Genomic DNA, 112,889 nt, shown 5'->3' with positions numbered 1-112,889 from the left:
TCTATTGTTAATAATCTAAGCCAAATAATTTAAGGGTGTGTTAAATATGAACGCAGCAGCAGATGAAAATTTAAATATGCAACTTTTGGGAGAATATGTTTTAGGCAAATAAATAACTGATATAAAGGTGGACACAGGCAGCATGCCAGCCTACGGGTATGTTAGCAGGATTTATGGGGCCCCATTTTAATTTTATATTCTGTATGAGCTTTATGCACTAAGTGTTACAGCCTTTAAAGCCACTAGAGACAGGATGCATAGATAACTAGATACAGGGTTGCATGATTTTGGCTGCAGATCACAGTTTAAAAAAAGACCTTTAGTCTCTGAACTTAGTCATTTTTTTTCATTTACATTCAGTAGTCAGCAGTTGTATAAATCACAGAGTTTCCTCCACCATGGTCTAAATGCTGTCTCAAAATTTAGTGGTGAACCCACTCATTCATTCTTTTTTGGTTGGCCTAAAATTAGCCCCATTTAAATATAGTGAGGTTTTTATTCTTATTGCTATTATAATGACTGCATTCCCATCTAAAATCCCACCATGTTTAATTTTCCATTGTGCAGTGTAAACTGCACTTACGGTTGCTTAATAAACCTCTAAATTCCCACATAAAAAATTGCCGAGGACATGACCTCGGTGTCCTCATCGGTATCTGCAGCCTGTGTAGGCTGTGTCCTTTTATTTTCTTCCCTGCTGTAAAATAGGTATGACACGTAACAAGAAAAGAAAATATGTTACTAGAAGGTTAAGGTAAAGTTACCTCAACTAATTATTTCATGGGTTTTGATGACAAAGTGTTGATACATGAGGTTTTAGGATTAAATTATGGTTTAACTAATAACTGTAGTTCCTTGAAGTCCACTTAAAGGGCTCAAGCTTCCAAGGGCTTAAGCTTGTAGGCCTGTGACACAGGCAATCAGAAAAATGTCAGTTGTCATTAATGTCAATGTCATTAACATCTTGTGGAAAATGTAACAACCAAAAAAAGCTTCATTTAAAAACCCACACAGCTCTTTGGTGTTATCACACTTTACAGGTGAATTCTAAACTAAATATTCCATTTATATTTTCCAACAGACCTGTTATCTAACTTATATATTTATTTAAAATATTCTACAATCTGAAATGCTTTCTTAACCATTTTTAGATCCTATGCATCTCGTCCCAATTGCAAACAGCCTGCCTGAGAGCCTGCTGAACTGATACTGCTGGTATGCTATTGCCAAAACCGGATGGTGTCTCAGTAAAACAGTGTCCATTTCGTTTCTACACACATGAACATGCATATGCACATAATGTGCGGAAACTAATCCGGTTAGTCAACACAATTAATCATGTGGGCTACCAAAGAAAGCAGCCCGATGAAGTGCGATCAGCGGGGCAACAGCGCCTCTTGTGGGCCGATCGCAGAGACTGCTGGTAACCCTGAAAATGTGCGGTGCAATGAAAAAGCTTATTCAGTCAAAACATTTACAGCAATAAAGACTGACTTTGTCCATCTATTCAAAGTGTGAAACCAGAATTAGAGTTTCAATACAGACTTCACTACCGTTGTTTATCATAGACTATAAACTATATAATCTAATGAAAAGCAAGGAAAACCTATTTAACACATAGTTTTCATCAAGACGCTGTGCAGGTATACTTTCTGAGAAAGTAGAGCTTTGTGAAGCCTGTAAGTATATATGCAGGTCTGTGTAAAAAACTGTATATATTGTTTTAGGTTTCAGCTATACTCTAATCCATCCTACTCCGATTTAAATATTTATATGTGTTATATTTGTGTGACTGCATATAAAATGACAATAAATGAACCTTTTTCAAACCAGACCATAGTTTCTCTCCAGAAATTTAAATTCAGCTATGCAAAATCGTTCTTTTCAGTCTCTGCAGGGGGACGATGTTGTATTTGTTGGTTCATGGCTATCAAGTCATCTCAAAATAATAATAATAATAAGTATATTAAACTGAAAATAAATAAATAAATGGGCAAGGGGTAAGATGTCAATTTGTAGTAAAGGTGTAGCAACTATAGTGCAGATTCATTTTAATTTCTAAGTCAGCTTACTTTTATGATCAATTAGGCTCTCAATATTTATTTATTTATTTATTTATGCACATAGGTTTTAATGCATATATGTTAGAATGAAACATAATTTTGTTTAATTACTTCTCACTTTGTCGGAAATAGAAAACACTCGTTCAGAAGAAACACTGAGTAGGTTACTGGTATTTCAGAGTTACCCAGGCCCGTAGCTTACTGTATTTCACTTCTGTGTACGGGTTTCACTGGATTGGAAAGACTAATAAAATCCCCCTTCAAAAAGTAGGCTAAATGTTAGCTTAACAACTTTATAAAACTCACCAGAAATTAGATGTAAAATGAAGCATCCATCATTCAACCAGGATTTCCTGAAAAAGTGAACTTTGAATTTGCGTTATTTAAGAGACAGAGAGATATACAGGGAGAGAGAAAGAAAGAGAGACCAAGTAATACTAAAAATGAATTTGTTTCTCGGTCACGACACTTGCTGAGTCAGCGGGGCAGTCCAAAAGATTCCCTTTTAGAGAATTTTCCCCTTTGCCCTCAAGGAGTTTATGTTAATTAAGCGTGACACCACGTTTGAAAGTGAAAAAGTGAATGACGCACGACTGAGAAACGGTGGTAGTACCTCATACGTCCACTGGGGGCGGTGACGGTTTTCTTTGTGCATTACTAAAGACCAAAGAATTCAGTTCATTGCTTTCAGGAAGTGCAGAAGTTGTTGTGAAGCTGCCCCTGACTGAACGCAACCTCGGAATCTAAAGTAGGGCATTTTGCAGTATTGTCCTTAAATATAAGGATAAAAATAAACATTGTTTTTGTTTCATTCAGGATGTTATCGCTGTGGTAAATTATTGTCAAATAGCAGGTGTTTTCGTGGTGTGAGTTTTTTCACACAAGAGTACTGATTGACTCACCTGTTTTTCTCGTATGTCATATTACAACATTTGCGGGTGAATTCAAAACATGGCCTCCTTATTTTGTTATTGACGCTATTGTCTGAAGCGACCGGGTTTCCTGTAGTGAAGCAGCAAAGACAGTTTTCTCACGCAAAACGTTAAGGTTCACCTGTTAAGTTCACAAAGGGTTACGCTTACTGTGAATCTTTTATAAAGGTAGGCTGTACTAATAGGAAACTACTTAGTCCAGTTACACAGTGATGTGAATGTCCGTGTTCTTAACTTTTAGCGCTGTTTTGATCCAGCTTGTTGATGCGTAACTGTGTTATGTTGTACTCTTTTCCAATATTAAGTCTATCCTAAGTTAGATGGAAAAACGTTACCGCCTTTCAGCATAACGCAGCACAGCTCCACATAGTTACATGTGTTATACGGGCTTTTAAAAAATAATTTAGACCAAAATATGTAGTGAACTCGATATTTAAAATTATACAATTACTTTGTCAGTACTCTCCAGTGGACAAACTGAAATGGCGTCAACCTCTTAACGTCTGCTCTCTATGCTGCAATTGCTTACTTAGTGGCCAATATATATGCATTATGTTAATATGAGCCAGGTTGGCTTTAGTAAAGTACTACTCTAGTGATTTGCTATTGCTCTTCTGTGCAGTTGAGGGACACATGAGAGACAGAATTAAAGAGTCAAGCTCAAAAATCAGTAATCCTACACTTTTCATAATTAATGCATAATGGTCTTCCTATGCGTCCAGTTTATTTCTTACACATCTTGTTAAAAAATGTGTGGTCTCCACATCCAAGCTGAGCATATTGTTCATAAACCATCCTAAAAGGTATATTTTGCATTTAGGATTAAATTTCAGGGCGGCACGAGAGTGCAGTGGTTAGCAGAGGGTTCTGGGTTTGAATCCGGGCCCTTTTGTGGGGAGTTTACATGTGTGTACACGGACACACACTTGTGCACACTTGTGCCTGTGTGGGTTTCACATTAGTTTAATTGGCCACTCTTCCTTGCCCGTCGTGAGTGTGTGAGCGTGAACACACACACACACAACCCTGCATGGATAGTTGGATTCAATTTCATGTTTTAGTTGGCTGAATGTGTGTATGATTGCTTCTGCATATTCCTGATTACTTCTTCAAGTTTTCTCAAACTTTTGGCAGCCTTTTCCAGACCAACAAAAGATATGACTGATTTAACTGGCAGGCTAAACTGGTGTTATCAGACTCATCTGTCACCTTGTTACTCCCAGAATCAGTCAACTCGTTGGAGTGGATGGATTGTATGCATATCAACATCGGGCAAAAAGTGATGTTGATATATAAAATTTGTGATGTTTAAGCACAGGTCTGACGTTCTGACCTTATCGCAAATCTGTGATGCCGATTCCTCTTTCATCAGGTGATGGCTGAACCCAGGATATCTTCCATTGATGGGAAGTTAGCTGAAGAATTTGCTGTTCCCTCTCATGTTGAGGAGGTCAAAGAGAAGATGGCTGCTTTTGCCGGGTATCATGCGACAGCAGGTCGCAGGGTAGTTCTCATCACATCGGGAGGCACCAAAGTCCCCCTGGAGTCCCGCACGGTTCGCTTCCTCGATAACTTCAGCAGCGGCAGACGAGGAGCCTCCTCAGCAGAATATTTCATAGAATCAGGCTACGCCGTCATCTTCCTACACAGGCATCGCTCTCTCTACCCCTACACGCGTATGTTCTCAACCATGAACATGCTGGATGCCCTAAAGTTCAGAAGTGGAGATGGAGCATCCAGTAACTCTGTTGAAGTGGTGGTTAACCAGCAGGTGCTCCCGAACATTGCCAAAGTACTGAAGAAATACCACGAAGTGAAAGAAAGCAGACTTCTTCTGCCCATTGAGTTCAGCACCCTGTCAGAGTATCTGCATCTGCTCAAAGCAGCAGCTCAGGCACTCAGCACAATAGGTACAAATGAACTGTTTATAGGTTACATTTGTAGCTCTTATCTAGCATGTTGTTCATAATTTGTCCTCAAATGTTTTTTTATTCTGCACATAGGATCCAAGGCCATGTTTTACCTGGCTGCAGCTGTGTCAGATTTCTATATCCCAGCATCTGAGATGCCTGAACACAAAATCCAGTCTTCAAATGGACCTCTTCAAGTGAGTGAAAAATATAAAATACCACCCACATTACTGCAAATGCTCAGTTTTGTGTGTTTTTAGAGATGCAAATGTTGGCCTGTTGGTTGGACCACCACTTTGGTTCAGCCACTTGATAGATGGCCATGAAATTTGGTACAGACCCACTGGATGAATACCAGTTGCTTTGATGACCCTTTTGGCTCTTCACAACGTTGCCAATTTTAGTTTTTAGTTTTTTATGTTGCAACATGATCAGTTTCAAATTTTGTTTCTTTTATGACCTGCAAAACGACAGACATTCCCATCAGCATTAGCTGGCCTTGTTAATAATATAATAATATAATATATAATCCTTCCTTCCCTTTCCCCTTCAGCTCAGCATGAACATGGTCCCCAAGATACTGTCCCCCCTGGTGAAGGACTGGGCACCTCAGGCATTTGTCATATCTTTTAAGCTGGAGACAGATGCAACCATCCTGCTGGATAAGGCTCGACGGGCTCTGGACACCTACAGGCACCAGGCAGTTGTGGCCAATGTACTGGACTCTAGACGGGGTTATGTGGTGGTGGTGACCCCTGACAGTCAGGATGAGCTGATCCTCACAGAGGAGGATGAGAGGAATGAGGTGGAGATAGAGGACAGGATAGTGAGCAACCTGACATCAGCCCACAATAAGTTCATAACTCAACAAGGGGGTTGACAGTCATCACCTACACTGCATGTCTGAGTCAGTGCTGAAGCTTTAAGTTGTGTCTGTGCTTTCCTGATCTTGGCTTAAATTCATACTTGCCCGTCCTGCTGACAGGTTACTGTATGTTCAGCAAGTTGTATGATGGGATAATGTTACAAATAATTAACTATAACAACAATATGCCTTCCCTTTTTCTTATAACATGCTCACAAAATGGTCCTCTAGGCTTACAAATGTTGTCTCCATACAGGGACAAAATACAAGTTCTTGAAAGTTTATAAAATGTTTATTTACATTGTCAATGACATAGCACACACACTGACATCTTTTCTACAACAAGGACAGACAATGGAACAATTCAGTTACAATACATGTTGTCCTACAAGAGTAACCTGTAATAAACTAGAATAGAATAGTCCAATGGTGTTTTTTCAAACCTGTGGTTACACTTGGCAACCTACATTGGATTCTCTCTTGGTCACTTAAGTTTGATGCTCTTCTTGACACCAGCACGAATACCAGAATTCTCTCCGCTGTATCTTTTATCCTGCCGTTGAACGTCACGGACCTGGTTGATATGAACAGTCTCAGTATTAATCTTGGGAATGTTTTTGACATATCAATATATTCTCTTTGATTCAAACAAGGTGAGCCTACACAGTCCTCAGAAGGTTTATGATGCCCTTAGACTTTGTCATAAAATTGTTCATGTCAATGTGTGGAATACAAACCTGGCCCTTTCTACGGATTTTAGCCCGTCTGAACTTCTCTCTGTTCTTGACTCTGGGATTGCGATCAATTTTCTTCCTCTTTGGTGTGAGCCCCTTGTTCTTGGCCATCTGTGGAATTGGTAGAGAGACACACATGCTCAGAAGTGACAAAGATTGCATGAAGTGCATACAGTATGAGGGGGAACCATCAATGGAGATGGAATAAGATGATATGTTTTTGAAAGATGTATCTTGAAAGTTTACTTAACCCCAGCCAGTAATAAATATTCAAAAGCAAATGTGAGTGAGAGTTCACAGTTCACACTTTGCCGATAAAATCAACATGCACTCACACAGCCGGAGCCATCATGTGCCCCCCAAAAAAACTATAGAATACACATTTTAATAATCACTTATAGATTTTTCTTCACAAACAAAAGAGTCCACATTCATAGGAGAGCTGTGCTGCTGGATGACTACATTTAAAAATGGTTATATAATGTACATCTATCGGGATAATCAAATCAGGGATTTTATTCCAGCAAAACATTTCATCATCTTGCACTTAGGGTTAATAATCTCTAATAATTATTCAGCTGCTGCTGCATTTGTCTTATCTTCACCTGATCTGATGGAGTCACTCATGAGAGCAGCCTTACAGTTTGCTCAGGGTGACTGTAAATACTAATATTTCAGAGTGTGGGTGGTTGTAAGTCAGCACCTGGTAAGTGATTCCTCTCTTGGCATCTGGGTCAGGCTCTTCCTCCTCATCTTCAGTCTCCTCCAAGCTGCAAAAAAAAAAAAAAAAAAAAAAAGACAATTTATCACATCCCCCCAAGTGATTCTGTCCCACCTGCCATTTAAAAACTCAAGGCATACTTACTCTTCTGCCTCTGGGTCTTTGGCCTTTCTCTTCAGTTTCACCTGCTTCTCTACGTCTCTGTAGAAACGCAAAGCAGCTTCCTCGTTCAGGTCAGAGTCCAAATCCTCTTCAATCTCAGCCATATTTTCTGCAGAATCCTGAGAACAATTGTACGCTCATTAGCACTCAAGTTCCTTATTAAATATCAGCAACAGATTCAAACTGAGGATGCCCTTCAGATCTGTCAATCCTGAAGAAAAAAAAATTCTCACCTTTCCCTTCTTACTGGAGACCCCGGTCTTCCTGAACTCTGCTGGTCTGCTGGTGGTCGAATCTTTTTCCTCACCAGACAGTAGCTTGCGAAACTGTGGTGCAAGTCGAGCATCTACCGTGCCCAGTTCATTGATGAGCTGCAGGCGGGCATTGAAGACTTGGCATGAAGAAAGGCATAACATAAACTCTGCAACTAATTTTGGTGTGTGTGTGTGTGTGTGTGTGTGTGTAAAGGGAATATTTCATAATCCTGCGTGCTCTGAGTTAGTGCCGTCGTAGTCAAACAGCAGGAGTAGTGAAATAGCGAGACAGTAAAAGGATGCTGTCACAAAAAAAAGAAAGAGTGCAGCATATGTGCTGGCGTTAGTGTCACCGTGTGGACTTACACTTCTGTAGGTGAGCAGCCTCTCGATCACAGGATGGTTGTGAGCAGGGATTCGTTTTGCTTTCAGCACCATGTAGAAACTGATGTTTGTGCAGTAACTGCGGCAGGAAAGGAACCATTACTCATTCAATACAGGACAGTGAAAGGACATTATTTTGGCAACATGTAATCACAGTTTAATTAAACTTACTTGAGATAAAGTTGCTGTTTTGTCTTAAGGTAGTCAGCACCCTTTGGAAAACAGGATGAGAAACATTCAGATTGAGATTCTTGATTTCTAGCTACATGACATCCATACTGTACATGTCATACAGGTCATGGCAGATTTCAATATGAAGGCCTACAATCAAGAGTGATGGCTCATTCCTCATCAGCTTAAGCAGATGAACGAGCCATCCATCACCTTTTAAAGTTGATATGGCAAAAAACTGTTTGCAAACAGTTGCATAGTATCTGTGTTTAGTCTCTAATCTTTAGTCACTAAATGCCCTGACTGTGTCTGCCTGGAGTTTAGCGGCGATCAGCCAGCGTACAGCAGGTTTTTATAGCTTTTTACACTGAAAACAACACCATGGCCAAAATCAAAAGGATGGGAGCAGCAAGAGTGAACCAGAACAGTTACGTTGTGGGCTGGACAGCTAAACTCAATTTAAAAAGCTCCATAAAGCTGAGGGGAGCTTCAGATGCAGGTGATATTTCTCTGTAGGGTCATCACAGTGAGAGACCTCTGTCACTTGGTCACGTTGTTTACACATTTTCAATTTAATACACTGTTATTATAAAAATATAGACAACAGCTAATTTAAAATTCTGGTGGCAGATTGACAGCTAGAAATGAAACTAAATGCATTCACCTTTCCTGGTGGGATCTTCCCATCCTTCACCATCTGTACGAGGGGCTGTAGCTCATCCTTCAGTTCGGTGAGCTGCACACATCATGCAATAACATTACATGCTGGTCTGTGGTAACTAAGCAAATACCTTTAGGCTTTTCAAATCTGATGTTGTTTTACCTTTGTCTTAAAGTCCTGAATAAGTTCAAGTAGCTCTGGTGACTCCTTCTTCAAAAGTTTCATTTTTTCTTTCTGGGACATGTGCTCCAGGTCTTTCACAATCCTCTCCTCCTTTTCTATGGTCTTATTTTCATCTTTCTCTTCCCCAGCAAATTCCTTCATTCAGAGAGCCACATAAAACAACCAACAAGTCAACAAAAACACATTTGATTGTGGAATTAACTGCAGGAAAGCTTTAGAATAGAATAAAAAAATACCTGAAAAAAGTTCAAATCATAGTCCTCCTCGCTCAGATTTGCAGCTAGACGGTTTTGGATTCTTTTAGCCTCTTCTTCTTCCTCTCGCTCCTCAGCCTCCAACTCTTCTTGCAATCTCCCTTCTGTAGTAGCACAGTTAAAATGCTGCATTAGCCACACAGACAAAAAAATGATCATGAACCGCCTCGACATGACTGCTGGAGATAACTGATGCTTACTGGTGCTCACGTAGTCAGTGTCATAGAACATCTTCTTCTTGGTGCCCCACGCCATTTCATTAGGAAGCTCTGGGGAATACAACACATTTGCAGTTACAGGTGCTATGACAGTAAACTAAATCCTGGACATAAACTGTTGAATTAAAGTTTACCTTCTTCCTTTTTCTCCTCTAGATCACTCTCCATGTCTGTCCCCTCTTCTTCCTCTTCTTCCTCCTCCTCCTCCTCTGATTCAGAATCGTCCAGGGCCATCACTTCCTCCTGTGAAAATCAGATGAGCTTGACTTTGCTTTTGAACTACACTCATTTTCTGACTGTCAATACAAACACATAAGCTGTCACCTCATCATCGAGTTCCTCCAGGTCGCTCTCCATCTGGACGCCACTGGCGAGAAGTTTCTGTGGCAAACAGACCACAGTTAAGAGATGAATAAAACAGAAGCACGCACTTAAAACAGAACTAATGATGAGGCAAACTTACTGCAATCTTTTCGTCGTGAAACTTGTCAATTTTGTCCTTTGTGTATTGTGACGATTTCTGAAGGACAGAGAAGAGACATGTTTAAATTTGACTGTCAGCGCTGTTGAAAATAACGACCACAAAACCAAGCAGAGTTGATGTGGTGAATGTGGTAGATAAAATGTTCTGTCAGCATCCCATTTTGTGACACAGTATGACCAGACTGTGGTTAAGATAAGAAAGTAACAGTACTACAGACAAGTGGTACAAATCCCTGAAGTTTTCGTCATCTTTGAGTGATTTTTTTCCCGTGAAAAACATACCAACCACAGGTAGTTAATATTAACAGTCACACTATAGTTGCATAATTGATATTTCACTATTGATGAATAAAAACAAGAACAAAGACATTTAAGGTGCACCTGATGTACACGTAGCCGTGGGGAAAATTCCAGCATAAGGCCAGTGTTACATACCGATCATGTGGCCACGGCAATAAAGCATTTATAAATGTTTTGGATTTAAAAAAGCAGCTGGCCATATTAAGTTTAATATGTTTTTTTTTCGGGGGGGGGGTATTACTAAAATCGACATCTATTAGTCTACTGGATGTTAGCACTGTTAAAGAAACTTCATTTTCTTACACTATGCTGAGCCTCCATTACCAGCTGTTCTCCCTGGGCTTTCCTCTTGTGTGTAATACTGATGTGATTCAGTGACGTTCTCGTAAGGCCACTGTGTCTGGCTCTAAGCATACAAGCTTACCATACAGGCGGCTGTGGTCACCCTATCAGTGTGATAAACTGCAGTTCAGGAAGAAAACTGTACTGTAGCTGGCAACGACGGATCGTCATCCGGGTCGTCTTACCTTATCAGGGACAGGCATGTTCTTGTAGGCTTCAGGGTCATCTTCATCATATCGCTCTGTCTTTTTTGGCTTTTTTACCGGCTTGCCCCTGAGCAGTAAAACAAAGACAGAGACAGAGCTGACACTACATATTTGCTCTGCAGCATTCAGAGGATGCGGGAATGTTTCTGTAACTCGGGACTATGAGCTGCCGTTAAATAGCTAGAAGTTAGCATTAAGTGTGAATGACCACAAGGCAACACAGAAGGCAGCGTAAGGGGTTTCAGCGTGTGTTTTAGCGTTAGAGTAAAGGGAGCCGAGGTTTAATGTTAGCACAACCGTAACATTTAAAAAAAAAATGGAAACAAGCAGAATCTGCTAACTTCAGTCAAACTCACCTTTTTGCTCGAACCATGATGGAAATGGATTAAACTTGCTCGTTAAACGTTAGCAAACAATGAGAGACGTTACAGCGAGAGGCAAACAACGTGAGTGCTTGTAGTTGGAGATTAAAACAAAGGCAAACTGTAAACATGCAGTGGAGATGAACACATTTCCACACTGGTTAACATGTGCTTCCGTGAATTCTTCTTCTTTGCTATTGGTGGCGGTCTACAGAGCAACGTGCGTCCTACCGCCATCTAGGGTCGTGGGCATAGTAAAACAATTTTCTGCGGTTTTTGGTGTAAATAATTTGCTTTAGGTTCAAATCAAACAAATTACACACAAATCAACAAAATAAACAAATCCAAATGCTGTACTGAGAGAGAAAAAACATACATGAATAATAAAAAACAAAAGTTCTGAGCTTTTGGTTATTACACGTCTTTCCTTAAGATGTGTAGTGTGCACAGTTTCTCAAGAGTAGCTGTCTCTCAGAAAAGTCAAATGTTCCTTCTGTGTCTGCAGACACATACACAGCTACACACTGATAGTGGGTCATACGTGATGATTGACAGGCATTATTTTTGTATTTAGTCTTTAATTTCTGTTTCAGATCCTGTGGATAAGTTTAAAGGTACACCTCTTGGATTGGATAACAATTTTTGCTTTAAGATGTTTTATTGCAGAAACTGTATGAAACCAATGACCAAAACAGTCATATATCCTGTTAAATTATTATAATATTATTATATTATATTATTATTATTATTCTTTTTCACTAGTAACAACCTGAACCCCTTCAAGGACCCCTGGGGCATTCCCAGACTCCTTTTATGAAACCACTGGTTTGAAAATCATTTTTCCCATAGTGTGCCTATAGTGTGATTATAAAGGCTGGGTATTTAAAAAATTTGTAAATTAAATCATAAAATGTAAACTGCACGTCAGCTTCCCCAAATTCCTGAGAAAATACTGAGGACATAACCTCTGTGTATTCTGTACCAGTCACATGCTTCTGTCTTGTTCCTCCATTATTTATCAATGACATCAATCACATTTTTGCGAGTTCATCATCATTTTCCTTTTATTCTCTCATGTAGCAGGATCCAACACCACTGTACATCTATTGCTACTTGATGAAGAGCTAATAAAATCGTAGCTATTATCACTTCAATCAAAAGGTCCTTCAATGACTTTGTCGTCTTGTTAAGTACCTACTTGAATTCATATGTGACTGTGTGACAGCCAGTCCAGTGGTTAAAATAGTCTACATTATTCATGGTGATCAACATCAGCAGGACAGTTTTATTTATTTAAAAATATTCTTAAGTAAGCATTGCATCAACCACCACAATACAATGAAACATCTTTGTCATCAGATTCAGTGGGACATCAAACAGATTGACAGTTAAGTTATCCATTATTGATTTTGGTAGGGAAATTTGTTCTCTGCATCTAATCCATCCTAAGTGGATGAACAGCAGTGGGCAGCCACAGCTGGTATATTTACATCCAATGCAACAGTGGTTTTATTTTCAGAGGCAGTATTGGGCCTAGTTTGGCTAATTAACACTGCAGAGGTCATAACGATCCAAGTCTGGCAGCTCAGTGACAGAACATGACAGAATCAGCAAACATATTGCTCATTCATTTTCTTATTTCCTTGCTCCTGCTTCCTCATCTCCTTCCATCTCTGCCAGTGACCTTCTCCAGTCCACACCGAGGGCATAGCTGGAGCTGCGAGGCCTCTCTCTGGGCATAAGGTTTTTTGGTGTTCTGTACAGTAGAGGTTTAAAGTCATCGTTCTTCTTCTTCATCAGGGCAAACCCAGGTGTCATGTGACCCGGTTCAAAGTACTGCCAAGGAAACAGATATTGAACAATGTACATGAAAATCAAACTGTGCCTTAGTTCAATGTTGAGGTAATTGTTCCTCCTCCTTATTGTTATTACTCCTCATAGGACAGTAGAATAATAATTCATTCAGAACAGTGTTCTAGAAGCGCCCAAAGATAAAATTTAGTCTCAAGATGATTAATATGTCTGTCTTGCAAATTTATGTTTTTATTTGTCTTACTTTTCTAAAAAGCTTGCTTTTTCCTCTGAAAACTTGGATGCTTTCTCTGTTCATAGCTCATGTGACTCACTTCCCTCTTCACATGCATGCACACAAAAGGAAATATGACAAATTTACACACTTACACCAGACTTAAACCTTGGCACCGGGACATCATTTGTGTCTGTGTTGTGTACACTCAGGTCCATCATGGATTTGCTCATGTCTGACGCAGCGGCCTCTGATCCTCTCTTGAGCAGCCTAGAAGTGCACTGCTGAGGCTGAAGGCGCTTCATAATGTCGCTCAGAGAGCTGAAGCTCTCAGACTGCGGCACCCTCAGGATTAAAGGTTTCTGTGAGGAGAGAAATGCATCTCAGTTTTTGGTTCAAGGTTAACTCAGGTGTTTTGACAGTAAAGGGCAGTTACTTACTCTTGAAGATGGTGTGTTCTCCACATTGGTGCTAGTTTCATTTAGGCTGTGCTTGTCTCCCAAAACGAGCTCCCTCCTTGAGCGCTCTCTTCTCGGCGTAGAGGAAAGTTCGCCCATGTTGTGTGCTGGCTCTTTTGCTTTATCATCAGGTCTAGTTGTTGTTCTGTTACCTGAATTGATGGTTTTCTCTATGGAGAGTTGCCTGGAAAGGGCTTTCTCAATTATGCGTTCCACACTGAGGGAGAAAAAAAACAAACATTTTCCTTTGGATATGACATTTTTATAATAATTTATCCTGTCTGTTCCCTTCACAATTTGGTTCTTAACCTTTTCATTCTTTCTGGAGTTGTTGAGTCCTTTGGCTGCATGTTACTACAAAAATAACAAAGATACCAAGAAAAGATTCAAATAAAACATTAGCAGATTAAATAAAAGCACACAACGAGAGCCAAATGTCAACACTGACTGTAACAAGACTCACTTGAAAGCTGATGATTTATTTGGTACATTGTTTGTCACTGGAGTTGTGTTCTCACTTAGCCTGTCACACACACAAAAAGATCAAGTCAAGTCTGGCAAACAAACCTAAGAACAAAATATTAAAACTATGCTGTTCTCTATTGTGGAAATTACTCAAACAAAGATGGGAAACATTTTGATGGAAGTATCAATAAAATCTAAGTTATGGTACATACATGCATACTGCAAAGTTACATTTGTGTGTATCTGTGTGGTTGGTCCTCACAGACTCACTAATGGTGTTAAACTTGATGTTAGAAGTCAAAATTGTCCACATACCTTTTCTTATCCACAAACTGGTTTCCATTGAAAGTAAAACTGTCCATAATGGAGGTGTTTTTATCAAACAGCATGTTGTTCTGCCATGTCATTTCCTTGGCTACGATTTCCTTATGTTGATCAAAAGGACTGAAGCAGATGTCTCTGGGGACAACACCCATGGCTTCCCAGTCCAAGAGGGAATCAGGTGGGGACGGAGGGTTGGTAATCTCAGGCTCCAAAGAGAGATGCTTTTGAAACCTAAGCTTTGAGTGGTCTTTCAGTTGATGAGTGACATCTACTCGAGGACCTGCAGTTCTCCATATGTCTGGGACAGGGAACGAAGCAGCAAAAAGAGTCCTGAACTCCCTGTCAAATGAGTCAACCACTGAGCCGCTTAGGACAGTGATTAACTGCCGGTGCAGGTGGGCGTCTGTCCATGTGAGACTGCAGAGTGCAAAGACAGCTTCTAACGTCACTCTGAAGTATGTGAAATACTTATAAAAGGAATCAGATGATATAACTGCTCACCTGTAGCTGCCATGAATCACTGTCTGTAAATCTACCAGAAGAAACTTGTCTTTCATTTCCCCGACCACCATTCTTCCCGTCCTCGAACAGAAGGTTTTCCCTCCAAGAACACGGACCTGCATGTTCTGCAAGATCACAAGCTTAAGTTGGAACTCAAGCCTGATTTGCACCGAAAATGGGTTCACATGTGACGGGATGTGAATGATCAAATACACGGTGAACCGGTATGGAATACACATGGTCTAATGTCAACATGCTAACATGCTCACACTTGCAATGTTAACACACTGATGATTAGAAGGTATCAGGTGACATTTGCAGATTAGCGTTCAACACAAAAGTACAGCTGAAGCTGTCAGACAAGTCATGAGTTTTGCAGGTATTTAGTCAAAAAACAAAGCACTGGACAACTGAAAATCAAGTTGACACATTGGATAAACTTTAGTGGTGGAAAAGGTCAAGTGATAAACTTTAACCTGCTGGAAGCATTTGTTAAAAAGTCAAATCAAATCAAATAAAATCTCATGACAGTCTGTCCAACAAGCGTGGCCATCACTAGAGCTACACTGATACCACGGCTAAAGCCTGTGCCTCACCTGAGTACAGCCATGGAAAACCAGTATAACTGAGAAAACACCAATCTTTTGATCATACTGATGAATCTGTTCCCCGCATAGACAGAGAATTTTAAGTTTTATTCAGTCATGCGTCTGTGTTCATCACCTACATGTGCTACATTCAGAGGACTTTCTTAAAGCAGGTTTTTCACCATTCAAAAGACAACCTTGAATGCTGTGCAACCAGTTTAGCTATGTGTTACTTAAAGTACAGGTCACATTCCTAAGCATGTCAAAGTAAAAAGACACACTTGCAGTTCATGAGACACTGATTTGAAAAAGGAAGTTGCACTTCAACAGTGGGAGTGTAGTGCAAAACCCACGATGTGAGCTGAATAAACAAGAGATGTGAACATGTTGTTGTCCTTGACTCCTCTCTGCTACTCTTTCAGATTTTGCAGTTTATGAGATGCCTCTCCAGAGTATGTCTGCAGTTTATCAGGGTTTTAATGACAATGATGCGTGGGTTACTTTCAGATGTGACCCATTACAAAATGTGGTGGTGGTAAACTGATTTTGGCAAAATAAAATCTGTGGTGTTCAATGTGAGGATGGCTGTTAGGTGTGTGCCGATTTGTGGGAGGTGACTCACCGGATGCCTGAGCCTGCTGAGCGTGAAATTGTCTTGAATGGACCTTTGGTTCAGGATGATGTAAATGGGGACGCCCCGGGAGGCAGCATTATGCAAATCACCAATTATAGCACCATCTGTCAATCTGTCTGTCACAATGGCAATTACCTGTGCGGCACACAAAATGTCTTTAATTGAAAGGATTACTGAAGAAGTGTCTCACGCAAAAATGAATCCCATTTACCTCTTATTTTCTAGATGTGAAATGAAAGTGACTGTATCAATTACCTTGAGTTTAAGGTGATGAGGTTCAAAGGTACAGGTACAAAACTCAAGAATACTTTCTATGTGCGTAAAAAATGCACAAATAAATTAAACAAATACAATTTCAACTTTGTCGCTAGCAGAGGCTGCCTCACGTCAGAATTGTTTATATACTGTTGAAGTTGTAGTTTTGAGTTTATTATATAATTTTAAATGAAAATCTTCAAAGAAGCAAAGAAGCAATTAACTAAAGCCATCAAACAAACATAGTGGACTACTGTTGTGACTCTGAAGCACTGGTGTGTAGGGTGAATTGTGAAAAAAATGTGTCTTGTTGTTCCATAGAAATTTGAAGTAAATTTACATACTTGGCTGGCTTTTTGCAAGTGCCGTCTGATGATCTCTCTGACTGGAGGCTCTCCCTCTGCTGGAGGACTGGTGTGGACAGTAACACTCCCCTTTGGCACCCAGGGGCTTCGCTCAGGCCAGCCCAGCTCCAGGTTCGGTGCTGGTGTGTCTGAGTAGGAAGGGAAGTAGGTGGAACAGAAGTCCTCAACCCGTGAGCTGCCAATCTCTCCACGCACCTCTCCGTGCACCTGCAGCTGGTTGAATCGATAGTCCTGAGCCCAGCTGGTTATCTGACTGACTTCCTCAGAAGACAGGAAGCAGCCGGAGCGCTCTGTGCCAGTGGAGCTGTAGAAAGCCTCTGGTCCTGCACTTAAGAGTCTCTCCACTGCCTGACGCTCCTTCTCACAATAGAAGAACTCTGGGGAGGACTCATTCACGGGCAGGAACACTACATCCTCGTCCAGGCTCTGCTCTTGTGAGTTAGACATGGTCACAGCCGGTTGTGTCTCTGGGAATAAGTGCCACCTGTCAAAGCTCCCACTACTGACTCCAGTTGTGGGACAGCAAGACTATCCTGGGCTTGTCCATGTCACGCTTCAATCACTGATCATTTCACTCATCCCTCTGGCAAAAAAATCCCAATATTTCCATGCTGGCAGGAGCTGTCCAGAACACATGTGATATTTGATGCAGTCTTGATGTTGAGTTTGATTTTTTTTTATCACTGAGATAAAAGCCTGTTCAGGGTCCACAAGTTCAATCCTGAGCACATTTTATGTTTTGCAGCAGCCTTGACCTCCAGCTCATGTTGACTTAATAAAGTAAGAAGAATAATAAAATAAGTAAAAGGAAAAAAATCCAAACACTGTGAAGCTCACCTCCTGGGCAGCATGTCTCGTCTCTCTGCCTCCAGTATTACTCATGAGTTGTCAGAAACTGTAGCTCTTCATGTGTTCCCCTCCCCTGCATGTCATCTCACACCTCTTCACCCTTCCACTCCTTGTTACTCCCAGATTCCAGACATTCTGTGCAGCTGACAGACGGCTAAGCTGCACAGATACACGGTCACAATCCTATTGTTCTTCTCCTCTGCTTTTGTGCACCCCTGTATTTAAATTACATCAAAGTCTCTGTGATACGCTGGTTTCAGTACTTACCATTCCATAATGTGCATGAGGGATGTGCTGAATAATATTGCAGTATATACCTTATTTGACCTACTTCACATTTCTTTTTGAACTGGTCCGGCCTGACAGGTAGGTTTGTGAGAGTATCGTGCAGGACTAATGGTGTACCTGACGGTGACAGCGAAAAAGTGTCAGGTGTGCAGTAGTTTCTTTTTCATTTCTTTGGAAAAACCTTCTGATACCAGTGTCACTGGCCGGTTTATTATCAGCTGTTTCTCTGTTGTTATGCAGGAAATAGCATGAGCATACTTTAACAAAGTAAACAATGAATGCCACCAAACAATATGTGGTCAAATGGCAAAGACGGCGCACCCTTACAACACTATGTTAGAAGACTGCAACTGTGCTGTGCAACATCATCCAGCACGCAAGACAAAACAAAATGGGCTTGGCACAGATTTAGCCCTGTAGATACAGGGATGTGTACATCACTTACAACATGACAACTATCAGTGTATTGGTTTTTAGTTATTTATTAGTTATTTTTAGAGTAAACACAAATATATACAAAATACAAAAGAAGTCATTTGAGCCCCCTATTGTCCTACTATCATCACAATCACAGATTAAGTACAACAAATCACAGACTCCTTCATGTGACACACACATGAGTTTTGTATCTTAAAGCAGCGACTTTTATCTTTCTTGATTTGGTCTTGAGTAACAACAACAGAGCTGCCACCGCGATGACGTAATGTCCAGCAGACAATGTAGCTTGGGTGGAGTCAGAAACAAAACAGAATTGTATAATTTCAAGAGATATTTCATTCTCTGGCCTTTTATTTGCTCGTGTGTGCTTACTGTTAACTGGAAATGATGAATGAATAGCATCACACTCTTAGTAAGAGTTTATTTTTACCCGTTTTTTTGGGGGGTTTTTTCTGCTCACTGCTTCTTGCGCAAGTGGACATAGAGGACACTGCTGATCAGGAGGAGAGGCACACACAACCACGCCAGGATGAAACAGTAGCCAAAGTGTCCCCTGTTCAGGTCTCTGGAGTCATTTAGGATTTCCTTTCTGTGGAAGGTGAAGATGAGGCAAGCAGCAAAGTCTGTGAAACCTGCAAGAGTAACACATTAAAACAGTTTTCATTCAAACTCTCAGTCTGTCTCATCTCAGTCTTCCCTTTTCATTTGACAACACATTAGAGGTAAATGAAACTTTATCCCTAAGTATTTCATTAAATCTGTTCTGAAGGAACAGAAAGATCGGAAGAATCTGCAGGATAAGATGGCATTGCTTAATATTTTTCTTATTGTCAGCAAATGCCACAAAAAGACCAAAACCGACAGTGCGTCAGTCCTCCCTTAATTTCTCTGACTTCCTTAAACTGTCTCTGTCACTCAGTCTCAATGCCACATGATCCTACTGGAGATGTAAATCTTTAAAAGTGAGCCACCAGTATGTAGTAAAAAGTGCATTTGTTGGGGACTATTTTCAGCTGTGGATTAATACACACAGTATCCATGTTCATTGTAAATGGGGGACATGTCAACCAGTGCAGCACAGTGTCTCGCTAGTGTGTTTTTCATCATTTTTGAATGACAATAGATCCATCCATCCATCCATTTTCTATACCGCTTATCCGTCAGGGTCGCGGGGGGGCTGGAGCCTATCCCAGCTGACTACGGGCGAGAGGCGTGGTACACCCTGGACTGGTCGCCAGTCAATCGCAGGGCCAACACACAAAGACAGACAACCACACACTCTCACACTCACACCTAGGGGCAATTTAGAGTAGCCAATTAACCTAATGTGCATGTTTTTGGTATTGTGGGAGGAAGCCGGAGAACCCGGAGAAAACCCACGCAGGCACAGGGAGAACATGCAAACTCCACATAGAAGGGCCCAGACCGGGATTCGAACCTGGAACCCTCTTGCTATGAGGCGACAGTGCTAACCACAGCACCACCGTGCCGCTGACAATAGATCCTTTTTACTTTAATAAATTCATTGGTTTTGGTCTTTTCATAAGATTTGTTGACAAACAAAAAGCAAAGCAGAATGTAGCAAAGCTTATCCTTTAAACAAATGTGGGTTACTTTCTCCCTTTATAAAACATGAGTAAAATAAATGAGCCCAATTCATTAAGAGCAGAAAGCAAAGTGATATAAACCAAAAGAATAAGCTACATTTCAAAGAAATCTTAAGTACAGTTAAGTTTAGGTCCTAAATAATTAATAGTTTCTTGACAAAGTGAAGACATAAACTGCTGTCAGGTTTCACTGTCATCTTATGTGGCTTATGGAGTATGTCTTCAAACACCTGCAAAGGCCTGACAGAGGCCCGTGAAGTAGAAGAGTCCTCCCTTGGACAAGGTGAGCAGCTGACCCAGAAAAACCAAGAAGGAAATGGAGGAGAAGACCACAGAGAGGATCATGAGGGCCTGGACAGACTGCAGCCAGTCTGGGAGGGGAGGTTAGAGAATGACGAGTGATGTAAGACACTGGCTCACAAGCAAAACAATTATATATATATATAATGTTCAGGCATTATGCAGAAATACAAAATATGACCAGGAAATAAACAAAGCAATTTTCATTTGTACGCAGGCAAGTGCGCAGACAAATAACTTACCGTTTTCATTGGTTGTGGCACACAGCCAGGTCTTTGTGGCATTATCATGGAAACAGTTATACCAGAGGTCTGTGATTTCTGAATCAGTCCATACCCACCAGGACTGGGGAAAGAAAGAAAGTAAGAAAGAAAGAAAGAAAGAAAGAAAGGAAGGAAGAAAGAAAAGGGCACAGGGCACAAAACCACAGTTAGTGTGTTCATCTCTCCATTGTAAAAGGAGAAACAACAAAAGCTAAGGTATGACATCAGATGACAGTGTGTCTCACCTTCTCGAGGGTGGCGATGAAGAGCATGGCCAAGGTAACCAGATGCAGAATTGTCAGGGATATGAGTAGGAAGACCATGGCTGCTTGGTGTTGAGGGAGGAGTCAGGTAGCCTACCTACAAACAACCCTGTGAAGTCAATACGACTATACGATGATGTCCTCACAAGAGAAGTGAACCTGTGAAATCAATTTGTGTCAGGACTGGTGGTTCCACATGGAACCAAACAGATCTGCAGTCAAAGGAACAACATCAGCCACTGCTAAGATCAAGGTCAAGAGGTTTTTTCCTTGTCATTTTAGTTGTTTACAGTAACAGTGAAACGAGACAGCGTTCCTCCAAGGACACTAGAACACTAGAATTTAAATACGCCTATAATAACTGTAAGCTCCATCGCCTTCCTGCATGTCATTTAAAACGAACAGCAGATTTCAGGAAGCAGTGGCCTGAAACAGTGGGCCCTCTGTCTGCTTCTCGAGGAAACTCTGAACACTTTCTTCATACATCTCAACATCTGCACTGACAATCTCTGCCCATTTATCAAACCACAAGCATGCCAGACAGAAGTGATTTCCCTCTGTCTTCAGAGACCGTCCAGTCTCTGAGGAGTTTCCCAGAGGATCAACACCCTCTAAGGGTTGTAAACATCCTTGTAGTCTGAAAATTTTGACCAATAGCGTGGTGTGCTGTTACTTTTAATGCATGGATACAAACTTTAAGGATAACAACTGTCATAACATTTGAGGTTCAGTGAGTAAAAACCTACAAACGTATTCCTTTTTCTTAATCTTTCCACCATAGGAAGCTCTTGTGAAATGGTGACTAAATTAAATGGCAAAAAATTATGATTGACTCATTGATTTTATTTAAATCAGTTTGCGAAGAAACCAGCAAAAAAGGGAAGTCACACTGTTAAGCAAGTCTTATTCCTTTTGGGTTTTAGTTCCACCCAGATGTAGCTGCAAAGATAATTAAATACAGAATTTGCAGGGTGCTTGATGCAGCCTGCTGCTCCTGTGTGTGTTTCACTGTATGTAATTTGCTGGGTGTTGCACGTGTGTTCAACTAAGGATGGGTTAAATGCAGAAGACAAATTCAGTGCGTGTATGTAAAAATATATATGCTGCCAATAAAGCCATTCTTCTTCTTCTTCAGAATTTTGTAATGTGGCCTTCTTCCAGGGGCTAGAAGCTAAATAAGGAATTCATACATAAATATGCTGTTTACTGCATTACAGATTGCTAAATTAGAAAGGGCTTACTGTACAAATTAAATATATTCACATTTTTCTAAAATATTGAAATTGTGCATTTGGTACACATGTTTTTGTGTAACCAGAAAGTGTGACGGCTGACTCATTCAAATGCAAGCTGTAAATGTTTACTTTTTCTAAATTACCAGCCTTCAACTGTGCAGTCCACTTAGTCTTTTAGGAGCAGTCAGTAACAGTGTGAAGTACCTGGCACAGACAGAAGGAAAATAATGACGACAGAAAATGCAGGGGAATCACGGCGGAAGAACAGAAATGTATAATTTTGTTATTATTTGATCACATTTGGATGAAACAAGCAATAGTTAGATCATGCTCAACTGCATATGTCAGAAAGTAACAAAAACTGCAGGCATGACATTTCTCTTTAATCCAACACAATCAAGACGTTTTCTAAGAAGTGCTTACCCGTCAGCTTCAGTGCCTTGGAGTCTGTGCCCTTCAATGATCGTCTTTGAGGTTTCTTTTTATCCCAGTTGCAGCTTTCCTGCCTCCGCGCTAGTTCTGTCCTCGTTGACGTTTCAGCTCCAAAACTTGGAGAGAAGGGTACCAAAGAGGAATGTGCGGAGAGATATAGGAGGAGTTCTTAACAACCATTTCCTCTAAAACCTTCCCTGCCCTCCCCCCTCAAATGTGCAGTCTGGACCAACTCAGCACCAAAAATAACATTCCTCTGGACTGACATAAACACAGAACATTTTCTCAAACGTTGTACTGCAGATATTCAATCTGCATTAAAACTTGGAACAAAACATGACAAGGTAGTATGAGTCCATTATTCAGACTCTTAAGGATGGAGAGAGTCATGCAGTTGGAACATATTTGCCATAACTAGCAGTGCTCTGTGGCTGTGTTGTATTGTTAAAGCCACACTTTTGTGCTAGTGGTGCACACACAGTAATGCTGTTCATCCAAATACAAAGCTCGGCATGAAGACCACCACAGTATCTGATTAAAAGGCAGGAAATAGGGGCTGGTTACTGACCACTTTTCATTGTAAATGTGCAGGAAGTGTCAGACCACCCACAATGCAACACACAATGTTTAATCCCAAATTTAAACCTCAGAAAGAATATCGATGTTCATAAAACTATAAAGTATATTTTAATGTTTGTTCATTATACTGAGAGTTAGTTAAGTTTAGTTTAGTTTAGTTTAGTTAAGTTTTAGTTTTAGTTTAGTTATTGATTTGAAGTTTATTTTTACCCCATAACAACTTGGCATTTGTATAGCGAACAAATTCTATCAGCAAATTGCCAGTAATGGCAGCAACAATGGATGCCTATACAAAATCTGAGTAATGCTTCATAAATTAACCAATAATTGTTTGGTGGAGGAATTAGTCAGATCCTTCACTTAAAAAAAGTATCACTGCCACCTTGTAATACTGCTTCACAAGAAAAGGGCAGCATTAAAAGTGCCAGGCAAATCATTTAACATAAGTATTATCCGTAAAATGTTCCTGAAATATCAACATTAAAAGTTCTCAGTGCAGAAAAAAAAAATACCACTATGTCATCGATTATTGTAGTATTTTACTCCAGGCCTAATAGCCAGTTGGAGCTAATATCAACTCTTTTATATAGTCCTATGTTGGGTAATTTAAACCATGACAACAATTAATCATATGTAATAAGACCATCATACATTTTGCATCTCAATCTCTAACCTTGTTACTATAACTAATAATCCGTTCCAATAACAAAACAGTAATAGATCTACTCTCTAGACCGTCTCTAATCTTGAATCTGAAATCGATTCTTACACAAGGTTTGGCTTTTACTTTTATTGAGTTGAAACTGTTCACGCCGACACGCTGTTGATAGGCTACATCCCTTCCCCAGCCAAGACCCCTTCAATGACCCGCGGACATCCCACTATCACAATCACAGTGCGCAAGAAGCGTGAGACTTTACAGCAAGAAACAGAACCTCGAACCACAACTAATTTCAGCCACAGACAATGCATTCCTTCAGCCTCAGCCCACAGTGCGTTTTAACCCTCTGTCGCCGGTCGCTTTGACGAGAGAGTTTCGAGTATCTGCCGGTTAAATCCAGACGTCGAGTGCGTATCTGTTACCGTTAGAGCTGTGAAGCAACGGAAAATAACAACGGGCGACTCGCGCGTTTACGTCGCGGTGTTCTGGTCTATGGCTCTATGGCTCTGTCCCAGTGTCCGTGAGAGCTCATTTTGGGAGTCGATGTCGAACCATTCCGGAAAACAACAACAATTAAAGCCAAAATGTGTTTGTAAACCACGCTGGAAAGTTGTTTCACAGCGCAGGACCAATGGATCACCCAGAGGTACCGAACACATTCTACTTTTTGTTCGCATGGTTTACTTAACAGCTAGCTAACAAGTAAACTTTAGTACCGTTAAAACCTGGGTCTACAAAGTCACATGCGTCAAAAGTGACATTTAATGGACTTCTAGTTTTTGTCCCCCCCTTAAGTAACTTAATTTTTGTCCACACTGTGTCACACCAGCAGTCATCAACTTGCTCCATCTCATCAATCAATGATGTTCACACTTCTTAATCCTCTTGCTCGCTGTTTTTTTTAATGGCTGTACCATTCAGCCAATGATAATTTAAAGTTCACTCAGAATGAAAATTCAGTCGTTATCTGCTCACCCTCATACCCATTTAGAGTCAAGTTTCACAGAAAAACATTTTTGCAGGATCTTTTCTAAACAACCGAAGCAGACAGGATTTATATGCTACAGTGACAATGTGCTTTAAAAAGAGAGCAAATAACATCTTTTCAAATCGGTTTGTGATGAGACTTGGAACATGTATTCCTTTAACACACTTTTTCTTAATCTTAATCACATTCTGACATAGTTTCTGTTCTTTGAAGCTTCGCTAGAATTTCAAAAAAAAAGTTTTACGGATTTAAGAAAGTGTGGCTGTGATTATAATGACTGAGGGGTGAGTGATTAATGCTAACAAGCTAGACAAAGAGTGAAAACAGCAGCTCAGCACTGTTGTTTTGGCAGTGCCAGCTGTCACTGCTAAGGGAAACAGCTGGTCTCCAAGATGTGCAAACAGTTCAGCCACGGCCAAGAGACGTGTCAGTTATCTCACTGTGGTTCGGAGCTGGGGAGCCTTCACTGATAAAAAATATATATATATATATATATTCTAACAAGCACCAGTTTCTCTTATTATAAAATAACTTATTTCCAGGCTTGATTTAAAAGTGCATGTTTCAATAATGACATCCTATCCATGCAAGTAAAAATACATAATGTTCACCTTAGAGACTGATTGGAGAGATGTAACATGCAGGATGCCTTTCGATGAGATAAGAAGTAAGCGGCCACATGTCAACATGTCATTCATCCCATCTGTAGGAAGAGCTGGAGCAGATGGCCACATGGTTTAGGGCAGAGGGACTTGCTCCTGACTGTCCTAAGGAGGCTCAGCTGCATTTGCTGTGGCGTGCCCTCCGGTGCACCAGAAGCCGTCTTAGCAGTGTGACATGGGACCTGGACACCCAGCGCTCACAACACCTAGCAGAGATGGCAGAGGCAAGTTATCAGCTACCAAACTAAAATCGACATCACAAGAAGAGCAAGAATAAGCGAAGGCCTGCATCCAGTAGAGAGTTAGACATTGGTTTTCTGTCTGTTTGTCTGTAAGGTACGCAAGTCCTTGGAGCAGATCCGAATCTTTACGGAGCACAAAGACATTTTGGCTGAAGAGATACAAGATGAAAATAATCAACTCAAGGACCAGTTGCGACGCCTAATAACCCTTCAAGGTTGGACATTTTTATTTTCTACATCACCTTTATATATTATAATAATAATGCAACAGCTAAAGCAGCAGTGATAAAATTCAAACTTCTGGATCTTTATCTGAGAGAGTCTTTTAATCTTTTAAATTGCTGCATGGTATTTTCCATTCAATTGGTAGTACAGGGACTCCAGACACCCTTAGGCCAAAGATTCCAGATTTGAATGTGTCATAAATCATCATCATAATAATAAATACCTTTTCACCATTCTCTGTTGTGACAGATTCCCAGATAAGTGAGGTGGCTAAAATGCTGTACCAGCAGGGTCTCACAGAGTTGATCCACAGCAGCCCCAGTGAGCAGGTTGCCTATCTGCTGGTGGAGAGAGAATCCTTACTTGAGACGAGTGAGGTTCCCGACAAGCTAACGGATGATGGGAACACAGCTAGTCCGCTGGGGACAGAAGCCCAAGCTCTGAATGCCAATGCACACCAGGTTAGAGGAAGAACACCCTAGACTGAGATCCTTAGGCCTGTATGAAGAAGCGAGTTTGACATGCCAAGGATATCTTGTCCAAGTTATCCGGCTTTATTAAGCCTAACAACTGCAGACTTGCTAAGCAATCACACTGTATTAGTTAGCAACTTGATAAGTCAGCCCAGGATTTTACAATCTAGCTATGAGCACTTTAACATAAACATGGCGGTGCTTGTAGCACAGGACCGATTACAAACACAGACAAGTCTACTGGCTGCAGGGCTGAATATTTTACAAACGACGAGCAAACTAATAATGATGTCTAACAACATTAGACAAATATACAGAACAGCTACTCTAGCTCAGTGGTGCAGTGGTTAGCACTGTCGCCTCATGACAAGAGGGTTCCAGGTTAGATACTAGGTGTGAGTGTGTGTGGTTGTCTGTCTTTGTGTGTCGGCCCTGCGATTGACTGATGACCAGTCCAGGGTGTACCCCGCCTTTCGCCCTTTAGTCAGCTGTGATAGGTTCAAGGCCCCCCGCGACCCTGACGGATAAGCAGTGTAGAAAATGAATAAATGAATGATATGTTCTACTTTGTATATTTTGTAGCTGTATTACTACATACTTGAACTGCCAAATTAAAGTTAATTTGTCATTGTTGTTTTTGACCAGATCCAAACTGTGTTTTATAGGGGTGCTAAAATTGCATGTAAAGTAAAAAGAAATTACAATATTTTACAATGTTATTTAAAGCAAGTTACTGGCTGTGTTGCATTACTTTTACACATTTTATTTTATTTACATATAAAATGTATATACACAGGCAACTCTGTGGGGTGGTAGTTCGCCTCATAGCGGGAGGGTTTCAGGTTCAAATCCAGGTCTGGGCCCTTCTGTGTCAAGTTTGCATGTTCTGCATGTTTGCATGTTCTGCATGTTTGCATGTTCTACATGTTTGCATGTGCATGGGGGTTTTCCTGGTACTCCGTCCTGTTTCCTCCCACAATACTAAAACATGAACATTAATTGACTACTCTGCATTGCCCCTGTTCATCTGCCTTTGTGTGTCAGCCCTGTGATTGACTGGCGACCAGTCCAGGGTGTACCTGCCTCTAGAGCAGTAAAGGTAAATTACTGTGAAAGTAATGCAACTAGTAGCCATTAGTTTGCTGTGAATTTACAGTCAAAAATTTTACAGTGATGTTATCCCACAGTGTTTCCACAAGAGGCCGCCACGACATTGCCAGAGCCCCTGGAAGAGACTCTTTGGACTTCACAAAGCTTCACAGAGCAAAGCAACTTTTATTCCTGTATGTCATTTTATCTACAGTAATGGTACTTCATCCAATACTAACAAACACTAAAAACTGTACTGAGGTCAATTTGAAAATGAGAGACATTCAGCCATGCTGGCTCTAGTCTGTCTACTCAAGGTGCAAGTTCAAATGTGAGGATTTTTTTGCATGGTTTCGGTTCAATATTCCAATTCAGGAGCATCCACTTTAAGTACAACCTCTTGTGTTTGTTTCAGTGTTATTACGCTCTGTTACCAGCACCAGCTAGGAAACTTTGCATGGCAGAAGAAATTCAAGATGCTGCATCACTGATGCATTTTGGTCCAGTGCACTTCTCAAGGTCTCTTATCTTTTCCTGCATGCATTTATTAACATTCATGTTCACCTTCACTAGTTCTCTGTGTAGTGTTTGGAGTGCAGTGATCACTTCAAAGTTGGTCATTTGATCAGTTTTGATCAGTTGCTCTTTCTGATTAGGATGAGGCCAGGCATTTGGCTGGCCAAGCAAGCAGTATGGAGAGGGAATGTTCTCGTCTGGAGCGGGACCTGGAGGAGGGCTCCCGCCGGCTGGCCATGGCCCACAATGAGATCCGTCGCTTGACTGATGAGCTGGAGTCTGCTCATATGACCCAAAGAGCTTATGGTGAGAGATCCATCCATTTTCCATACCGCTTATCCGTCAGGGTCGCGGGGGAGCTGGAGCCTATCCCAGCTGACTACGGGCGAGAGGCGGGGTACACCCTGGACTGGTCGCCAGTCAATCGCAGGGCCAACACACAAAGACAAACAACCACACACTCTCACACTCACACCTAGGGGCAATTTAGAGTAGCCAATTAACCTAATGTGCATGTTTTTGGTATTGTGGGAGGAAGCCGGAGTACCCGGAGAAAACCCACGCAGGCACAGGGAGAACAGGCAAACTCCACATAGGAAGGGCCCAGACCGGGATTCGAACCTGGGACCCTCTTGCTATGAGGCGACAGTGCTAACCACTGCACCACCGTGCCGCCCATGGTGAGAGATATTATGTAGAAATTTACAGGCAGACCATGTTCTTCTCGAACAGATTGCTCATGGTGATAACGCAGCAGCCTGCTCTTGATGTGGTGCATTAGAGCCGTGGCTCCAGGCCACGTAGATTAGAGTAGAGCTGAGTTCAATTGTTCTAGAAAATCTTCTTCTTGCGATCCAGTAGAATCATCAACAGGAAACAGAGGGCAAAGTCTTCAATGTCGACAATAAAGGAGAACAGTTCAATATGCATGCTAAGTACACATGAAGAGCTCTGGCTCGAATGGCTGGAGGCTTTTCCTTTTGTACCTTGGACCTGCCTATTGTCTATCCCTCTAACATCTCTGTTCTTTTACCATTAAATCATCTTCTGTCCTGAGTTTGCTGGGGACTTTCCACATGCCTCATTTTGCTTTCTGTTTCACCTGCTTCTTTTATTTTAGTTATTGCTAGAACAAGACACCATTATTTCTAGGCCTCTTCATATAACATTTTTTTAAAAATAATTGTTTTATGCAGGGTTACAATGAGATGTTCTTTTCAGGCTTGCACAGGTTATAATGAGGTTACATAGACAGTGTTTTACTATCATAGACTGTGTTTCACTACCATGAACAGAGTTCACAGACTACACAGTTATACCTTCCAGAGTTTACAGGCCTTTTTACAGTTGTACCTTTTTAATACAGCTGTACCTTCTTAATTGCTTTTTCTCAAATCATAATCAGAACACAGCAAGACTATTTCATGTTGTCATAAGGCATTGCATACTACAACTACAACTTTACAACTTTCATCACGACTTACTTAGAAATTATGCCACACTCTCACCACCATCTTGTTTCTTTCTCTATTCTCATATTTCATTAAGTCAAGGTGGCCACCAAAAAGAAAATATCACAAATGTTCAGCAAAATCCATTACAAATATTGCATATACTGGTGTTCAGAAGTTATTTTACCATCATAAGATATCCAAACAGGCTCCAAACTAAAACTAAACTTTCCACCAACTTCCACTGTTCTACTTTGAAGAAGGTACTTTTTCCAGCAAGTTTGTGAAGAGTATTGTGAAAACATGGACCTTCTATGTTTTGTTTTTTTTTTTTTCCAGAGCCTGAACTGCAGGCTGCACAGCAGGAAGTGGAACAACTCAGACATGAAGTAGAAAAACTGAAGAAGTGTGGTGAGAATTATTCTTTCATGTGTGTTCTTGAAGGTTTTTGTGTTTTCAAACAGTACTTTATGTAGTTGAATATATATTGAGTATAAGAGGGAGAAACAGTCTGTGTCACAGTCAGCTCAGATTTAAGTGTTTTGTGTACTTCTTTATGCTGTTCAAACACTGTGGACTACTGCACACATGAACACTATTCATACTGGAAGATAACATAAACTTTTAGGCTTCAGGCTGTAAACACACCCACACAAATGCGGTGAAGGTTCTTACAGATATGCCCTCGTTGATGCATGAGGTTCACATGAAAAGCAAAAGAGATGCTACAATGTCAACCACAGCCTTTCCACTGCCTTGGTGTTGGTGTTTTGTTAAACTGCTCAAAACTGAACCCTAAAAGTCTCTAAAATGAAAAAAAATCCCCAACCTTCTCTTCTGTGTCTGAATACTCACAATCGATCAATATTTCACAGAGAAGAATGGATAATAACAGTGAAATCCTCTTCATGTCAGAGGAGGAGATGCTCCCTCATGCTAATCATGTGTTATTTATATATTCATATATTATTTATTGATGAGTGCGTCATCTGACTTTACTTGAACAGAAATTGTAGAACTGCGAAGGGCCAAAGAGCTGAACGACCGCCTGGACCTTGAGATCAGGGCCTTGAGGAACAGGGTCCGCTTCCTGGATGCTGAGAAGAGCTCTCTGGAGCAGATGGTAAGACATCTGCTAGTAACTTCAGGTATTTTATTAGTGACAACTTTGGTGAGATGACATCCAAGATTCATTCAAGAATTTTTATTTTCCACATTGTTTGCAAAAATTGTTGAGTTTCAATAACAGAATAAACCTTCAAATTTATAGTGCAATAAAGTGGGCACTAGGAGTTGATAAGCCATGTGTTGACAGAGGACAGAGGCAGGTATTTCAGTCTTATTTCGGGCTGCGGGCCCACTTTTACAAGTAGAGTTAAATCTTTTTTTATTTGTTTCATAAACAGTTTTTGCAATAGAGTGTTTATGAGCATAAATCTAGGATTGGTGGTGTTCGTGGTTGTGTACATTTGTTCTGCTTTGCTTGATAACAGTTTTAACCATTTGAAACTGCTGTTGACCACATGGCTTTCCTGTTTACTCAGCTTGTGGGTGAGAACACTCACCGTGTGCAGTGTAGTTAATCACACTGCAACAAGGTACTGTTTCTTAGCAGCTCCTCATTGTGCAGGTTCATGCCAGCTGAGCTAATGAGTTTGCTCAAGTAAGCCCCACTACGCAGATCCCTGATCCCTGTCACACCTAACATTAAAACAGTCTGCCAAAACAGTCTGCCACAGTCTCTTAACATGAAGTAACACAGCATCAAACAGCTACGCATCTTTGTCTTTATCGCCATTGCCTGCATATTTGGGGACAGTAGATGTGTGTGATGTGTGAAAGACAACACCTTACTACCACATTGCTAGTAGAAACTTCTCTTTCTCATTGTCCCTGAAAATGACACTCAGTAGCAGATAACAGAGCTGGCACAGAGCACAACTATGCACAGGATGACCTCACTGCCCAGATAAAATGCATTCTGGAATAGGAGGAAACTGTTGGGACATGAAAATATTAACAGATAACTAGTGCAGGTCGTCATGGATAGTTTGACTGTCAACACTGCTTGACTGACTGCTTCATTTCAGAGGGCTGTGCTAACCTGACTAGTGACTGAGGTTTTGTGACTGTTTTTGAAATGTAAAATGTTTTGCTGTTCTACACTTCAGTGGGTGGTACTTACTGGCATCTAGAAGTAAAGTTGCAGATTGCCCTGAAGTGCACACCCTCTATCTCACCCTCCCCTACTGGCTTCTAAAAATGTGATGGGCCCTCTCTAGAGCCAGTGTTCGGTTTGTCTTCTGTGAGCTACTGTAGAAACATGTGGTGCAACATAATGGTCTTTGTAGAAGAGGCTACCTCATTAGATCAAACGGGCTCATTCTAAGGTAACAAACAAACAATAACCCTTGGCTTCAGGTGGTTTATATAGGCATCGAAACATAAATATAAATAGTGTATTAAATTTATTCCCCTAAATCCCCTTAAATCCTTCACATTGGACCTTTAAATGATTCAGAAGTATTTGTTCTCTGCAAAGTATTAAAATATGTGTAAAGATCTTGAGGGCACACTGAGTTCTTAGAGTCTGAGTGCACTCAAGATTAAAGATTGTTGCAAGTTATAAATAATCACCTGTTAGATGCCTGTATTGCTATTCAGTGTGAAATCTCCCACCAGTCAAGCGTCTATAGTGCTCTGTGAATGTGATGCCTGTGCTGAGATAGACATTTGTTTGATTAAGTTTTGCTTAATGTTTCTCAGGTTGTATCTCTGCAGGGGGAGGTGGAGCAGCTGGAGCAGCAGCTCCTGACCTTGCAGGCTCAGGCCAGCCAAGCTAGTCTGTCAACTAAAGTAAGCCTGACTGTACAAATTATTGAAAACTACATGAAACAGTTGCATCTGTTTCAGATTAAACAGCAAAGGTTTTTGTAAAATCTTCATGTGCATGGATCACTCTACAAAGAAAACACAGTGCCGATGTTTTCTTTCCCAGCCCACTGAATTGATTCAGATCGACGAGATCTGCAGAGATTTACAGAATAAACTCAGTCCTCAATCAAGATGCCTTTTGGAGAAGGAGTCAGAAGTGAGTGATTCAGTATATTAAAAGATTTCTAACATTGTTCTCATAATTACATCAAAGACAAATTCATTAATACACTTTATGTTAAAGAGATATAAACTATAATGGCCTCTCTTTCCTATACAAATTTTCTTATCATTTCAGATACAACAAGAGTCGGTTAATTCTCAGAAAGATCTGGATAACCTCTTAGCTGCTATATGCACCAAAGAAAACAGTCTTCAGGATAAAACGTAGGCTACACCATCCAGCAATATGCATGCCAGCTCTCAGTATTACGGTAATACGGGGGTAAGTGAAGGTTTCTGTGTGTGTGTGTGTGTTTGAAGGCTGTGGAAGCAGAAAGAGGCAGATTCACGGCATTGTCAGCTGAAATGCTCCTTTGCAGCAGAGGATAAAGGGATACAGACAGAACTACAGCTGCTGCAGAATGAAGAAAACCCACTGCATATGGTTATTTTTGTTATATATTTGAATATACTGGAAATTTAATAATTTTCCATATTATAATGTCCATCTGTTGTCAAACATTGGACCACTGCTGAATGGTATAAACTGTTTCCAGACATGGGTTCAGCTCAGGGAAAACAAATCAGAGTTTAATAATGTAATTTAAGAATAATTCCTGTTACTGCTTTGGACTGCAGGAGTCTCCTGATTGTCAAGAACCACTGAAAAGTCTGTTGGCCACTCAAGACAAGTGCGAAACACTCAAGAAGGAGATCTGTGAAACCCTTAAATGTCTCGATAAAGAGCGAAGGTAATTCAGCAGAAAAACTCTTTGTATAAAAACTTTGTATAACATGTAGCTATTTTGCCACAGCTAAATTTCATTTAATGTGGAAAAATTGTCTTTTAGTTAGCATTCTGCACATGACTGAATTAAATATATTACAATGCGTATATATGTATGTAGCGTATGTATGTAACAACCTATGCTGCATAAGACAGAAACACAGAAATAAGGCTACCGTAATTCTATTTTTATTTTATTACAGTAAATACCATGAGATGAAGGAAAAGCACAAGGCAAAACTGTGTCGGGTCAAACAGAAATTTGATGATGAAACTGCATGGCGTGATGAGAAGATCAAAAATCTAGAGCGAGAACTGTCCTTATGCGCCCATTCATTATCAAAGGTAAAACCACAGTTTCTCTTACTCTACACAGAAGCAAAACAAGGAGGTGTATCTTGGTCATTTCATTTTTTCATTTTTTGTATTCATGTGATGTACTCCCAAATGTGTTTTGAGGAGTAAATGGTAAATGGACTGCCTTTAATACTTAAGTCTAACTGACAACTCAAATCACTTTACAACATGAAGCAGCCCCCCCCCCTTAATTCATACTGATACATACTGGTGACACAGGCTACCATGCAGGGTGCCACCTGCTCATCAGGAGCTATTCACACTCACACTAATCAAAGAGACATCGGCATAAATTTGGGGTTCAGTATCTTGCCCAAGGACACGTCTCTATGTAGACAGCAGCAGCCAGGGATCAAACCACTGACCTTCTGATTAGTGGACCTCCTGAGCTGCAGCTTCTCCAAAGTAGAAGTGCACTCGTTCAGTCACTTTCTGTAGCTATAGATAGTTCATACACTCACTCACATATATATATAACTAACTAAGCTACCAGGCCATCATGGACTTTGTTAAACTGTGGCAATGATGAAGGTCCACAGCATCTATAAGAAAGACACTGATTCATAAACTAGTTATAATTTCTGTGTGGACCAAGTGCCACTCTGTAGAGTCTATAATATAGACTGTTTTCAAATAAATTAGACTATATAAAAGTGGATAATGAATGAAGAAATTCAAATTGTCTCTCCCAGGAAAAAGAGCTTATCATAAGTATAACTGTGGAAAATGACAAACTACTCGTTGAGAGGAGAAGGCTACTACAACAGCTAAATGAGGAGGAGCACAACAAGAAAGACAGTAGTCTGACAGCTTCTTTGTCCAAATGCAGGTACCGAACTCACACAGTCAACACTTAACTGCACACTGACCAAAAACCATTCACTTTACTGCTCATTTCAATAGTCTTTCCACTGACAAAGGAGAGATGTTTCTTTTGATCTCAAGGGTGGATTTTCTGGAGATGGAAAACAAGAAACTAAGAAACAAATTACTCCACATGTCCAGTCAGCTAGCTGTCCTGGAACGCAGCTTGCAAAACAGGAAATCACTGCACTTTGCCACCGTACCGGGCACAGTTAAGTTTACCTCATCTTTATATACAGGCTACATGCTAGCATACACCAGAAAACCAAATTGTTGGATGCATTAACAAGAGTGTACAGTATAGACTGTATAACTGAAGTGGTTGTAGCCACTGTGACATTATCCACTTCTTTGTATGCCAAATGATGGTGCTAGCTGAAAAGTTAGGTGATTACAATTCATCCTGAGGGGGACAAAGATATATCAAATTTCATGACAATCCATCCAAAAAATTTTGAGACATTTTACAAAAAAAACACACAGCTCTAACCCGCTGATGGCATTAGATAAAAAGTCAGGGGAGTCAGTAGCATTCACCCCCTGGGATTCATGGATGATCTGTACTATTAATTCCATCAATAAGTTGCCCTTAGACCAGTGTTTGACAAATACTGACAAACCCACATCACTGTTCTTAGAGCCAGAGAAAAACAAATTAGTTTTAAAATAATATAATATTGTGATAACAGAATTCTTTGTTTTGTTGCTCTAGGAACAAAAGAAAGTATCTAATTGTATGAAGGTTTTTACATCTCTCCCACCACCTTCAAGGTAGGTCTCATCCTGGTCAAGAACTTAAGTAGAATCTGTTTGCTTGCTAAATAAAACATCATCAAATGTCTGTGAACTTTGATTGCATCCCCAGTGTGATGACACCTGAGCCATCAGAAATTGAGGATGTACTGAACAATACTCAGAGCAAGCAGACAGAAGTGACTTCTTCCCCTCACTGCTTCGTATCTCGACACATGTCTCGTTCAGCAGAGATGGGCTACCTGAATCTGACCTCCTCTCAGAGCCACTCAGACCCCTCGGCTCCCCCAGCCGCCATCAGCAGCACAGAAAGTATGTCTTGTTGAGATTTTCAGCCAACCTTTAACATGAATATGATGTACAGAGGTGATTTTATTTGTAAGTAAATTAAATTAACAAACAAAATAACAGAAAAATTGCCCTTTCTTTCTCCATCTCTTTTTATGTATCCCTTTTCAGTTTCACAACAAAATACTGATGTTCCTTTATCCTCACGACTTAACTTCCTCATGTAAAACATCCAGTATATTTCTGTTGAACATAAACCGATAGAAATCTGTTTAATATTTCATACTTGAAAACAAATAAATCTACAGTACTATGTAAAGGTCTTAGGCCACCAATAGATTTGTTATTTTAGCAGTGCTATAATGACCATATATAACTATTTCTCACTTCTGTATTAGAATACAGCCAGAAAATACAGGAAATGTGTATGTAAAATTAAACTGAAAAAAAAGTGTCAAGTATTTAGTGAGACCTTCCCTTACACTCAAGCAACAACAGGAACATGGCTCTCTTAAACCTAAAAGAAATGAAACCCTAATGAAGGTCTATTGTCCAAGACATCGTTGTATGAGTTTAACTCATTGGAAGCTTGCTAATATGTATAAGACCAACTTTCAATCATATCATTCTATTCAAAATGCCAAAGATCACACTATTTGACAGACATAAAATCATAATTTTTGCATCAGCAAGGCCACTTTCAAAGTGAAATCAGCAACAAACTGGATCCTCAAGATGTGGTATTCAATCTGTTCTAAAGAAATTTGAAGAATCGGGAGAGGTCAAGGACAAAAAAAAGACTGGAAGGCCAAGAAAACATTGAATAGCTGATGTGAAGTTTCTCCGAGTTTCTTCAGAAGAAGTTCAACAAGGACCCGGCTCAGCATCTGGAAGCCAAGTTAACCCTTCTACAGTTACATTACAATTAATTTCAAGCTCTCCTGAGTCAAACTTACAGTTACATGTGATATTTGTAACATGTCATGAGTAAAAAAATACGTAAAGACACAAAAATGACAAAACCAGTTAATAAACATCATTTTCAACATGTGTGTGTTGAAAAAGTGAAAACTGGAATTACATGCTGCTCTGCAGTCAGGATAGAGTCTTAAGTGCAAAATGCAAAGCAAACTTTGACATTGATCAACTTCAAAGGATTCGTTACAGTTTCAGTTACTTCAAATCATTGCCTTTCACCAAGCTTTACAACATTCAAAATAAAAGATTGTGGCAAATAAACTGGGTCAACAGGCAACCTCAGCTCCCCGGTCTCAATACACAAACAAATGGTTTCTCATATGAGGTCAATGCGTCACCTCTCTAAGGAAAAAAAGTCTGCGATGCCTTGACTGCAGTTTTGAGATATAAGATCGAAGTTGTTTACATTTGTTGTTGTTTAAATTGCAAATTCAGAGATGGCAGCTGGTCTGTCAGCTCACTCTGCCTGCTTTACACAGAAAATAAACAGGATCTATCAACGGCTTGAGTGTGCTGGCACCATTAGATATGTTTAGTTATCAAAATATTTTGTTTCAACACACCATTGAAAGGCAAAGGCACCATTTGCACATATTTACCAAATCTTAGAAAACAAAATTATCTAAAAACAATCAGTGAAAGATGTCGTCACTCCATTAGGAAAATCCACACTTGCAGATATGCAAATAAAAACATCCTGAGAGAACGAGAAGAAGAAGAAGCCGTAGAGCATGAGAACCTGAGAGTGTTATGTTTGTCAGAAAGGTTACATGGCTTCAATTAAACATAGCAGGTGATCTTGTTCCAAAATACTCTAAACCGTGCGGAGCGTATCGTAATGTTTTGGTGCCCACAGTAGCCGGGCAACTCGTATGTCACTCCTGTAGCCGATACTGGTGTCCCAGCAGTACTCCGGAGAGAGCACCCTACTTGGTTTATGAAGCCACAAATACTTGTTGAGATGACTCTCATCGTGCCACAGAGCCTCCACATTATTCTCTTTATCCTCCATGATGCTCTGGTAGCAAGCCTCAGTCAGTGCTTTTACACTCTTCCATGAACCTCCAAAGACAGCAGCATGATAGTAAAAATCCCCTCTTTCCATGTATGCTTTGGACTTTGGGTTGTGGTCATAAGTATACAAGCACTTAGGAAGGTGGTAGTAGTAGGCGTGGAGCAGAGCCACAGAATCTCCCAGAGCCTCCGAGCCAAACCTCCCAGTAAACACCTGATCCACATCGAAACAGAAGACATGCGTGCAGTGGTGACGAATGTCCGATTCAATGACCTCTGATATCGTCTTCATGCGCATCATGGAAACATCCTGCCACCTGGAGTGCCTCTCTACTTTGAAAACCTTTAAGCTTCGCCGAGGAGCAAGCTTGATGTGCGGCATCTTCTCTGGCATGTCAGTAAATACGTAATATGTGACAGGCAAACCCAACATGAAGTGTTTCTCTGAAGAGTTCAGGAAGGTCATGAGGTAAGCATCCAGGTACCTTTGGTGGAAGCAGAGATAAGAACAATGTCATGCTTTATTTTTATGTCTTAATAGTCACCACATGTATGTGCACATCCACACGCCAACTGCTGTTGACACATCAATGTGCTCAGGTGTTCATTCAAAGGAGTTAAAATATTAATGTGAAAACAAACCTGCCCACAGCAAACACTGTTAGAGCCACAGAGGATCCTTCTCTCTTGTGCATCTGGTCGTACAGATCAGGGTCAAACATCCCTTCCCAGATAATGGGAGTTTTCCAAGAAGTGCATGTTTGTACATCACGTCTAGACCTAAAATAAGAAACAGATTGTCTAAATATGAAACATACCTATCAAGTTCATCAACTGACTTACAAGAATTATGTACTGGATGTGCTATCTTTGAGGACTCATTTTTCTGAACTGAATCAGCTTTATTCAGAAATCTTCTTTACCAACATGCAGCCCAACACAATAGTTAAGGTTCTATGCAAAATGCACTAATGCAAAAAAAACATTTAATATCCATCTCAATATCAACACTGACAATATTATGATTGTCTTTTATTTTCTTAAACATAGAAGTGTCCGAATGCAGATAATTGCATTCTTTTTAAATTTTGTCATATGTTACATTTTGGACAGCTTGACAAAACAAATTCTGAATTCTGAATGATGTGGTCACTGAATGCATTTTGTGTCAAAACATCTTTTGATCTTCTGATTATTTGCTACAGGTTCTTTAGGTCTTAATGGTCTTACCCAAGATCAAGGCTGGCATCCACACTGTTGTCCAGAGACAACATTTTTGCACTTTCCAAAGAGCATTTGTCCATAGGTATGAGACCTATTAACAGTCTGACATCAAAAAACATGCCATAGTTATTTAAAAGTTAGAACCAGATAATAACAACACATGTTTAATATTTGTAAAGTAATGAAAAAAGTGGTAATGAAACTAGCCTCAGCTGCAAGTTTATTAGGTGCACCGAACTAAAGTCATGCAGTCTAATGCAACAGTCTTGCAATAAATCCTGTCTTCAGGAAGGCTTAAAGTTTTATTGAGACTGTTATGAGGCCTATTACCTTCATTAAAAATTGGGCTAACCAAATAATAGGAAACAGCTGTCGGTGTAAAGCAATACAATGAGCATTATAACTAGACGTGCACAGATTGCAGTTTTCTCGACCAATTCTGACTTCCTATTCTTTTGGAAGTGTGACGTGCCGATACCGATTTTTGCCATTTCAAATTTTCTTTGTAAGAACTATAATTGACAGCATATAGTATAAACGAAAACCAGCGTTTAGTCGATGTAAAACTTTACCTTCATAATAAACGAAATTATTAAGCTTTAGTAATTAAAGCAACCGGAAAGAGATACAAATAACAAGTAACTAAAGTGAACAAAGGCAGGTGCAACAGATTCTTATAGCAAATGTCAGTAATTTACGTTATTTTACCGGTGCTAAGATAATTCATCAGATTTCTGAAGCCTCTAATGTAAACTATAGACAACATCACAGAACAGACATCATCCAGAGTCATGAATTCCGTAATTTTCCCGTAATTGCTGCGGTCTTTTCACTGCTCATACACAGGAAAGATGGGAAAGGCTGCCGGCTTGTGTGCGGCACTGAGCTCTGGTGGCTACATTCAGCTTTAGCCGCTTTGCTTTGGTAGCTGTTAGCAGGTTTTCCTTTGCTACCTTCTTCAGACTGGCTGGTTGGTGGTGTTTTAAGTGTCAGATTAGGTCTGTTGTTCTGAACGTTTTCATAGTCCCGCATGGTTTACTCTGGCCTTACATTACAAATTTCGGGCTTTCTGTCTTCCTCGTTCGTGGTGAAGAACTTGTTAGCGTGCGGGTGTAATATTATTGCCTGCGCCGCTGTGCGTATGACGTATGACCATGCGTAAAAAGGAATCGGAGATACGGAAGACCGAGTGGGCAATCCGGGCCGAACGCGCTAAAAGAAAACAGCCGATTCCAGTCCCTGGCTTGTAGATCGGTGCATCCCTAATTATAACCTTCATTCATTATTTTTTTTTTAGCAATAGTACAGTAATAAACAGACCACTGAGTGCATGCGGTATCTTTCAATTTTTAAATACAGACTTGTTTTGGTACTCACTGCAAAGATGGAGTTGTTAAGTAGAAAAGACAGAGCCCAATGGGAAAGCAAAGCACACATTTCAATGCACTCTTGGTCTTCTGTGCGTATCTGCCAAAATGAGGCAAAACCCGATTAAAATGTAAACAAAAATAGCATAATAGTGTTGAAATAAAAAATCATTTTTAAAAAGGTCTAAGATACCCCATTGTTGAAAAAGGTCGTGCCCAAGTTCAGTAGAACAGGAACTCTGCAAAGACATTCAGAGAAGCTGTGGGTTCATGGAAAAAAAATGCAATTCTGAGGAAAAAATAAGGCGTTATTATGTTTTTTCAAAACTGATTCTGCGGGCAGGTTGTTCAGCTAGGATGGACTATCATTTGACATTTTAGATACTGACATATGATAGCTGAGTTTTGGCATGAATTCAAAAGTGACACTTTTTCATTGCCTTAAACATCTCTACATAAGACTTAAAAGTTTAACAATAAAAGACAAACTTCTTCATAGTTAAAAGCTTTGTCTAAACAGAATACACCACTGCTCGTATGCAAATTACAGCATTTTACACTTACTCTGCCTCAGATTTCAATCCATTACATAGGATGTTTATGGGATGTTTAACATTGAGTTAAAGTGTATTTATTAGAGTGTTTAACATTGTTTATGCTCACCATTGAAATTTTAATCACAGTTCTATTTTAAAAACATAGAAAATAAGTTAGAACTGCATTTATCCTGAGAAATATAGCTGTTTAGCAATTGTACAATGTAGGATATAGTGTAAAAAATATATATGTATATATTTACTGTACTTCTGTAATATCAGTAAAGACTCATTTCAGTAATTAGCCTGTTAAGCTAACTGGCAGGCCTAGCTAGCTTTCCCTGTATTAAGCTAGTTTGTAATAATTGATTAATTAATTGATTAATGCCTGTCTAGACCGTATGATGCACAGGCATCAACAGTATTAAATGTTTTTTTTTTAAAGTAGTGAATAAATTTGCATTCTGCAGCACTGATTCATGGTAACAAGTCAGCATTAAATTTTTACATTATTAAAGAGGAAACATAGGTGGACTGTCAGTATTATAACATGGTAATTACCAATTTCAATTCCAACAATTTTATGACTTTGAAGGTATTATGCTGACAGCAGTCTATAATGCTGTCAAAACATTAACCTTTATTACCAGGAATATTTTCAGGTCATTATTACATTAACATTAGGTCTATATTAATATTACATATCTATTTCTTTAATTGTATTGCAATGTTATTGTTTGTTCTGTTATCTTTTGTTTCATATAATGTTAGGCTATTACCTGATTATTACTTTTGTAATGACATGGTATTACCTAATGATTACCGCTTTATTAGCAAAGTACAAATGTTATTGCTGAGCTGTAATTTAAAGTTAGGAGCTACCTATATTTGTTTTAATAGGATGACCCCTTAAGAAAAGACCCTAAAAAATATATTGTATCTTGCAAGACAATTTATATCAGCAAGAGCAAGGTGCAGCTTTGGGAGCCTGTTATTCTCTGAGCCTTGCCAATCCATTTATGGGCCTCTGGGAGGAACTTGTATTGTTCCCACAACCAGTTTAAAGTTAAGCTGAAGTTTTGTCATCAATACGCAGATGACTTTGTATTAATTTTGAACAGGAACTGCTGTCATCCTACGAACAGATAGATTCATTTTTAAACCTCACCATAAGAAAACACAATGAGGGACATTTCCACACTTTTGTATTATGGAAGCAATGTGACAAATGATTTTGAATCTTTGACATTTTAAAAGAAATTCTCATGGGAATCACTGTAATGTCTTCACAGGATCTGTGATCATGTGTCAAATTTGGAAGCTAAGGTAAAATCATATAATAACATTTGTTAGATATTGAGAAGACAGGATCTCAGCAGAAAAACAGCTTCTGTTGGGGTACAGCAAAACCATTTGGACAAACTACACACAAAACTAGTAACCTATACTATTAGAACCAGCAGTAACAGTAATGGACATTGGTTAAGTTTGGATATGACTGTTACTATTACATTTACCAAATATGATTTCAGACAACGGTGCGTGCTTGCCTGCAGCAGCATAGCAATTTGCTGATAATGATATTGATGTTGATAATTTGAAAGGCTTATCAATGCTTAAGGGAGGACAATTGAGCATGAAAGTGAATATTGGGGCGAGATATACTGTAATTACTGCCTTGGCATATCGGGTGGCCTACTTGAAAATTAAGATTTACATACATCCGGAAGTAGCCTATTAAGACTACTATTATTTAAGAGTCAGATGAAAACCTCCATTCGTTCATCTATTAAAAAACAAACACACTCATACACACACATGAGAAAAATACTAAAGTAGAGTAAGCGACTGCACAAACCTTCAGAGCCCCTCACTCTGTTTATCCAAACAAATATTCCACTCAACAAATTGTACACAGCCTATAAGTTCAAACTGACAACGTTAAGGCTATTGATCGCCTACCTGTGAGTCGCTGTCACCTGTACGCACTCATAACCCGTCCGAAATATTTGCACGCGAATAACTTAACCCGAATTTGGTGTTGGACTCACACAGACAGCGCGTCGGTGTGACATGCTGTTGAGCAGCAAACTTTCTGTGACGCTCCGGTTAAACTGGGAGTGGCTCCCTCAAAAGAACAAGGAGGAAAATCAGCCTCGGCTGACAGGTAAGGCGGGCGCTGTTTCGTCTGTATGCCTCAACCCTGTGTGGCAAACCCACCTGCATAAGCCTACAGATATTCTGCAACCTGTGCACAAACAAGACTGGCTGCTCCACCACTTTCAGGAGTCACATTTAGGCCTACTATACCCTACCTGCTGCTAATTAATAGTAGGCGCCCGCAGTCGATCTAGGGGCTATCAAATTTCTGTTTATATTTCCACAGTGGAAATTTAACTTGACAGATAAGCAAGTGTGTCCTTGCCTGAAAAGTCAACAAATCAAAGTGAGTGGCGCAAAGGGAAAACAAAATCAAATGATTATACGCCTATCCTGCTGCGGATCAAAGACAAATATACTACAGTACATCTGGGTACAAAATTCTTAAAACTATTTGCGTGGTCTGTCATATTCGCACGTAACAGAAAATGCATGCTAATTATTTCCCTTCGCTCTCATAACGCTCCATCATTAGGAAACAGCCCGGGCCAGATGTTCAAACCCCCGGTTATATCCATGTCAACACTCATGTAATCCGTTGACTTCTTGCTCCACCAAACAGCCAAAACAAATAAATGACGGCTGTGCTTATTTGTAATAGATTGTATCTCCACTGACCCACATGGAGCTTCAATGCAGGAGTGAGCAGCGTGCATGTATCAGCGTAAGTACGGAAAATGTTCTCACTTTGTCTTAAATTTGTCAATTGCGCAACTTTGGATTGTGTTAAAAGTTGTGGTTTTTGGCTCTCTATGTCTCTCTAGTCTGTAGATAGGAGTCTCTCAGTCTGTCAGGATGACAGTCAAGCTATCAGAGTGTACAAGGTCTGATTGGCCGACGGGACTTCTGACCTGTTCCAACATGCCACTTCAAGACCCAGACATCTCAAGAGTTTGCTAAAACCTGAGTGGATATTGCCACACAGTTCCAGTGAATGACTCACAGTGGTAGAAAGTATAATCATGATTACTTATGAGATGTTTGTCACCTACTTTACTTGAGTATTATTACTGTATTTACATATTAATTGTAAATACAAGTGACTTTTATGATTAAATATTTTCCTTAAAACCTGTTAAACAAGTATGTAAATGTAAAAGGACCCCATAGCAAGTGAAAGCCTCAGGTGACAATATAGAAGAGTTCTCAGCAGAACAAATAGAAGTTTTCATTATGCAGCTGGCAGGAACAGGAATTGAACATATTATATTAGATTGTATCAACAATGTGACACACAAAGACAGACAAGCACACGCACTCTCACACCTATAGGCACAATGTAGAGTAGCCAATTAACCTAATGTGCATGTTTTTGGGATTGTGGGAGGAAGCCGGAGTACCCGGAGAAAACCCACGCAGGCACAGGGAGAACATGCAAACTCCACACAGAAGGGCCCAGACTGGGTTTCAAACCCTCTTCCTGTGAGGCAACAGTGCAGTGGTTAGCGGTACAATGATTGCGCTGATTCACACATGTTTTTTTTCATCAAATGGCAACTAATGGAAATGGCTCTCTGAAAGGAAGAGGGAAAAATACATAGAAATACGCAATGAAAAGAAAACGCCACACAACATGCATTGTGAAATCATCAGCAGGGTTGCTCAGAACTGACACGGTTACGCTTTTTCAACTCGTGCTGTCTTACTCATATTTTCAGTTAGAAAATCCTCCAGCTTACACAACATTTTGGACTTTTTCCACTTTGATTTAAATCCAATCTATTGATTAATGCTTTCAGTTGGAACCTCCATTCAAACTTTAAAGTGTTCCACATTGTTCATACATTATAAGTTTTGTTGCTCAATCCATTCTCATTCCTTTTTTTAAATATATTAATTAGAAGATGACAGTCAGAGACAGCACTGTGCAGCTCCTTCAGTGGCAGGCTGCTCTAACCCAGGTGTGTGAAGCAGCGTTACTACAGGAGCTTCCTTCCTGCTGCAGTGAGATGCCATCCACTCCACCACAAACTGAACTTGAATAACCCACTGTTAATGTAATGAAATGTTTCAGAATTCTTATCATTGTATTAATAGAGCTTTACTGAAGTTCGTTGTATTTCATTAGACATTTTTATTTCAAAATGCCTTTTGAATAATGCAGCTTTGAAGTTCCACGCATTATAGGCTACAGTCTGTGAAAGCTGTTATAGCTTGTGTGCAAAAGGCAAAGTTTCACAGTTTCTTATTTCCAGCCTGTCATCAGGGCACTTCTCCTTTTTATACTGTAATATGGTTTGTCTCACATGTGGTCTGAATTTTGGTTTATTTCTCTTCGTCTTAACTGACATTTAACCACTTTGCTCGTGATCGATGCTAACTGAAACTGGAACCCTTGTTTCAGTGGTTGACAATGGGATGGGAAACAATAGTCAAGCCCAGTCCACCATCCTCTGAGCCATGTTTCTCTCCATAAATTTCTTCCTAGGTAACTATGCACTTTTGTGTAGAGTGAAAAGAGTAACCCAACACCCACAACACCCTAGAAAAACATCTGAAAAGGAACCATGAGGTATTGCATCATCCATCTTTTTCATCAGCAGTGACATTTTTGAGAATACTTTACATAACAAAGCATCTGCGTTATCATGTACAAGAGCATTGAGGATTATTTCTAGTCAGTGCTAAAAAAGAGCTTTTAGGGCTTATTTGTCATTATAGAGTTCTTTATTATAAAACAAGTTGACAGCTAATATAGTTTATTTACAGTATACATCATGCGATGACATAAAAGGCAAATGTAAAGCAATAAACCAAGAGTGTGCGCCCTAGAGTTGTGACAGAGTTAAGGCTTAAATGCATATAAAATGGAAAGTGTTCATTCATGAAACAATGGCAAAATGAGCTATCAGAGAAGTGTGGTGCCTCAGTCACATATTAGACTTGAAACTCCAGAACACATTATGTTTTCCAGTGAGGTAACACTGCTGACTGGGTGTTGGCATAACATATCAGTCTTGCCCCTACATTTATTTATTTGCATACTCAAATACAAAGTGGCCAAAATGAATGAGAGAGCATCAGCCAACATAATATTAGCAATAATCATAAATATTGTCATAAGGATGTTGACTGAATTATACAAAATTCATCAACTTTTTTCACCTGCCAGTACCTGAAAGCAGAAGCTCTAAAGCTGATAGTAAAAGTCACAGTTCAGCTTTGGAGTTTTTGTTGTTGTTGTTTGGAGTTGTTTGTTGTTTTTGTTCTCCTTTTCAAACAATGTCTAGACATGTCCAGATCATGTTTGAGGACTGCCTTGAGCACTTTTTATAACATTGCAAAAAATATGTAAAAGAAAATATATCCATACATCTTTATTAGTTACACATTCTGGTCAGGGAGATGTTGGCAGTTGGGTGAAAATGATTGTAACAAAAACACATCATTTATGTGTACATTATGGCCAGGTGATCTCTGACACACTGCAAACACTGACTTAAAAAGTGGCACGATATACATGAATACACTTTATAGAAGCATTCACCTTTATGTTCACTTGGCAACCCAGCTAATGGAAGACTCTTTCTCTCTCTCTCTCTCTCTCTCTCTCTCTTTATATATATATATATATATACCTATATATATATAGAGAGAGAGAGAGATCATTTTTGCAAAGACTCGAGTAAGGAAAGTAAAGGACCATATAAAAAAGACAATGTCATTTCATCATCGTTTGTAACAGAACATGTTAAAAAGATTTTCTATGTAGCTGCCTGGAGCTTTTTTTTTCTGTTAAGTCACATAGAAAAAGAAATCTTTAGGCCTGCCATTTCCAGGCCCGAAAGTGCTGAGAAGTCATCTTTGGATGTCCTTGATAATACTATCTGGTCAGCGAGAAAGGAAAGGAGGATATACTCATGAAAAGAGCACCTCTTTACAACATACACAGAACAGATGTAGAGCTCAGATGAGGGAGATCCGTATAGGGATGGCGGGAGACTCTGTCCTGTGCTGAGGGGTGTGATGATGGGACACCACATGTTCCACCACTGTGTGTTTAGACATGTGCTTCATAAGGTAGGTCTCCTGAAAAGAGAGAGAGAGAGAAAAAAAACTTGAACACAGCTGCAGTTTGTTTGGCATTTAAGATTTCACCTCTGATTCTGAACCCACCGAGGTATACGCCCTGCCGCACATGCTGCAACAGTAGGCCTTGGCGTTCTTGATGGCGTGTGCAGACAGGTGGATCTGCAGCGAGGCAGAGTCTGAATAGGCACGGTAACAGTTGGAACATTTGAAGGGTTTGTCTTTGTTGTGCTGCCTCTGGTGAGACTTCAGCAGGGAAAATAAAACATATGCAAATTCAGTTACCCTCATGCATTGTAGAAAAATTTTTGCAGGCAGTCTTGACACAAATCTATCCTCGATGTGAAGGATGGGGATGACAAACTCTGCGGAGGAGGAAGTAAGTTAATATTTACCTGCAGGTTAGACAGTTGAGTAAAAGCTTTGTCGCAACTCGGATGGGCGCATTTATATGGTCGGTCACCTGTGTGGATTCTGAAACAGGAAATAAAGTCAGAAAAGACACTAAAGATCCTGAAATACAAATTAAGCCGTTAAACTTTAAATACTTAAGTGACAAGAACTGTCAAATCTAATTTGTTTTTTTTGCCCAAAATTCTCAGACAAGCCCAAACCAAGATAAGCTAAACTTCTTGTTTTGAGGGCTTATTAGAGAGGTTTGAATAAAGAAATAAAAAAGTGAAATTAGTCTTAGTCAGAGGTGTGTGTGTGTGCCCTGCAACAAAAGCCACCCGGAAGACAGAAAACAAGGAGTGTTCAAACAAATACAGGCAGTTACTGCAAGCTCTTCCCTCAACAGGCAGACTGAGCTCACCAACCTGAAATATCAGTTCCTGCCACAGCAAGTTAATGCTGTGTGTAGTGTGGAATGATGGTCATTTTATCCAGATTTTGAGATATGAGATTTTTACCATTTTGTTTTTGGTGTCACTACCGCTGTATTCTTATTTTATTTTAGTGGGTAGATTCACAGTTTTTTTTAATACAGTCAAGAAAATGTGTGCAGTGGTTTCAATATTGTCTTATAAGAAAGTAAAATGTTTACTTTTACTATGAAACATTTTACTAAGGAGCCCAAACATCAGAGACCTCTGGGAGGTGTGATAAGGTGCCTTTCAGTACATTATTTACTCTTTCTCTTGAGGACTGTGTTTTGTTTTTCGTGTTTTTTTTTTTTTTTTTTTTTCCAACAGTGTTGTGTTTCCTCATAGTGGAATATGTGAGTTATAACATGTGCACAAGAGCATTTTGAAAAAATACTAATGACCAACTAAAAAACTGCAAAAACTTTTTAATCTGTGCTTTAAAATTAGAAATAAAAACATAAAGTATAGTACTGAAGCAGACATGATGTTGTACAACAGAATATTCTTCTGCTTGTCACAGCTTTGGTGACAATAAGATTACAGAAATTAGTGTTGTCATGAACAGGCTGTGATGAGTGTGAGAGATCAGACCTGGTGTGCTGCTGCAGATGGGACAGCTGGCGAAAACATTTCTCACAGTAGGAACAGCGATAAGGTTTGATGCCCAGGTGAATGCGCAGGTGCTGGGCCAGGTATGACGCGTTTGCAAAGGACTTCGTGCAGTGAGGGCACTTGTGAGCCTTCGCCTCTGTGTGCGTTTTGGAGTGAATTTGCATGTCTGATTTGGAGAAGAAGGTCAGCGGACAGACTTTACACCTGTAACAAGAACACACACACATCATGAAGACACACAGAGGGACAAGTGGATGCACAGGACACATGATGCCTGTAGACTGCATGCTGCTGAACTGCAGATTTGTCCTCCAAGCAGCATTACTGATCAAGACCAAGTGTCTCTCTTGAAAACCACTTTTGACTTGAGACTGACTGAGTTTTTAGAGGCTTGTGTTTATTCTGTCCTTGCACATCTGTTCATTTTTAATACTGTGTAACAATGTTGAAACAGTGGAAAAAGTGCGACAAAATAACATTATCAACTTTAACATTCAGCTAATAATAATGTCAAACACAATCTGGGTAATTTAGGCCTATAAGCAGTATTTAATACATCTATGAATGTCATATACAATTGAATTGCGTCTGCCGTGCCGTACTTAAGTATTTGAGGTACTTGACCATTAAATAAGTATTACTACTTACATTTTACTGCTAAAATTGTATTTTTTTTTTCATTACATGACATCTACAAATATATTCAACACCGAACACATAAATGGCTCATAAATATGTACTGCATAATACTGCAATTTATTGTATAGGCTAATGTCATATACTATATAATTATATAAATTTAGGGGAACAGGAGCAACAAAAGACGGGTAAAGTTGTGGAATACTCAAAAACACATAAAAGGAGCTTCCTCCAAAGGAAGGAATATTACTACATCATATACATTTCTTAAAATTGTTAGGGCGAGGCACAGACAGTATTCCAATCTGGCAGACATTAAGTTATATTCTATTTTATCCTATATTTTATTTTTTAGACCATTGTTCTTGCAAATCAATGTATTTAGGAGCGCAGAGGGATGTATCTGCTGTACCGCCTACAGTCCTAATTATCTGCAAACAGTTGTGAGCCAGAGGCATCTTGGTATCTGGTGTATCCTGCACTATGCATCTGTCTATATAAATGATACTGGTTAACACCATTACCAGGTGATAAAGTGCTACCTGTAGGTTTTTCCCTCTTTGGCAGTGATGGTGGCACAGGACTGGTCATTGCCTGAGGCTAGGATTGGGTAGGGCACCACCAAAAGAGAAGACCCATTCTCTGCTTTAATCTTCTTACGCCCTCTCTCCTCCTTTGGAGGAGGGCCGAGGAGTCCCATTAGACCCCCGTTGTTTTTCCCAGGCTCCATCCCGTGGCCACAGGCTAGCCCTGAGATGAGGTGAGGTGTGGGGGCTCCACCCAGCCGGCCGTGGCTGCTTGAGGTGGGTGTTGTGGGGGTGATGATCTCTGAGGTGTTGAGGTTGCCTGTTCTGGATGCCAGCGCCACACCTGATTGGTGCACAAGACAAGGACATGATTACCATAAATTATGATTGAGGGGTACATTTTTAAAAGGCTTAAAATTCCCATTAAAATACGGCAGAAAAAAACAACATGCAGACAAAAAGCTGAATTTTCCAATTGGAAATCAGCTTGAGTCTGCAGACGCGTCAGTTGGTGCAGCTTTTCGGTTAAACTCTTCAAATACTGTAAATTTTAAATGTGGAAAACACAGATGTATGTAAACATATGTGTCATGTGTTTGTGTGTGTATACAGTTCAGGAAGGGGAAGAGAAAAGGAAGAGAAGGACCAATGATAGATACAATATCATCAAACCGTAAAGTCATGTCTGTAGTTCACACAGCACACTGCCTAGTAGATATGTCAGTCATTTGACAGTAATTGTGTATTGAACTCACAGCCTTCACCACCAAAGGCATACAATTATCAGACATACTTTACACATAAGAGTGGCAAATAAATGAGACTCTGTCAGCAGAAATTTAAATTTTAATCAAGTGTGTTGGAGTAGTGGAGTAGTGGAGTAACATTTGCAGGCCATGGGTTCCCCAGCACAATGCCTAGTCATGCAAATATGTTCATTTTGCATCACACAGGGTTTCAATCCTCACACACCAAGGACAAGTTGCTACCTGTCAAGTGAGGGATCACAAAGGGCTTCACACCATGTCACAGTGATGTTTAAAGATGCTCTACTTCTCATCACAGTTCATTTACTACCACATGGTGGACGTTATAATTTCTGCCAGCTCAAAGTAGTTGAATATTTCTGGTCAACTAGGCCTAGACTTTGGAGAAAGTTGCAAAGTTGTACCACGTAAAGCTGATTTGTTATGAATTTTTCAAATTTAGAGGGTTGCTGCAGTGCCACCATTAAGTTTGTTAGTGCCAGCTGAGAAAGTTTGGCATGAGACTAAACCTATGTGCTCTGCTTTATTTCAGTGCATGGGGTGGCAGATTTCAGTGTATGAAGAAGAAGAACAGGGCTCGGCAGCAGAACTTCCTGGTTGCTGATGACAATGGACCGTCTGTTGTAACTTGACTCTCCTTTGTGGCAGTGTAATTTTATATCAAGTGTTTACATTATTCTGTGTATCTCTTACACACACACACACACACACATATATACAGCATAGAGAAGCCCAACTTTCCCAGCATGATTTCCAGCACAAATGATGAATGAAACCCACACACCCGACCACAGACCCGAGTAGGATCACCCGAGATATGTCGAAACTGGAATTACCTGATACGTGGTTACCTGAGACATGGTTCGTCCTGCAAGGATGGTCTATTAGTTGACGCAGATGCCAGTCTTCCCATAATCCTCTGGCTTTTATAGTTGCCTTATCGTCCAGATTCAAATTTACATCCCCCAGAATACGACCTTGTGAAATATGCAAAATACATCACATCTGTCATCATCCTTGGGGACATTACATAGACTTACATTTGTTGAATTTGATATACATACATAGGTGGGGAGAGGGGCAATGACAGAGGGGGTCATACACATTGTAACGCCCATTGAGGTATTGTGAGATATGATTTTGGACAATGTGCTAAAAAATTAGCTTGACTGAGCAGGCAGGTGAGGAGTTAGAGTACCTGTGACTGAGCTTGAGGCAGGGCGGGCATGCAGGGCGATGTCAGGCTGCGATGGGCTGTGGCTGTGAGGAACCGGCATCTGCTGGGCTTTGGACATCGCATGCTGGGCACCATCTGCCTGACTTGGCGAAGCCAGTAAGGGCTGCTGGGAAGGGGCTGAGGCAGCAGGCAGATGGGGTGGTCTGATCTTCTCTGCCATCAGCTGCTCCTTGATTTTATTGATCAAGACTAGGTTATCCAGCTGACAACCAGGAAGCAACATTTGTGACAAGAAAACAGCCATCAGTTCGGTCAGTGTCACTTTATGAGGTGATGGTTCCCTCTTATGGCTGATACGTGACATTGAACCCAAAACTTCCTTATTCTTAATGTCTGTTAAAATCAACAGATTGTGGCTGCATTAAACCAGCGGCTCCCAATATTAGTGGCCGGTGATCGCTTGAAATGAAGAAGTGTTTTAGTGCGATAATGAGTTGTGAGCTTCCTTTTCTCTTTTGTAGCGGTCAGAGTAGATGGTATCCAGTGTTTCACAAGCAGAAGTTAAAATAAGAGAAAAGTAAGTAAAAAAAAAAATTCTTAGACAGATTGTTTTAATGCATCCCTAAGATCATCTGGTGACCTCTCACATTTAAACTGGAACTACTTGGGGAGGGGGGGGGGGTTCCTTGACCCCAGGGACCAGATGTATAAATGATGTGTATGCAAAAAAAATAAAAAAATAAAAAGGCACACACCTTTTCTCACACACAAACCAGTGTTAATACAAGGAAGAATGTGAGAATGCGCTGTGAGAACATGCATGAGCCACACATGCGTCAGATGGTGAAACGCGTCTTTTGAGCCACGGCCGCAGGTGAAACGATGAGGTGGACACGAAACAGTGTTTGTTTAGGTTGTTCCTAGATTTCACTGGCTGCGTTTGCAGTCTGCACAGTGTTCTGTAAAATGCCACTCAGGGTTTATAAACCTCATTTTTAATTAGTTAAGACTGATGATTTTTTTTTTCATGCGTTTTATTTAGACTGGAACCCTTACTTGATGATCGTTTCATTTCATGAAAATGCACAAAGTTATAAGGATGCATGAATTGCAAAGACTGTGCTTGACTGCAAAGACTATTTCAATATGGGTTCTACAGATTACTCAATAATCATCCCTCTGATGTCTGATGATGATGACTGAGATTTTACTGAGTCAGTTCACAGGCACATGTGGTCCGGGCTATGAAGCCACAGCTGTGCATAAACGCGACAGCTGTTCTGGTGCTGTTCCTTGCTGATGAAACACAGATGATTATATTGCATTGTCTTCTTCTCTGCCGTTCTCCACAGGTCTAATGAGTGGTGGAATGGGACCAAGAAGGCTACTGATATAAAAATAGATGTTTAAGGCTGTTTCTGCATCCATTTATGGATTTTGGTGAGAGTGGAAATGAGGCTTGTGTACAATGACTGAGAAAAGGGATTCAGGCGTATGCTCCTCTTTATAAATCTTGAAGAAGAAGAAGAAGAGTGCTTATGTGTATTTCTGTCTTTGTATATACACACAGTTCTAGATGTGAATCTACAGAGGTTTATGCATCTGGGCCCTGGATGGAAACCACTGTAGTAAAGGAATAGTTTCATATTTTGGCAAATACATGTATTCATTTAAATCCTTTAAATAGTGAAAATCATTTTTAAAAACAAACAACAAGAACAAACCTTCACACTAAGAATTTATAACACATTGACCTTTGGGCCTAGGGTTTTAGGTGTGCATAAATATGTGTGAATACCAGAGTCACTCACCTGGCCAGGCATAGAAGGAGGTGGAGGCCAAAAATAGGGATTATTAAAGCGAGGTTCAGCCATCCTGAAATAAATACACAAGGGTCATAAACAAGATGAGAAGCTGTGTTCCCCATCTGTCCATCAGTAAAGCACTGCTCAGCACATGCATCAACTACATATCTGTAATCTTCTGTGACAAGTGAATCCCAACCTTGAAGGTTTGGGACCCGTCAAACTCATCACTGGTCGAATAGGTAAGTGATTTTATTTTTTTACTTGCTTTAATTTTTAATGTTAAGAGTTGTAATTTATACACATAAAAGCAAAGATTACAGGAACATTTGAAAAAGAAGTTAAGTTTAACTTCCTCTCCTGTTAATCATCTTGCAGTGCCTCAGGTTTATTTTGTTCATCCTAGGATGGGAGCCGCTGTTGTAAAATATTCCTAAAAACTGCCTCCTGTAAGTTCATGTGAAGATCTATTGTTAGGGTACAACACAGTGGTTAAAAACTTGTGTCAGTAGCTCTCCACCCAAAACAGCAGCTGACTGTTTGTTGTGATAATTTGAGATAACTTGTCCCAGTCTTGTGATAGCGTATTTTCAAAGACATTCTGTTTAAGTTATACTTGTTTCCCAAAAGTGCCTTATCTAGGCCGGTGCTTCATCAGACTCAGCAAAGAGGAACTTTGTGAGCTGCTGCGGTGAGTGAACTAAGCCAGAAATTGTTATGAGTCCGGCAGCTTCTTTCTTAGGATTTCCAACCACAAGACTTCTTGATGCACAGGCTGCCTGAGAGATAGGCTCTCTCATGATTACAACAGCTGGCTAGGACACTCTCGCAAAACGGTTATCAGAAACAACAGAAGTATTAAAAGTGATGTGCCTCAGATCCTCATCTGTCCTCCTCGAAGCATGGGGCCCCGAGTGGCTAAAAGTCTTATGAGAAACAGGAGAAACGTTGCACAGTCTGACCTCATAGCACAGCGAGACCAGAATTACATAGCCGTTGTCAAAAGCCGAGAGGTGAATAAAATGAACATGGAATTGAAATGAGGATGCTGCACACTGATTTGTAAGTGACAGCATTAATTTCTTCCTTTTCTATACCTGTGATTGTAACAGCAAAATAACAGCAATGGCATATTGTCTTTTAAAGGAGAGGATTTGAATTTTATAGGTACTGCTAATTACAGTTGGATAGAAACTGTCTCATTTTTTCTTTTTTTTTGGGGGGGGGGGCTGCTTGCTGTTAAAGTTATGTGATGGTCTATGGTCTTTCTTTCCATAGCTCCTCCTCTCAACCTCGTATGAAGTTCCTTTTTAAAACATCTTGCATTGCATGCTTTGGCACAGTTCACCATTCCTAAGTCTGTTTGGCTTAGCAGAGGCATAACACAGTCCACATCTGCGGGCCAAGAGAAACAAAAATGATACATCCACGGGTATGAGCGTACCGCAAAACCCACAAAATATTTCTCTAATGATGCCAGTGGGGATCAGTTTCACTTCCTGGAGGCTTTCTGCCTCGAGGGAGAACGCTCAGGAGTTTGACTGCTGCTGGACATCTTTGTGTCACTTTTTGAAATGACGGGCTTCACAGAGAAAATATTCATTGGTAGCGAGGTACTGTATGCATGGATGTCTATGGCCTGCACAGTCTAGCCTGTATCACTTTTGGAGTTACTGGAAAACTACCTGTGCCACTTTTGTTATTATGTTTTTGGGGGTTTTTTTGTTTGTTTCTGTAGGGCTTAAATATGCCTGCAAATGATAGCATTTGAAGTACTTCCAACAGGTAGGAAAATAAAGTTGTACATCCAGTATTTCTGATGCAGGTGCATAAGAGAACACCTCAAACATCTCAAAAAAAAGGTACACTCTGCCAAATAAGTTGTTCTATTCTTGCTTGTTTCAATAAAATATCTGAAAATAATCAAAATTACAGTCAGTGTTCGATCTGATCAACAATGTGAAACCCCCAAACGTCCAGTTTACTCTAATGTATGACAAAGAGAAGTTAATTATCAGAACAGTTGTTGCTCTTTTTTTCAGGAAATGTTTCTAATCTGTACATGAAACTAAGCTTTGGTCAATGGTTTTAATCACTAAAAAGTGATTAATCTGGTGTGCTGTAGAAGTCAGAGTAGTTTGTAATAAGTCATGATTTATGAAGGGTTAAGCTGTGACTAATGGCTTTATTAATGGTTAATAAATCATCCACCAATGCTTTAAAGATCACTTAAGCCATTTAAAATAACTTGTGGGTTGTCAGGTTGTGAAAAATCACCATCCATTAGCTTGTAAGTATAGAACTTCAGACTTGATGGATTAATTAATTAATTAAAATTTATGCTTTATTAAAGACTTATTAACACTTAAAAATTGAGAATTTATGACCTTTCATAAAGTGCAAAAAAAAAAAAAAAATAGGCATTTACTGATAGATCAGTGTAATCAAAGAGATTTTACACAACCTGGCAACCCAACAGAGCTTTGAAATTCCTTATAACTGACATACAAAGCGTCAGAAAATGATGATTTTTTTTCTAAAGGCAGTAAATGATCGGCTATTTACAAAGTGGTACTGACGAAACATAAGACAGACTGACAGGCTACACTCTGTTATTATTATTATTGCATAAAGATGAATCTATAACTCTGCTCTCCCAGGTGTCACACTGAGCAGCAGTCAGGGTCAAGTGTCTTAACAATCTTACAACAGTCTTCTGCGCACATTTTTAAAATCTCAATAATAAAATGGCAAACAGATCATTACTGTAAGGTCACCTATAGAAAGTCCATGTCTGAAACAAAACTTAGGGTTAACTTTCCCCCCTGTTTTGTGCCCGCTGTGCTGAATTAATCACCGCGTTCAAAAGCCATCAGAAGCTTTAAGATGTTTAAATCTGAACCCGAGCTGAATGAGAGCATCTCCTCCGGACAAACGATCTTCGCAGCGCCTCGGTCTGTCCGCCGCCTCTCCCACATTCTCAGACAGTTTATTAAAAAATTTCAGACAAAAGGAAAACAAAAATGGCAGCCCTGTCTTATTTTTATAAGCACTGGACGCCATATTCTGCAGATCCGAATATTATAAGGAGACGATTCCCCAGATGTAATTAAACGCTCTGGCGACGCGTCTGGATGTGGCACATTTGCATTAACCGTACGAACGATTGTTTACTTTGATTTGCAGGTTTGAATAGCCCGGCTTGAGGAGGAAAAAAAAACGCCTGACACTTCCTACAACAATCATCACGCCGTGGCTGAATGCTCTGCAGCAGCTGAGCCATAAATCCAAATGTCGACGTTCACACTGACGCGCAGTGGAAGCTTTTATTACACGACAAAGGAAAAGCAATCGCTGTTTTATCATCTCCGCGCTGCAAATGCTCTTTTTCGTATTACAACTTTTGCATGACTTACGGAAAGGGTGACGAAGCGACACGGGAGAGCTGCATGAGAGAGAGAGAGAGAGAGAGAGAGAGAAAGGAGCGAAAAAAAAATGAGGGAAGACAATTTGCATCGAGCGGCCAACATACCTGAACCAGCGAGAGAAGAAATATTTTATAAAGGATTTGACTCTTCTTTCTGCTCGCTCCCAGTCGGACTTCAAACCTTCCGGGTCGCCTGCTGTTCACTTCTGGGTGCTGCAGGCGAGGAATTGTTCAGCGTTTGAACACTGATCTGATTTTTAACCCATTTTCTGGTTTCTAATTGAAACCCTGGCGATTTTCTTGCAGATGTTTTTCGCCGCCGCCTGTGCGCTGCAGCGTTAAAGCTGTGCATATGCGCGCAGAAAGTTCATGTTTCACGTGGTTTTCCTCTACTGTCACGGCTGCAGCATTAACATGTTACGTGAGGTTGACTTTCCCTTACGTGTAGGCTGTCACCATAACTAACAGTCTCTAACAAACATAGAAAAAGCCTGTCATACTTCAGTTCTGAAGCCCAGCATTAAATATGTAGAGGGAATAATTTGTTGCATGCATTTGTAATCTTTTGCAAGCTCTGTACGAAATGTGTGTGTGTGTGTGTGTGTGTGTCACAGGTCACCACGGCCATGTACAGTGAACGTACAGAGTAATCCTCTCAGCAGCAGCATGACAGGCTGCTAATGTGCTCTGTGCTTAGCTCAGCAGGAGATGGCACTGCTGCCACAGCTAGAGAGGCTCAGCCGCCTCACAGCTGATGGAAATGATGAACCGTAGAGTGAAAATGAGACATTACCAACTACACACATGCTGCTCAGATTAAAGGCAGCAAAATCTTATTATTTATGCAAGCACTTTGAGATTATCTTGTATTCACAATAATTGGATTGTACAGCCAATTGCTATTTTATTTATTAGGTTTAAACTGCTTTTGGAGAGGAGTTGAGTCCTGTGTTGTTGAATTTTATATGATGTGTTTTCATATCCAATCAGTAAGGATGGACAAAATATTAGAAACATCTCATTGTGTGGCTTTCAGGCTCAAAGCTGCAGGGAGGTGTGCTTTCCACAGACGCTAATACGCCGCATCATTCTGTGTTTTCACGTTTTTATACACATTTGCTGCCTAACGCTCAACCCTGCACACGTGGTCGCTCTTCTGCGTGGGTCATCACATACAAAGTAACACACAAACACACACACATTCAAATTTATGCTTGTATACCCATAGCAAATGCAAAACTCCACAGGACTTCATCTCCTATCATTGCCGTGAGTCAGACTTGAGGACAGAAAACCAATCCAAACGCAGCAACTGCCAATAATTCGAGAGAGGGAGCAGAAACTGAGAGCAGTGCTCTCTGTGGATACTATTTAGGCTAAAATCGAACAGTTTCCATTCACACTATTAAACTGTGTTTGTGGAATGTTTAACACATCAAATCATTGCTTTCTGTGGGCTTTATTTGACTAATATTTGCACAGCTTCCAACTGCCTAAAGCACACATACTCTAAAACATAAAAGTCAATAAAACCCTGTAAGAAAATGAGGTTCACAAACCTCTTCTTTGTCTCAGTAGGCCATATACAGATTTAGCAGTTACTGTTCACTGACACAGTGCTTGTTTGCTGGCTCAGGGGGTTAGCGCTCACCACTGTGGGTGTGTGCTTTATGTGACTGGGTCAGCTGCTGAGCAACTGTTGAATATCAAACCTAAAGCTAACTTCACAGCAGCTGTGAAATTCAGCACATGGTTGTCTGTGTTAATCGCATCCGACTACCTCATGTCTTATTTACACATAAGAAAACACCAAACAACATAATAATGAGCAGTGAGCGTGGCTGTTGTTAGTACTCACAGCTGTCAAGCTAACATATTAGTATTGGAAAATTCGGTCTGCACTTTCTCTGCCATTCTTGTGCAACTAGATCACTAACAGCTAAAGAAATATACTATGTAGACAGAAGTATTGAGACTCCCAACCTGTAAACCAACAGGAACTTTTATGACATCACATTCTAAATACACAGACAGCTTTGCAGCTGTAACGGCTTCCACTCTTTTGGGGAAAGACTTTGGGTGAATTTTAGCCCATTCATGCAGTAGAGCATTTGTGAGTTCAGACACTGATGTTGGACCAAATGGCCTGGCTCACAGTCTCTGTTCCAGTTCATCCCAAAGGTGTTGGATGGGGTTGAGGTCAGGACTCTGTGTGGGCCAGTCAAGTTCTTCCACACCAAACTCATCCAACCATGTCTTTATGGACTTCGCTTTGTGCAGTGAGGTACAGTCATGCTGGAAAAGGGCCTTCCCAAAACTGTTGCCATGAAGGTGGAAGCGTAGCATTGTCCAAAATGTTTAGGTATGAGGAAGCATTAAGATTTTTTTTCATTGGAAGTAAACAGCCCAGCCCAAGCCCTGAAAAACAGCCCCATACCACACCTGAATTTAATAATAAAGAGGTGTGTCCCAGTTCTTTTGTATGTACAGGGTATATCTACCTAGCCTTACGAAAGACACTTAAGTCATCAACAGTGAAGACATAGAAAGGCAGGTAGGCCATCCAACCATTTGGGCTGAACGCATGGGCTTGTTACAGGCCTGACAGCCACAGACACAAAGACAGCGAGCAGCAGACAGTGCATACTGTGTGTTTACCTGGAAATGGTCATCATTTGTTATTCATCATTGCTGGGGAAACATTGAAAAGCACTAATGAACCCTGTTTCTAAACCTAACATTAAACTGTCGAGCTTATAGATTTAAAAGTATATCACAGAGACACAAGACATGGCATCTATCTAATCGTGCCTTGCGAAGCACCCAATATGGGCATATTCACTGTAACCTTTGAAATAACACACTGTAGTTTGAATAAGGTGGGTGTAACAGTTGTAAACTCTCAGTAATTCAGTTTGTACTTCACTAATGTCAACAAGGTTATGTGAACTCTCTCTCTCTCTCTCTTTGCATCTCTCACTGTTAGTTGCTGGACAGGTTTTCTTGTCTGTACAAACAAGGCCACACCCTCTGAGGCACACATGTCCTCTCACCTTCACACAGGCCAGGTGCAGGGCGCACAGGAGGGGAGAGGTGAGGGGGAGGAGGGAGAGGGTCATTATCCCCTTTGAGGGTGGAGCAAAGGGGGAGGCGAAGAGAACGGATGAAACATTTGAAGCTCAGATTGACATGCTGCTCTGAAGGCTCCTGTGAGTCCAGGTAAGAACTTGCAAACTTCACAGTAGTTTTTGAGCTGGATATGTATTTGTTCTGTTACGTGTAGTTTTAACTTTCACACTGTGATCGTGTGATAGAGATGATGGGACATTTTGAACTGAGTTGGACCAGTCTGGTTGTACAGTATCATGGTTAGGATGGGGAAATATTTACAGTCAGTTCACAGCAACAGTGAGCTGCAAAATTTCACGAGTGTTCAAATAATGAAGGAGTTTCACGGCATTCATTTATTCAGTGCTGGTGTAAGATATCATTTTTGAAACGAATTTAAATACATGTTGACAGTTGAAGACAGTTTAACTTGTTCCTGAGTTTGTTATTTTTCATAAACTGTGAACAGCTGTCTGGTTCAGGGTTCACTACCAAAGTAAACAATGAAAATATTGATCTGCAACTACAGGGCAGTAACATTTAGATAGTGGGGTGATCATATGAATACACTGATGTGAGTGTATTAAGATTAACAGGTATGTGTTGAACATTGTTGGGTGGTTTAGCATCGGCAGAGTGCCTGGCATTCCTGAGCTCGTCCATCCGGCAGGCCACAGCACAAAGAAAAACAGGTTTTCAATGCATTTTGTCATGTGCACATTGTTTTGTTGTAGCCATGGATGATGTGTTGGAAGGTGCGGTGGTGTTGTGTGTATGCAAACTGGGCTTCAGTCTCCTCTTCCTGCCCTCATTGGCTGCCTCCCGCAGTCCCATCAGCTTCTGTTGCTGCTGCCTCATAATCTTCACTGACGTCTTGGTCACAGGTGAGTATCAGGACATGTTGCTGGTCACCTTTATCGCGGTTATTTATACCAAAGTGGATATCAATAGTAGAGCTGGAACAATTAGTTGATTAATAGATTAGCCAAAAAAAAAAAAAAGTCATTTTAAAGCAAAAATGTTTCCCAGGCTCAACTTCTTAAATGCTGAAGATTTGCTAGTTTTCTTTGACTTATATGAAGGCTAATTGAATGTCTGTAAGTCATGGAGTGACTGGAATTTGAGGATGCAACTTCTGAGTTAATGAAACTGTGTTGGACATCTGTATTTAATAATCATTTTATTGACCAAACACTTATTCAAAGAACTGATGATGAAAATGATGTTTAGTTGCAGCTCTACAACACCCAGTCATGGTGGAACAGTTACAGGAACAGAAACAAGAGGAAAGCTTGTTGGTTTTTTTTCCTCGCCTTAAATCAGAGTTTCAGACAAGCATGATGTTATGGCATTACAACTTGTTCAGAAGCCAAATGTGATTTCTATACACAACTTACAACAGTGTGAGGTGGAAAGTGGAAAGCTCCAGTGCATAAATACACTGACAGTTATGAGGCAGAAGGAACAGATGCAACTTCTTTGCCCAAGAATTTCTCAATATGTAATTTTTTGGAAATGTGTCAGACATGAATTAAAATTCCAAGCAGAGTGTTTTATGTGTATCTTAGATAAAGATAAGGTTATCTTTCATTTCATTCTTGTCAAACTAAATGAGTCATTTCGCCATCTTTCCACATAACATTGGTTAGGGATCACTACTTCAAACCAGTTCAGTCACTTAAATCTATAATACTTTATTTGTTTCTTCCCCAGCTTTTCTGAGTTTCCTTTGCGTCTTTGAGTCCCAGCTGACTGACCTGACCGGACTTGGCGATGTCATTGCCCTGCGCTTCCTGCTTTTTCTCAGCCACATATACGGTGTGGTGTTGCTCCTGACCGCACCTCTGATCGCTGTGGAGACTGTGACCAGACTGATGACCCTTCATTCTTTTGTCGCTCACAGGAGAGCGAGTAAAATAGTGATGGACCCTGATGGACAACGTTGTTACATTGGGGAGGTAACTGTGGAAAAGGAGGAGGAGGATGAGGAGGAGGAGGATGAGGAGGACAGTGACAGCCCAGACAAAGACAAAGAAAAGCGGTTGTCTCGTGTTGTCAGCTACTTCTGCTGCCTGTCACTGTGGGTCGTTGTTGCCCTCAGTGTCAGGTGGCAATGGAAGGTGGAGGAAGTGTGGGCTGCTACCTGTTTGCACACAACCAACTCCCTCATCAGATGTTTGCCCAACCTGCTCAGCCCCATAACCAGCACTGTGAGCCCCTGCTGGATCATGGCCTTTCTCTCCCTCCTCCTGCTAGTGATCATGACCTCGAGCCTGTACACATCCCACCAGGTCTCTGCACAGATGGCAAAGTCAAAAACAGAGAAACACGGAGTTAGCACTAATGGCAGCGGCAGGCACTGGGAAGACCTTGATTCAGCGTTGCCTACACACCCCAAGTCTGTGAGCCTTGGGATGTCGGTTTCCGCAACAGCGCAGTGTGTTGACCCAGAGAAAACAGAGAGCAGCTGCGCTGTTCACAGTGCATGTTGCCGGAACAGTGTGCAGATGTCGGCACTTCACCATAGAGACTTTGTCCTCATCTCCCCCGAGTGTCTGTCTGCAGGACAGGAGCATGAAAGGACAAAGACGAGTATACCTCTGACATTTAGCATGAAGGACAACATGGACTCAGAAAACAGGAGCCAGAGCAGGAGGCGACAGTGGGGATTTTCCTGCCTGGGGGTGAATGTAATGATAGTGTGCCTGGGTGTGCTCTCCACTTTTGTGCTGCCTCTAAACCTCAGTGTGAACATTCTCCTGATCAGGACAATAGAGACTCTGCTGGAGCTGTGTATCAGAGCTGTAGTTTCATTTGCAACGAGTACAAGGAACATGTCCACCTCTCACTACGAAACATTTGCATAAAACCAGACTGGTGAGAAGCAAAATTGGAAGGTAATCAGAGGCTCTCTAACAGGATCACCGGCTTAATATTGCATGTGTGCAGGTCTAACTGTCAACATTGGTTTGAATAGAGTGTAAATATCCATTTCTGTGCAGCGACTCCAATGTGAAGAATAATATGTGGAAACTGCTGGAAGGTGCTGAGGAGGCAGGTTGAGGCGTGCTTGGTAGAAAGACACTAAACCTGACTTAAACAGACGGCTGGAAGGCCTGCTTTTATTATTCAGAGCTTTAAGATCTGCAGGTATTTGTCATTACACGATGGGTTACAGAATGAGCCTCTCTTTAAATAAGACTAATCCACGGACAAACTGTGTTTTGAAAGCAGTAATATGAAGTGTGCTGATGCATCATCACATAAAATGCTGCATAAAGCAATGTATAAATAAATAAATATGGAGTGACTTGAGGGTGTGCCATAGGTTTTGTTTTTTTCTTTGTAGTTTTGCATCTGTTCATAAATCATTTGGTTTCTAAGGGGTGAACTACTCTTAACTCCTCAGATAAGGCTTCATTTAAATACCCGTTTAAGGCCAAAAGAGGTCAAATTATCCAGCTTAGCAGTTAGCTTAGTTTAGCATAAAAACTGAAAACAGTTAGCTTTGCCCTATCAAAATGTACTAAAAATCAGCCTATAGCACACTAATTAATGTTACATCAGCTATTTATATTTTATTTATATTTATTAAATATCACTGAACTAAACCACACTTTTTCCACTCCTGTTTGTGAACAGATAAAGAAATGTGATGTGAAATGTTACTGTGCTTCAGAGGTGCTGGAAGGTGGATGCTGTTACCTTTGGACAGGGCCAGTTTAAGAGACAGACATGAGTGGAATCTTATCATTTCACTCTCTGTGAGAAAGCGAGTTTCACATTTCTCACAATGTCAAGCTATTTCTTTGAATCACACAAGACTTAATGCTCCTGTTTTAAAGAGAGGCAGGAAATTAAGAAATTCAGGCTAGCAAAACACTAAGGACTGCCTTGTACTCACTTGTAGGGACAGATACACTCTGTAGTGACAAGCATTGAAGCCAGTACAAAGGTGAGCAGGGGTACAGATGTCAACACCAGAGGGCACTCCAGTGCAACAGCAACTCACAGGGACTCACATCAGAGAACTTAAAGCTCCAAAAATGTTTGTTAGGCGAGCTTTAGGAGGAAACTCGAGAAGAACGAAGAGGATTCAGGAAACAAAAAGGAGCTACTGTTAATGTCCTGTTGTATCCACATGCAAACTATTGCTTTACAACCATAAGATCACATGTTGTGATAGCAAGTGCGATGGCTTTGTGTCTTTGACAATTTCTGTTTAACTGTGGCATGACGACATTAAGAGGAAATGTGTTGCTGTAAGTTTCCTCATTCATGAAGTTGTTAGCACTCAGTGTATCAGGATATTTGAAGAGGCTGCGTGGTGTTTGATTTTATTTTGCTTTAACAGAACACACAAGTGATTAAACTGCTCTGTGAGCAGATTCATCTTCCTGTAAGGTCTTTCTTTTTTGATTTGTGAAGCGAGTCCCACATTCAAAAGTTTGGAGACTCTGATTGAGTTGCACAGCATGGATTTCTAGCAGTTATATTTATTTCAGGAAAAAGAAAGAAACTGACACCATTACAACAGACTGCTGGCATACAGCACATCTGGAAAGTATTCACACCGCTTGCTTTTTGCACATTTTGTTATGTTACAGCCTCATTCCAAAATGGATTAAATAAATTTTTTCCCCTCAAAATTCTACACAAAATACCCCATAATGACAAAGTGAAAAGAGTTTGCTTTTGCTTTGACATGCACTGTCAACTGTGAGGGCTTTTATAGACTGCTGTGTGCCTTTCCAAATCATGCCCAATCAGCTGAATTTACCACAAGTGGACTCAGCTCAAGTTGTAGAAACCTCTGAAGGACGATCAATGGAAACAGGAAGCACCTGTCATGACAAAGGGTGTGAATGCTTATGTGCATGTTACATTTTTTGTTTTTCATTTTTAATAAATTTGCAAAAAATTCAAGCAAACTCTTTTCACTTTGTCATTATGAGGTTTTTGAATCCATTTTGGAACGAGACTGTAACATAACAAAATGAGGAAAAAGCAAAGCGGTGTGAATACTTTCCGGATGCACTGTAACTCAAGGATGTAGGTTAGGTAGTCTTGAAAGTATTCCAAAGTTTTTAAATATGCAATCCCAATTCAAAAAAGCTGTGATGCTGTGTAAGGCATAAATGAAACAGAATGTGATCATTTGCTCATAGATGGTGAGGTGGCCAGCGGTGTTGCCTCACAGCAAAAGGATTCCAAGTTCAAATCCAGGTTCAAATCCTGGGCTCTTCTGTGCAGAGTTTGCATGTTTTCCCTGCTTGGGTTTTCTCTGGGTTCTCCAGCTTCCTCCCACAGTCCCAGAATCATGCACATTAGGTTAATTGGCTACTCTACATTGTTCCTATAGGTGTGAGAGTGTGTGTGGTTGTCTGTCTTTGTGTGTCAGCCCTGTGACTGACTGATTGACCGTTGTCAGCTGGGATAGGCTCCAGCCCCCAAATGACCCTGCACAGATAAGCTGGTGTAGAAAATAGACGTATGTTTTATCATATTCATTGATTTTTGTAAATAGATGCTGATTCTGAATGTGATGCCAGCATTATGTTTCAATCAAGTTGAGACATTGTCAAGAAAAGACTGGGAAAAATGTGCACTGCTCAACACACACCTATTTGGAACATCCCAAGGCAAACAGGTTCACTGGCATCGGGTGACCGTATCATGTTTGGGTGACCTCCAGGCTTAAGAGGTAAAGGACCATTGAGATTGTCACCAGGACAAACTTCAAAAACCAGCATCTGTATGGCATGGGTAGCTTGCACATAAGACATCTTTCAGTGATTCCAGTAAGACCACGCCAAGCTGCATTCAGCACAACAAGGCTTCGCGGTAAAAGGGTGCAGGTATTAAACCTATCTGCAGTCCAGAAATGTCCCTGTTGTAAAAAGAGGATTTTTACATCATTGCAACCTGTTTTTTTATCAGGTTTTACACAAGCATCTCAACTGTTTTATCAGGGTTTTATATGAGTGAAGGAAGGACTCTTCAAGTTCCTTCAAACATCTTCAAGTTGCTTGTTTTGTAAAAGCAAATGTGTTTTAGTTTCAATACTTAGAGAGAAAAAGAGAGGAAAATTCTTGCATTTATTTACAAGCTAGAACCAGGGAGTGTTTAATATTTTTTTCTGGACAAATTACTCAAATGACCCATCAAATGAAAACAGTTGGTGATTCACTTTCTGTCCCACAACTTGTCAATAAATTAACTAATTATTTCAGCACTAAGATGGCTCAAAAGGTGTTTGTTATTGTTACTTGAGAATCATTAACCTTAAGCAATATTTTTAACCTAATACATTTTAAAAAATGTATAACAAGAGACAACAGATCTGTTTATGCCACCGGCATCACAGCTGCAGCTCATGTTCTTTAACTGTAAGTGATGGAAGAAGTGGGCCTTCATTTCTGCTCTTTCCATCACTTACAAGATTAAAAACCTTACACTCCTGCCTCAGGAGGGCTACATAAGACTGGAATCAGATATGGGTCTCTCAAAGGAGAGCTCAGTGACTTTATAATGGATACCTTCCCCTTGGGTAAAAATGTCTATTACGGGATGGACACCTTCTCCTTGGATAAAAATGTTTCAATCACAGGAGTCAGAGGAGGAAAGTACCCCGAATCAAAGCTAAGGATATGAAGCCATTTGTCCTCGGGGTCTGTTGTGAAAAACGGTGCTCTGCTTCAAAATGCACAGTTTGTCATGGAACAGCTGTAATCATGATGCAACAAGACTCAATTACTTGAGAGCGTGAAAGAATAAAGCAGCAAGGTACCAAGATACCCAAAAGCCATGCGTTTTGGGGTTTGTGCTGGGGCATACGGCTCAGATCTGAACTTTCTATCAACCTGTGGGACAATTTATTACCTCCAGTTTAACAACCAGTCATTAAACCACACCACAGACGGCAACTGAAGAGGGCCTATTGAAAGCTGTGGCTCACCCCCAGTGTGGGAACAGTGAACCCATGCAGACATCTTTTTTATTCATTATATCACACACCAGGGCCTCAGCCTATGCCAAAACAGGGAACAGTGATAAAAAAAGAGTGCACAACCTCCCACCTCCTTGCTGGATGGCTTAGCAGGGCTGAGAGTTTGGCACATCTCAACTAAAATGTCTGGCGTGTAACTCTTCCTGAAGTGCAGCAGGTACTGTCAAGCAAAGAGGATTCTGCTACCTCCCATTTATGTTTCATTTTCCAATGTGTTGACATTCCTGTTCGCAATGTAATGTGACAGAACATGTTCACAGTCTGACTAAAGCCATAAACGTTAATTAAACCAAAGTCAGTATTAAAACAAACACACCCAGGCATCTATGGTTTGCAGATAATTTAAGTTTGGTGATGTGGTTCCACCAGCAGCTCAAACTTTTACTTTAAGATGAGATAGTATTTTTCCATTTCTTTGGTTTATGACAAAATAATGAAACTCCCATCAGCCTCAGCTGTACTTTGTGTTTAGCGCTAATTAGTAAATGTTAGCACGCTAGCATGCTAATATAACATAGTGAACATGGTTAACATTAATCCTGCTAAACATCAGTATGTTAATCTTGTCAACGTGGCCTTTTAAACATGCTGACATTAGCATTTAGCTGAAAGCATCACTGTGTTTAAGTACAGCCTCACAGAGCTTGAGGTCAGCCTTTCAGCATCTCAGTGGATATGTCTGAAAACATGAACACATGTTATGTAGAGGGAAACAAGTATTTAATCCTCCTTACATTATTTATCATCCTGTGACCCCTTTGGAAGTGATGAACCCCAAGGTTGGTTGAGATGCATCCATTTGATATGCCAGATCGATATCTATCCCATTACAGACCTTTTTAAGTAGATCAGGCACTGGCTACGACCTCATCCACATTAAATATAGCACAACTCAGTGTTTCCGGAATCAGTTACATTCAGCCAGTCACAGCTATTGTGAACTTTTTAGTGACATAGCAATTTCTGTCTCACTTTACCTTCCTGATTCCATTAGGTTTCACACTGAGGGGTGTTCACATTTTAAGCTCAGTAAAACGAGAGTACTAGTGACGGATTAGTACTCTGTATTGATATTATTCATGCTCTGTAGCCTTTGTGCTGATGCGCCTTCAAACGGGGACAAAGTTAAAGAGACTGGCTGATTTTAGCAGTAATTTATTGTACATTAAAACATTTCCCACAAACCTCCAGCAGCAAAAGCACACTAGAGCGCTCTAACACAATGATGGGTGCACAGCTGCCATCATCAAGACACAATCATCGTTATAATCATTTAAAAGTGTCATAGTTATCATTATAATAACTTCAACTATTAGTGTCCTCACCACCACCAGTAGCCCAATACCATATCACAATAATCTCCTTCCTAATATTCAACATTAAGTCTTTAATAAAGTAAATGATAAAGTCTGCAACATGGCAAACTGGGGTCAAATTGAATCATTTGGAGTAATCTGCACGAAGGACCTGCTGGTTCAGTTTTACTTCTCAACGGCAATTCAGTGTCAATCAGAAAGAAGTAAAATAACTACTGTTCTGATTGTCTATACTTTCTGGTAATTATTACCTACATACTTACTTAAATAAATCCTGTTTCACAAAGAAGGCCTGCTGAGTTGTCTGGATAAATTTGCTGTAAATCACGGAAAACAGACTGATGCAAAAACACTTTTTCCAGGACATAACCTTACTCAGACAACATAATTGCTTCTCAAAACAGGCCACTGCAGATTTGTTAAAAGACCAAGAATAACGTGCAGATGCCCACAATTTGACCCTCGTTTGTATCATACTGCAAATACTGGAATCACATCCTACAAAAACGAGGGCACTGCCCCAATTTTCTTTAAACTGGACAACACAGACAACACACATACAAATGCACTGATGCACAGTGGAAAATGGAGGGTGAGATGATTGTTTTTTGGGGGTTTTTTCTTCCTCTTTTTTGCCATTTATCAAAGAAAAATCTGTTAAGCTTTTCCGGAAATTACACTTAACAAAAATTGTATCCACAACACTTGTGTTTTTGCAAAAACAAAAAGTGCTGCGTGTAGATTTTTGTTGAGTGCATTTTGTAATAATCACTTCTGGCCAAAAGTGCAATGGCCATGCTTTAACGGCCAGATGGGCTTTTTCAACAGTCAAAGCTGGATTTAAAATTATAGCTGAACCAAATTGTACAAACACACGCATGCACATGACCACCCACAAACACACAAACACACACACACACACACACACACAGCCTCCTAGAGCCGATTTTGCAGGAATTGTGTGCAACTACTGATAAACAAGAGCAACTGAGGCACGTGGGGTGAAGAAATAAACCTGACTCAGGAGAATTATCAGTGATTTTGTGATTATGTCACACGACAGAAGCCTTAGGAATGTTGCTTGCACAGGAATAGTATATCTGTACTGAAGTCGGCACGTCTATCACCCATTTTTTTTCATTTTTTCATTTCCCGAATCATACAGTTTGACTTCATTAACATAAATGATATGATTTAAAATAAGATCAGATGGTCTCTGTAGCAATTTTTTAAACAATAATTCACTTTTAACCTTTCACATTTTCACATCTATGAAGGGATGCTTTCGCTCAGACAGCATAATTTAATATGATTTTGGATTTAAAAAAATGATCAGAAACACTAAAGTGGACAAAAATAACTCCAAAGCTGAGGCTCAACAATCAACTATCTTTCAGCAGACTTGCTTACTGCAACCTTTAACCTCTGATACTCTCTATACAAACATGCCAGTTCTTACTCCACCAACAGCAGCACAGTTCTGGACAACCTTTACATCCAAACAGACTTTCCTTCCACACATGGGTGGGACTGGGCAGTTTATAGGGAAGGGCAGTTTTTGAACTACTTTTTTTCTTTCATTTGATTCGTTTTAGGTGGCATGGATAATCGCTGGTGCACACAGAACAAGAACTTTCCTTGCAATGATAAAAGAGTGAACAGACACATATAGACATGACCTGCAGCCAGAACCAAGACCGTGGTCTGAGACACAAGTAAAACAGACTTGACAAGTTCGAGGTGGACTGCTGGCCAAACAAAAGCCAAAAAAGGAGCCGAGTGCTGTCAATCACGTGCACACACAAAGCTAAGCCAACTGTACAGCACAGAGAAGATAAGTCTACAGCATCCAGAGGGAAAGAGCGTCAAGTCTGACAAGCCTGGAGCTTAATGAGAGCTGTGTCCCCTGGGAGTGTGCAAGGGGTGGGCCTGGGACAGTCACACTGACAGGGCAAATCACTTCCCTTTTTTTTTTTTTTATTATTCCTTTTTAAACATCACTGCCACAGACCGCAGAGGAGCCCAGGGGTCCCTCTGTCTACATTTAGTGTCATCTTTTCATTTGAGGATGCGGAATGAGGCTCAAGTGCAGGCCATTACCTTATGGTTGTTTCAAGTCACAAAAAAACAGTGCAGCGTTTTAAGAGCAACATCGAGCACAATTCTCAACCAAACAGAAAGAGAACAACCTCCTATTAAACAATTTTAAACTGATTTTTGCAACATCTGTTGAAATCTACACAAGTCCTGTGAACGCATGATGGATTTCTCCGTCAGGACAATCGTGACCATAGATGTGCGTAGCTCTTAAAGCCGTACGGTGTTGATTCGCAGAGGCTGCACGTTCTTGCCATTGGCGTGGCTTTGGCCTGGGCTGAAGTAGGGGAAGACCTTTGTAGGGAATTTCTCCCTGTAGGTGTAGAGCCAGGACATGTCATCCGCATTGTAGAAGATGAGCAGGCCTTTGGGGTAGTCCAGGTACACCCCCACCTTCTCCAGCTTGCTCTTCACGTTGAGCCGGGTCCAGGGCTCGGTGCAGGCGCTGTACTGGTTCCCGTCGTGCATAACGATGCAGTAGAAGCCGCGGCTGGGCTGGATCTGGATGCTGCCCTTGCGGCTGACTGTCTCGTTGGCCACGCCTATCATCCACTGGGTCTTCTCTGACACCATCACCTCCCAGTAATGGACGCCTGACACAAAGCCCTCTGCGCCTAGAACAGACACCTCTACATCAAAGCGGCGTGGAGAGTCCTGCAGAGGCTGCGGATGAAGATTCCCGTACGCTACTATAGTACAGTCGTCTGAGAGGATCAGTCTTTGGTGGGCTGTGATGGGGTCAAGGGTCAAGGCTGCTGGGACTGAGGAGGACAAGTGAAGGGAGACAAAGCAAGACACAGTTTTAACACAAAGAGAAAGCACGTCTATCGCTTTTCAAGTTAACATTGTGGAGAGAAAACAGCCTAGACAAAAGGCCAGCCATGGACATAAGCAAGTATGAAAACAACAAAACAAACACATCAATTTGTTATGACTCAGCTTGGCCAAACAATAAAGAGAGGACTGCAGTCATTCTCAGTGTTTCATTTTTCTCTATCACTGCAGAGGCTGCGTGAACAGTTACTGAGGTAGAAGGAAAGTACATGCAAGCTGCTCAGACACTTTGAGGTGGGCTCGAGGTTATGGACTGATCTCTGAAATGTTCCCAGTGAAAAGATTTCATCACAGACAGTGGGTTAAAAACAAAAGGACACCGTCTTTTGACCGGGAAAAGAAATCCCAGTTGTAACCATGTATGTCTCTGAGGTTTCTGCGTCCATCTTAAAAGGGCAGTCCACATAGAAAGCGTCTCTGACATCCATCACCATCCATCATCATTTTCAGATCAATGATTTGCCTCACGGAGCCTTACAATCTGAACAGCACATGATATGCTCTAACCTTTGATACTCGATACAGAAAAAAACCTCACAGAACAGAACAGAACTGATTCACCTCCATTTGATCAAAATTTATTAATCCACTCTGACTACAGTGGCAAATACAACCAATAAATTAAAAACTGCTTTCTTCCAATATGCCTCTTATGGAGCCGACCTGTAGACTGTTGTTGTCTAGTAGATTTAGCTGTCAGTCACCTGTCCTGACCTCTCAGCTCCTCAAAAGCTGCACAGCCGGCAGGTCAAATGGAGGCAGGAGCACTTAAGCGCTACTCAAGTACTGATTTTTTTTTCTTTGCATTTGCCTTTATCTGATACTTTCGACACTAGAGATAAACAAGAAAGGTGGGTAGAAAACAAGTGCCATAGACCAGTAGGCCACAGGACACCATCACATTAAAGTAGATCATCAGCATCAAGTCTTTCCATAAAAAACATCCATGATCGGCATCATTGTGGACAGCTTTGTCACATAGATTATGTCTATCCAGGGAAAACTGTCTTTGTGTGTTACCCAGAGTAGTTATACAAGGTTAATTAAGACATTAAAACATTATTCATCTTCATCGTTCTGGAGTGGTGGCAGAAATGTAAAAAAAAAACATAGAAGACAAATATAAAACTGGATGAATAAAACCAGCTCCTTAAGACATGGATCTCAATGCCAAGATGCCACTAGAGAGAGAAATTATGTTTTTTTTCTAATTTGGGTGAACTGACCCTTTAAAACCAAAATCCATGAGATATTACAGTTTACATATATATATATCACTACTGTCAGATTTAGGGGAGGTGATCAAAACCATGCCCTGTGGCAAAAGACAACTGATGGCGTGTCATTATGTGGTGTGCCCAACTGCTGCTTGACTCTTGTTTCAAGAAAATGAAACATGGAGTTGTGTGACTGTGAACACACAGCGACACATTTTTATACATAAAATACAGTCGTCAAAGTCAACTGCTCTCCAGAGTCCCATGGGATAGCTCAATTTGAGCAATATCAGACCAGGCGAAGAGTGCAAACAATACACTGAGGCAGTAATTACAGTGACGGGAGGAGCTGCTCCAGCTTGCTCTACAGGCTCCAGAGGCGGTAGGAGGCTGTTTTTCTGTGCACTTATGTGGCTTTAGGCAGGGAGAATCTGCACCAATGTCTGCTTGTTAGGGAGCCATATCAGGCTGAACAATAAAGGCTTCTTCTCTTTGCTCCCCTTCACACAGAGCAGATGCAGGAAAGGCTAGAAAAAAGGCACTTTTCCAGATCCTCTGTATTTATATGAGCTGGGATTAATGGAGGTGAAATGGTTGGCGCCTGGCCAGCGGACAGGACAATGCCTTCTCCGGTCAATGACATTTCCAGTGTTTGTTACAATCAACTCATTAAACTTTCATAAACCTAAGTGCCTCTTTGTGTTGTAGAGAGAAACCAGCATGCATACACACATCAGTAGAGAAACCATTTTTCCTGCCAAACATGAGAGGGGAGAGAAGAAAAAAAAAAAAAAGAAAAGAAAGAAGCAAGGCGCCTGGTAGTTATTCCTGCTAACCCATCAGTGACAGCGAGGGATGAGGGATGATGGGAGAAATGTCTCCATTTTGTCTCTGGCCACTGGTGATGGATTGTAACCAATTGTTCCATTTGGCAGCTAGTCAAGTGAGGCTGGAAAAAAAACTGCCTGGCCTCCCTTCAGCCGGCAGAGGGCTGAAATAGGAGAATTGATTGAGGGAGTAAAAAAATTCCTCAGCTTATTATTTTAAATAATCTTCTGTGAGTGAGTGATGGCTGGAGGACAGAGGGAGTCGAGCTCTGCTTGGCACTGTCAAACACAGAGGGGCATTGCATCCCAGAAATTGTAAACAAAGCAGGACTGGTTTGTGCACTCCGCGTTTCAGACTCAAACTTTCAGCTACTGAAGAAAAATTAGGCAATCAATGTTTCTAAGGAAAAGTTACACATGGTTCAAAATATGGACTAATGCCAAGAGTTAGATGAGAGGAGTTGTACTACTTCTCCTCTCTGTCCATTAGATGCAAGTCTACAGCGAGAAGATGGTTAGCCTAGCTTAGCATAACGAGTGGAAACATAAGGGAACAGCCTGTAGGGCCCAATCTGAGGCTAACAAAACCCTCCTATCAGCACCTCTAAAGCTTGCCAATTAACATTTTATATCTTGTATAATTTGTCCAAATCACAGAGTATGAGCAGAGATTTATGGCACATAACCACATAAAACAGCACAAAAAACAGCTTTAGAGGTGCTGGTATAGGATGATTTTCTTGCATTTGGACAGAACTGAGCTGTAGGCTGGCTGTATGCTAAGCTAAGCTAACCAACTGTTGACTGTGACCCTATACTTAACAGACAGTTGTCAAGAGTGCTATCAGTATTGTGCTTTAAGTCTGCAATAAAACAGATGAGTGCATTTGCGCATTTGAAACCTTCCTGTAACACCAGCAGGTTTTTTTTCTTTATAAAAGATGCATACTTCATACTTAGCATGTATGAACTACATACAGCTCATATTCCAGTCATGTTCACGTACCTGGTGAGATATCCTGGAAGAGTAACTTCCATATTGTGTACTGTAAGGGCCCCATGTACTTAGATGTCGGAAAGTCTTCATACGTCAGATTGGTTTCATGTATCTTCCCTTTAATCCTGGGGCAGAGAAACAGATCAATAACAGTCTAAATCAAATTTACTTTTTCCAAATGATACTGCATCTTGTTCAACCCACAATGTCAGTGCTTCCAGTTATCAGTCTGGTCTGTGTCATTATTGACATTTAACAACTGACAAACTGCTTTATGAATCTCCAGGAACATAGATGAGAGGGTGGCAGCAGAGAGGAGGTTCAGCTCTGGCACTAATACAATATGATTCAATATGAACCTCCGCATGAATTACTCAGTGCATTCCTACATGTAGTCAGAGGCGAGTTCAGGCGAGACTTTGAGTGGGTTGCTCATCACACTGAACTCCTGAAAACATTTCAGTAGAAACATCAGGTTATTCAAGCTGTAGTTGGTCTGGTTTGACAATAAGTGGTAAAAATAAATGAATCTGGAATGTTTCTGTAAATACTGCTCATGTGGTGTTCAAACAGTACCATAATGAATGACGTGCTAACTGTTCAGATAATCTTTTGTTAGATGTCAAAATTGATTAATAAATAAAATAACATTTTCATTTTCAGACATGACACCTCCAGTTTACACTGAATAATACTTTTGTGAGATTCTGTAACATTAAAAAAAAAAAAGATGATATAATACTTCATTCTGTCATTCTTGCTAGCTCGACATTCAACCTCATTAATCTGCTCTAAGATATTAAACTGTTCAATTAAAATTGTCCTTAAGTATCCCTCCCAGATTAAACATTACAGCTGGTTTATTTCAGGCCTAATACACCATCTGTTCAGGGATTAGCTGATGCTGTTGCTCAAATCTGTACTTTCTCCAAAATTCAAGCAATCTTATGTTTTGCATGAGCAGAATACATGTGGCGTGCTGTGAGGTTTTAAGTATTTTAATAGCAAACATTTTAAAGCTACATAAAGTGCTGTCCGTGTGTTTACAACCACATTTCTATTATTAGTGGGCTGCAGTAGTGACACTGGGACTGTTTTAGTGAACTGGGAGTAGATGACATACCTCTCAGATGTGACGGCTACTCCCTCCAAGAAGTCGTGTCGTCCTGTCTCGTTGAGGCGCTCCTGCAGGATCTGGATGCCCTCCTTGACGTCGCGTAGCTGCTGGCTGTAGCGCTGGATCTTGTGCTCGATGTCGGCCAGCTTGCGGGCCGTGTCCATCTCCAGCTCTTCCAGCATGCTCTTCTGGCGTTCGCGCAGGAAGCGGTGAAGGCGCTCGAAGGCGTCGCCAATAGTTGCACGCAGACTCTTGGCTGAGGACTGAAAGAAAGAGGCAGAGGAAAAATATAAAAACCCACATCACCCTCGGCCAGGCTATTTATAACTGCCATGATAGTACTATTAAGTGGACTTTGTACTGTAGTTAGCTGAGTTTGTTGAGTGTTTCTATCAACAACAGCCTGACTCTTAATTAGACATGGGTCAGTAACTCAATGGCTTACAAAGTGCTCTAAACTGTGTTAATATTACATTAACATTCATTCATTGATTCAGCTTGTACATGTATTGATTTACGTAGCCCTCAGAGAACAGTGTGCGTACAATCTTCCACTGAGAAAGTAATATGGCTTTTACACTGGTTTAGTGAGGAGGATCAACCAATAGTAAACTATAAGAGAAGTAACCCAAAAAGAATGACCAAGAAAGGGGTTGTTAAAGTCATCCTGTGTGTGAGGACGGCTTGTTACAAGACTGGTGAGCTGGTAGAGATGCTGAAGAGAAGAAGAAGCTGATTTGTAGCTGAAGAAGAAAAATTGGAAGCGGGGCATCAAAGGGAATGAATCATCTGAGTGTTAGCAGAGCCTGAGAAACAGGACAAAGGGGTGTGATGAGAAAACGCTGTAAAAATCTCACAGAGAGGAGTGGAAGCATTTCAATTTGAAACTTCTGAGGAAAATAAAGACCAGGCTTCATTCAGACATTCCGTTAAAAGTTCCCCTGTCTGTCCTCAGGAATCATCATTTTACTGAGAAAGCTGAACTCGCATTTGTACACAGATTCAAAATAAACTCACGCATCTGCTCATCAAAGAGCAACCCGGAACAAGAGAAAATTGACCACAGTCTCACAGCACATCGATTTAAATAAGAATTTTTCGGATGAAACTTGTTTATTTTCTCTGTTGGGAATTCCATCCACTCTTCTGATATCGTCAGGAGGAGGTGGATTGAAGAATTGTGATCTGAAGTTTAATTACACAGCAGGCCCATTCCTCTTGTTCTCTCAGATACCGGGGGAGGGAGGTATTCTGCTGGAACCCATTCAGATGACTATTTCAAGCAAGCATGAGAGCCATGACATTAAGATGGGCTGTAACGCAGCCCTCCTACCTAGTTAGGAATTGAAAACTGATGGCAAGGAGGAGGAGGGGGAGGACTGCAGCAGCCTACCTATCAGTCTCTCAGTGATGTGTCTGCTTCTTTGGGCCAGCAGGCTGTAATGGCACTGAGAGGGTGTCTGCAGCCCTTGGAGACAGAAGGCTGGCTACCTTTCAAGCTGGCATGTAATTATCAAGCGAATCCGCAGTGAGCATGTGAATAGGACACAATGCCTACCCTTCAGACGGAGACACACACGAGCCAAAGACTCAAACTGGAGTGCAAGGCAGGCACATTCAGTTAAAATGAGAGCCAGGCTGCTGCAGTAGTAATTCCTTCTCAATATCAGCAATATTAGAAAGGAGGTGTCTAACATTAGAGGAGATTTTACAGGTCTGTTGTTACAGGTCTGGTCTGTTTACAGGTCTTGATGAGCACCACTGCACATGTGGGGGAAAAAAAAACTTAGATCCAGTAGAATAGACCCAGTATGAGCACAATGTTCAGCTTTTGTTTTTCGATTAGTGCGATAAATTTTAAATGCGGTACTTCGGGTCTGATGCAGAATCCACTCTTTGTCGTCTCACTCAATGGCCCATCAACACTGAACAAACTGAATGTGCAAGCTAGTGAGTGAGTGACTAAAGTTAAAAATAAATGTAGTGAAGTAAAAAGTACATGTGCCTCCAAAATGTAGTAGAGCAGCAGAAAATTTTAATAGTACTTCAGTACAGTACTTGAGTAAACTGCACATACATTCCATTACTGTATATTCAAAATTTTGACAATAAATTTTTGTGGTGATGTATACTGGTTCCAATTGGTCTCCTGGATTACTAATAGTATCAGATGTAAACCACTTCTGTTGAGAACTAGTATAATGGTTTTTGTGGCTCCAGAGGGAGCTGCGTGAAGTCTGATAAATTGCTTCAAATGAGATTGCTCGAGTCAATCTTGGCTGGGGCTGGAGACTACAAGTGTAAAAATGAAGAAATAATCTGAGGTCGTGCAAGTCCCTGCTTGTGCCTAGCAGCTCGAGGCTACATTATCTGCTACTTTAAAAACTCACTCGAATCTCTGAATTATACTGTTAGCAGTGAAGTTGCGATATGAGTAACGTAGGTGCCGAGACACTGACAACGAAGAAGAATGCCTGGAATAAAAACAAGATGATATCTGGTTCTGCTTGCTTGATTTTGACGCTTTGTTAAAAGCTGTCCATCATGAGTCCAATAGTGCTATGGCAGTGCAAAAATAAATGGGTGGAGTACTGTAGTAGAGTATTGTAAGCTACCTAAATGCGTCAGAGACTAGTCAGAACAGACAGGACTGGGTGTCAATCGAATGAGTGTTGGTGGCTGATAGGTCTACAATCCAGCAGTCAGGGTGAGGCAATGGACAGGCTGAAATGGACAAGGCTGTCTCTGGCAGCGGAGAGTCCTGCAGTGCAATACTCAGGGAGGAAGATGAGTGATGGTGCTGTGACACTGAACAGCAGGTACAAAAACTGGAGGACAGGAAAAGTGCACCCTAAATGACAAATAACGCTGACTGCTGCAACATCGTTTCTGCCAGGCGCCTTTCGCTGGTCAATTGCTTAAATGTCACTACAGAAAGAGAAGAGGAGGCTTGTGTGATTGTGTGTGCGTAGTTGGGTTGAGAGACTCACATATTGAATAGGTGGTTTGCTGATTAAAACAAGGTGTCGAAATTTAACTGTTGCTCAATAAAGCAGTTTACCTGTTGGAATTTAGCTGTCAATCCAAATCTTTTGGGAGAAAAGACAGAAAGTCAATGACACATTAAACAGACCTGCCCTTTATTTCCTTTTTTTTATTTTTGACTTACGAACTGAGTGTTACTGTCTCCCTTTGATTGTCGAGGATGCTAGCGAGGATGTACTGTTTCTGATAATATCCACACGGTCTGCTACGACTGACTTCCCACGACATTTGTTCTTGTATAATTAATTACTTGTTGAAACACAAGGAGAATTTATTTTTTAATGTCTCTCCATTAATCACTCTAAAATGTCAAAAAATTAAGAATAATGGTCATCACTGTTAAAGCCAAGATGACATTTTAGCTGTTTAGCTGAAACAATTAGTCGACTGTTTCAGATGAGTCTAGCAAAAGCAAATCAAGTAATTTTTAAAATTAATTATTCTTTTAAGTTGTTTTAAAAATAAAACTACCAAAAATGTACATTCTGTTCATTTCTGTTCTCTGTTCATCTATGACAGTAAAAGTTGTATCTTTGGATTTCTAAATCAGATTAGACGACATCTGAAGACATCATCTCATTTTCATGTCTTGACTTTTTATACACTAACTAACAGAGAAAATGCACCAGTCAGCCATGACATTATGATCACTGACAGGTGAAGTGAATGACATTGATTATCTCATTACAGTGGCACCTGGCAGTGGGTGAGATATATTAGGCAGCAAGTGAACATTTTGTCCAGGGCTGTTTTGGCGGCAAAACAGGGACTGACTCAAAATTAGGCAGCTTGTTATAACGTTATGACTGATTGCCGTAATCGTCAAATTAATCAACAGTGACAATAAATGTTATATGCAACCCTACCAAAGACGCTGTATTCAGTTACAAAAATGTAATTAAGCTAAGACGTGGGAATACTTGGCATTTCTGGCCACATACAGTACTTCTACTAATTCAACAAACTGTTTCAGAGTGCTGAAACAGTTGGCTGATCCACTGATCAATAGCAAGCTGTTCATGCAGCAAAACGGCCAAAATAACCCCTGGACAGTTTACCTGCTTCTCTGGTTTTGTTGTAAACAGAACATTGGTGGGATAAAGTATGACTCAACCTTCAGGTCTGGGAACACTTGACACTGTTTTCTGACATTTTTACTACAAACTATAAAAGATAACGACAACCATTTTCAATTTTCAGTCGTATGCAGCTGAATGATTGTTGCTGGAGAAGCTCTATAAATGAGAATTTGAGAATTGTTTATTGAAAAGAAAAAAAAGATGACATGTTATGGTACCTTGGTCTCAGTAAGTTGTCTCTGCAGGAGCTGCAGGGCCTCAGTATGTCCCTTCTCACTGTCCTGCAGGGTGGCCAGCTGCTCCTTCATCTCCCTCTGCAACACAAGAAAACAACAACAAACAACAGGTCAGTTGGAAATCAATACAACAGAATACTGATACTGATCAACACTGACACTAACAGAATGCTGTTTGAAGGATTTTGTTAAATAATGTTTATAATTCTTCTCTGCTTCAACAACATTTCAAAAACACTGTCAGTTACTTAAAAATAATGTTAATAAAGTTGGCAGGCTAATATTTTGCAAGTGTAAATTCTATTGTATTTATTTAAATTGTATTATTTGTGTAACAGCTCTCCTTGCTTGGGTAAAAGGCAGAGAAGATTTAAGCCTCAGGTACAATACAAGTACAGCAGATGGAGAGCGAGATTTGAAAGAGACAAAATGAAATCTCTGGAGATGTTGAGCTGTGTCAGAGAAAACTGGGTCTCGTCTCCAGTCAGGAACACACTGGCAGAACCTGCACCGCTCAGCCATCTCCAAGTCTCCCCAAGGCAGGAAAGAGGCTCTGTGGGAGCTGGCTGGGAAGGCTGCTGTCACGAAAGGCACAGGGTTTTTAAGCAGGTCCCATGAGGCAACAACACCGGTGCACTCAGATTTAGGTTTGAGGACAGAAGTGGCTCGGCAGGCGCCCCCCCTTAAGTGGAGACTCATTCATTCAAATGTGCAAAGAACTGCAGGTACAAGACTTAAGGCAGAAGTCGGCATTTGATTAGTTAGTAGTCTGCTTGTGTTTTCATACTGAGCAAATAACGTGGAATGAGGTGGTTGAGAGAGTGAAATTCACTGCCTCCCTCAAAAATTTGAATCTGTTGACAGGATACATGTTGGCCCCTGTGAAAATTAAAACTTTTTGGGACGGACGATGTGTTATAATATGAGTTTGAAAGAGGACAGAATTTACATTTTTTACATTTTGTACTGAAACAACACAAAGATACCACAGCCATGTTATAGCAGCTCTGTGAGGCAGTATGCAAAGTGGTGCTTGGAGCTAAATGCTAATGTAACATGTTCATCATCTCATTTTTGCATTTTATCATGCCAACTTTTAGTGATTAGCACAATACACAAAATACAGCTGAGGTTGATGGGAATATCATTAGTTCTGCAAGTATTTGCTCATAAACCAAAGGACCGGACAAATCAGGATTTTGACGTTATGGTGACCATACTGATATGATATTGTTTGAGATGTGTTTGTACAAGAAGATACTATTTTTAATCATTTTATTTCTCATTCTCATGCAAACAAGCCTAAAACAGAGCACTGCAAGAGTAATACTCCACTACTTGTACAGAAAAGCATCCACAGCTATAAGGAGGAGGTACTAACTCCTGGTACTACAATGAACAATAACATATAAAATATGTTATTAATCAGGTAAAGGGTACATAAGGGTACAAAAATACACCGCATCATGGACCTGACTTTAAAAATCAGACCTGATTATTCAAACCTTAAACTTAGCCTTAAAGGACTACTAAAAAGTATTTTTGATGTTAAAAATAGTTAACCATAGAGAATGTATGTTCTTCTGCTCATGAACAGAAGCTGGGAGCTGATAAACTCAATTTTACATATAAAAAAGGGGCATCACACCATTACAATCAAATGTAAATACACAAATGGGCCTGAAGTATAAACAATTCTACACAACACAGCTACAACTGAAACACAAACACACAAACTGTGCACTGGACAAAAGCCTTGTACGGTATATAAAATGATACAATATACGTGTTGCAGTCAAAAATGGCATCATTTCATGTGCTCCGGCAATTTTTATCAAAGGAAACAAGCTGGCACAAGCCTCATTTATTGCAGCCCCTCCATTAAGCCACCCCTGCCGCTGGTCTCTTTGCTCATATAACCTGTGCGCCACCTTCTCTGTGATCCACAAAAGTGTCACCTCCCCGGAACATCTACTGCAGCAAAAATCCTCCAAATGGAAATGTCAGCTTAGCGAGGCAAAGAAAACACCCATCACTCCACTAGCGGGCTGAAATAAATGCCAGAATGGATCTCCACTGACAGGAAAAATACATAATGACTTAAACATCTATTCGACAAGGGGAAAAGGTAGCATAAGGCAGTGGTACATAAGTCATGCATCAATACACCAAATAATGTATTAGAAAGTCCATGACCTCCATCATTAGCTGCTAAATTAAAAACAAGCAGATGTGGCTTGTTGAAGATGACGCAGGTTTCATCTAAAAGGACAGAAACGGTAGACAACAATGGCTGGTGCAGTGCGGGAGCGTGACTCTCCATGCTAATGATAGGAGTGCGGCAGGCTCAGCAGGATCTCCGCCTCATTGCTACATGCTTGTCTGCAGCAGGTCAAAGGCCGCTCCCACACACTGAGATAGACTAACACTGACAGACTGGCAGAGAAAACGTGCTCCTCCACTCTGCTGCAGTGCACTGACTGACTGACTGGTCACAGGAGAGAGCCTTTAACTGTTGCCACCGTCACCCCAACAGATGGGTGCATCAACACAAAGTCATGCCATCTCCAAAAACTGCAAATCATCTGCAGAATGTTTTTCTTTTGATAAAGTTTTGGATTCAAGTTGACTGGAAGTTTTAGCATCACCCTCTGCAGTACAGTGTGTACCAAACTGGTCCCCTGTTCCTGCTACTAAACAGAACTTGACACTAACATTAAACACAAGGGAGAACACATGAGGTACTTTAGCTGAATTTAAGCAGGCAATGCTGCATTTTAGAAAGAGAGAGAGAAAAATCAACCTTAATGAAATCATTTTACGTGCAATTACATAATCCTTGTTAATCTTCCTGGAAGCAAAAACTGTCCTTTGACTATCCTACAGATGGAGATTTTCTGTCATGACATTTCCAGGAGAAACGGAGAAAAAGCCGCAGCTGTAGTGTCCGTTATACTACACATGGGTAATAAGGGTGAGATTCACTGGTGGTCTAGAGGGAGAGTGTACATGTTAGCAAGCAAGCAATTATTACGTGACAAAACAAAACAAAAAAGGCAGGTGAATGAACGGTGGTATCAGCAGAGACTCTGACAGGGAAGTTTAAGTGTGTACACAGCACGTAAATGTGTGGAGGCGTCTCTCCCGTCCGTCGCATCTGGACAACACAAGTCTGACATGACATTTCCCCAGGATGTCAGGATGCAGGAAATGGGGGTCACGGCTGGGGGATTATAAATCGCAAACTCATTTCATCCTGCTGTCATTCCCTTTTCCCTCTCCCTCTCTTGTCAGGTTCACAGCTCTGGTAGATATTTACAAGGAAATAAATGAACAAAATGAAAAGCTGTGCATGTTTCTTCAAAAATGTGCACGGCAGAGCTGAAAACTCCTCAAACTTTCCCTACAGCTGCGAGCTTGATTACATTCAGCAGCTTGTTCAGGATTTGAAGAGCGTCATTTGGCTTCAAACTGCCAGCCCCGATGAAGAGGCGAACAAAACAACATGCAGTGTCACAGCATGAATAATAAAAAGCCTACAGGGTGGAGAACTTCCTCTCACACACAGACAGGACCAGCTTTCAGTGATTTCATCCACATGCACCTATGACAGGAAATAAAAATAAAGTGAAAGACATACAGAATACAGAGCCAACATACAACTTAGACAACTACAACTACAGGCTTTCATCTGTTCATCGTTAAACAGAGCAAAGCCCAGCAGAGCCCACAACACCTTGATGTACTTCAAGTGATTTTCACAAGGACAGTTTGGCATGACCTTCATCTAGCTGAGAGTGTAATTCTGTCAGGTAGCAGACATGGTGGGTAAACAGGACGTCAGCCGATGGCAAAGCAGTGAACACATTGCAGTCGTTACAGTCAGACAGCAAGCTTTATGGGCACATTGTAATTCAACGCGGACCGGGAGCGGAATATGTCGCCCGCGCCTGTTACAGAGTCACAGTGACAGCGACATACTGCGAGTTCAAGGTAAGCGGCTTGGATATTACAAGGGAAGCAGCACACGCTGTGCACCCACACCCAGTAGCTGTACAGGCAGACAGAGCGATGGGTTCAGCTCAGTCAAAGTCGGGTGCATTTACCGGCTTGGCTCTGGTTTGTTGCGGCTGATGTGATGATGAAAGCATCAGTGTAACTCCAGTGTGATCAGTCCATATGACATGGCAATAAGGTATGTTGTTTGCTGTGGGGCAAAAATATTCATTTCTGCTCACCCTCATGTGGAAATTGTGTGATTCCTGGCTGCAGGAAAAAAAAATTTAGTAAAACAGCAAGCAAGTGGAAAGATGAAACATGGACGCTCACATCATTACTAGATTCAGCTGAGTGTAGACATAGCAACATCAAGCAGAAATGGAGAGCAAACAAATCAGCAAACAGAGGAGAGCTAAGATAAATAATCTGCTAGTAAGTGGAATTCTACAAAGTCCTGTGTTTTCCAATTTCATAAATAAAACCAACAGCGTGCTATGCAGGCCTTCTCATCGGCAGGTTGTCCCGGTGAAACATGATGACAAGCGACTAGCCTGTGCGTGGTCCTGTCCTCACAGTGCGAGGACCCTTTCACAGCACTCAGTGCCAAACCGAGTGCAGCCTGAAGACACTGACACAGGCAGCAGAGAAAGAGCTAACAGCAGTTCTCCACGAGCAAACAGCAGCAAGATGCAGATGTCACGACCACAGAAATACTGTGATGTGAGCTTTGTGTTCTGACGTGCAGGATTTTTAAAATAGGTTTGTACATTTCCCTCACAAGAATAGCAATTCAGTGCAATAACAAAATGCAGACCAGGGAGCTCTGGGAATACAACGCACTGTGTAAGCACACAGCCATTCAAAATGTGTCTTTATATATCATACATGTCATCGTTTCATTCATGGATATGCCGACGGAGTGTTTATTTGAGCTTTGCGCAAAGTCATGATTAACACTGGGCCAAATGATTTGAGGCCAATCATAAGAATGTTTCACCTGTCTGTCTGATGTGAAGGCTGCCCCCCCTCCGGCCCCTGCTGCCAACCGAAAACAAAAACTTGGGAAAAGAAACACAAAGCAGAACAACAAAAGTGCTGTCTCAAGCTGCAAACTCCGGTGTATTTGTTCCAAGACATCAAATTGAGCTCAAGCTGCGCCTTCCGTCCCACAGCCTTGTTTCCTCTAGCATCAGCAGAGCCTGCAGCCTCTCCAGGGGGACGAGCGTGTCCCTGCAGCCTGAGCTCAGCCAGCGGAGCAGGCAGGGGCCAGCTGAGCTGACTGCGCAGGAATGGCTCAGAAAGCTGCAGGACAGAGACACGCTATGCACCTCCAACATCTGTCCAAGTGGGACAGAGGCGGCCCGAGACAAGAACAGGCTGTACACTGTGCGGGCAGTGCACGTCCACTTCAGCGGACAGGCTGAGGTGCTGCTTAACTGTCTAAACAGGACAGGCCTGTGCTGCGTGCTTCTCATATGCCTGCATTTACAATGGATGTCTTGTTTGGCAGTTGGAGTTTTATTAGGGGTGCAACAGTTATTTGTTTGCTATTGATTACATTTTCATAAATGTAATGTAATAAAAAAAATTGTTTCTGACTGTTGATGAAGACGTCACTTTGGGCTCTGCACTTATGATGGCAATTTAGAGATTAAACAACTTAAATAATTAATAGACAAAATAAACAAATTAACAGATAATGAAAATACGAGTTTATGTCCTGCGTGAAATCATTGTTTTGTTTATAAAATGCAAGAAAATAGTACAGGAAACACAACATTATAACAATTCCTACAGATCCGAGGGTGAAATTGTTTCTTTTGTCTAACAAAAATCTAAAAATATTAAATGTGTGATGTGATTTAAATGACAAAGGACTTACAGATAAATCAATCGTTTTGTTACTTTTTTGTTAATTTATATATACTCAGAGCTTAGTAGAGTCCATATTGCCATCTTCAAATAGCTTCTTTTGCTCAACCAACAGTGTATGGACTGTTTGTTTGAAAAATGACTGGCTCATTGATTCAAAATAATTGGCAGATAATTTTCTTTCATTCATCTAATTGATTCATTGACTAATCGTGGCAGCCCTAAAATAAACTTAGTTTCAGCAAGTCAAGAGAGAAGTAAAGTCATCGCATAGCCTTGTTACTGAGCACTTAGAAAGTCCATCTACTACAGTTTCAGCCCAATTGTCCAATGTTTGACAGAAATGTCTGCATAAGAACAATTCTTTGACAGATGAAACAGGTCTGCTGTGACTGATCCTGGGTCTGAGCACCACAAATGATCCCCACATCCACTTCCATTTTACAGGCAACATTTGGTAAAAGCAGTGGGGATGGAGTAGAAGCGCTGATGCTGGCGGCCCCCCCTCCTGTCCTCTGAATATAGGGCACGTCATGTAAATGATGAATGCTCAGAGGCTGCTGCTCCACTTCCTGGAGCGAAGAAGGGCACAGACTATGCAAATTTATTACCCCGAACAACATGAATAGCTAAGAAGAAAAGAAAAAAACAAAAAAAACACACAACTCTGCATGTCACTTTTAATATCTCTATCCACAAAATGAAACAGATTCACGACACACTAAACTGAGAGAGTGGTGTGTGCGTGCGTGCGTGCGTGTGTGGAAGGGGGGGGGGGGTGTTAGCAAGGCAACAGAGCAGGCTGATGTCTGAGGCTTTTAGGAGAGACAAACTGAAAGCCATCAGTGTTAAGTTTGATCATCCACACTGCGGAGGACAGGCTGTTTAAGATGAACAGAGGGTTCGGCTTTGGCACAGGAGTGGAAATCTGAGAAGTGTTGAGCGATAAGAGCAAATCTGCTGCTTGTAAAGCGCCACCAGCGTCCCAGAAGCTGCTCAATGCTTTGCCATTAGTCCCGAGGCTGTTTTCTCCTGACTGCTGAACAGAACTAGATTTTGCAGAACTGTTCAAATAATAACTCCAAGATATACATACAGTCTTCACAGCCGAAATCTATTTGACACACAGCCAGTTTAAATGCTTTCGGGGCTAACGTGAAATTCCACAACACAGTCGTTTTGAACTCATCTCTGAAGAGCTATCAATCAATTCTGTCGAGAGTGAGATGCTAATCTGATAGGGGGTTATAAATCATCACAGGCAACTGATGAAAGAAAAAACACATTAACATATATAAAAAAAATTGACTTTAAGCCTGTGAGATCACACAGAAACAAACCACAAGCTCCCATGAATCACCAATATCTATAATTAGCTGAAAAGAAAGCTAAGCTCCATCTGGCTGTGCAGCAACCAAACTTAAAACTTTTCAGTCCTTTTCTGATTTTTGTGAACAGAGAAATAAAGACAAGCTAGATCTTCCTGGTTCTATTCAATATGAAAGATAAATATATTTATTTTCTTTTTTTAAACATTTAAGGAAAAGCATTTCCCCAAAGCCTTAGATCATCATAGGTTAAATGTCCCAGCTAAACAGAAGAGCCAAGTCCACAGACAAGTGTAGAGGCTGTGGTGAGTTCAGACACGTCTGCACTAACAGCAGGACAGAGAGGAATCAACAGGGTAGATGTTTTCAGAGAGCTGAGATTAAAGCTACAAGTTCGAGGAAGGTTTCTGCAGAAGAGAGAGTTGGTGAATTTTATGGACATGAACAAAACTGTACGCTGAAATACAATGCTCTCTCTCTCTCACAGTCCAAAGACGGGCAGGTTAGGTTAACTGGCAAGTGTAACCTTTCCTAGTTTACAGAGAAAAGAGTCCAGAGAGTCCAAATAGCCAGACTGGTTTAAAGAGGTATAATTAGAGGCTGAAACAAACAGATGCAAACTCTGATGCAGGCTTAACGACACAGCTCTGAAGAACTGAATTTTTTCTTTCCTTCTGTGCAGTGACTTTACTCTGTGGTCACGCTGGACAAACACACCCTGAAAATGACCCCCGGATATGTCTGACTGCCAGCAGATTTTCATCACAGCCAAATATGAGCTTGTGTCATCTTTTAGAAAAAGCTTCTTAGGATTAGTGAAACCTCTAATAGTCAGCATGCTGTTAATATAAAACCATCATACGTCATACGTATCAGGCACATAAATCACCTTGTGAAAAAACACGATATGTTTGCATGCCAGCCAGCACGTCACAAACACCGCAGGGATAACGAACAGATTTGTTTGCCTCTACTTGGTCTTGGCGGCATGGGTGCAGCTGGAAGCTATTCTGTGTTAGCTTTTGTGTATGCACTACACAGACATGACGGCTACAGCTCGCCAGCAGCTCTATCTGACCAAATAAAGTGTGTGCCTGCTTCTCTTTCACTCAGTCCCCTGAAATCAAATAAATATTTGGGATGCACACCTCTTTTGACACATCACACTGTAAAATATCAGACTGCATACACTGAAAGCACAGATCCATGAATTTTTAACCACAGCCTTCAGTCACGACTGCATTTTATTAAACCCCCTGACAATTTCCAACAATTTACATATTGTAGCCCAGCTCATCATATAAAGAAAATGAAAAGAAATTCAGGCTTTAGCACAGTGGGAAAAAAACCCCCAATCTGTTTAGAGTGAATGCAAGCCTTGTTTGAACAATACTGACCAGTTCAACCCACACAGATCTTCATCAGGTTTCCAAAACTTTATACACAGAATAAGCTTAAGATCAGCCCTCAAGAACATCTGTTTTACTCCTAATTACAGGGAAGTCAAGGCTGCATACAAGATAACTCCTGTGCTCTGTGCCAACAAAACACTCAAAATTAACAATACAGAGTCAATTATTAATCAATACACTTACTTACACACAATAATTGCAACAGTATAAACAGTCAACGCCAACCAACACTTTTAAGTTGTGTTGGTCTCACCTGCTTCAGCCAGACACTGCAATTTTCCATTGTGGAAAGCTGCAGACACAAACTTTGCTCAAAATTAGAGTAAACTATACACTGTCAAAGTGTCATATGGATTAGCTTAAAGAGATGCTGAGAAGGTTATTTATTTTTTGAGAGACAGAGTCAATAAAACAAACACTCCTAAAGACACCTGCCTCTGTTTTAACCTGTGTCTTTTTATAAAAAATAAAAAACACCACCAAGACATGTCAGAAAAGGTGAAATGAGCTTTTGATTTAAAAAAAAAAAATGTCATAACTTTGTATTTCAAAAGAGGAGTTTCTCTGTCAGTCACTTCGCGACATGTGAGCGCTCATCATTCAGATGAATGTTCTCACTTGATTTCTTCCCGGTTAAAGCTGCAACACTTTTCACAGCCCTCTAAGCTCTCTGACAGTTTACACCTTTAATGCTTGACAAATACTCACTTGTTTTACAGCCGCAGTTACTGTAAGTCACAGTGGAGAGGAGCTTCTGCTAAATGCCTAAACTGCTAACAGCTGCTGGAGCAGGAAGCCTCTGTTAATGTGCATACTGAGAGTGATGATGAGTACAGGAACCAGGGGTTGAGGACAGACAATACAGTTGGCTGCTCCTCACTCATTAGCCTGACCCCAGATGCACACTAAATGCATTGTGGGATATAAACAAGCTCTAAGAATACCTGGGCCAGAGAAACCTGAACTGGCCATACTTCACATTTAACAAGGAACATCAGCGTTATGGTGGTTAAAATAGCTAATGAGGATATCAATTATTATACAGGCCAAGCCAGAGCAGTCATGCAAAACTTTTATTCGCTTTCACTGAGCATTTTCCATTCTACACATATTCACTACAAGTGATTATTTAACGGGCTTTTTTCCTCTTGACTGATAATTACACAAATATTTTTCAATGAAAAAAACCCTGTTGTTTAATTTGACGCCATTTCCCTAATGTCACAAACTAAAACTAGACTGGGCATGTGAGAGCTTTCCCAGCATGTGGTTGCCACTCAATCATCTCTGTTGCTCTACACCTGGGCTGAGGGCAACAACAACAGGACTGTGGGCAAACAGAAATGCGACTCGACTCTCTCATCTGGCACAAAAGAGACATTTAAAAAGGTAAACATCTTCAGCCCCCCCCCCCCCCCCCCCCCGCTCCCTCTCAGTGACTGGTTAGCTCAGGGGTGGAGTGGGGGTCAGATCTGGCTGATTGGAAGCTGCACTGTAAATGAGGACTCCTACCATGTCTAATTAAATCAACTGCAGCAAATAACAGAGACGGGGCTTCACAAGAGATTACAGCCTGGTTCGGCCCTGCCTGGACCCCTGAGAACAATGGCCAATAATCTGTCTTAATTCCCCAGCTAATCAAGCAACACAGGGCTCAGAGTCTCAAGGCTGCAGCGGTACAGCAGTTCACATCCACCCAAATATCCTACTGACACAGACAAAACTAAAAGGCAGAGAAGCCTGAATAATAGCAGCCGTGCGATCACTCGCCTCTAATGTATTTTTAACGTTTACCAAGATCTGTAATTGTCTCTTTGCAAAACCCATCTTAAACTTTCATTTCATATTCAACACTTTTAAAAAAGGTGTTTCTACCTTTAAAGTAGTCCCAGACAGAGTGACTATTTATACAACATATTTCCCTTCCTGGTCTTCTTCATTTGATGAAACCTTTATAGCAGTGACACTGGTGTGCAGGAAGCTCTCCCTGCTGATCTGCCTCTCATTAGGGAAGCCTGGGCTCAGTACTGAGCCTCACTTTAAGCTGCAAAACTTTAAGGACAGCACTTCCCCTTTCATTCATCTAAGCTGACCAGTAAATCTCTCCTCCTCCAGCGATCCTTCCTCTCTCCCTCCATGGCCAGTCAGGACAGCCACAGCACGCACTGCACCCCTTTGACCTCCAGCTTTAATTGGCAGACAGATACAAGTCCAACTGATGAATAAAACAGATACAATGCATTCACTCATAATGAATCATTGGGAGACAGTCATGCGTGGGAGTTTGTGTACTGCTACAGAAAACGCAAACACATTTCTGCAGTACACACCTCTTCAGAGGTGGCTATTTTTGAGGTCGTATAATTTATAATGTTGCTAAGCAAAGATGCACTTAGTTGCCAGTTTACTCAGTGAATTTCTAAAATTAACACAGTCTTATACAACAGTCCTGCAATAAATCCCACCTGCATGATCGATAGTGCAGTAACTGTTTTAGAGAAATGTTGATCCAACTTCATGGTCATTTCAGATTCTTCAGTTTGGAGGCTGCAATGTACTGAGAGGTGCTTCTCAAATTTTATTTATCCCATGTACATGGGCCACACATGGGCAGTCCAATGAGTTTAGGCTTAAGCGGTGATTGTGGAAAGACAAATCAAGATAGTTTTAGTGAGTTTTCATTTATGTCTCATTTTAATTCAGAATTGTGTTTTAACAAGCTAATCTTTGATGAAACAGGAATTTTCTGTTTAGTAAGGAAAATATATACACGAATATTTATTTTGTTGACACTTTGTGAATTTGGTTAGTTAATAGACACTAAGGGAGCTTGTGAAACTCTTAGCAAACTTGCTGCTCATATACGCAGCTGAGGTAAGTGGTATTACTAGCCATGACAGGACGGGCTGAAACCACAGTAGCTGGTTAGCATGCTTACTTCAGTAGACATCTCTGCAACACAACTGAACATCTTTCAACTGTGTGTTTAATGCATTCTGTTCAAATATTTTCTGGCATTTTTACTTTCTCTAAAACATACTGTGGATTGCAACCAACCTGCTCTGTGCAGAAAGCCCACATAAACAGTTCTAATGCACGACAGATGTACCAGCATCTGCCTCACTTAAGTTAAGTATGAGCCAAAGTAATCATCTAAACAACACAAAATGTTCTGTGTGATGATGTAGCACCAGCTCTACTTTCTCCAATCAGTGCAGCTGTTTATCTGCTAATCTAACAAGAGCATGAGCTGAAGTAAACATGCAGTCTGGCTCTGTCCTGCCTCAAGCATCATCAGTGGTATCAGTGATAAGTGCAGTACAAGCTGCTGCCTCTCTGAGATATGCCAGCACTCCTCTAATGGAACATGACTGTTCTGTCTTTCCCCATGGCTCCGTTTCCACATGAACGCTGCGTCTTTACCACACCAAACTCACTGACCGTCAAGCTGGACAAACTCGCTTGTTTGGGGGGTGTGGGGTGTGTGTGGGGGTGGTGGGAAATTACCAGTGTAGGGGAACTAGCTGGGAACTAGCTTCCTCAAAAGAATCGGTTACTGAGTAAGACCTGTGCCATTTAATAAAGTCACATACAGTACCTGAGAAACAAAGAGACAGAGAGAGAAGACAGCTCAGGAGGACTGAAACAACAGACAAAGTGTGTGCAAGACAGAGATGGAGACAGACAGAGAGACAGAGAGCGAGACAGGCAGAGAGAGAGAGAGAGAGAGAGAGAGAGAGAGAGAGAGAGCTGCTGGAGGAAAGGAGAGCAGACTGAGGTGAGCCACAGGGGAGATGGCAGCCGTGGGTGCCCTTGAAATTGCCTGACTCATTACTGCAGCAGCACGGCCATGCGTGGTGATGGCAGGCAGAGAGACAGGGAGAAAGAGAGAGAGACGGAGCTCTCAGCTGGGCTCTGACACTTGGAGAATGAAAGACAGCCTTGTTTTTAAACCACCGGTGGAACGCTTCAAAGGGCGCTCATTCCGCCTTTTCAGACGCCGCAGATGGGAAACATGGGAATTGTGTGCTTATGGCCTCAAAAAGGAGAAGAAACTTATAAAAAGGGATTAATCAAAGACAGCACACAGGTGCATCTGGACACTTTGATTGGCAGGTCTGAGTGGGTGACTCACACAGACCTCACACAGTAATCATTTACTTCTTCAGCTGTGTGGGCTTTAGTAAGACCAGCATCACTGTACAGCAGCCTGCTTCTATACCAGCTATAGACCCTGGAACAAAGTTAAGTTGCCAAATATGCACGGATAACCAGGAGCTGCAGTCTTAGTTTCCCTTCTTATCAGGTCTTACACTGCTGTCAAGTGGAGCAGAAACTTGTCCCCGGGGCAAGTAGACAGCGAGATGTGTCTGTCTAGCCCTGCAACACTGTGGTCGCACACAGCCAAGTGACAGTCTCGATCATCACAATTAAGGCGCAGTGGCTGCTGTGGCCTCCACTCTGTCTTCTGCAGGAGCTGACAGCCAACTTTAGGCCACAGTGGTGTGATAATAAGTGCACAGCTTCGTCCAGCTCCAGTCAGGGTTACAGCAATCCAGCCAACCTCTATTTAAGATGGCGCCAGCAATCCAAGTGCAGCATGACTGTGGGAGGGTAACAGTAATCTCATTGCCATTAACCATGTTGCTTTAAAAAAAAAACCAAAAAAAAAACATAATTTCCCAGAGTATAAAGCACATACTTTACAGGGTGAAGGATGTGGCTCGGGTGTAGATGAGAATGTCTGCCTCTTTGGTCATAACCTCATTTAATGAATACAGACCGACAGGCCAATTGAAAAAGAATTCACAGGAAAATAACAAAGGATTCGAGAATCTGAAGATTTCTGGGGCTGATTGTGGCTCCATTTAATGTTTTAGTTCAGGAAGTCTGAGATAATTTTGCACTAACAGTGCTTTCTGCTCTTGCGCATTACACTGAAATTGTGTTTAATGCCTTCTAATGTGATTGGTGGAATAAAACGGCTCCTAATCAGAATGCATTAGTTCCCTGTGAAATCTCCACTCCCTGAAGTAAATGGCAGAGCTGCATACAAATCCTCCTAAATTCTACCTTAACGTCAATTATTTTAAAAGAGTATGTTCAGGCAAGCAATTATGAGTTTGGTGGATGCTAGATGTGTATGCCATAACGTCTGCAACAGTCAGGTGCTCGATGTGTTTGTGTCCAGATCTGGACGTAGGAGAGTTTAAGGGGAAGGGGGCGGATATGCAAATCAGCAGGAGGTTAAGCTCTCAACGCAGCAACAAGACTCAGGGCCTGAGGTCAGCGGAGTGACATGCCAGGCTAAGGAGATTACAGCTTGCCACAGACCAACCAAGGGCTGCCCTTGTCACTAGCCAGCTAAATGTTCTGCCATCACAAAGTTAAGGCGGCCGTGTCATGACATAACACAAGTGCACACATACACATCGTCAACTTTTACAGTTCGAGCGCTCTTCATTTCATATATCACCAAAATAAGGGTTTAATTATTCAGTCTCACTGACTAGTTGGCTAAAGAACTCACACAGCATTTGCAGGCCATGTCACACTATGTTTCATGTTGTTTCTGTACTGCATCAATATGGCCCACTCTAAGGGTTGGTTGATTTTGCACTCCTTGAAGCTCTGATTGTGAAACACAGTAATTGTCCATATTCTGACGACTGACAGTAGCTGGGTTAACAACAGCAAGGTGATGGAGGACATGTCTGCGTCACCCTGCGCCTCCAGCGAGAGATGAGCTGAGAGGATGACGTAACCTACAAGCAAACAGTGCTGGGAAAACGGACAGTAATCGTGAAACATTATTACTCAGACAAGAGTAGTTTTTTTTCTTTTCGCTTCTCTGAGAACAAAATCACTGATGCCCCAGTAGCTCACCTGGAAGGGTGGGTGCCATGTAAAAGGCAGAATCAATGCAGCAGCGGCCCAGGCCCTTTGCTGCATGTCATCCCCTTTTCACTTTTCCCTGCCTGTCATCTCTCTTTTCAACTGTCACTACCTAAATAAAGCAGAAATTAAAAAAAAAAAAAAAAATCATGACTTCACAGAATATTTGCAAATTCTAAGTAGGAGATCTACACATGTTCTTCTCTTTGAGGCTGAGGACTGAGAAACACATGGAAACACAGAAGCAGAAACAGTTTAAGCCAATTCGGAATCCCATGTGCCAAAGTGCCAAACAATTCAACACAAAAAGGCCAAGCTTTGGATGATGACCTAACACATCGTTACAAACTAACCCACCCCACAAAAACTCTAAGGTTCATGTTAAAGGAGGCCACCAACCTGGCACGGCATGCGTCCCTCTGGCCCATAGTCAAAACTCTAGAGCTGACTGCTGCTGCACTTCAACACACCCTCACCATGCTGTTTTGGCACTTAGGTTAAGCATTGTTGAGCTTCACGCTAAAAGTGATGTTTGTGCCTTCAGGCACAGCTGTCACAGACTTGTTTGCATCTGACAGATAACTCATGTCTGCTCAATGCAAACAAAACTTGCGAGTATTACCTATATGGGCTCCATCCTATGACAAATTATGAGAAAAGGTTCAGTCAGTGACAGGAGACACGTTCCTCATAAAATTTACTTTGTGATCTCAAATGAATGTGACACATCTGCTGCTTCGTTCTGATGTTTGTGTTTATCTTGTAAGGATGGAACACTGAGAAACAAACAACCCCTTTTGTACATCTGAAAAGATGAGTATGCCAAGCTTGTGGGACATGGTTGCTTTCCGACTGGGGCCTCTGTGTACTCATACTCTCTTTCAGTATTGTAGATCTGGGAAGCCTCCAAAGCTCCTGCCAGAATACAAAATGCCAGATCGCCTTGTAAAGAGCTCCAAGCAGAGGGACAAGCTGGTATCCAAGAAAAGAGAAACATCTTGTGCTGGGCCTAATTACTTCTGCTCCAAGATTACACAGTTTTGACCTTTCTCAGGCTTCCAGTGCAGAGCCTGATTGGAAATTAAGGAGGACAGCACTGATGTTCACGGTGTTGTTAATTACATTTCATGCAGAACACAGAACTGTAGCTCTATGCTCCCCAAATAACCACCTCACTATGTTCACATGTTACCTATTAACTGAATTCATTGGACACATGTTCTAGTTCATGTTTTAATTCTTAATTCTCTCCTCTCAGCCACCTTAATGGACTTGATTGCTCATAATCCAAATTAAACATGAAAGATTCTGTTATTCTAAAAATCAATATTACGTCTAATAATTAGACTGGATTTGTTCAGATAGGAATATTTAATTTGACATGACAAAATCAGACTTTATTCACCAAGTGCACACATGCAAGGAATTTATTTTGGTGCACATGTCAGCACCAAAATAAAATAGAAAGCAATAAAATAGAAAAATGAAATAAGATACCAGAAGAAGATAACAATTTACAAATACACAAAGGCAATATATATTACAGTGTAAGGAAGGTCCTGTGTGATGAAGAATGATGCTGTCATTCAGCAAAGCAGTAGATATTCTCGGTTTAAACATAAATTTAAATGTCAGATGCAGGCTGATCATCCTCACATGGGTAAATTTTAGCCATATCTAGTGTCGTTGAAAAAAAACCTATGACAAATACAAATTCAGACATCATCAGTTTTGTCTCATTTGTCCATGATTCAGCTCCAGCCTGCATTTACACATTCTCAGTGATTCAGAGAACTGAAGGCTAAATGAGCTCGCCAATGCCAAAGACACACTCTGAGAGGGGCGTTAGGGGTCAGGGTAATGAACAGTCAAAGGCCGAGGCCATCCCATTGATACAGTCTGCAGCGAGGACAGACTCTTAAAGTAACAAAGTCTACGGCATGTGGACATAACTGCATAACTGAGTTTTAACCATGAGCACTTCGACCAGTTTCTGAGAGAGTTCACCTTTCTGTCTGCCAAGAAAACCAGAAACCAAATGCTGTCATGTTACATAAAAGAGATCTGAAAATCTACCTCAGCAACTACAGACTTAAAATATGAGGAAGACTATGCAAAATTCGACTGGAGCGTGGAGTAAAGCAGGAACGGGATTAGGAGCTCTTTTCTACAGTTATTGGATTTTGTCTCTGTGGTAATAAAATTATCCAAAAGCTCAAACCTTTCCTGTTAATGTGGAATATATGAGTCAGTGTAAACACACATGACACACCAACATAAACGTCGTAAGGAAGCTCTTCTAGATCCAGATTTTCTTGCTTTCATTTCAACAAACACTGCATCTATGATTCCTTAAAACTATCAAAACAGTGTTGTATGTTTAATGAAATATTTCCAGAATTTAACTTTGTAATTTAAATTAACCAATGCAGGTACAGTAAAATCAAGAAACACAGGGCACATTTATGCGTACGCTAAAACAAACAAACAAAAAAAGCTTGGCTTCAGATGAAATGACACCCAGCTGAACAGACCAAATGAATCAGGTAATGTGGGCATCAGGGAGGGAAAAGTAAATTAGATATATTTCAGACCTCAGGACCAACTGTTCCAAAAGTACTCCTGAGCAAAGCAGTAAATCCCCAAACTGCTTCAGTGGAGCTGCTCTGTGGCAGCAGAGGACGAGGCTCATCAGTCAGGGCAGCTCCCGCAGGGCGAATGAGCACAACTGCCTGAATGTAGATCGCTGATGGGTTTTACGAAAATGTCAGTTTCACCCTTGCTATTGAACTGTCCGAGTGTGTGTGTGTGTGTGTGTGTGTGCGCTATAACTGACCTGTATCTCCTCGTAAGCTTCGTCTATAGTGGTCACTTGGTGCTGCTCATGTAGTGCCGGCTCGTCACAGAAGAAACAGACCAGACTTTTGTCGGTGAGGCAGAAGAGCTTGACCTTCTCGTGGTCCTTGCAGGGGTAGGAGCTCCTCTGAGCATTGAGGATGGCATCCAGCGGGAAGGCCGAGTAGCGCTCCACAATGTTGGACAACTTGAGACTCGGAGAGAGAAGAGGGTCGGTGAAGGTTCTCCGGCACTCAGGGCAATCCCGTGTTCCGTGAGGCTCCTGCCTGCTCCAGTGCTCTGTGATGCACTTTCTGCAGAAGTAGTGCTCACAGCCAAAGCTGACAGGGTCCTGGTAGATACTGAGGCAGATGGAACAGAGGAGCTCGTCCTTCAGACAGCAAGCCATTTGCAAACACAGACACTGAGCAGCATCTAAGAGGGCAATTCTCTGAAGTGCAGTATACTTGATTTAATCTTCAGGTGAGTAGTTCACTGCCATGTGGGAGTTGACCAACAAGCTCTACAGGAATCTCAGGATTTCACCTTAATTGTCTCTGTTGAAGTATGGAAAATAACAACAATAAAATGTCACAAATCTTTCACTATACACCAAGCGCATGAGATAAAAAATCTATAACATAGAAATTATTAACAGGAGCAGATTCTTTTGGTTAATCAACAACAACATGGACTTCAATGAGAACCCATTTAATATCTAATTTTGTGCGCAGAAATTTCAGGGAGCTGTCAATATTGTCTAAACACGGGTTTGAACATAGAATTTTAACAATTAGTTGTCAAATTGATTACCCAGTATACAGAAAATCAATCGCAATTAACGTTGACAGTCTTTTTTTTTTTACGTAAAACACCAAACAGGTTACACCTTCTCAAATCTGAGTATTTAGTCTTTTCAGCCTTTGCGATAATAAATTGAATATCTCTGGGTTTTGAATTGTTGGGCACACTGAACAACTAAAACGGTGTTACCTTGAGCTCTGGGTAGATTACGATATTTAATATACCCGAAGATGACCGTTTAAACCAGCACAATCTAATGACATCCGCCAGAACCTCCTACGGTTCCTCAAACCTCTCACTTTCTGAGCCATGACATTAAACTCAGTTTTAATGTTATTTCAGTTAGCTTTCACAAGCGAGCAGATAAAAATCTAGTTTCACTTTCTTATCTTCCTCCCTATCTGATTAGACGTCCAAACCTAATTCTTTTCACAAAAACACTTCACCTTCACCTCGCTACATCCCTTTCTCCTCACACTGTTGAAGATTTGTTGATTTCCACAGTTAACCGTCTGCGTCAAACTAACAGGGAAACACCTGCAGCGGTATTATCTCCGCTGCTGTCTTCCCGGTGTGAGGAAGCGTCCTATTAAATCCCCTATGTAGAGGGGTTCAACAGCTTTGAGGATTGAGCTTTACATTTTTTTTTTCCATCACCCACCACAAACTGTGTACCGACATCTGTGCCAAAGCTTAACATACATAGTGTTTACTTCATCCACCTTGCTACTAAACTGGATTTGTAAACATAACCGATCAGCACCACCACACTACCAACCACAGTAGGAGGAGATGAGAGGGGGCAAAGACCCACCAAAAAGGGGCGAAACACTAATTTAACAAGTTACATGTTTGAAAATGTGGATTCAGGAGAAGCACAGAATAGGTGCAGATAGCTGAAAATGACAATTCGTAAACGCAGGGACGGGTAAGGATTGAGATAAAAGCCTCCACTCACCAGCCTTTCCGTAGTTACTTGCTTCAGCGGGTTCAATGCAAGAGTCTTTCAGGAAGGAGAGCAACACACAGCGGCAACAGATGCAACCAACTGTACTGAATGATGGGGGTGACATTAAACTTAATATCTACAATAAAGCTACATTTAGTCGGAAATACGTTTGAAAAAGTAATTAAAGCATATTCATATTTAATTTATGAATTTCAGGGTTTTGGTGAGTGAATACGAGGCTTAAAAATGACAATATAAATCTTTATCTCTCTAACAATGGAATGGCTCAGATTTAAGCTCCCCTCTTTCTCCCTGTTAGCATCGCTGCTTAGCTACCTTGATTACAACAAACAAACACACTTCAGTACATCATCACCAGCTGGATCCGGATAAGAGACTGTTTGATTTAAAATGTAGTAAGTGTAGGAACTGGTGACAAAATGGACTGCCAGTGTTAACTGAGACGTTTACATAAACCAAGAGACAGACAGAGAGAGAGAGAGAGAGAGAGAGAGAGAGAGAGACGGGGGTGGGCTCACACAAGCTGCAATGTCCACTTTCGACCAGCAGGGGTCAGCAGCGTAGCAGCGTGATCGTACCAATACAGATGGTGAGGAACTCATCACTCATCACTCACAACATACATTTATATTATTGGTGATTAACTCATCTAAATGATGGAGGCTCTTTTATAAAATCACATGTCACAATCACAATCAATAGAATCACATGTTGTAGTGCGTGTGTGTGATCTTGGTTCTTTTTTAAACTGCCTGTTGTGAGTCTCAACTTTTTAAATGTGCAGTAGCCTAATAAATGACTTTTGCGTTGTGTTGTCTTTAAAATGTGTCTGCAGTTTAATCAGCTTTGCCTACTACTGCCTACTTGAAAATGTTGATTTAACATGCTAAGCTACTTTATGTCTCCACTACTTTTCAAATGAAATGTTGCACCTGTTACCCCACTGAAGTTTACGCCACCTTAGGATCTTATTTTATAAATAAAAATACAGAGAAGTAAATTCAAAGCAGTTAGTTAGTTAATTAGCTCCACAATGTCCAGCTACAACACCAAATTGATATTTTTAATATGAAACCACTTGTACTCTACGTCACTGAAAGAACAACAATATTCACATCTTTATTTACAGAATACTATATATACATATACACATCGTATAGACAGTTGATGACTTTGATATGGAAAGAGATCAAAGGTTTAAGTTTGTCATGTTATCCTCATGAAAATACATGACTTACCTACAAGTGCATCTTGTAGCCAGTGAGATTGTTTTCAGTGTTGTATCTTACACAAAGCAAAAACAAATGTATTTATCAGTCTTTCGTGCAGGTTACTCTTCATACGCTGTAGCTTGTGCTCTCCTGCACTGACATCAGTGATTGTTTGCCGGCTTCTTGCTGCGGGATGCTGAAGGACTCTTCCTCTCCTAAGGGGAGTGTACAGTCTGCCAGCATCAAATCTGAGGGCATGAAAGGCGGTGTCTTGCTAGACCCGTTTCCTATGTGGAAAGTGATGTTGACGTTGACCTGGGGACTGGTGGTCACTGGGCTGATAATCTGTGGGCTGGTGGGCTGAGAGGAGGACTGCGTGGTGACACTGGTCTGTGGAGTAACAGACTCTATTTTGGAAAGTAAAGTCATTGGCTCTGACAGAGCAGAGTCTGGACCATTAAGAACTGCGGTGGAATTCAAAGGGTCGATGGATTTGTAAATGCTGCAGCCATCTGTTCTGGTCAAGGTTTCATAATTGTTACTACATTGACTCTGATCACTGCATAGTTCTGCTTTCTCCATCAGACACTGTTGTTCTGGTGAGGTTTCTGTGAATTCAGTCACCTGGGTTTGCACCGAATAACCCTGACTGATCTGCAGTAGAAAGATATAAAGATGTCAGTGCTCAGTATTCTGTAGGGCAACAGATACATTTGAAGGTATTCGAGAAGAGAAACGACTCACTTTATCCCCAGTTGCACAATTTCCGTTTGCATCTAATTTAGGATGAAATCTTGCAGCGTCTGGGCCAGAAAATAAAAACCCACAGTGGACATGGAGTAATGGCATTCAATGCAGTGATAACAGCTATTATTTATCAACAACATACTCAGTGTTTCAGGCTAAAAAAATAAATATGAAATACATACAGTCATAGCTTTTCCACAAAACAAGAACATAATTAATTAACTTTTTATGTCATACAGTTACCTTTCTTGCAGATTTTTTTACCACAGAACAACACTGTGATGATGATGAGGAGGAGGAGGAGGAGGAATATCGCTCCAAATGAACTGACAATGGCTGCAGCGAAGAGAGAGGAAAATGACACAAGACAGAGGCAGAAAGAGAGAAATGTTGAGACACGGATTAGCCCTTGCATTTTTCTTGTAATGGCTGCTTCAAAACACCAAAGCAGTTACTGTACCGAGTAAGCCATCAGATGGTGCCTTTGGCGGCAGCGGCGGTGTTGAGTGGTTGAATACTGTCACTGAAACAGACAGAGTGGCGTCTGTCGGCCCACGTGGAGCCTTGAAGTCCGAAGTTACTGAGTTAGTCATTGTACTTGCATTTGTAAACCCAATCATGCTGTGAGGCTCTTTTGTTGATGTTTGAGGCTCAGGTTCACACACAGTGTCTGAGGTAGCGTTGCCTTGCCTAATAACCCTCCCATGACAGCTGCAGAGACAGAGAGAGAGAGAGAGAGAGAGGTCAACGATCTGCACTCCCAAAACATCTGTATTACAGATGTGACAATCTATCACCTACTTTGTATGAGGCTGACAGCGGTCCTTGGAGGAGACTGTATTTGAGAACATCCCACTGGGGCACTGTTCACACTTCACATCTGAGTCAGCCATCCCTGAGAACAGCACCGAAACATGCTGCCATTTACTACCATTCAGCGTCAGCCTTCTCGTTTCATTTTATATGCATGTAACATATTCACAGACTAGCAATGAAGTATGGTAGTGTATGTAGTTGACTAGAGACACTTTCGTGATGGATGAGATGCAGTTAGTTTGATTAAATAGTTAAATAAAAGCATGAGGTCTGACTGACTGATAGTCAATGGAAAATGCTTGTGAATTAACCTATGCAACATTTATGCTGGAGTCCACACGCTTTAAACTGTAATTCTGTTCTTGACACTTGCAATTTGTGGTAATTATAAGAAATTCTCACAAAAACAAGATGGCTTATCTTACAATGGGTTTATTCCTTAATTTCAAAATAAAATATCTAAGAATTGCGCATATTGTAAACACTCAAACAGTGACAACTGAAAAATAGATGCCATACCTGGCACGGATACTCCATAACCAACAGGGCACTGCCTGTATCTTCTACATTCTGAACAGTAAGGGTCATCAAATCCTATCATGCAGTACATCCCCAGCTGGCACCCACACTTGGGCTTTGTGGTAGAGGAGCACTTCTGGACATGCTGCAGACCTTTGACTGGCAGCGTTTAGAAAAAAATGTTTTTGTCATGTCAGGGACATATGTTCATGTGTTCAAAAATTACACCAAGCAATAAATCAATAGATAATTTCAAAAAACTTGCTTTTGTGACTGACCTGATTTGCATTTGCTACAGGAGAAGCAGTTTGGAGAGTAGTTCCAGCCCTCCATGTATTGCCCTTCTGGACACTGTTCACACACAGTCTCAGTATTTTCGGAGCATTTTTGTTTCAGCCTGTGTCCTTTAATAATGTAAACATGAATGAGTCCATGTTAGTCACTTTGAGAGCAGTTGATAAAAGCACATGGGCATAGTAATTCCAAAATTTTCACTAACAGTTGAAAATTTAAAAGATTCATTTCATACATTTTTGGTCAAAGTTGTTATCTTGGTTTGACTTTGGTATTCCAAGTTAAAATGAGTCAACCTATGCAGCCAGTGGTATCAATTATACATCCTGCCTAAAACTGTTCATCACAGTCCAAAATAAAATGTTTTTATTCATGAAATGAATTCTCATTGAATAATTTATAATAATGAAATTAGAAGTGTTTTTTTTGTGTTGTTTTTACTTGAGTGTGTTTTACAGCTAAAAGGTATTCAAATTAACACTTGGCACTACCCTTGCTCAATACATAGTAGAGAAGTGGGATGTAAAATAATTAACTCTGCACTGTGTGGGAGATATGAGGTTAGCAGGCACATGAGATCAAATTATTGCCTAAGCAGATCAGCAGTTTCTATAGCCCAGATCGTGACAAGACGAGTGGGAAGGTGTTGTGAGGACAGATCTGATGAAAATATTCCAAGGAATCCACACACACACACGTGTGTGTGGATTCCAGTACACGTCCTGTATCTGTATATGTTTATGTTATTCCTGCTCGTCATGAGCTACAACGTTCAAACATATCACATCTGCAAGTGAAGTGTGGACAAAAGTGTGGTCTGAAATATGCAGCAGCAGTTTTGTGCTCTGAGCTGCAGTCATTAACATGCCTGGCTAACTATCTTACCTACAGTGCTAACTGAGGATACAGCCAAGCCCAAGGAGCTCATCATTAACTAATTACACTGTGTGAGATTACAGGTTAAGTTGAACAACAAAAAAACCCTGTTCATGATTGGCATGTCTGCTGTGTATTTCCCCACTGTGTGATGGAGGCACACTCTGTACTGCTCATTATTGGATTTGGGAAAGTTGACTCTCCAACAACAACAGCAACAGCAACGCAACCCATACATTTGCTGGATAACACATTGATAAATGGATTTATTGTATATCTGATGTTTTTGTATATTGTTTGGACCCTAATATTTTATATGTTTGTGTGGGGGGAAAAAACAACTATGAAATAATCTAACAGGAGATGACACTGGCACGGGCCGATCAATTAATTTCTTTTTTTTTTTATCTCTGAGGATGAAACAAAGACACTGCAGCAGGAGCTGTTTATGTTCTTTCACACTTCCACAACCAAACATTTATCAACACGTTTGAAGACATTTGTCATCAAATAGCTTTTATTTTTTATTCTATACTGAGACAACTTTGTCTTTTGGTATAGTTAGAACCAGAAAGCTTGTAGAAGTCTGTGTCTTACTGAAGGAACATGCAGTCCCTGCTCTGTTTTCAGGACAACACTTACCAGGTTGGCATTTCTTGCAGCACAGGTTAGAACCGTCTAACAGGTATTCTGTTGTTTTATTGAGGCACTTTCCATTCGAGTCCGCCTGATAGGGCCGAGAGCAGACCTATGGGCCAGAGACATGAAACTTAGAGCAACTCATCTTTAGCTGCTCAGATGAGGATGAAGAACATAAAACTATTTTATCATAATCCTCTGACAGACATGAGCTGCGTTAACACCACTCTCGGGCCTTGAGCTTCAATGTGAATTTAGTAATTTTGAAATTAGTTGGAAAACATTTTTTGTCTACTTTTGCATCAGCCAGACGTTTTTCCTTGAAATGCACCTGCTACGAGGTAAAGGCTAAGCCTAAACCTTTCAGTAATTATAGTCATTTTAAAATCAACGATTTAGTCATTGGCTGATTGAGGAAACATAGGCTGACCAATAACTTAAAACTTTTTTGCTCTGCTTAACATGAGCTTAAAGTAGTACCAGACCACCCACATCTGCACCCACCGTTTCCCTTCTGGTAATACTGCAGGCCTGCACTGTAGACACAGTCAGACAGGCAGCCATTGTTTTGAATTTGCATAAGGAGCATTTCACCTTTATAGTATGTCTCCTCTCTGTTGCACACTTTAAAAATCCTCAGATTCTGGTCACTGCACACACACAAAGAACAACCTCTCTCTCAGACACAGAAATATCACAAATACAGCTACAAGAACTGCAGTGTTGGTGTGCTGAAGAGTCATGACATAGTTTCTGGCACACGTCTTGTGCATACGAGTTGAAAGTTTCTTACCACAGAGCCTTTCAATGACAAGCAAAAGTTAGAATATGCTGACTGCAGCACTGTCTTTCTCGTATTACAGGAAATAGAGGCGCCAACCTAGAAGCACTCTTCAGAAGTATAGGTGTTGTGGTGTCACCACTAGGAAATGACAGTGATGATAAACCTTTATAAAAAAAAAAAAAAAAGCTTTGTGTCATAATTCACTGACAGTTTATTGAGGAGAACATTCTGTTTTTTCCTTTTTCCTCTGGCTGCATGCCTAAACTAACTCACCCTCTTCAACCCAAATGCACAATGATACTGGAACACATTAGAAAGGACTGCAGCATCATCTCATGACCGGGTCTCTGAACAATGGGACATTCACTCTGAAACTGCCTCAGATGCCAAGCAACCGAAACCAAATCTTCATACAGGTTCACAACACTTCGACTGTGTTAAACTCTCTACAGTACTTACTACTGTAAAGTAAAACTGTCACACTCAGGTCAAAACTCTGATACAAAAAAGGAGTTTTAAAAGGTGTTTTAAAATGAATGAGAATTCGGAGTTATGATACAAAAATTATTTTGTACATTTTCAAATGCTCATCTAGGAAGTGTTTAATTTCATACCCCCCTTGAATTAATCTAATTACGATAAACTTAAACTAACATTTCACACCGTGTTTAAGCAGAATGTTGGTCATTAGAGGAATTCTGACGCTGGCTGATATCCAGAGTCCATGATTCTGCAAACGTGCATGACAGACTTACAGACGCACGCAAAGCTTACCTTGATGGTTTGGGTATTCAGCAGGACCAGCAGTACAAGTATTTCCTTCATTGCTTCTTTACAGCAAACTACAGAGCGTAGATGATTCAGCGACCAGCATGTGAACTGTACTGATCATTTTACAAAGGCGGGCCGGCAATCAGTGCAAACAGCAGCATTTCCTTGAACTGAGCTGAGTGCTTGAAGGGAGGAAATGAGCAGACGGGCTCTAACCTACATTCACTGAGCTTTTCTGAGTAATCCATATAAGTTTAGCTTTGCTTAAAACTGATGCTGTCTACTGTCTACTGTATGTATACAGCATTAAAGTACATGGAATTGATTCTTGTTGGACCTGCAGCTGATTAGAGAAAAGATACAGTGCATGTAAAAAGTATCCACTCCCACTGAGAAGTTTTCATGTTTAATTGTTTTACAAGGCTGACTCAAAGTAGATTTATTGTGACTTTTTGTTGATAGTGATGGACAGAAAACAGATCTCCACTGTTTGCATATGTGTTCAACTCATTACATCTGAACTGTCACTGGCGTAGCCTGTTTGTTTTGGCAGTCGCAGAATTAATTAGTTAAGTGGAGATCAACCTGCGTGCAGTCAAGGTGTTTCAACCTGGAGGGTCCAACCTTTGGTGAATCAGTATTGTTGCAAGGCCTGCGTATAGATAAATCCTTAAAATCCAAATGCAAATGTTCCAATGGTCCAGTGACAGGAATTCAAACTCATTAGCTTCCTTCGTGACAAGTCATAATACCATTCATAAATTAACTTGAAAGCTGTGGTAAAATGAAAAGTGAAAATGAGTTAATTTCCTATGCCGTTGCCTGTGTGATTCACTGCCTTTTATGAATTGGTGGTAAATATGAAAAAAAAAATCTCTACCAAAACAGGAAGAGAACTCATTTAGTTTATACACAGACAGGTCCAGAGGCAGTGAAGTCCCCTGCTTGTACTGTAATAGCAATTGTTTTTGTTATCGCAGAATGTGAAACAGGATGTCAATGGAATTTACGGTGTTTTTTTTAAAAACTTGCCTGCTGCTGGGGTTCTGCGCTGTGGCAGGATATCATAGCTGATAGATGATAAACGTGTCATTACCACACAAGCAGCAGCTACTTTATCGTGTTTTATTTATCATACACCCACCCACTTTTTCAAATACAACCATAAAAGTCATACTTAGGCTCCAAGGTGCTGTGGAGACATGAAAATTAAGTCAAACTAAAAGAAAATGTTTAAGATATTAAAAATATTCAGTTTCCTTCACTCTCCAGTCAGAACCAGGTTTCAACAGGCATATCTAAAAAAAAGAAAAGAAAAAAAAAGTAAAAAGAAAATAGTCTTCAAATCTTTAATGGGACGATCTGAACTCCAACCGCCTTCATATAATTCAGTAATATTTAACCACAACTGTACTCCACCTACTACTAAATACTCTTACGTGTGTTCTCATATTCTTTCTCAGCACTGTACATGCTGCTGTCGTTCCCAGATTAATGCCCCTATTTGGGTTTGTTTGTTCCTGTGTGAGACGTTGACATTTCACAATAAAGTTTCCCCTCCCACATTCTCATCATTTCTGTGGAGTTGAAGTACAACAGAAGCAGTTCTGTTGCCCACTGTGGTCTTGTTGTATTTTCTCTGACATGGTAAATTACTTTTATAATGTCAATCCAAATCTATTTTTTCAATGTCATACCTCAAAAGCATGACTAGTACAAGTGAAACCTGTTATAAACACACCAGCATTTTTTCACACTTGGCCTACTTTCATGTTTTGGAGCTCTGATCTTGGATAACCTACTGTACCTTACTGCTGAGTAATTTCCAAAAATATAGCACAATGATTAACATTTGTGTCAGCGACCGACATGAAACTTGGTTCAGGTAGGCATGAACACAGTTGTTCAATTTTTGCTGAAGTTACTCTGTTAAATTCTTTTAGCAGTACAGTGTAGTGCAGGTTCTCATGTCAGCCATGCAGTGAAAATGTACATCTGAAACAAGAGCACACATGATTTTGCAATGACGTCTTATTGGTCTCAAGTAAGTTTCAAATCCTATTTTTCTTCACGCTGCGTAGGTAAATATATATAAAAGCAATATTTTATGATGGATTGAAGTGGGCTAAATGTGGTGGTGTGGTCATTATCTGAGGATTCCATTTACCACTAAAAATAAATCACCTGGTTTCATCTCTATGTGACAAATACTAATCACCAAGATATCATTGTCTGATTTCAGCATCTGATCACTGCTGAGTTTTGAATTACTGACAAAGATCAAATTAAGAATTTGAGAGTTTGAAGAGAAGATTAAGATGAGCATCACTTTAACAACTATTTGTGGTGAAAAAAAAGAAGAAAGAAAAAAAACATTATCTTAAAGCCTCATCTCACACAAACCTTCTTTCTTGAGTCAGCAAGCCAGTTCTAAGACAGAGCTGCCAGATAACAATCAGCCTTCATGTGCTTCACTTTGAACAAGCTGCAGCATGAACAAACATCAAAGTATTGCAGCTTCAACACTCAACAAGACAACACAAACTCATCAACATATTTCTGTTGAACTTGAATCGCGACAAACTATAAAAATAAAACAGTTTCCTTCGTTTTTGGGCTTATTTAATTGAGCACGCCGTGATCCACTCCAAATGTTTTCTTTTATTATCTAATATCTGAATATCTTAAATATGTTTGTTTGTGAGACACAAACTGGAAAAACTGAAGAGGCACATGTGGCTTAGGTAACTGACATGTTGTGGTCTTCCTGTGAACTGCAACCTTTGTACATCAGCCTTAACCTTTGCGTCTAAAGTTTGTCAGCCCCACAGTGAGGAAATTTCAAAAGGAAGTTAAAAACAGAAGTACACACGAAGCTGGGAGCCAAAGCAAACAGTTGGAAAGGGAAACACAAACTGGACAGAAATGATTCAAAGTGACTTTCTTAGCGTTGCGAAATCAACAATGCGAACTTAAATTTAACCTAAAACAGACAGTATTTGTCAGTGGAAAGGGTTTCGCTGTGGCGTAACGTTAAGATCTCTTGCTTCACATCCACAAAGCTGCTGACAGTCACATGTGGACTCTAAAACTGTTCAACCTTTAATTAGAAGGCTAAGTTGCAACTCCTGCCAATGTGAAATATGCTGCCCTGTCACAAAAATAGTCAAGATCGCTACAAACAACCTAATTCACTGCATTTCATTCTCTTTCTTTAACTCACCACCTTCTTGAAAACATTCTTGGTCACTTGCTTAAAATCCATCTGTTTTACAAAAATATTGGCAGTCCTTATTGAGATCAGTTTGTTCCATGTTGAAAAGTCCACACTAGTGTAGAGTGCAGTATGTTATGCACATTTAGCAGAGATACCAACCATTACTGAGAGAAAACATTTATATTAAAGAAATTACAATACTATCATACTATCACAATAATATCATTTGGGGTAGCGTCAGTTGTCTCACAGGAACTTGGATGGTTTGTCAGCGCAAAGGGCAAGAAGAGACTCCTAATTTTCTTTTGGGTGAAAGATGCTGGAAGTTGTGACGAGCCAAGCGAGACACAACTGATATCTGGTCAGAGATCTGCTTCCTGGACAACTTGGGCGCAGAAAGATCCTGAAAAATAATTGTGCCACACATGTCTTCATAAGATTTTGCCATTGTTTCCACATATGCAGCCATATTTGAGCCAGACATTAGATTAAAATCAGTCAATTGTAGATTACTGGAGAGCTTTTTCACAGATGACATTCTGACAGGTCCCAGGAGGGAATACATAGGTGTAAAAGACTACAATAATAACAAGTTTATTCCATTTTGCTAAGCCAGTTGCACGACTGTCACTGTTTACTCAGACAAGTAATGGAATGTAGCCATCATTAATGTTAGTACTTTCACCTGTGTGTTTCCTCCTGAACACAAGTCAAAATGTCTGCTGTGAAAAATGTTTAATGTTTCAGTTTGAGATGCAGCATCTCACCTCCAGTTCTGTGTTCTGTGACCTGGTCACAGAGTTCTTTATATTCAGACTGCTCTGTAAGTCGAGGTTGCTGGGTTGCGGAAGTGCGCTCTGACCTTTATTCGACCACCCTGAAAGACAGTGCTGGACAAGACCAAAGACCAACATTATGGAGATGAAACAGATAAAAATCCACTATGTTAATTTAAAAACAGTGGTGTGAACAGAATAGATTAATTAAGGAAAAAGGCTCTGCTTATTAGTCATAAACTGTCTTCTTAATTCAAATGCTTACTCACTGATGGCAACCCCAAACTATCAGATGGGTCAAAACTGCATCGTCGATGAGCTTTATACTTATAAGGTGGCAAGAAGGTGGAGCGTGGGATGCTGACCCTTAGAAATAAAACAAAGAGAAGTTTCAGGAGACAACATACATGCTGCTATGGTGGTGAAACGTAATGGTTTAAATATATAAATATACATAACTTTACACAAATCTATATAACTCTAAGCTTAAATATTGTGGATTGTAAAAGTTATCCCTTAAAAACATTTAAAAAATAGTGAAAAGTTTTACTTTGGTTTTAAAGGCCTGACAAAACTCAGCAGGAACGCTGAAACGCTTTTCATGACAAGGACCATGTAGACAAATTTTAGGTCACACACACACAGCTTTGTCTTACTGATCTCTCATATTATCTTGTTATTGAGAAAGGGCTGAAAAGTCAGCCTCTAAACGGTAAAACTATTTTACAACAGAACTATTACTACGACTATTAGAAACTTAAGAATCATTATTTAATGGTGACTCTGGGAATCCCTGACAATGCCCGAACCTACTCCTCGGTACAAAGTCCTTGTCTTGCATTTCATTAAACTAGGACACAGTACATCGTGTTAAAAAAAGAGTTTTGGCATGTTCCAATTAAGTGCTCTGTTGTTCGTAAGTGGTTGCAAAAAGCCAGTCAGAGTGCACACCATTATTACCTGATGAGAGCTGGTTCAGCAGCAGTGTGCGGGTGGGAGGATTTGTGCTTTCTGCATACAGGGCAGCACTCCTGAGAGTGAAGTGGGACGGGGAACAGTCTGCTGTTGATCCTGTAGGAGAATGTGCCTGAACAAAAGGTGACCAAGCTGAGATTAGAATTACTTCATGTATCATGTAGAGAAAAGTGAGAGCGTAGTCTATTGAAATAACTCTTACACTGATGAGTGTCCATGTCAGCCTCTGTGCCGTCCTTGCCTATTAGCAGCGGCAGGCCTGTATGGTTCTCCTCCAAAAATCTATGAGGAGAGCCACTGAATAGTGATTTAATGTAGCCATGATCAAGCACAAGAAACCTTGACACACATAATCAGGAAAGTGCAATCAAGTAAGAAGCTCTCACTCTGCTTGTGGGCTGTGGACGCATTCGTCTTTATTGAGTGATCGAAACGTGTGCAGGTCATTGAAGAACTCGTCAGAACGCTCTATCAAGGAGTCCTCAGCATCCAGGACTCCTTAGAGGGAACAAATATTGCTTGTTAAGGCTGCATTAGGTGACTGGGTGTCTGAAAAAGAAACACAGAGACAGACAGGCCTATAAGGCGTACCTGCTATCCAGTCATACCCGAGTAAAGGCTGCAAGTGATGAACGTCTGCTGCAGATATGTCCTCGCATTCAGCAGACGGAAATTTGGCTCGACTTCGCACGTCCCTCTACAAAAACACACAAGTGAGTATTAGTGGTCAGCACGTTCTGCTTCAATCATTTTCAACAAAGCTGCTGAAGAGAAAGCACTAATTTTTCCTATTGTTAAAGTTCACATAAGGCATTCGTTCTGTTATTCCAAACCCTACAGGGTGACGAGTTAAAATGTCCTTCATTTCTTTTCTGAGCAGTTCAAGTAGTTTACTTTTATATGGAAAATGTTTTGTAAATTGTAGGTCCAACAGAAACACCGTACAGCTAATTTTAACAAAACAGGAACGACTTTCCTCAGTTCTTTGTACTTACCTGTCCTTTGCTCTGATTTGCTAAACATGACTTGATGTTGACTGGCTGCATATCCTGCAGTCTGCTGTGGTCTCGAAGGTGTTTGTCACCGTCTTTGTAAAAGGCTGATTGTGATGTATGTTCAGCAGCCACACCTCTGCCTGTTTGTTCCTCACATGTATCTGATGGAGACACAGAGGAACAGATTTCTTAATCAGTGGTGATTGCAGGATTTTTTTTTTATCCATCACGAGTACACAAAAAGCTGTAAATGGTCAGCATACACAAACTAAAAATCATACATCAGTAATTATATATAGTTTGACAAGAAAGGAAGAAATAGGTGTGTTTACTAGCTTTTTCTTGAGATTTCAATCTCATCCATCATATGTGACAAAAGTTCTATCATACATCATTACATCCGAGCTATTTCAATTAAAACCTTTACATTACTCCATCTACTGAGATGTAGCTGACAGATCCTGAAAATCTGGCTGGTAAGTGGACTTAAAGTCAACTACCCAGTACCGTTTGCAAAGTAGGGGTCTGAGTCTCAAAGCATGACAAAACAGTTTTTACGGCCTGACTATAAACAGAACAAAACCAAAACAATTTCACTACCCGCAAATCTCACGGTAGGTTTGGCAAGGGCTGCCCTGGCATGAAGACCGCTGTCTTCATCGGCGAGGGTCAGGATCTCTTCGGGGTCTCTTCTCTCCTCAGCCTCGCCTTCTCTCTCTCTCTTACGACTCTGACTGCAGCCGCTCAGTAGGTCCAGTTTCTCTCTCTGCTGCTTCAGCTGGTACAATAAATCTTTGTTACGCTCTCGTAAAATGTCCAGTGGGTCCGTTGTGGACATTTTCTAAATTTATGCCGTGTTAAAATTATGTTTGTTTAACTCAGACTGGACTAAACAGCGAGTTTTAGATCTCCTTGTGATTTAAACCAGACTTCGTTAGCTTCATAACAACGCGTTGACAACAATGATTTGATTGGCTGTTGAACTTCTACCCGTCATGCTTTGCAACCTTCCACGATTTTCCTTAAAGTGACACACACACATTTGAATAAAGCTACAGCACATGACTTTGGACAACAGAGGGTGCTATTTACTAAATTAGTAACACTAGGTAGAACTGTTGATCTTGGGTTTGAGGCTGAGTATCACAGAAAGACACTCAGAGTTCAGAAACACATAGAGAAACGTAAAAATGTCCCTGTGTGTATTGGTTTGTTGTAATATTATTAGCTGCTTGTGCTAAAAAATGATATGTAATATAGTTTTATGCTACCAGTCTGCTAAAGTGTAGGCTGCATTCAAGTGTTGCAGCTGCAGGATGGTTTGAATTTAATTAACTTAGGCCTACATACTGTTGTGTAATTAAATTCATATCCATATTTTTTTTTTCAAGAAATGTAGCTTACTTTCCACTATTAGTTAATAAGAATAATCACTGTTTTAAACAAGAGTAAAACAAGTGCTCAAAAGCAAGATGGTTTTGTGGAAGACACAACAAGCCTTCAAAACCTTGAGGCTAAACAGTACAAGAGAGAACAGGGACAAAATACTCCCAAGAAAACCATACAAGGTAGAACAAAGGAGTAACATTCAGGCCAGGCAGTTCACTGAGGGAACTCC

General features: G+C 40.7%; 11 protein-coding genes and 1 long non-coding RNA gene across 24 annotated transcripts; 4 read left to right on the top strand and 8 right to left on the bottom strand.

Annotated features, from left to right (window-relative positions):
* Positions 1-2,699: 2,699 nt before the first annotated feature.
* On the top strand, positions 2,700-5,950 carry ppcs (phosphopantothenoylcysteine synthetase). The gene is made up of 4 exons (XM_046383383.1): positions 2,700-2,811; positions 4,368-4,905; positions 4,999-5,102; positions 5,459-5,950. The coding sequence occupies exons 2-4, from the start codon at positions 4,371-4,373 to the stop codon at positions 5,783-5,785; spliced, it is 966 nt and encodes a 321-aa protein (XP_046239339.1). The 5' UTR covers positions 2,700-2,811; positions 4,368-4,370; the 3' UTR covers positions 5,786-5,950.
* Positions 5,951-6,043: 93 nt separating this feature from the next.
* Positions 6,044-11,392, bottom strand: utp3 (UTP3 small subunit processome component). Its single transcript, XM_046383382.1, has 16 exons — positions 11,200-11,392; positions 10,823-10,910; positions 9,976-10,032; positions 9,837-9,893; positions 9,647-9,755; positions 9,495-9,563; positions 9,277-9,398; positions 9,020-9,175; positions 8,861-8,932; positions 8,197-8,237; positions 8,008-8,104; positions 7,621-7,758; positions 7,370-7,506; positions 7,208-7,274; positions 6,508-6,615; positions 6,044-6,344 (listed from the first exon to the last, which is right to left on the bottom strand). The coding sequence occupies exons 1-16, from the start codon at positions 11,214-11,216 to the stop codon at positions 6,255-6,257; spliced, it is 1,425 nt and encodes a 474-aa protein (XP_046239338.1). The 5' UTR covers positions 11,217-11,392; the 3' UTR covers positions 6,044-6,254.
* A 413-nt stretch (positions 11,393-11,805) lies between these two features.
* Positions 11,806-18,311, bottom strand: fam83e (family with sequence similarity 83 member E). Its single transcript, XM_046383374.1, has 9 exons — positions 16,800-18,311; positions 16,189-16,335; positions 14,980-15,104; positions 14,470-14,895; positions 14,153-14,212; positions 13,999-14,043; positions 13,672-13,906; positions 13,387-13,593; positions 11,806-13,041 (listed from the first exon to the last, which is right to left on the bottom strand). The coding sequence occupies exons 1-9, from the start codon at positions 17,265-17,267 to the stop codon at positions 12,841-12,843; spliced, it is 1,914 nt and encodes a 637-aa protein (XP_046239330.1). The 5' UTR covers positions 17,268-18,311; the 3' UTR covers positions 11,806-12,840.
* Positions 18,312-18,421: 110 nt separating this feature from the next.
* On the bottom strand, positions 18,422-23,139 carry LOC124056196 (epithelial membrane protein 3-like). Of its 5 annotated transcripts, none has more exons than XM_046383380.1 (6): positions 22,487-23,139; positions 22,193-22,267; positions 20,811-20,987; positions 20,545-20,647; positions 20,233-20,373; positions 18,422-19,027 (listed from the first exon to the last, which is right to left on the bottom strand). In XM_046383380.1, the coding sequence occupies exons 3-6, from the start codon at positions 20,886-20,888 to the stop codon at positions 18,852-18,854; spliced, it is 498 nt and encodes a 165-aa protein (XP_046239336.1). In that variant the 5' UTR covers positions 20,889-20,987; positions 22,193-22,267; positions 22,487-23,139; the 3' UTR covers positions 18,422-18,851. The 5 variants fall into 5 exon arrangements, with proteins under 5 accessions (XP_046239336.1, XP_046239335.1, XP_046239334.1 ...); XM_046383379.1 differs by having other exon boundaries at positions 22,207-22,267; XM_046383378.1 differs by lacking the exon at positions 22,193-22,267 and having other exon boundaries at positions 22,487-23,138.
* Positions 23,140-23,949: 810 nt separating this feature from the next.
* si:dkey-264d12.5 (coiled-coil domain-containing protein 30) lies at positions 23,950-35,981 on the top strand. Of its 2 annotated transcripts, XM_046383369.1 has the most exons (18): positions 23,950-24,381; positions 25,433-25,609; positions 25,722-25,842; positions 26,102-26,313; positions 27,513-27,608; positions 28,071-28,236; positions 29,721-29,792; positions 30,389-30,504; positions 32,148-32,237; positions 32,380-32,472; positions 32,614-32,702; positions 32,799-32,922; positions 33,117-33,229; positions 33,468-33,609; positions 34,314-34,450; positions 34,567-34,696; positions 35,198-35,256; positions 35,351-35,981. In XM_046383369.1, exons 1-18 carry the CDS (start codon positions 24,367-24,369, stop codon positions 35,562-35,564), a joined length of 2,166 nt encoding a protein of 721 aa, XP_046239325.1. In that variant the 5' UTR covers positions 23,950-24,366; the 3' UTR covers positions 35,565-35,981. The 2 variants fall into 2 exon arrangements, with proteins under 2 accessions (XP_046239325.1, XP_046239326.1); XM_046383370.1 differs by lacking the exon at positions 32,380-32,472 and having other exon boundaries at positions 23,951-24,381.
* Positions 33,432-42,760, bottom strand: LOC124056193 (N-acetyllactosaminide alpha-1,3-galactosyltransferase-like). 3 transcript variants are annotated; one of them, XM_046383371.1, is made up of 6 exons: positions 42,608-42,760; positions 40,303-40,348; positions 40,120-40,209; positions 38,749-38,844; positions 38,161-38,298; positions 33,432-38,003 (listed from the first exon to the last, which is right to left on the bottom strand). In XM_046383371.1, the coding sequence occupies exons 2-6, from the start codon at positions 40,305-40,307 to the stop codon at positions 37,319-37,321; spliced, it is 1,014 nt and encodes a 337-aa protein (XP_046239327.1). In that variant the 5' UTR covers positions 40,308-40,348; positions 42,608-42,760; the 3' UTR covers positions 33,432-37,318. The 3 variants fall into 3 exon arrangements, with proteins under 3 accessions (XP_046239327.1, XP_046239328.1, XP_046239329.1); XM_046383372.1 differs by having other exon boundaries at positions 40,303-40,398; positions 42,608-42,668; XM_046383373.1 differs by lacking the exons at positions 40,120-40,209; positions 40,303-40,348; positions 42,608-42,760 and adding an exon at positions 39,793-40,085.
* Positions 42,695-43,952, top strand: LOC124056194. Its single transcript, XR_006842960.1, has 3 exons — positions 42,695-42,812; positions 43,407-43,469; positions 43,570-43,952. It is a non-coding gene; the product is annotated as an uncharacterized LOC124056194 (long non-coding RNA).
* A 1,501-nt stretch (positions 43,953-45,453) lies between these two features.
* On the bottom strand, positions 45,454-57,181 carry znf362a (zinc finger protein 362a). Of its 5 annotated transcripts, none has more exons than XM_046383365.1 (9): positions 56,760-57,181; positions 53,234-53,297; positions 51,444-51,684; positions 51,082-51,222; positions 49,494-49,821; positions 48,292-48,516; positions 47,230-47,308; positions 46,922-47,080; positions 45,454-46,834 (listed from the first exon to the last, which is right to left on the bottom strand). In XM_046383365.1, exons 2-9 carry the CDS (start codon positions 53,294-53,296, stop codon positions 46,712-46,714), a joined length of 1,359 nt encoding a protein of 452 aa, XP_046239321.1. In that variant the 5' UTR covers position 53,297; positions 56,760-57,181; the 3' UTR covers positions 45,454-46,711. The 5 variants fall into 5 exon arrangements, with proteins under 5 accessions (XP_046239321.1, XP_046239322.1, XP_046239323.1 ...); XM_046383366.1 differs by having other exon boundaries at positions 51,097-51,222; XM_046383367.1 differs by having other exon boundaries at positions 51,444-51,651.
* A 2,042-nt stretch (positions 57,182-59,223) lies between these two features.
* LOC124056189 lies at positions 59,224-64,160 on the top strand. The gene is made up of 3 exons (XM_046383362.1): positions 59,224-59,873; positions 60,497-60,646; positions 61,476-64,160. Exons 2-3 carry the CDS (start codon positions 60,499-60,501, stop codon positions 62,627-62,629), a joined length of 1,302 nt encoding a protein of 433 aa, XP_046239318.1. The 5' UTR covers positions 59,224-59,873; positions 60,497-60,498; the 3' UTR covers positions 62,630-64,160.
* A 3,750-nt stretch (positions 64,161-67,910) lies between these two features.
* trim62.1 (tripartite motif containing 62, tandem duplicate 1) lies at positions 67,911-98,823 on the bottom strand. The gene is made up of 6 exons (XM_046383359.1): positions 98,640-98,823; positions 96,879-97,434; positions 79,519-79,614; positions 75,183-75,439; positions 74,069-74,184; positions 67,911-70,945 (listed from the first exon to the last, which is right to left on the bottom strand). Exons 2-6 carry the CDS (start codon positions 97,284-97,286, stop codon positions 70,395-70,397), a joined length of 1,428 nt encoding a protein of 475 aa, XP_046239315.1. The 5' UTR covers positions 97,287-97,434; positions 98,640-98,823; the 3' UTR covers positions 67,911-70,394.
* A 918-nt stretch (positions 98,824-99,741) lies between these two features.
* Positions 99,742-108,545, bottom strand: tnfrsf1b (tumor necrosis factor receptor superfamily, member 1B). Its single transcript, XM_046383358.1, has 9 exons — positions 105,312-108,545; positions 103,757-103,862; positions 102,223-102,348; positions 101,945-102,103; positions 101,411-101,504; positions 101,070-101,320; positions 100,853-100,945; positions 100,607-100,665; positions 99,742-100,516 (listed from the first exon to the last, which is right to left on the bottom strand). The coding sequence occupies exons 1-9, from the start codon at positions 105,360-105,362 to the stop codon at positions 99,989-99,991; spliced, it is 1,467 nt and encodes a 488-aa protein (XP_046239314.1). The 5' UTR covers positions 105,363-108,545; the 3' UTR covers positions 99,742-99,988.
* Positions 108,546-108,686: 141 nt separating this feature from the next.
* On the bottom strand, positions 108,687-112,240 carry LOC124056188 (migration and invasion inhibitory protein). 2 transcript variants are annotated; one of them, XM_046383360.1, is made up of 9 exons: positions 111,872-112,240; positions 111,272-111,432; positions 110,868-110,973; positions 110,663-110,774; positions 110,479-110,573; positions 110,262-110,388; positions 109,571-109,667; positions 109,293-109,415; positions 108,687-108,928 (listed from the first exon to the last, which is right to left on the bottom strand). In XM_046383360.1, exons 1-9 carry the CDS (start codon positions 112,107-112,109, stop codon positions 108,794-108,796), a joined length of 1,194 nt encoding a protein of 397 aa, XP_046239316.1. In that variant the 5' UTR covers positions 112,110-112,240; the 3' UTR covers positions 108,687-108,793. The 2 variants fall into 2 exon arrangements, with proteins under 2 accessions (XP_046239316.1, XP_046239317.1); XM_046383361.1 differs by having other exon boundaries at positions 110,479-110,558; positions 111,872-112,239.
* Positions 112,241-112,889: the final 649 nt, after the last annotated feature.

The sequence above is a fragment of the Scatophagus argus genome, chromosome 3, assembly GCF_020382885.2.
Source record: "Scatophagus argus isolate fScaArg1 chromosome 3, fScaArg1.pri, whole genome shotgun sequence".
In the NCBI taxonomy this organism is placed as follows: Eukaryota; Metazoa; Chordata; class Actinopteri; family Scatophagidae; genus Scatophagus; species Scatophagus argus.
This window is presented reverse-complemented; position numbering and strand designations above follow the sequence as displayed.

Bases quoted from the DNA above. Each gene is read 5' to 3' on its own strand.
- LOC124056189 (XM_046383362.1), top strand. From the start codon at position 60,499: ATGGATGATGTGTTGGAAGGTGCGGTGGTGTTGTGTGTATGCAAACTG. The intron at 60,647-61,475 runs GTGAGTATCAGG...TTTCTTCCCCAG, and splicing joins CACTGACGTCTTGGTCACAG to CTTTTCTGAGTTTCCTTTGC.
- LOC124056188 (XM_046383360.1), bottom strand. From the start codon at position 112,109: ATGTCCACAACGGACCCACTGGACATTTTACGAGAGCGTAACAAAGAT. The intron at 111,433-111,871 runs GTAGTGAAATTG...TGTCTCCATCAG, and splicing joins ACCTACCGTGAGATTTGCGG to ATACATGTGAGGAACAAACA. The intron at 110,974-111,271 runs GTAAGTACAAAG...GTGTTTTTGTAG, and splicing joins CAAATCAGAGCAAAGGACAG to AGGGACGTGCGAAGTCGAGC.
- tnfrsf1b (XM_046383358.1), bottom strand. From the start codon at position 105,362: ATGAAGGAAATACTTGTACTGCTGGTCCTGCTGAATACCCAAACCATC. The intron at 100,666-100,852 runs GTAACTGTATGA...TTTCTGGCCCAG, and splicing joins TAAAAAAATCTGCAAGAAAG to ACGCTGCAAGATTTCATCCT. The intron at 100,517-100,606 runs GTGAGTCGTTTC...TTTCTACTGCAG, and splicing joins ATTGTGCAACTGGGGATAAA to ATCAGTCAGGGTTATTCGGT.
- znf362a (XM_046383363.1), bottom strand. From the start codon at position 51,786: ATGTCACGTATCAGCCATAAGAGGGAACCATCACCTCATAAAGTGACA. The intron at 48,517-49,493 runs GTAGCACTTTAT...TTCTTGTTACAG, and splicing joins AAAGAGGGAAAAACCTACAG to GTGTAAAGTCTGTCCGCTGA. The intron at 47,081-47,229 runs GTAAATATTAAC...TCCCTGCTGAAG, and splicing joins CTCAACTGTCTAACCTGCAG to TCTCACCAGAGGCAGCACAA.
- si:dkey-264d12.5 (XM_046383369.1), top strand. The intron at 29,793-30,388 runs GTGAGAATTATT...TTACTTGAACAG, and splicing joins AGAAAAACTGAAGAAGTGTG to AAATTGTAGAACTGCGAAGG. The intron at 34,697-35,197 runs GTTAAGTTTACC...TTGTTGCTCTAG, and splicing joins TTGCCACCGTACCGGGCACA to GAACAAAAGAAAGTATCTAA.
- ppcs (XM_046383383.1), top strand. From the start codon at position 4,371: ATGGCTGAACCCAGGATATCTTCCATTGATGGGAAGTTAGCTGAAGAA. The intron at 4,906-4,998 runs GTACAAATGAAC...TTCTGCACATAG, and splicing joins TCAGGCACTCAGCACAATAG to GATCCAAGGCCATGTTTTAC. The intron at 5,103-5,458 runs GTGAGTGAAAAA...TTTCCCCTTCAG, and splicing joins CTTCAAATGGACCTCTTCAA to CTCAGCATGAACATGGTCCC.
- trim62.1 (XM_046383359.1), bottom strand. From the start codon at position 97,286: ATGGCTTGCTGTCTGAAGGACGAGCTCCTCTGTTCCATCTGCCTCAGT. The intron at 79,615-96,878 runs GTCAGTTATAGC...CTTGTGTTGCAG, and splicing joins AAGCTTACGAGGAGATACAG to AGGGAGATGAAGGAGCAGCT. The intron at 74,185-75,182 runs GTATGTCATCTA...TCTCTGCCCCAG, and splicing joins GTAGCCGTCACATCTGAGAG to GATTAAAGGGAAGATACATG.
- LOC124056196 (XM_046383380.1), bottom strand. From the start codon at position 20,888: ATGGTCTTCCTACTCATATCCCTGACAATTCTGCATCTGGTTACCTTG. The intron at 20,648-20,810 runs GTGAGACACACT...TTCTTTCCCCAG, and splicing joins TCATCGCCACCCTCGAGAAG to TCCTGGTGGGTATGGACTGA. The intron at 19,028-20,232 runs GTGTTTGAAGAC...TTACTCTTGCAG, and splicing joins CCTCTGTCAGGCCTTTGCAG to GTTTCACAGACTTTGCTGCT.
- LOC124056193 (XM_046383371.1), bottom strand. The intron at 38,845-40,119 runs GTGAGTACCAAA...TTTTGATGTCAG, and splicing joins TTAACAACTCCATCTTTGCA to ACTGTTAATAGGTCTCATAC. The intron at 38,004-38,160 runs GTTTGTTTTCAC...CTTCCACCAAAG, and splicing joins ACAGTGTTTGCTGTGGGCAG to GTACCTGGATGCTTACCTCA.
- fam83e (XM_046383374.1), bottom strand. From the start codon at position 17,267: ATGTCTAACTCACAAGAGCAGAGCCTGGACGAGGATGTAGTGTTCCTG. The intron at 15,105-16,188 runs GTGAGTCACCTC...GTGATCTTGCAG, and splicing joins TCAGCAGGCTCAGGCATCCG to AACATGCAGGTCCGTGTTCT. The intron at 14,896-14,979 runs GTGAGCAGTTAT...TGCACTCTGCAG, and splicing joins GTGATTCATGGCAGCTACAG to TCTCACATGGACAGACGCCC.
- utp3 (XM_046383382.1), bottom strand. The intron at 9,756-9,836 runs GTGACAGCTTAT...TGATTTTCACAG, and splicing joins TGGAGGAACTCGATGATGAG to GAGGAAGTGATGGCCCTGGA. The intron at 9,399-9,494 runs GTAAGCATCAGT...GTGCTACTACAG, and splicing joins CACTGACTACGTGAGCACCA to AAGGGAGATTGCAAGAAGAG.